This window comes from Peromyscus eremicus, chromosome 3 (genome assembly GCF_949786415.1).
Source record: "Peromyscus eremicus chromosome 3, PerEre_H2_v1, whole genome shotgun sequence".
NCBI lineage: Eukaryota > Metazoa > Chordata > Mammalia > Rodentia > Cricetidae > Peromyscus > Peromyscus eremicus.
This window is the reverse complement of record NC_081418.1, coordinates 6922597-7066775: the sequence shown is the minus strand read 5'-3', so window position 1 is coordinate 7066775 and position 144179 is coordinate 6922597. Positions and strand designations below refer to the sequence as shown.

Sequence of the window (144179 nt, the reverse complement as noted above, 5' to 3'; positions counted from 1 at the left end):
CCACCTGAGACCAAGTTGATGTCTGAGGGCCATGCAGCAACTGGGGCCACACTCATCTGGGTAACCTGTGTTGTTATCAGGACCATGGTGAGATCTGGGCCCAAGCTGTTGCCAAGGGACATGTCTGGTTCTGTGGTCCCACTGCAGCTGGGGTATGTGTATATGTTCATGGCCAGTGTTACCACAGGGGGACCTAGGAACCATGCATGTTAAAATCTGAGGGCTGTGTTTAGTCAGCTCCACCCTTCATTGGCCCTGGGATAACTGGCTCTCCCCCTCATAGGATAGCTGTCCTCTCCTCCTCCCCTCCGCATTTGAGAGAGATGGCCCCATCCCTCAGAATGGGGATGGGAGAGCTGGCCCTGATGGCATGGGCCTAGGAGAGGAGGAGAACTGGCTCTGCCCCTCGCCTGAGGGGAGTGGTCCCAGTGGCCCAGACTCGTCAGCTCAGCCACCACCCAGACCCACATCCTGGGCCTTGGGTTGGCCTACCCTGACATCTACCCCATCTATGACCTGCTGGAGTGTGTACAGGGACTGGTTCTGTGGAACAATAGCAACAGGATCTCCATGACTCGGGACAGCAGGAGGATATCTGAGAGGAGTTTCAGTGAGGGTCCAGTGATGGGTGTGCCAGAGGCCTTGTACTAGACCAACGGCTCCTTGAAATGACTATTTGCTAGTAAAGCTAACTGGACACAAGGATATACTGTGTGACACATCATGGCTCCCAATGCCACGAGGACAAATGAAGAGGTGTTGGAGAGATGGGAAAGATGGGGGAGTGAGGTGGCTCTTTGTTGTTGTTTTATTTTTAATTAATTGGGGGGGATGCTGCAAGGGTGAGGGGTGATATGGAGGGACTTGGAGGCAAGTAAGATTGGGGTACATGGTGTGAAATTACCAAAGAATTAATAAAGAACTATGTTATACTAACCTGGCTCATAGGAGTTCACAGAATCTGAACCAACAACCAGGGAGCCTGCATGTAACCAGACTACGACCTCTACATATATGTCACAGCTGTGCAGCTTGGTCTATGTGTGGGACTCCTAACAATGGGAGCAGGAGCTATCCCTAATGCTTTGGCTGGCTCTTGAGACCTACTCCTCATACTGGATTGCCTTGCCTAGCCTTTATACAAAGTGAGGAGCACAATTTTACAGCAACTTGACATGTCATGCTTTGTTGGTACCCATGGGAGGCCTGACCATTTCCAAACAGAAAGAGAGAGGAGTGGATGCAGAGGGGAGGTAATGGGAGGGAAAGAGGGAGGAGAAAATGCAGTATGTAAAAATAAATAAATAAAAGAAAAAAGAATCACACACACACATATAATAAGGTAGTGAGCAATAGAAGAGACACCTGAAGTTGACCTCTGGCTTTCACACACACATGTCTGTCCAACACACACACACACACACACACACACACACACACACACAAAATAAGGTAGGGAGCAATAGATGAGACACTTGAAGTTGACCTCTGGCTTTCACAAACACATGCACACATGTTCACCCACCACACACACACACACACACACACACACACACACACATACACACACACACAAATAATTAAAAAAAATCACTGTTTCCTGACATTTTCATACCTCCTATTCTTATTGGGTCTCAGCAGTTCCTCTTTCTTTATGTACATATACATGACCTAAACTCCCCAAAGAGAAAATCCATTTACATAGCCTACCATGGGTAAAGCTAGATTTATTTATAGATACATAAATCATGCATTTGCACCTGCAAGAACAAAATACTGCATTTGGGAAGGATTTCTTCTTGCCAAGTCAGTGTTTAATGGAGGCAAACTGGCAGGATGTGATGCCTTCTACTCTGTCTTCTCTCTATAAGGAGTTTCTCCCATGCTACATTGAGCCTATGTCCTCCAATCATACTAATAATGTTAGCTATCATTTGTTAAATGACTTTGGCACAACAGGAATTTTAAAGACATTATTTGTCTTTCAATTCAGCATAGTTCTAAGAGATCTTTGTTGTTTCCATGATTTTGAGATAAGAGTAGTTCAGAAAATTGAAACGAATCACCTCAATATTCTCTCTGGTTTCATGGCTGCTGTATCATGTCTTCTAAAAAACTTCTCTTCAGACCTTGAAGAGAAAACTTGATGTAGCTTTGCATATTCTCCTTACAGTGTGTTCTCAAAACCATAGCTGCCTAGATCTACTGTGGACTTTAAACTCATTGTATACATAAAAGGGTGCTGGATACTCTTTTTATTCACGTTTATTTCCTGACTTCTGGTAGTTCTCAAGATCAACTCTCTTGAAGTGATATTTTCTCAACATTTTGCCAAAATTTATGATTACAAGGTAAAAATTTTCCAAGTACTTTTACTTAAAAAAAAAAAAAACACCTATCCTAGAGAATCTCAAGTTTAATACTTCCAGTATTTAACATTTACATGGAAGAAGTGACTAGGCAATGCACTCTTCTAAAGATAGATATTTATTTCTTTAAGAACCAAGAAAAAAGATAGAATTGAATGGTATTAGGAAGGCCTGGCAATGGGAGAATGAGATGCTATACCACAGAAGTACAGACACGAGTGTACTGCTCAGTGTTTCCCTTTTAAGGGTTATTGCATGTTAATCTTTATTATGTTATAAATAGATTCTGTCTTGATATACAGATTAGTTCTGTAGGTCAGGCTCAGTTTTCATTAATTTTTTTCATTTTTTAGTCTAGTATGAGGTTCTACAGCATTCTCACAAGTAAGAAGAAAATGAATGTCACACTGACTTCTGAAGATCCTGTCCCATTTGAATGGGCAGCACTTTAACTCAGAGGATCTTCTAACAATTTGTCCCTTCCTACTCTATCTAGTTTAGGGACCTGGTTCAAGCTGTCACATAGAATCATAAATATTAAATAACGGAACAGCAGGAACTAAATTAGTTTATTTAAATGGTAGAGAATACTACATGTGCTGTTTTTCAGCACGAGCACATTACTGTCTTAGGATGGGAATGCAGCCCAATTTAAGAACATTTACTTGCCTAATGTGTGTGTGGCCCTAGATTCAGTCCCTAGTACTGCAACAGAACAGCACCAACAGCAAATCAGTCAAAACACACAAAAAAACCCTTAATAATAAAAACAAAGAAGCCCTACTTTGTTTGGTTAAAATATTTCTTCTCTTTGCCAGAAGTATGTAAAAATGGTCCCTTTTCATATGTGATGAAATGGTCACTACATCTTACATGCTATTGTTTTAGGCTCTAGCTAAGTGTGTCCAGTTTTCTCATTACACAGATACATGCAGAATAGTTTATGAGAGACACCATGGTATTGATTTAAAAAAGTGTTTTGGACTTGAGTCACACAAGTAAATTTCTAGTTCACATTGAGCAGTGGCTGGTCCAGCACACACCACAAGTCACAACAGAGCTTTCAGACTTAGTTTCTCACCCATGAAGAGCTCCTTTGGTTAAACTATGATTGAGTTTCTCACCCATGCAGAGCTCCTTTGGTTAAACTATGATTGATCATCCTTCATCTAGGACTCCCGCTTATCTATGATTTTTTTTCTTTCTTTTATTAGGAAGTTGCAATAATGAAGAATGAGAAAGGAAGACTTCAAAATGTAAAGTTTTATTTCTTTTTAATATGGGCCTTCAGAAAAAGAAATCACTTGCTATTTGTGTGGGCTTTTTTTTTAAACCATCTATCTATGAAGCTTAAGCATTAAACAAATTCACTGTGTGTTCTTTGGTAGACTGGTAACTATTAACTTAATGTGACATTTCTTTCTTAATTTTCTTCCCAGAGAAAAGAATCAAACTTAAAAGTAAACACCGGAACCCTTATTATTTCATTCTCTATAACTGCGTAAAATGACTTACAAATGAGATTAGTTTGAATTTGAGAGAGAAATTTGCAGGTTAACCTTCTTGATATTAGTTAATTGTAACCTTCTGTTAGTCTGTAGTAACCTTATTTCCAGGGTTAGAGCCAGTTTCTTCTGTCTTTCTTTTTTCTTTCTTTTTTTTTTTTTTTGTATTAGTTCTTCCAAAGGGACCACATGTCAAATCCTTGGAACAGGGTACAATTTAAATTACTGGTGGTCCACTTGTTATTTTCAGTCTAGGAGAACAAATACCAGATGTATTGTGGACAGGCTTTAAAGAGCATACAAAGAGACTGCAGTGGACTGATAGTCCATTTCTCAAGCTGCAAGATACACAAAGCATCACTGTGCATAATAATCTCATTCTACAAGAATTCAATTCATATATCACCATGTTCTTTGAAATAATTCCATGAATAAAGAGTCCATATATAAAGTAATTTTTATAAAAGCAAGACATGATTCATTCTTGATCTCTAGCAAGCGACCCAATTTGGCATGCCTGAGTGAAAGTGAGGCACGTTTGGTTGATGCTTGCTGTAAAATCTTATTTAAGGTTGCTTGATAATGTCCTGTTGTTTTTATTTACCATAAAAATTAAATTATCTATTAACTCAAGATATAGTTTAGAGCCATGATCTGTGGAAGAATTCTGCTTATTAAAAATCAAACAAGTTTTAAAACCATCTTTCTTGCCTATTAGACAAACATGTTACTGCTACGTTTAATTTGTCCCCTTCCCGGCCTGCCTCTTCTCCATTCCTCTTCTCTATTCTGCAGACCTCCACTGCTCTCAGGGTGACATTGACACTCAGCATAGCCACTAAACTTGGGTTTGCTAACTGCTCTGTGAGGCCAGGTGTGAACTGAGCAGCCACTGTGACCAGCTGTGCGAAGCCTTTGATCTTTTATTTACATGTTGGTTTCATGTTTTTGGTGCTAGATGAGAGTTCTTAACCAGTCTTGGCTAAATGGATTCTGAATTTCCTACAAAGGTTGTATTTAGCCACTAACTGATACAGGGAAACCTGTTATTAATGCTTTCAACATAGGGCTGTAGCACAAGGAAGTAAACATCTTCCATTTATGCTTCCCAGTCATAAAAAAATAAACACACTTCTCCTGTGGCAAATGGATTTTCTATTGTGCTATAACTATCTCCTAAGCTACATTTCCACTGAGACTAACTTAAATAAAATTGACTATTTGTACCATTTCATGAACTTAATTGGATGATCTGAATGATATCAGAAAAGAATTTTGTACTTCAATGTAACAGAGGGAAAAATAACCTCATAGTGCTACTTAGGGAGATCAAAATCTGTTGGGGGTCAAACCTGTCACCATGTATACTTTTAAATTCTTTAAAATAAAACGAGTAACATGAAGAATCTGGAGGCATGGCTCAGTATGTTAGCATTTAAATATTGAAAGTTAAAGTGTTTTCAAGTATTTTGGTTTAAAAAAAGTTTTGTTCTTTGTAAGGTTGAAATCACTCTTTATAGGACTAGGGCCCGGTTCAGTAGTCCACTGCTTACCTAGTTTGTACAAGGCTTGGGATAAATCCCTAGCATTGCAAATAACACAAAATGTATGGAGCTGTTTACTTATCTACAGCTATCACGTTGGTAAAAGAATTGCACAAAACTTAGACAGTGAGAAGCAATAATACTATTCTTTCATTTACAAATGCCTTTCAAGGCCTAGCATCTATAATGTTTAATTTACTTTTTAGTGTTAAAATATTGTTTTAGAAGGAAAAGTGTTAGCCAGATCCAGATTTAATTACACTAAATCTAGAAACAACCAAATCAAGAGTAAGCACTTCATTACTACTGGGATATAATGACTGACAGGGTCATTAGCCACTAAAGATCCCACTTTCATTCTGGGCAAGGTGACAGTGGCTTCCGCAGTTACCTTGCAAGTTAGATGAGGACCGTTAAATCAAATATGGGCTTAGAGATTAAAAAAAAAAAAAAGCAAAAACACAAACAAAGATTTTGTTTCAGTTGCTCGCCCTGGGACTTTTCTTGCAGGGGTCATGGTCTCAAAGGTCCACACTTCTGATGTCCGTTTTTAGTGCCCTAAAGATCTATCTGCAGCTATAAATGCTGGCTATTTCTTCTCCTTTCACATTTTTTTGTTTAGTTTCATTTATTTTGGTGGGACCCTGAGATATTGTTTTCTATTGTTTGCTAGTTTGTTTTGTTTGTTGGTTTTGCTGTTAGCCGCTAGTTTTTGTTTTAAGATATTATCTGGGAAAAATAGACACAAATGCTTCCAGTTGTGGAAAGAGATTACTGTCAGAATATTATGTCTGCATAGACAGTATGTAAACCATATTAGGGACATTGCTAAAGGGCTTTCTGAAATTGAATTGAAGATTGGACAAACTTTTGAATTCAAGAAATTAATTTAGAAGATACTCTGAATTTAAGTGTCAGGATTAGCTGAAGAATATTTTTGTTTTGAGAAGAAAGAAATGATGACACAGTGGAGGTGATAGATTGTAAGAATGAGCCAGGACCCAATTTGTTTCTTCAGCACAGTGAACAATCCAGAAACACTTACGTGTGAAGTCCAAGGCACACTCAAGTTTTCAGCAGCTCTGATTAGCTTCACCATTGTATTGAGTCAATGAAGACTAGACGCTCCGATTGGAACCAGTTTTATTGGGAAGAGGCTTATGTCCCAGACAGTGGAAATCATAAGAATTCATCAGGGTAAAATTATATGGTCATATTTCAAGATCAAAAAATTTTGTCATAATATAACCTCAAGAATGATTAATGGAATCAATGGGAAAATGCAGACTATTAATATAGTAGCATAAGAAACAGGTGACAGAGTATGAATAATATATAGTATAGTGATGAAAATAATGGTAACTATTTGCAAAATAAAATCTATGAAAAGGCATTGGTGACTGATTTCACATGAAAGGGAAAATGTTGTGGTATGGACTTTTTTTTCCAGTTTTTTTTTTTCTTACCTCATTTTATTTTATTTTATTTTATTTTACAATACAATTCAGTTCTACATATCAGTCACGGATTCCCTTGTTCTCCTCCCTCCCGCCCCTCTTCCCTTTGTTAGTTTTTTGGCTGCGTTGTGTTCTTACCCTGCAAGGAAATGCCACAAAACACGACAGAATCCGCTAACAAAGAGTTTTATTAAAGGTAAAGGGACAGAGAATGAACAGGCCTGCGGGAAACACGTGTGTGGAGAGAGAGGAACCGGAACATGGCGCCTGATTTTAAAGGCTGGGCGTGGACAGATCAGCGTCACTACTACACGCAAGCGCGTAGATCACATGGCCACGTTGTGCGCTTACGTGGCTAGTGAAACGTCACGCATCTCGGTCACGCGAGATGCCCTGACCCTGAAATGGCTATCCTGACCTGGGCCTGGCTAGGCGGAAGTGTCCGCCAGGTATATGCGAACACGCCTGACCGTGGGGGCGTGTTGTAAATCTTTCACCCTTCCCCCCAGCCTACCCCCCCATTCCCATCTCCTCCAGGGCAAAGCCTCCCCTGAGGACTGAGATCAACCTGGTAGAGGATATAGGGATAGGTCTCAAAGGATAAAAAGTCTCAGAGGACTCAAGAGTGATTCTCAGTGCCAGTGTGAATGACTCACAACCACCTATGACTCTAGGTCCATGGCATCTGAAGCCTCTGGCCTCTGTTAATACCCACACTCATGTGCACCCATGCTCATGTATACGTACCCCTACAAACATACACATAATTAAAAAAATAAATCTTAAATAAAGAAAGGAATCTATCCACCTGTCTGTCTTATGCCAATACCATGTGGTTTTATTACTATTTCTCTGTAGCAGAGCTTAAAATCAGGGATGGTGATACCTCCAGAAGTTCTTCTATTGTGTAGGAATGTTTTAGCTATCCTAGGATTTTTGTTTTTCCATATGAAGTTGAGTATTGTTTTTTTGAGGTCTGTAAAAAATTGTGTTGGAATTTTAAATGGGGATTGCATTGAATCTGTAGATCGTTTTTGGTAAGGTGGCCATTTTTACTATGTTAATCCTACTGATCCATGAGCATGGGGGATCTTTCCATCTTCTGATATCTTCTTCAATTTCTGTCTTCAAAGACTTGAAGTTCTTATACAGGTCTTTCACTTGCTTGGTTAGAGTTACACCAAGATATTTTATATTATTTGTGGTTATTGTGGTTATTTCCCTGATTTCTTTCTCAGCCTGTTTATCGTTTGTATATAGGAGGGCTACTAATTTTTTTGAGTTTATCTTGTATCTAGCCACTTGACTAAAGGTGTTTATCAGCTGTAGGAGTTCCCTGGTAGAGTTCCTGGGGTTGCTTATGTATACTATCATACCATCTGTGAATAATAATACTTTGTCTTTTTCCTTTCCAATTTGTATCCCCTTGATCTCCTTTTGTTGTCTCATTGCTCTAGCTAGAATTTCAAGTACTATATTGAATAGTTATAGAGAGAATGGACAACCTTTTCTTGTTCCTGATTTTAGTGGAATTGCTTTGAGTTTCTCTCCATTTAATTTGATGTTGGCAATTGCCTTGATGTGTATTGTGTTTATTATGTTCAGTTATGTTCTTTGTATCCCTGATCTCTTGTAAAAATAAATAAATAAATAAATAAATAAATAAATAAATAAATAAATAAATAAATTTATTTTTTAAAAAAGAAAGAAATTTCTTCAGAGATCCAGAAAGGCAGGGATTACATTAAAAGGTAAACAAATTCTGGGTCTGGAGAGATGGCTCAGTATTTAGGAGAGAGCATTTTTGTTGAAGAGGACCTGCATTCAGTTCCTATACTATATACCACTTTCAACCATCTGTAACTCCAGCTCTAGAGCATCTGTCACCCTTGTGTGCTCTGCTTGAGACCTGAACTCAAGTACACAAAGCCCCTACATATAATTAAAATGTAATAAATTATTAAAAATTAAAATGAATCTCTTATGGAACTGGTAGGGATAGTAAAACTATCCATGTGGGTTGTGTTTAATGATTGCTTATCTAAATCTAGGTACCAGGAGGAGGTAGAGATGTAACACAAAGTTAAGAGTGTTGGAGTAGTCTTGAGACTGTTGGAAGAGCAAAATGTTGGTTATTATAGTAGTACTTGCAATATTAACAACCAGAAAACATTGACTTCAGTTAAGTCCTACAGATGTAAACTGTGATGGAGATACAGGTATGACTTACCGATAAAGACAATGGTGACGGAGGAAACAAGACATGGAAGGAGCCAACCCCACGAAGTCTTTATCTCTAGCAGACGTCTGAAAAGGGAGGTTATGCCAGGCCTTCAGTGGAAGTCAAGAGTGTGTAGTTTGTCTTGGGGTTACCCCACAGGAAAGTAGCTCCCCTCCATATTGCCCAAGGGTCATTGGAGGAGACTCGACAGTGCCACACCCTTCCAGCTCGCTCTTGGGAACAGATTCCCAGAGTCTGGATTCTACAAGTACAACTGCCTTGTGGATAGTAAGGGAACCGACCAAAGGGAAGCCCCACCCACCTATCATGGCAACCCCAAGGCTGTGCTAGGATTTCTCTCGAATATAAATACTAGTTGTTTAAGATCTGAAGGAAAGAAATTTATTTTAGCAAGCATCAAACAGGTAAGAGAGTCACAAACACATCTTCAGGGTTCTTTGCCTCTCTTGTAAAAAGGGCTGCCAACATCGATCATCTAGACTCACAACCATTTAGTTACTGTAGCTTTAGAAAACTCATTTCACATTACTGGACCTCTGTGTGCTCATCTGACAATAGGGGATACTGCACATGTGGTTATCATATTCATATTGTTAAATGTATACAGTGCTTTGCAGGATTTCTGATACATGAAAAAGCACCCTATGGCTGGTGGATGGTAGGAATAGTTCTTGCATACCAGAGGATTAAGACTTCAGGGCCATAGAAGGAATTCAACAAATTTATGATGTAAATCCTGTCCTCTGATTCTTTGACTTCTAAAAACAGTGAAAAGTGGAAGACTAAGTTTTCTCTCTCCTGCTACCATTTATGTTCAGTGTACATTGAGAAAAATGTTGTTACTTTTGAAATCACAAACTTCTTTAGTGCATTATATAACTTATAAGCATTTTTAAATTAAAGGAATCTTCTGTATTTTTGCTTGCATGCTGTATAATCACATGTAGGATGGAAGAATTCAAATATCAATTATTGATAAAGTAATTTTTGCATATGAGATGTAAATGGCCAACAATTTTTAATTAACAAGATTGTTGATTCAACCAAGTTACAAGTTTATAAAATTTAAAAAAGCACGCTCAAAACGGGGGAATCATTTTAAGGTGCTTTGTGATGTATACCTACTGTGAATATGCCCTGTTTGTTTTTTGTTTGGTAGCAACTAGAAGTTTTGCTCAGTGTTTCACAGTTCATCACTGTGTTACCATGACAATGAACACAGGAAAATTAATAATCCTGTCTCTATATTGAGAATAGTTAGGCATTTATATTCCTAAAAATATAATTTCTGTACTTGTTTCTGTACTAATTAAATTCCACCATCCATAACTACCTTATATAGTCCACCAGTAATCTCTGAAAATGATTTGATCACAAGTAGAGCTGCATATCTATAAGTAAGGCTGAATATTGTTGACAGGAGTCCTATTATGAGAATACACTTAGAAGGAGCAGTATAAGGAAGGCAGCTGGGCTACATTACTTTCTGCTCATCCAACTTGACCATGGGTGACCAAGAATTTGAAAAACCATGCTTTCATATTAATGGTCTATTTGCCTACACCATCCAGCTCATTGCTTAGTCTAGTAGACTTTCTGCTTAGTCAGTTCCATTTAAGATTTTCTAATTCCCTCCCATTTGGCTCTTGTAGTGCATTCTTGTGAATGAGTGGGCTTCTGAAGGTTTCCATTTTTCTTATTGGGAAAGAACGTGGCACATAGACCTAGTTTAATTTTTATTTAGTAGAATTACATTCTGTAAGACTTCCCTGAGAAAAGAATTATAATACTACTAATAGTAATGTGGCTGAAAGTGTACTCAGTATGCACTAGGCACTGCTGACTATCACCAAGTATTTACCATTTTATCCACCTCTTAAGACAACCATTCTTGACTCTGTACCGTAACTAGTGTACTAATAGTCTACTGACATTTGATAGAATGATAGAATGTAGTATAATGATAGTAAATGACTTCATTTTATGTCATAGCAATTTAGTGGCAGAGTCAGAGTTCAAGTCTTTATAGATGACTCCAAAGAAGTACTTCTTCTGCGTACTTATTGTTTGAACATCTCAAGACTTAGGAAAAACACACATGGAATGACTGGAGATATATATATATATATATATATATATATATATATATATATATATAGTGTATGTATATATATATATATATATATAGGATATATATTATCTGCATAATACCTATTAGGCAGCTAAACAGTATAATTTCAATAGTTGCTATAGTCATTTGGGAGAAGTCCGAAGAATTCTGGAATTTTGCAGGAAATTGGAAGGTTCTTACTTTTGTTGGCTTTTCTTTTTTTGATTTGGAAAAAAAATGAAAAGCTTATCAAAAGTTCCAGCTAAGAATTTTGGAGTGGAAGAGACAGGTGTTGGAAAAGAAGGAAATGGTCCCCACCCTGGCGGCTCCGGGACGTAAGTCAGACACCAGCCTCCAGTGCATTAACTAGAGATGAGTGATTGGGGAGAGCAAGGCAGGGATTTTCACATTGCACACTGGATCAACTAAAGCAGTCAAGTGACTCCAAGTCATTTTTGGAGTACTACTATGAGGTTCAGGTGTAAATGGAGGACTAGAGGTATGCATAATTAAGCAGTCCTGGTCAAGGTGTGGTCCCACCCATCATTAGTCCTACTTGGTCTATGCTGCAGGGTGGTATATAAGTTACCAGAACTGGGGAAAAGAAATCTCTTCCTGGGAGACAAGTTCCTCCTTTGCCTCATGCCAGGATTTATGCCTTTCCCTTCACCCTTGATCCTGTGGGATGTTTTTCTTTGGGATTTATTATTTCAATAGTCTGAAAGCTGAGGAGAAGGGCCCAAGCATCTCTTTAGAAAGTATTTCTCCTGCCAGGATAGTTATAAATACATTTCAGTGACAGCATAAAATCTCCCAACTTCTTCTGAAGGTCCAGGGCACCCACAGCAGATAGGGAGGCAAGAACACTTGCTCATGGGCCATTGCCTGTTTAGGGGTTTCCTGGAATGCTTCTGTTCCTGGAATCAACAGTGCCATGCCTGCTTCCCCTGAAATTGCTCTGTTTTTTGCACTCGTGAGCATAGGTGTGCACTTCAGCAGACAGTATGCTTGACCTGGAAGCAGAGGTTGACATCTGGCCCTATGTTTTTCTTGAAAAATCAGAGACACAATAGCAGAGCACATCTGTTGATAGGTTCAGCAGTTCATACCACTGGTTCTGTAACATTTTATCTTCTGCTCTTTCCCACAGACTGGAGTAAAAAGGTGCCCAGTAACCGAATTAGAAAAAAATTGGAGAAACATTCTTGTGGCTGGTATAACAAGGATGCCTGCTTTTTTATTCCCCCCAAAGATTTCTAACTGGTCAAAAATTTAATTGCTATTATAATCTTTCTTCTCTCAGATTAAATGTGGGAAGAGAGAGAGAGAGAGAGAGAGAGAGAGAGAGAGAGAGAGAGAGAGAGAGAAGGGAGAGAAAAGAGAGAACTGGGTTTCTTTCTCCTTGCTTATAATTATTCTCTCCAATCAGGAGGTAGTTTCAAGGGTGGCCAACACTGTCAATCACCCTGTACCCTTCTTTGAAACTCACTGATTATGGGAAAGCGCTTTGCATGTAATCACTTCAATTACTCAGTAAAACTTCCTGTGTCCTTTCTGCTGTGGCTTGAATTTAGGATTTTAAAGAAGCTTGGGTGCATTTTCCTTACATTCTTACATATACACAAAAACTTGAAAGAAATAGAATAAAATAACTCTTAAATGTGACCACACATCAAGTTATCCAAATTAGCTTACCCTGCGTAGTCTTCTAGGATTAGCATGAACAATGGAGATGGCAACGTCACAGAGTCACAGAAAGGAGCTTTCTGCAGAGGTTTAATCCAAGGCTGTGAATTCCAGGGAGATTGCAAGCTGGGAACTTGGTCAGCAAGCTATTGCATTTGAAACCATTCATTTTGTCAGAAATTCCTTTGGCATCAAGTTCTGGGGTTATTTTATGGGTGATACACTTCTCTGGCCTTGAACTTGGACAAAAACAAAACAAAACAAGCAAGAAATAAATAAATAAAACAGAATCCTGAACCATAAAGTGCCCCCAAACAAAGCATCCAGAGCAAAGCCCTCCTTTGCTGGAACTTACAACACAGGGAACAGTACTTTAAAAAGAGATGGTCTGCGATTTTGAGGGCAATGACCTGCTGTACGGTATTATAGTTAGTCTGTTGGCAAAGTTGTCAGGGGAGGTTGCCAGCTTCTGACCATGGGTGGTGTGGGGTTTGCAGGACTAAACTGAGGATTCCTGTCCCAATTGGCTCAGTGATGGCTGTCCTTTCAGAATGGCCAGTCACTCAAGCAACATGGTGCCAGGGGTCATAGACTTCTCCGTGTGAACCTCTGCACCCTTAGAAACCCAGTCAGGGGCAGTGTAATGGGATTTTAGTGTTTTCACATTCCATTGATAGCCTTCTTTAATTCGAGCACTCAAGACTATGTCAGCATCTTAGGGAAAATGTGCACACTATTAAAGCACCTAGTACCTTTCAGAATGTGTGCCAGGCACTAACAACACTGAGGTACACGAGGTCTGGATTTGCCCTCCAGTAGGTCATAGCTTAAGGGAGAAGGATCTTTTCCCAATGTTTGATGATTAGAAGCCTTCCTATGCTACAGTGGGCTCAGGCATTCATTCCCAGGGTAAGACTAAATAAGGCCACTGGTAAAACTCTATTTTCCATGGCAGTTTCTGAAGCTAAACATTTCTTAAAACATTTATTTATTAATTTATTGTTTGTGTGTATATGTGTAGAAATTTATAAGTCACAACTCACACCTGGAGAGCAGAAGACCTTAAAAGAGTCATTTCCGTGTAGACTGAGGATCCAGCTCACGTTGTCAGGCCTGACAAATACTGATGAGATGTTTTGCTGGCCCAGCTTCTGAATCTTTGAACCTATTCTTAGCTAGAGTTACTTAAAACTTTTCCACTTAAGAAATATTTATGTGACCCTATACACATAATTTTAGGGGAACTGAGGTCTGAAGTGAGCTCATCAAGCGTTAGCAGCAAGCACTCTACTCACCGGGCCCTCTCTGACCCTGGAAGTCTTGTCTTCAAGGCCTCAAGAAGTCAGCCTTCTGCTGGAATGTAGCTCAGTTGGAGAGAATGCTTGAATCCTTGGATTCAGTATGTAGTACTGCATAAAGCAAGAGTAGGGGCACACACCTGTGATTACAAAACTCAGGAGATGGAGGCAGGAGGATCACAAGTTCAATGTTGTCTCCTGCTAACGCACAGTGAGTCTGAGCTATGTGGGACCTTGGTGGGTACAGACAGGTAAGTTTTCAGGATGTTTTATGAATATGCTTAAAGGGCAAAATAAAATTCATTCATTCATTCAACAACAACAACAAAAAGAAATTTCTATGTGACCCTAATATAGAGGTGTATAATACAGGTATACAAATCAACATTTACTAGTACTAAATAATGCAGAAAATTACTTTCAAGCAATTCTTTTGTGTGTGTGTGTGTGTGTGTGTGTGTGTGTATAAAACTTTACCACTCATTATAGACATGAAAATTTGCATACCAATGAGATTAATATGCTTATTGTTTTAAGTAAAGAATTAAATGTTGGCTGAATATTTGATTCTACAGGGCATAGAACATCTTTAAAATCTTTTAGAGTTGATTAACATTTTGTTTTTATAATTGTTAATGTTGAAAATGCTACTATATAACAGAATGGCAGAAGTATATTTAGGGTCATTTCATAAATTACTAGAATATTTTGTCCTAGCTAAAAATCATTTAACTTTTTTAACTCCAGTTAACAGCTCAACTAGCCATTAAATCAAAACAAAACAAACCAACCAATCTACCAAACAAAATGACCTAACCTAATATAATCCAAAGATAAATGAATTTGGTGCTAGGGAATGAAGTAGGAAAATATTAAACCATTGGTTGCCAAAATTAATCTATTTTGTTTCAAAAGAACACTGCAATGCCCAGCACACAATCCCCCCAAGTTTGAGCTGAGGTGTGTTAGGCAGCATTTGTAGGCTGGCTTTGTAGTGTGTGAGAACATACACAGAACAGAATACTTACGTGTTCTGAATCAAGGCTGCGGTGAAGCTGCACAGTGCAACACAGCAAAGCGCTTCCGGAAACTGCATGGTTCATTACGCATTGGATTTTACATGTCCTTTTGGTCCCATTTCATGTTCAGAAACTTTTTATTGTTAGCAAATATGGCAATTTTTTTTAAATTCTATTAGATCTTGACACACAGGTCAAGTTCTTGAGCCCCAGGTTCCACACTCTGATTTTATTTTATTTTATCCATATGTTTCTCTCTCTCTCTCTGTCTCTCTCTCTCTGTCTCTCTCTCTCTGTCTCTCTCTCTCTCTCTCTCTCTCTCTCTCTCTCTCTCTCTCTCTCTCTGTATGTGTGTGTGTCTTTCTGTCTCTCTGTCTCTCCCTCTCTCTTTTGTGTGTGTGAGAGAGAGAGAGATAGAGAGAGATAGATAGATAGATAGAGAGATAGAGAGATAGAGAGACAGAGAGAGAGAGAGAGAGAGAGAGAGAGAGAGAGAGAGAGAGAGAGAGAGAGAGAAAGAGAGAGATTTATGGTTGCTCTAGAGGCCAGAATGGGCCAGATCCCCTGGAACTAGAGCTACAAGTGGTAGTGGGCCAGCTAACAGAGGTACTGGAAACTGAATTCATGTCCTCTGCAAGAGCCGCCAGTGTTCATATCATCTGAACCATCTCTCCAGCCTGTATTTATTTTTAGACTTTTCTTTTCATTGTTCTTAATATGACAGAATTCAAGGCAGAAGAACTCTGAACTCTTCATTTAGAATCTGTTCTTTTCTATTTGGTGTGCTATAGAAAAATACCTTAAGTTGGATAACTTATAAACCATAGAAATAAATTTCTAACAGCTCTGGGGACTAGAAACTCCAAGTGCTGGTGGATTTGGTATCTACAGAGGGAACTTTCCTAGTGTGAGATTTCCTAACGCCACATGTAGTTATTTCTCTAGGCATTTTTCAAGGGCATTAAACCTAGGCGTATGAATGTCCCCCCCCCCCCTCAACCTCATCATCTAATACTTCTAAAGCTTGTCTCAACATAATCACTTAGGTGTTATGGTTTAGACATAAAAAAAAATTTGGGAACTATTTAAGTACAGACATTTTGAAGGCAGTTTGATAACATGAGTATTTTGCAAACAATAGTTAGTAGGTTATTCCTTATGGTCTGTCATAATCCCAGTCATGAGGTTATGATAAAGTTTACCATTACAGGAATGAATTCTGTATAATAATAATTCTGTATAAGTATAAGACATCAAATCCAATCAGAAAGCAATTGTTTACACCCCAGTAGTGATGCCACTGTTGCGTTAGTAGACACAGCTTCCCTGGAAGGTCTCTGTATTGTTATATACAGGGCTCAGTGCTACCTAATGTCTTTTCTCTATCAGACCACCATAGAACTTTTCAGTACTATCAAATAGATCCAGCCACAGAGGAAGCTTCTAGATCAGTTGGAAATTGATTTCTCTATGTCTTCTAATCAAAGTGTGTGGTGTCTTAGCAGTGGGCAATCAAAAGCAAGACAATAGTTTTTATTGATTTGGAGACCTCTGAAGCCCACCTCAACAATTACACATAGGGACAAATCCCATGCCTGACATGCAGATTTTTTGTGTAATAGCCCATGTCTCCTGGGCACAGCATTTTCCACTATACAGGCTGTTTCTGTTAAAAACCCCTAAAAATGACTAACGTGTTTCTAATAAGGCTTCTTTACACATTCGTAGTTTGGTTATCCTACCCACAATTCCCTCCTCTTCCTATGCCTCTGTCATCATCCACCCTCAATGTTTAACACTATTTGTTTATTCCTTTTTCTTTCATATTACACGTTTCACTAGCCCCTCAAATTATACTGTCCAATTGCCCTGAGAAATACTAGACTTCCATATGGCCTTCTCACACATTCATTTTGCTTACATCTCTGTCATTCCCTCCTTCCCTACTGCAAACCCCCTCCAGCTTAACCTTCTCCACTCCAAGTATTCTCCCTTTCTACTTTATTTATAGTCTCCTAACTGCTGTCTCCCATCTCAACTGATCATTTATAGTTTCTTGACTTCTATATGTAGTCCAAGTTAAACTCATCACTCTAGAGATTTCTTAAAACAAGAACAGGAACAAAAAAAAAAAAACAGCCCCCAAAAAACAAAAAACTAGATATAGAATTCCTATACGACCCAAGTGTACTACTTTTGTGCATACACATGAAGAACTTTATATCTACTACGAGGTGCTTGTACAACCATGCTCATTGCTGCCGTATTCATAATTGCTAGGAAATAGAATCAACCTAGATGTCCACTAGCTGATGAATGGATAACGAAAGCGTGATTCATAATACCTAATGGGATTTTTTTAAATTGAGATGTAAAGAAAAGTGAAATTTTTAGGTAAATAGATAAAACTGGAAAACATTTACTGAGTGAGGTTATCCAGCCCTAGAAATACAAGTACTGCATGTTTTCATACGTGGATAGGTTCTTTTTTTCTGACAATTTCCTGATTCTTTACAAAAGTCATTGAGCAAGTACATCTGTTTGTTAATGAACATTTTGATGAGTTAAGGAAATTGATAATTAATAAATAGTAAGCTGTTACATTCCAAGGGTAGTAAGTAGTGAGCCAAACTCTAAACTCATTTGGTTTCACTAGCACTGAGTTTTCTGAAGAAACGCTAGCTCTGTTTTCCAGCTGTTTTGAGGAAGTCCCATCATTGGCCTGGGCTGACACATCTAAGGAATTAAGAGGGAAATGGCAAATGAGCAATGTAAAAATATTGACTATTGAAAGACAGCTTTGTGTTTGGAAAAGGGAAGATAAGCGTCTTGGCTAATTCAAGAGTCTGATGATAATGACTCTAAAAAGTGCTCATTACGGACGGTATAACAGAGTTTACTAACTCTGGGAGTTTCTCCTGGGGTGTTAGTCTGACATGGAAATGCTTCTGTAATGATGAGGACGGCTGAAGAGAGCTAAGAGTACAGCTCAGGTAATCGGCATGTCCTGGAAATGCGGCCGTCAGCCTGCACTTGCTCTACCTGGAATTTTTCCTACCTAGTTTTTCCAAAATAATTTCATTAAACATTCTAGTCCTAACTAATTATCTCTCCTCCTTAGTCTTTGAGTCTGATCTAATTTTTCTATCCTGCTAGACTCCCAAATCATCGTGTTTTATATCACTTATAAGACTTACTATCTGAAATCATTTCAGTCATTATTTATTTAAGTGTTTGATGCCCTACCACACTAAAAATCTCATCTCTGGATATTAGATGTCTTGGCTTAACTTTATTATGAAAGGATTGTGAGAGCTTGAAACTATCATTATAAGAAAATAAGCACTAAATATGTTCTTTAAAAAGAAAGGAAAAGAAAGAGCACACAAGAGTTGGAATAAAGTTCTGATCACACAGTGAGGAGTCAAAATTTGTTGAAGCAAAATGGCTTCTCATGAGCAGCCCTGATGATGGTACAGTGTTTCCAGGGAAAACATTTGAGCATCAGAATACGAGACTGACCTCTAACGAGCAGTCTAAGAGACAGTGCATGGGAATGAAACTGACCCAGAGGACAATAAGGGTAACACTACATAAAAACTTACAGCACTTGGGAGGCAGAGGCAGGCAGATCTCTGAGTTTGAGGCCAGCCTGGTCTACAAAACGAGTTCCAGGACAGCCAGAGCTATACAGAGAAACCCTGTCTCGAAGCACCCTTACCCCCCCCCCCAAAAAAAGGAAAGAAATATAATAGTATGATATTTGGAAACCAAGTAAAAGTGTATTTCTCAGTAATTATTGGTGTAGGACTTGAAGAATCTAGTTATTTCCTGATTAACTTTAGAGATGATAGAAATGAATATAGACAACATAAATGTTAACACTAAATTTAATTTTTTGTCTTTTATTTTTATTTGAAACCAAGTAATATGCTTAAAACCCCTATAAAGTAGTCCCATCTTCACCCTAAAATAATCCTTGAAAGTTTTCCAGAATGGAGCTTTTAAATACAAATTTTGTATCTTTCATACAGAAAATCCATGTCCTCTAGTTTCAAGACTGGATCCTAGAACACACTTCTAACCATGTAGCAGAGAGAAACACAGCTTATGAACCACATTAGCAAGCTTTGGGGGTGATTTATGATTTAATGAAATGAATTTTTATTGTTTCTTCTCTTATTTCTGGTGTTAGGGACTGGTCTTAGGACCTGTGTGCATGGCATGCTATTGCTCTTACCACTGATTTTCATCCCTAGCCCAAATATTTCTTATTCTTAAATGTATTGATTCATGAATTTTATGGAATTTATCTTGGAAAACTATTACCCTGCTAGACATGCTTAATGAGTCGCTGCCAAAAGTTTTGTAAATAAAACACAATTTTGGCAAGATGATGCTTTAGTACCCAACTACTGGTTATTTGAAATTTTTATTTGAATTTATTATATGTACTTTTTCTAAATACATCTTGAACATGTACGAATATAATTATATGGCACTCTCATTTTTATCAATATGTTCTTAAATTATTATACATAAATAAATGCAAATCATAGCATGCAAAACTTGGAAAGCACTTGATTGTTTAAATTATGGAACACTCTGGGTTCAATATTCACATCTAACATTATTGGAGCCAACATACCAAAAGGATGATTTACAAACTACCCTATGAATTCAAGATGCAGGTGAGCGGAGGGAGTACAGGTCAATAGTATAGCATTTACCTACTATTAATAATATTCTGGTTTTGATCCTTGGAACTGAAAAAAGACACAAAGTGACAGAGGTAAAAATTAATATAGAGCATCAGGTAAGTGGCAGCTTCATTGTGGAATGTGGCTTCATCTCTCCTTCACTTGAACGACAAAGGTTTACCTTGGTGAAATTTGATTGCCACCTCCAGAACAACAGAATGTAGGAGGCAAGAGACAGCAATGTGTGTGTGTGTGTGTGTGTGTGTGTGTGTGTGTGTGTGTGTGTGCCTGTGTGTGTGTGCTTATGTGCAGGGGTGTGTGTGTGTGCCTGTGTGCTTGTGTGCAGGTGTGTTCGTGTGTGCCTATGTGCTTGTGTGTGTGTGTGCTGGTGTGCAGGTGTGTGTGTGCCTGTGTGCATGTGTGTGTGCCTGTGTGCCTGTGTGTGTGTGTGCGCGCGCCTGTGTGCCTGTGTGCATGTGTGTGTGCCTGTGTGCACGTGTGTGTGTGTGTGTGTGTGTGTGTGTGCTTGTGTACGTGTGCGCGCCTGTGTGCTTGTGTGCATGTGTGTGCCTATGTGCATATGTGTTTGTGTGCCTGTATGCATGTGTGTGCCTTATGGAATCTACTTTTAAAAAGGAGCTACTTGTTTTAAATAAGTAATGAAAAATTTTGGTCTGAGTTTATCAGATGTTACTGGACTGGACATTGTTAATATATATAATGGAGTTTTTATCTGAATCTGTCAAATGTTAATGGACTAGACATCATTAATGTAATTTTTGGCTGTATATATTGTATATACTTATTGGATAGTTTTCTTGTATTAGTTATAAGCCTTTTTAATTTTAGACAAAAAGAGAGGAAATGTGGTGGTATTGTGTTCCCCAAAATATTGTGTACCTTAATAAACTTATCTGGGGTCAGAGAACAAAAAAGCCACAAGATACTTAGGCTAGAAAATGTTAGCACTCGCCTTTAATCCTAGCATTCCAGAGACAGAAATCCCTCTGGATCTCTGTGAGTTCAAGGCCTGCATTGGAAACAGCCAGGCATGGTGACTCACGCCTTTAATCCCAGAAAGCAGCCTTTAATCCCAGGGAGTGGTGGTAGAAAGCAGAAAGGTATATAAGACGTGAGGACCAGAAACTAGAAGCTTTTGGCTGGTTAAGCATTTATTTGGCTGGTTAAGCATTTGGCTGGTTAAGCACTCAGGCTTTTGAGCAGCAGTTCGGCTGAGATTCATTCTGGATGAGGACTCAGAGGTTTCCAGTCTGAGGAAACAGGATCAGCTGAGGAAGTTGGCCAGGTGAGGTGGCTGTGGCTTGTTCTGTCTCTCTGATCTTCCAGTGTTCAACCCAATACCTGGCTCAGGTTTGATTTTATTAATAAGAACTTTTAAGATTCCTGCTACATGTGCCTGTGTGCCTGTGTGCATGTGTGTGCCTGTGTGCATGTGCACGTGTTTGTGTGCCGGTGTGCCTGTGTGCTTCTGTACATGTGTTTAAAGGAGTGGCTATGCATATGACAGATAAATACTTAGGAAACTTAGGGTCTCACCAGTCACTGCAACCTGCTCTGGGCCCTGCCAGTTGAATTCAAGTGCTTATTTTTCTTACTCATTTTAGACTTCCTTCTGAAGGAGGGTTTTTTTCTTTTTCTTTTTACTCAGGCAGTCTGCCAAATGTTAATAAATTTAGTGTGCTCTGACAAGCCTGTTTATATTTTTGTGAACTATGAATATCAGGAGGGTCTTGGAGCAGATATGAAAAGAGTGTAAGGTGTCACTTCGTTAATTTAAAACACATTACTGGACAGTTATTCTTGCTCTTAATGCTATTGTAATTGAATTTTATTCCTGTTGAAAACAAGAATTTCTGGTTTTGAATGTGGATAAATATTTCAAAGACTTTTCTTCATGATTCATGTATGCGTTTGTAGAGTTCTTTCTTTCCCTCATTTTTGTGTTTCAAACAACTCCCTTAATGATATGTATCTTTTCTGAGTTATTGTAGATTTCATCTTGGGTAAACAGCCAAAATGTATATGATTAAGTATTTACCTCTTAGCACTACATAATTGAATCACATGTAAATCTATGAGCTGACATAACCTTGTAAGCATGAGCTAAAGAAAAGATTACATGGGAAAATCACACTTTAAAATTATTGCATTTATGAGAATTTATTATGTGGGAATGGTTTTACTACATCATTTTAATACTGCTATAAAATATATTTATGCACATTTATACTTTATCACTCATAAATATCCACCAAGTAGGTAAAGGAAGTGTCACGAAGCTGCTGAGAGGGTGATACTGAGTGGGCACACCAAGAGCCTGAGAGACTGCTCCCCCTGGCAAATTGTGGAGAAGGGGCATTTGCATCTGGATGGAAATAGCATGGGGCTCCACCAACAGTGCCTACCTCAGAGGCTTGCTATGGGGATACAATGACAGAGTGTTACACAACGGTCTTTCCAAGTTCTCACCACATAGTAGCTTGCCAACAGATGGCAGGGGCAGCACTGAATCTAATTGACACCACTATGGTTTTTAATTTATAAACAGAGACAAAGTAAGCTCTACTCTGCATGCCTGTAGGTATACATGTTTAAATATGTGTGCAGTGTGTGTGTGTGTGTGTGTGTGTGTGTGTGTGTGTGTGTGTTTCTGTGTGTGTAAGCCAAAGGTCAAAATTGGGACGTTCCTAAATCATTCATCACCTTATATTGTGGAGACAGGGTCTTTCACTGAGCCTGAAGCTAATCAGTTCAGCCAGCCAGCCAGAGATCCACCTGGTTTTGCCTCCCAAGCATGGAGGGAGGTATGCACTATTCCCCACATGACGGATAGGAATCTGAGCTCCTGTTCTCATGCACACAGAGCTTTGAAGACTATCTCCCCAGCTGTCCTTTCCTTCCTATCCCTTCTTCCTCTTTCTTCTCTCTCTTCCTTTTCTCTCTCCTTCCTTTCCTTCCTTTTTCCTTTCTTTCCTCCCTCATTTTCTCTGTCTCCCTTTTCAGCTCCTTCCTTCCTTCTCCCTTTTCTCCTTCATACTTTTCCTCCTTCTCTTCCTCCCTTTCCTCATCCTTCTGCTGATGCTGAGAGCTAAGTCTAGAGGCTCACTCAATGCTTTATAATTGAACCAAATCCCCAGCCCTTAGATCTCCATTCTTGACAGATGGGACCATGTTTATGGGGCTGCATTTTCAGTTGAGCCTTGTGGTTTGAGAAGCCATTTGAACTAGACAAGTGCTGAGAATGAGTAGTTACAGGACTCCTGTGGTGTGCATCCTATGACTTCTGACCGCCTTAGGTATTGGGAATAGTTTGATTTCCTTTGGCTTTCAAATGCAGAACTATGATGGAATTTATAAGAGTTATAAAATAATAAATTTGAGATCAAAATGAGGGAGAATTTTCTAATGCTACAACAACTCAACAGCAGAAAAAAACAGTACAAATGATAGTGAGTTTCTGGTCTGTGAGGAAGAAATAGGAGAGAATGAATGACTATATTGGTTGACAGTGTTGTCAAAAGCAGTGGGTTAAGTAGAATGCTACAACCAATATTTTATTTCAATATCCAAGACATGTGTGCAATCATTTACAGAATTCAAGAGATAACCCCAAAGTGACATAGAACTGTGTGAGGAATTGGGAAATCCTAGAAACAACTAAGACAAGTAATGCATCTATTTTACCACCTAAGAGATGGAATATTTTTTGTTATCGGTGGATATATTTCTACCCAATTTCTACTTTCAAGTTCAGAATTAAAGAAAACCCATACCTTCAACTTGTAGGCCGCTGTGGCTTTTTTTTTTTTTTTTTTTTTTTAACTCCTTTTCTTAGCAGGTTCATAGCTTGGATGTTTGAGTTTTAATCTAACTTTATTTGCACTATAATCACAGATTTACTGTTTGTAAAATCAACACTCATCTGTTAAATGGAGATCAAAATAGTACCTATCTCATATGCTTGTTATGGGAATAAAAACGTATTGGAAAGCCTGAGATACAGAATGTACTTAGAATAGAAATTTAATTGAAGACTTTTATTTATGGTCTAGGGTTGCTTCAACTAAATATTTACTGAAAAATTATGAGAGATAGCCCAAGAACTCCAAATGTATATTTCTTACATGAGTTAAAATGGCATTTTAGTTATGGAAAATAACATAACTATAAAGAACTGGAAAAGTATGGCTATTTGGCCAAACTGGCTGACAGTGACTGTACTTTCTGGACGTCAAGAAGAAAGAAAGAGATATGAACCGAGTCCCGTTTACTCAGCAGTTAAAGCATTACAGTGTAGTTCAGAAAAGAAAAACACAAAGTTGAAGAAAACTTGAAATAATATTACATACATATACCTATATGCTGTATATAAACTTTAATAACAATACTTAACTTATTATTGAGTGTGTTATTGGTAGAACATAGTTCCTTTTTTGAATGGGAACTATGTCTCTTATTTCTTTGAATGACTTTATATCTATTAGTACATTGAATGCACAGTGAATATAATAGTCATTTCTTGGCAGGTACAAAAATTGGAGAATGTTTTAAGATATGATTTATATTTCTAATAAGATACGTAAATACAATAGTCGGTGAAGGCATAGTAAATGGGACAATGAGATGAAGAGGGAGAAAAATACTTTTGATTACCTACTTTACACCCACAGGCTCTAAAGGGACTTTTTTCTTTTCTCTAGCTGTGCTGGTCAGACTTTGTCCAATTGCTAAAACCAGTTTTTCTGTGTTTTTTTTTTTCAATAATTTTTTTTTTCCTCTGCTACATCAACTTTTCTATTACATTTTGCACAAGCACTTTGGATCTACATCCCAGAGGAGACTCTGGGAAGCCTTAGGGTATCAGATAAACTTGTACTGGAGGAGTGCCAGAAGCATAAAAGCGTCTCCAGCTAGGATAATAGCGAGTTGTAAATTCCTCCTTCCTAAGGAATCTGAATAGATAAAGGACAAGTTCGTTTTGCAACTTCCCTTTTCAATGATACAGATCTCTGTCTTTCAAAATAGCACTATTGTTTGCTAATCTTCCTGCAAAGGCAAGTGTAATTTTGGGGCTTTCTCCAGATCACTTGAATAAACAGCACATTGCAACACGCTTCTCTCAGAGAGCAGTTAATGCATCATTGCACAGGCCAGGAAGACACCGCTGGGAGGGAGGCTAAGATTGCCATCAGAACCTGATGAGGACAGATCATTTCTTTAGAAGAGAAGCTTCACTGTTATACCAATCACTCCATCCAGATTACTCTTAACACTACACACATAGCATAGAAATAACGAAAATCGGAAAAGGTACAACTATACAGACCACACAGGGCACAGCACATACACTCAGTGTTTCCCTTCTTATGGTAACAGATTACTGTAGTAAATTGGTGCCTGAAAGGAACGTAACTATATTCCCTTTGAAAATTTAGGTTTTAAGTCTGACATTGGCTTGACCAAGATAAAGTGAAGGTGACTTCAAGCCAGCATTTATTCCTGGAGAGTCCAGGCAACAGTTTCCAACATTTATAAGCCCGCATTGTTTAGTCTGTGGTTACCTAGTCAGTCTTTAAAGCCAGTGACTTTGTATTGATCCTTCAGCCATCATCTTTTTTTCTAAACATGGTTGGGAAATGTTCTCTGATATAACTACCTCACAGGAGGGGCACGTCTGGATGTAAAGGTGTTGGAGTTTGGCCTTTGAGTATACCCTAAAAGTCTTATGTTAAAAATGTGATTGTCAGTCCAGTGCTTTAGGGAGATGGTAGAATCTTTCGAAGAAGCAGTCCAGTGCAATGTCCTTAGGTCCCTGGGAATGCGCCCGTTGGAGGGCGGGGTTTGGGACCTGCCCCCTCTTTGCTTTTGCTCTGGATCACTGGGGAGCTGTTTTGCTCTGCCATGCTCTCCTCTTCAATGTGCTACATCGCTTCAGACACAAACACTGGTGCCAGTCGTGACAATAAAATGGAGAGTTCGACATTGTCAGCCCAAACAGACCCTTATCTTTATGTGTTGTTTATTCAAGGTGTTTTGTTACAAGGTGCAAAGCTGACAGATACACCAGGATCATTTCACAACTGACTCACTCCTTGTCACATGTAAGCAAAGTCATTTTTGCTATGTCAGCTGTCATAGTTTGGGAATTAGGGCATGAGTACCTTTGGGAGACATCATCTAATACAACATTACACCACACAAAAAAATCCCGTGTAATAATTAGAAGTTAGAAGGATGCTCCATAAATATTTTGACTCAATGAATGAATATAAAGATGTGTGAAGTAATAAAGATATATGGAGAGCATATTTAAGTCCATGGATACTGCAAAACGTGTATAAAATTTTAATGATTTGTGTGTGGCTCCAGAAATATCATTAAATCATTTCAAGGCAAAGATGTAATGATTTCAATGTAGAATTTATAAATGTATGCTTATTTATACTATTAAAGTTTTTGGAACTGTAACGTTGAATCTAGTGTCCAATGTTAATATCTTGTTAGTTTTGCTGTTATAAACTGCAGGCAAAAGGGAAAACCGGTCTTCTCAATGGAATCACTGGGTGTATCAACCACACTCCAGGAAAGGCCTCATGCCAAGGGGTAATTAGCCAACACAAAATGAACTCCATCATTTTTATCATGGACATGGATCTTGGATTTTGTCCTGATTCTACATATGAAGATATATATCAGAGAATTGGAATCTTCTAGAGTTCTAGAAAACAAATCCTGTCTAGTTTCATTTATTTGTTTTGCAAATTGACAGGTCTTAGGTGATTTAAAGATCTAGTAGTTCACTGTGTGGTAGTGGCTACCCCTAGAGTCATTTATGATATTTTTTAAACAGATTTTACTTATTTATGATATTTTTTAAACAGATTTTACTTAAGCGTTCGTGTGTGTGTGTGTGTGTGTGTGTGTGTATTTGCCTAAAACTAAATGGTGAATGTAATATTATCTTGTTTTGTTTAAAGCAGTGGTTCTCACAGTTGTCGAACTTCCTAATACTGTGACCCTTTTATACAGTTCCTCATGCTGTGCTGACCCCCAGCCATAAAACTATTTTCATTGTTACTTCATAACTGTGATTTTGCTACTATTATAAATTGTAAAGGAAATATTTTTGGAGGTAGAGGTTTGCCAAGGGGTCGTGACCCACATGTTGAGAACCACTGATTCAAAGACAAACACAAAATACCAAATATGCTAGATGTGAGTGAATAATAACTACTCAGAGTCTACATAGTTGTTTTTATCAGTGTTCTAGTGCTGTCAAGAGACACTGTAGCCATGGCAACCTTATAAAAGAAAGCATTTAACTTTTGAAAACCCCAAAGCCCATTTTCACTGGCACACTTCCTCCAACAAGGCTACACCTCCTAATCCTATCAAATAGCGCCACTCTCTGGTGACCAGGCATTTAAACCTATGAGCCTATGTGGACCATTCTCATTCAAATCACCACAGTAGCTTTTGGTAGTTGCTAAGATATACTGCCAGACACTGTTACAGGCTCCTGTTTATGAGATAAAATGTACCTGTTCAATCATATACTCTGCAGACAATAGTGAGTGGCTAACTTTGTCTTTTTTGAATTAAAAAAATTAGTTAATATTTTAGCATTGAGAAATTTACTCAATAAGTATGTTTTGAACCAAGCATGTTATCGATATGACTGCTTGGATGGAACAAACACAAACATTATTAATTTCTAAGACTCTATTTTCCCTGAATAACTCTGCAAGAAAATTATTTAAGTCCTGGCATAGTGGCATACACCTTTAATCCCAGTTCTCATGAGGCAGAGGCAAGTGGTATTCTGTTAGCTCAAGGCCAGCCTGGGCTACATAGAGAGTTCAGGAAAGCCAGGACTACATAGTGAGAACCTGTCTCAGAATTTTACAAAAAGAAAAACAGAAAACTTGATGACATTTGTCCAGGAAAGAGACCAAAGCAAAATTGGGCACGGTCAAAACTTTTTTACACTGTAAAACTATCTACTTAATTTTTTCATTAGGAATATTTTATAAAATAGATTTCTGTATTTTTTCTTCTCAATCTGAGTTAATATATGGACACATATGGAAAACCTAGTTCATATTTGGTTACACATAAAGTTTATTATAATATTAGGAGACATTTTGGATTAAATAACTATAAAACACTGAGGGATTTCCTAATACCCCATGCCAAAATCATGTCTTCACTCTTTATTTTAAATTAGGTGTTTCCATATGAGATATCGTAAATGTTTTAGTATCAAAAATAATTCTAATAACAACTAAAACTGAGTGTATTCTAATGTGTGTCCTTTGAGTTTTGTATGCCTTTCTCTGTAACCAAGAATTATAATTGTATTTTTCTATTGTAAGTATAACTATGAATATCTGTTGCAATTGCTATTATTGTAACTTTTCAAAGAATTACAGCAAATTATTTTTTTAGTTTTTTCCAATTAGTAAATTACATAATTATGATTTGAACCATCGAGTCTGGACTTTACATTATCTCAGTATGTACATTAACCTGGAGGTAAACAAATCCATGACAAGAACCATTAACAGCCAGGTGTTGAAACTATATATCATGGAAAAAAATAAACAATTAAGCAAAGTACTTTTTTTATAAGTAACACTCAAGATAATGCCGAGTTTCAAGACGTAATAGTGTTGAAAAATCAAGATACACTAGAAGAATGTTAGCACAGCTTTCAGTGGAAGAAACACTAGACAGATGCATGGCTGCAAAGAATATTTTGGTTGACTCCTCAAGGGGAAAGCTGTAAACTTTCATATTTATATCAAAATGATAAATTATTTCATCAACCATGTACAAGAGGTTGTTGTACAAATTCAATGAACACATTTTGTTTATCCAGGCAAGAAAAAGGTTTTTATTCTCTTTTTTTTGCCTGCGTGTGTGTGTGTGTGTGTGTGTGTGTGTGTGTGTGTGTGTGTGTGTGTGTGTATGTGTGTGTATCTGGAGGTGGAAGCCATTCAAAGTAGGCACTCCACCACTGTGCTACATTTCCCACTTCAAGGTTTTACTTTATATTTTAAGGTAGTTATAATCAGCCAAGTAGTAGTGGTACATGCCTTTAATCTCAGCACTTGGGAGGCAGAGGCAAGTTGATCTCTGTGACTTCAAGGCCAGCCTGGTCTACAGAGCGAGTTCCAGGACAGGCTCCAAAGAAACCCTGTCTCAGAAGAAAAGGTAGTTGTAATCTAATGTTCTTCATAGTGGATGTTCTGCTTAATGTCATCACCTATTCAGTATACAATGCATGATTCTGTTTTTAGAGGTATAGAGTGAGAACACTTGGCTCATTTTCGTTTTCTCTTTTCTTTCTGGATTACATTAAAGCTTTGGGAAAGGTACTACATCTATCCTTTACACTTTACATTTTCTACAATTTTGATATTTCCCAATAGCTTTACTGTGACTTGTAAAACCATGTGAAAGGTTAAATTGTTTAACCACGGAAAAACTAAATAATTAAAAGGCATGGCTGTTTCAGATACCACGGATTTCTTTTTTCACATCCAACATTTTGTATCTAGAAAAAAAGCAATGTTTCTGGTGGATTTGATAGCCCCCTCAGCTCTCTACAGTCTCCACAGGTCCTAGGGAAGCCAATATTCCTGAACTCAAGGAAAAAGGAGTCTACCACTTACCAAAAGGATTCTAAGGATTATAGATTATGGACTCCTGTGTAAACTTTATACATACCTAAAATACTGCCACGAATTACAATCCATATATGTTATATAGCACTGCACTGCCATCACATTAAATAGGTAAATGGTTGTAATTGTGAGTACAGCCCATACACTAGATGAATTGTGTACAATATAGCATATATACATAGTGTGTGCATGTCTATGTATGTATGTATGTGTGTATGTATGTGGAGCCTTTCTTCCCAAGTTTGAAATGTAATTCCTGTGCCTAGTGCCATCTGGCAAATGGAGTTGCCCTCAGATATCCCCAAGACCACAATAAACACGCAACATGTACATATAGTGAAAGAGAAACCTCAATTTTATGACATGGCTTTTAAGATGCAAGATGAATGGATTAAACAGTTGCTTTGAAAAATCCCTCACTGTGAAGACTGCATTTTTTTACACCAAGTTTTTTATCTTCATTGGATTCTAAAGTCAGACAAAAGAAGGCGATTTCCCCCCAATTCCTGCATTTTACTGATATGCCTGGGTTCACATGCCAGGTGTGGAGTGCTTAGAGTTTATAACATTCGGGCACTTCAAATTTAACAAAGCAACCGACACCTGGAAATACATAAAAGCTGGCCTCTAAGCTCAAGGTGATGAGTGTTAGTTAACTAGGCCCCTGGATCCAGAGAACAGTCCCACGTGGCTCAGAATACAAAACCTAAGAGGCAGCATCAGAGTTTAGTTTCAGCTCAGATTTCCTGGGGCTCTCAACGCCTGTCTTCTCTCTACTCCCAAAGGCAAGCATGCCTCAAGCCGTGCTTGTGAGAGAACAGTCTCCACATGTACTATAGTGTTATTGTTTCATAGATATTAGTGAGATGTATGAAAAATTGTTCCTTCCTGTCTGTCTCACAAATTTCTAGAGAAACAGTGACCCTTGCCATTTTTATGAACGTGACGATTTCTACCCTTGATGATATGCTCCGACTCCTCCTGTCATTTTCCTGGATGCTGTATTGTGGTCTCACCACAAATTCTGCAACAAATTTCCTGAGGGTATGACCAAAGTCATGGGGGAGTGGCTGAGTCTATGAGTTAATTGAGTAACCAGTATGGTTCTTTTAGAGATTCATCAATATTGAACTAGTTAAGAAAATCAACTTTGCCTAAAGTCTATAATATGTCCTAAAATCACTTGTTTCCAATGAAGCCACGTGTTTCTTCTGCAAAGCACAAAGACTTGCCATGTTCTCAGCTCTCAGAGATCTCTTGGATCTATGGATTGCATCACATTCCTTATAGACAGGTGTTTTGTAAAAAGTAGCTCTTTAAACATTTCTTTCTCATGCCCATGTTCCCTGAGCTTGTGTCTCACATGGAGAACTTGACGTGTCCTCTAAACAATGAGTTCCTTTTTGTCATTGTTTCTTTGTGTTCAGTACAACAGCTATTTGTTCATAGTGTCTAAAATTCTGATAGTAAGTGTAGGATTGACATTACAGTGATACCAACAAATGTTTTTTAGTGTTTCTGCGTTGGTTTTTAATTTTGATTGCTATTGTTATTTTACATCATTAATTGCCGTTGATTGGCTCTACCTTTCTGGTTGAGCCCATAATCTCGTTTGGATGGCATTTCATGAACCACCTTAGATTAATCAGTATTACATCCAGGGACTCTGTGAAATTGTAGATGTGCTGGTTGGGTTTTGTCCACATAATACAAACCTAAACCTATCTGGGAAGAAGAATCTGAATTGAGAAATTGTTTCCATCAGATTGGCTTGTAGACAAGTTTGTGGGGTCATTTTCTTATCTAGTGATTGATGTGGGAGGGCCCAGCTCACTGATGGCAGTGACACCCAAGGGCAGGTAGTCCTGGGTGGTATAAGGAAGCAGCTGAGCAAGCTGTGGAGAACAAACCAGTCAGCAGCTTCTCTCCATCACCTCTTCTTGAGGTCCTGCCTTGAGGTCCTGTCCTGACTTCCCTAGACAACAGAGTATAAGCTGCAAGCTGAAATAAACCCTTTCTTCTACAAGTTGTGTTTGGTTATTGTGTTTATCACAGCAATAGAACTTTATGACAATAGGAATATTCTATATCCTCATTATCTACTATGGGAATTGCTAACCACACTTGTGGCCAACCAACACAGTGGGGAAAGCCTCTTACTTTTCCTCCATTGTAACTATCTAACTTAAATTTCAATCCTCAAAATAGCTTGCGTAAACCGTACAGGACAATCTATATCTGGAGAGCCACACTGCCATTGTATCGGCACTTCAATAGGTTCAAAACGATGCGGCATTCCACATGTCTGCATCTAATTGTTTTCTCTTTCAGTCTCAAAACATCTTGTGATTCCAAGTCATAAGAAATTTTGTAGTCTTTCCCACAGTGAGGCAGAATCAACATAAATTATCCAATAGTGAGGCTTAGGTAGAAAAAAATATATAAAGATCACAGGTATGATGCACAAGGAAACCCAATTTCAGGACAGATTTAGAATGATATTTTATGGTAATGGATAGCTGTCAATGTTAAAATAATTACATAATTTATGGTATGTAAATATTCCCCTAGAAAACTTCTCATTTTATTACGATTTTCACAAACATATTTCAAAGGTTTATAAAAAACTAGTTAAGCCAGGGGATAGTGGCGCATGCCTGTAATCCCAGCACTCAGGAGGCAGAGGCAGGAGGATCTCTGTGAGTTCAAGGCCAGCCTGGTCTACAGAGCTAGTCCGGGACAGGAACCAAAGCTACAGAGAAACCCTGTCTCGAAAAACCAAAAAAAAAACCCAAAAAACAAAAAACAAAAAACAACTAGTTAAAACCTGGTAATTAGCAACAGAAGGGGAAATCATTATGATTTAGAAAGAGGATAGACTGGAAGGTAAAACAGTGGCACTATTAGTAATTTATTAAATTTAGGTATTCCATTATAGATTTGGAGGCTTTTAAACTAAATTTTGGAGGCTTTTATGTGTTGAAAGTGTTCCTAGAGGTGGGATCTTACTATGTTCATAGGCTTGTTTTGAACTCATAGCTTCCCATATAGCTGGGATGTTAGGCTTTGTGGCCTAAGATGGCCTAGAATGGCCTACATAAGCTCAAACATTTGCATGCTAAGTCCTCAGTTGGTGAACTGCTTGGTAAGAATTAGGAGGTGTGTCTTTGTTAGAGTAGATGTGTCTTTGTTGGAAGAGATGAGTCACTGGCTCTGAGGTTTCAACAGCCCACACTAGGCCCAGACTCTCTCTGCCTGTTGCCTGCCAATCTCAGATACTGCTCTAGCACCATGTCTGTCTGGTTCCTGCCATGATGATAACGGACTAGCCCTCTGAAGCTGTTAGCAAGTCCTCAATCAAATGTTTTCTTTTATAAGAGTTGTCTTGGTCATGGTGCCTTTTCACAGCAATAGAAGAGTAACTAAGGTCAGCCTGTACCAATATGCATTTCATAAGTACTGAGTATATCTTATATATTCAGTTTTAGACTAACTTTGGTCATTAGAATCTTGAACACACAATTCTAGCTACCCATGCAGCTTAGGTAGAATTACTCCTTCCTACACAGCATAATCAGTCTATGTGAAACTAACACCTGAATATTTACTATTTTGTGACCTTGGGCAAATTCATTGAGTCTAAACATAATTTACTTAAATTTCTTTGACTATAATGTGGCGAGTATAATTGTCCTTACGTTTATCCCAAGGTTTAAATCAAACAATATGAAGACTTAAAATGCTTTGCATGTACTAAAAGACCAGCGAATATTAGCTAAGTTTTCAATGAACCTAATAACTTGTCAGAATAAAATATAAAGAATATATAATTTAAAATAGATATAGGGTGTTTACTGTACCTACAGACAGCTAAAATTCATGAAAATATCCTGGTGTTTCTCTGTTTTATCATAGATTTATTTGGTCCCAATCTTTTAAAAATTATTGTTTTAGCAGATATTAATTACACACGATAATAAGTTTCATTATAACATTTTCACATGGGTACATTTTGATCAAATTTACCCCAAATTATCCTCTTCTTGTCATTTTCCTGCTCTGCTGTCCTCCTCCTCTTCCCAGTGAGCCCCTTTCTCCTTCTCAAGTGTTCTTTTTTTGAAGGATGGGGTGACCCAGTAAGTTTCATTAGGATTGTTCACAAGAGTGTGGGCAACCACTGAAGAAAACGTCATTTCTCAGCAACTGTTAACTGCCTATAGATTGACAAGACCCTCAGGAAGGGCAAGGGCCACATGAGCCCTTCCCTAATCTGTAAACCCTAAAGACTTTCCTCCCTCTGAGAGAGGAGAAACACACAAACAGAAAACCTGATTGCCTCACTCCATTCATTTTACCTACAAAATTTGCAGGGAAAACCGTTTTCTACAAGTCCCCTTTACTTTCCAACATAGCATTAGAGATGCGTTGGGGCCGCTCAGAGTCATGGTCAGCAATGTACTGAAATTGAAATGTTTTTAGAAAGTTCAGTGAACTCTTAAAAGAGTAAAATAGACAATTGGAGAGACATTGGAGAGGAACTGAAAAAAGCATGTTTGAATTAGTTTTTATACGGAAAAGTGATGAAAGAAAAGAGCAATTGGAAACAAGTAATATGAAGTAGATCCTCCAACGGGGCTGCAGAAATGACCCAGCAGTTAAGAGGACAGCTTGTTTGTTCAGGGTTCAATTGAGAACCATCTCAATTTTGGTTCCAGGGGATCAGACGCCCTCTTTTGGCTTCTGAAGGGAATAGGCATGCAAGTGGTACACAGACATTCATGCAAACAAAACACTCATACATGGAAAATTAAAAAGCAAAATCCCTCAAAGGAGTTCTCCTTCATTGATAGATACCCCACAGCCCCAAAGATCTATCAGTATAGCTTCTCTCCATCCTTTCTTCCTTTCTTCCTTCCTTCCTTCTTTCCTCCTTCCTTATTTTCTACCTCTTCTCTCTTCTCACCTCCTCCTCTCTCCTTTCTCCCTTTCTCCAATCTTTCTCTCTTTCTTGTCTCTGCAGGTGGTTGTAGCTGTTCTGGAAGAGGGTAAAGAGAACTGCCTTTGCTGGGGATGGTAGAGGAAGGCCATCCTGCTACTGACTTTAATTTTGCCCTTGGTTACCTCTGTAGGGCAGCAGGCTACTTTAGAGAGAGTATCACATTCTGTTGATGTTCTTTTTCTCTGAAGAGGTACTAGTTCTTATAGGTATCCATCTCAGAAATACACAGAGGCAACTATTCCTCAAAACCCATGAGAAAGAAAGTGTTCTGTCGTCTGATATATCGGAGCACCCTCCTGGTGTTGTAATAAAAGGAGAAGTCTGGCCAATGACCTCACCAAAACGTGATACTTAGGGATCAGGGCCCCTCCACCCCCTGCAAGTGCTTCCTCCCTCCCCCTCAGATTGTGTGATGCTGTGGGGGTGTGCAGGAGAAAAGAGGTACAGACATTATTTAGGAATTAAAATAGCTCAAGGGATCTCGTGACAGTCTTAGTGCATGCATATTGGCATGCATACGTATGTGACTGTGTATAAGCTCAGAAAGACAAGCATCTGTTTGCTTGTCAGGGACAAGCATTGGGACATGTCTACCCTTTGGATGGTCTAAGAGAAAGCATCACCAGATACATCAGAAAAGAGACATTTGAACAATGTATTGGGGGTCCATTTGTGGTAGTTCGGGATAACACGTCTCCTGGGGAGAGCTGCCTGTCTTGAGACCGTTGGATAGGGCAATTTTCTGGCCTGAAAACCTGGGTATTTTGTTTCTGCTGTTATTTATTCTCATCCCTCAAGGCCACACCCTTTTTTACCTGCCCACTCTCTACCTGGGCTGTCCTAAGCTCTGTGCCCTGGCTCCCTGCCTCTGCTCGCACTGTCTGTAAAACCCAGGGGACTGGGGTCGGTGTTCCATCCATGGATCTCTCCAGCACTGCAAGCTCACAGCCTTGGGCGCTGGGGCTCGTTTGGCAGAAGGGCTGCTCCGCGTTCTTCTTAGGCTGCTTCCCCTTCCTCTTTTCCCAGATAGATATGTAAACACATGCATTTCGTGTTCAAACGGGGGCGAATTGGTGTTGTGCCTGTGCCTTGACTTAGCGATTGGGCCGAGCCTTGCTCCTCCCTTCCCTACTCGGATAGGAGCCACAAGGATCTGGAGCTCGAGCTTCCAAATTGCAGCTGGCCTCGGGCCAGGTGACCTTTGCTTTGTAAGTTTCTTTCTTGGGGGGAGCGGTGCGTTGGAAGGGGGAGCTGGGATCTGTTGGGTGTTTGAGGGGGGAGTTGAGGAAAGGCAGGGGCTGGAAGAGAGTAAAGGGCTGTTGTTAAACAGTTTCTTACCGTAAGAGGGAGTTCAGACCTAGATCTTTCCAGTTAATCACACAACAAACTTAGCTCATCGCAATAAAAGCAGCTCAGAACCCGACCGGCTCGCAACAGGATTCTCTCAGCCCGGCATCTCCTGCAGAGGGATCAGCCTGCTCGAACTGCAAGCATGATGTGGGGGACCAAACTTCTGCCGGTCCTGTTGCTGCAGCATGTGCTCCTGCACCTCCTCCTGCTTCCTGTCACCATCCCCTATGCAGGTAAGTTTACTTCTGCTTCGGAGACTGTGATTGCTTTAACTCTCGGCTGACCTTGTCTTTCCTTCCAAGAAGCTCTCTACCCTACTTCCAGCATCCTTTCCTAACTCCATGTGTGGTGTGTGGCTTCCTAACCGCTCATTACGCTTTCTTTTGACATTCCTTTTCTGTTTGAAAAACATTTAAAATGATAATTAACATCCCTCAGTGATACCCCCACCCCCATCAGGCCCCACCTCATTTAGCTGAGCAGTTCGGAATTATGGGATAGGAATGAAGTGCTAACACTGGCTGGAACTTTGCTGGTTTGGCCAAGTTTAAAAACAAGACAGACTTTGGCTTGAAGAGGAGAGAGTGATGGTCAGTCTAACCAGGGACTCATGATTGCCCCAAAGGAGAATTTCCTATAAGTGTCCATCCAGTCAACCTTCAGCTCCAAATTATGACATTACGCAGGTCTTCATTTGGAGGAGGCAGATTAAGCTCTGAGTACATGCATGTTATAAAAATGAAACAGAAAGCTTTTCCTTCCAAGCTCCTCTTCTCTCGGGGTATGGATGATTGCCCTTGATGCTGCAGTGCAGGGAGGAACACATCTGTGACTGGTATGGATGCAGGCGAACTGTCCCTCTGCCTTGCCCTGGTCTGTAGGTTGGGGAGGAGACTCTTGGACTAGTTCAGACTGCCTGGGTCTTTAGGAAGCTCATCTACTGGTATAGAAGGTTTCCTCTTGTTAGGGGAGAGGGAACATCTGTAGCTACTGTGTTGTTACTGCAGTGGCTGCACTGGGGTGCTGGCAGGAGAAGGCAGTGAACTTTAGGGTAGGCACGGGAAAGAAAGACTGTAACAAGTGCCCAGTTAGCAGATAGGTGACCTTTTAAAAACAAGAAAACAAGGAAACAGCCTCATAATTTAAGATAACTATGGCATTTATCACACCTCTGATCTAGTATCTGATGTAATACAAGAAGTAGCTAGTGCTGATAAAAAAATATTGAACCCGTCTGTTTTTTCTGCCTTGGGAAGTAACTCCTTTTGAAAAAAGACTCCTTGGAAAGGGTCCTTTCAAAGGGTATAGGTAAAGATTCCTGAAGAATTAGAAAAGAACTTAAAGAAGTGTCATATTAAGGTGGATCTTTAAGCCATTGCTAAATTAGAGGTATTAGCATAAATTGTAATCTTGGTCCAGTTTGCTGGTTTTACTTTTCAAAGATTGAAATGTTGTTGTCTTGAAGTATGGTTACCTGAACTCAGCTGAGCTAATGCAAGATCTCAGTTTAGAAAACTCAAACAGTAGATCGACCAAAGACAATGTCTATTTGTCTTTTGGCGTGCGTTACACGCTTTTGGCAGGAGCTATACATTTGTAATTATATTTCACTTTGGCTAATGTTGAAATGACTTTGTTTCCTGAGTATACGGAGAGCAGCCTGAGAGTGTGCTGGCAGGCCAGGAGAGGGCCGTTGGGAATCACAGATAGATGTTATGAATAATTCCTGGAGCAGATGATACTGAAATTGTCATCCAAAGAGGGCTCATCTTTATTGTGTTTGCAACTTTGTTCTAACAGTTTCCTTGTTTTAAATAACTTCCCAAATGGAAATAGGTAGTTTTTTTTAGAATATGTAATGAGAGTTTGTTCTTTGACTTTTCGTCTTACACTGAACATTTATTTTGTTGCTGTTACTTGCATGGCTACCCATCAGAAAGTAAGTGGGTGCTCTGATATGCTGACAGGCAGTCATTTACAGAAGACGTTGTGGAGATAATTTTTAAAGAAGTTTCTTGAGAAATATTTGATGTGGATAAGCCAAGCAGTTTTGATAGAATATCTACTACATAGAATTATCATCTACCCCCTCACACTAAATACTACAAACAAATGTAGAATACTCTGTTTAAGAAATTAAACATCAAATGAATACCTGATATACAAGGGCCCTGGGGAGTACAGAGATGAGCAAATGGGAGAAGAACCTGCATTTGTTGAGCTATAGTGAGAAAAGATAAATTGTAAAGTAAACCTCACCTTCTCCTGCTGCCTGCATTCTTCAATTTATCTGACATATGAAAATCGAGGTTTGGCCATCTTAAAATTTATCTTTATTAACTAAGGGATTGAACTGAAATTTCTGAATTCTAAGTGATGGAAAATGTAATTTTTCTTATGCTAAACCCCAACACTGCAATCAGCTCAAACATACCTTAGAAAAATCATTTGACTAAGTAATCAAAAGTAACCAACATTAGCAAAAAGCAAAATAAAACAAAATTTCTGATTAGAAAATGTCATTATAGTATAGTTGAGAGTTCATTAGTTTGGTCTTCAAGCTTGATTTAGGAGGTATATCATACCCAAGTGCAGTATGAGAAGATGAGTTATAACATGATTGGTACCCTAGTCAGGAGAATCCAAGTTTCCTGAAATGCAGAGGTAAGAAAGTGTAAGAGATGCTCCACAAAATCTATAGACAGTAAGTCAAGGTCACCTCTTAGGACTGGTATACTGGGTTCCTAGTGGTAGTATAGCCTGTGGTTGGGAAGTAAGATGGGATAGAATGGCAACCTTGTAGGCCATGCTAAACCAAGTGGTCTCTGTAGTGAATATTGGAATCAGCAAGTGAATATTTTGCACTGACAGGACACAGATAATTGAATTTCTATGTGGTTGCTTCTCTTGCTGTGTGGAAGAGAGTTGCAGACAGATAGGACAGAGGAGACAGAGACCAGGATGGGGCGTCTACAATGAGGAACTCCAGAAAACAAAGTAGAAAGGAGGGGGAGACTCCTAACCTCACCTTGAGCACTTTATCCTGCAAATCTTTAGGAGAGGAATTGCTATGTTGCTTCTCAGCCAGCAGTACCTGGTCTAATCCTGCCAAAGCTCTCTCTTCTCATTTACCCCGAGATTAGCTTCTCCAAAAGGTTGGAGTGCATTACTGTCAGAGTGAAGTCTGAGTCCTAGACAGTAGCCGTGGAAACTGAGACTTCTTTTTGTGATCCTTGTCTTTAGGAGTGAGAATTCTCCACTCACAACCGTTGCCTTCAATCAATTATGTGTACACTTTCATCTTAAATCTTGCCAGTTCAAACTGTTAATCACTAATCATGGGGGTAGTTTTCTTCAGTTATGGGGAACCAGACTCCTGCTCTTTCCACACCCTGCAAATCCTTCCTTTGCCTGGCTTTCCTTTGAAGTCCATGGTTCTTCCACACAGAAGAAAATATATGAGGTAGTGAGAGAAATGAGTGTGAGGCCCAGGGGCCAGTGAGAGAAATGTGTCTTTCTGCAGCCACCTTGATGTGCTTGGCCCTGCTTTCTGTTTGTAGGTTTCCATGAGGATCCTGAGGAGCTCAATTCTGACAGGGACTTCAGGTCCTTCAGGAAATGTACCTTCCAGAATATTTTCCTAAGCTGGGAAAAGAGAAAGGAGCTAAAATACAGAAGAGCCTGACAAATTTGCAGTGCTCTCTTACCCTTTGATTTCATTTCAGTATTTTGTTTATAAACTTTAACTAACAGACAGATTCAAAAATAGTAGAAAAAAATCTGATACAAACGTATTTTTGAATTTTTTCCCAAGTTAAGCTTGGCTTTTTAATTGTTTTCAGTAAAACAATCATCAGTTGATACATGTGGAAGAGACAGTGAAATCTATTTTCAGCAAAGGAATTTCATTTTCAGATGCTGATTTTGAATGATTCTGTTTTGCTTTTTGTCTCTATTGAAGAAGTAATTAATTTTGTAGATGCATGAATTAAATGATGTATAAGTACTTTGAACTTCATATTTTGGAATAATTAGTCACTGATCTAGTATACAGACTGAGTTATGAGGGAAAGTTCGCATGTCACGAGGGATTCCTGGTATCTGGTTCTGATTGGTCCTTATTAGCAATGAAGCTCCGAGGCTTCTATTTATTACACAATAAAGGGAGATTATGGATTTACTTATTTCTCAGGATGCTTTTTGATCTCTAGTCATGGAACTCTTACCAGCAAGTGAGAGTAGCTTGTTTTATGAGGCAAAACCATACATTAACACATTTCAATAGGACAACTGAGGATCTGTAAAATTAATCAGAGCCAATAACTGCAGAGACCTCCTTTCTACAGAACAGTCTTCACTGTTGTATAGCATTGGCCTATGTCTCTGTTTTGATTGATAATTACTAAAATAAATGCCTTAGGAACTTAATGCTTATCATAGTTATTTTGAAAGTACTTTCGTGTTCTTATTTTACTCTTAGACACATACAAAAGCACATTGTACATAAGACCAATGCTATGTTCTTAGTTGGCAGAATTCACATATATTCATATAATCATAACATATATAGTTAATTTTGGCAAAAATTTTTAAAATAAACATTTCTTAATATAAGCTCCTATTACAGGAAATATTCAAATTTATAGGGCATTAAATTATTATCATGTCATGAAATATTTAAGAGCACCAAAGAAGTAGTGAAATAAGGCCACAGAAAGAGAAACTAATGACAGAAAAAATTATCTCTCAATAACAAGATTCTGTGACAGAAATGTCAATCTGCAAGTATCATGACTTCCTTTCTCATAAGAATAATAGTTATGTCAGAAATTAAGTGATGAAATTTCAAAAACAATACCAAAACTCTAAAAAAATCTGTTTTATTGCAGTTCTTAATTGCATTCCCAATATTTACTTAATGAATATAGCTCAAATAACTCCATTCATTAATTTAACCTTTCTTTTCTAGATTGAACAATTGGTATCTTAAAATTTCATGCAATTAAACAAAGTCATTTGGCAAGTCAATAGACATGCCAGCTTCAGCAGCCTGTCAATGTTATGCAAGGAATTTTGACCCCAAATTCATTAAATAACGTACTGATAGATTATTTGATTGAGTTTATGTATCAAGGTTTTGTTTAAACAAAATCTCTTACATCACAGTAGTTGAATCTTATAACCCAAGGAGAAGCATCGCTATAGGGATTAGTATCAGTCTGTTAGAAACTGTATTCTGGAGTTCAGTAAAGAACTCGGAACTTAGAGAAGTGCATGTTTTCCCTTATTAATTGTTGACTTCAGATTAGGAGAGACACTAATGAGTAGCATCTGCACACTTAACAAACCAACCAGAGCCAGTGGTTTCTGGCAAACAGGGTATGATGCCATTCTTGGCGCTTCACTCTGGTAACCACTTTCCCAACTTTTCTGCACAGAAAGCTTCACCCTTTTCTTGACACACTTCACCACATTTAAAGACCAAGAATGCATTTCCTGCTGTAGCATCCAAGCTTCTCTTCAACTGATAGCTCTGAACCAAATCTTCAGGAAATGTTTACAAGTCACATTTCCACATGCATTCTTAGCAAGTCTTAGATAAAAGATGGCAGTGTGCGTAGTTCTGAGTGCCAGCTCTGAAGCCCGGTCTCTGCGTTTCCAATCTGAAGTCTTCCACGTGGTCAATTTTCTCCCTCTGTCTTTACTTACCTCCAGCTAAAAATGAATGTATTGAACTGCCATTGTCACAAGGGCTATTAAACAAATTGACATGCAGACGTCCATAGTTCCATACTTGTTTTGCAATAGTTGTGGTCTAATAGATGATCAATGCTGATTAATTTGATCAGTATTAGATTGGGGTACTTTTAGGAAATTAAGAATGAAGAAACAAGTTCTTGTTACTTTCAAATTATGCATAAATTTAAGATCTTTAGGATGTGTGGGTTCTGTTTTCAGGTTTATAGTAAGTTTCATGCTATCTAGAGGTCTTGTCCCTTCATGAAGAAAAATGGTATTGCTACATTAAAGGATAAAACTTTACATACATTTGACTTACAGTATTTGGCCTGATCTCAATGCAAATAGTTTTATGAAATTGAGAAATATTGTACCAAACACTGAATACATTTTTTTTTTACAAAAATAAGAAGAGAGGGGCGAAAATATGAATAGTATGAGGCACTTAAAGAACAAGTGGAAGAATTGTTCTTCCACAGAGTTTTTAGTGAGAAGTTTCTCACTTGCCTTTGGGTAGACTTACCTAGTTAGCACTGTAACTTACATGAGGAACCACTGAGAGGAGAATGAACAGTTTAATTACAAAGTGTGCATATGCCTCTGGCATTGATGCTTGATTCTGTGTTGTCTGGAGAACTTCATCTCTTTAGGGTGAGCTTTGTCCTATTTTTAAAATAATTCTTCGTTAGGGTTGTTTATTCTTTGGGGTGAACTTTGTCCTAATTTTTCAACGCATCCTTCATTTGAAAGGATGTAGATTAGTGAATTTACATAACAACAATCTGTTTTTGCATAATTATAATGTTCCTCTCTCTTGCTCTTCCACATCCTTATCCCACTCTATCCCACCCCCTAGAGGTATACTATGCTGTCCTATAAAGTCATTATCTTGAAGATGTCCCTTAAGGAATTTCCTCCTCTATAATTATTAAAAGCCTTTCTTTCATGTTGAACTATTTAATTTTTGTGTTAATAGAAGGACAGAAGAAAAGAAGAAATACACTCCATGAATTCAAAAAGTCAGCAAAGACGACTCTCACCAAGGAAGACCCATTACTGAAGATTAAAACCAAAAAAATGAACTCTGCAGATGAGTGTGCCAACAGATGTATTAGGAATAAGGGCCTTCCATTCACTTGCAAGTAAGTCTCTTCATTTTATTAAGAGTAGTTTTCGAAAAAAGTAAGTATATAATGATCATATTTTCTCTTCCCTTTTGCTAGTCGATGCAATTGGTCCTTTAGAGTAAGTTTGAGTCTAGCTTGAACTCATCACAAGAGCAGACAGAGCTCTGAGCTGATGGAAACTCGGAATGAGCATGGGAGGCTCTGAAAACTGCCTTCCAAAGTACACGGTTGTTTTGGTTATGGATTTTGAACAATGAACATTGAGCTAAAATCAAATTTGATTGAATTTTATCTCTCTTTTTTATTCTAAAATATTGTGTCTCTTGCTTTATTCTGTAGAAGAGCAGTGCAAGGGTTTTCTGGGTAGAAACTGGGCAATAGCCAAAACTTGCTGCAACTTATATCATCTCTGTAGGGATTTAAATAAAAGGTGTTGAGAGAATTATATAAAAGCCTAGAGCAACTGGTGTCAGCAGCAGAGACTGTTTCAGAGAAGTCAGGGAGAGTGATGATAAAGGTACGGTGGAAAGAGATGGAGCCATTTGAGGCTTGAGTGGCTCCGAGTAGAGAGGGCCTTATCTTTGACAGTCCCCTTATTACTTTTCCAGTGATCTCACAGGAGAAAGCTTACAATCTTGAAATAGCAAGGTGAAAATTTCATCCGAAATGGCAGTAATAATATACATTTCCTGAGCAAGGTGTGGTGGTGCATTCATATAATCTCAAACCATAGGAAGCTGGTCATTATGAGTTCAAGACTAGCCTGGGCTACAAAGCTACACACACACACACACACACACACACACACACACACACACACACACACACACTGTTCTTCAAAAACATGTTTTCTTGGTTTATTTTCTATTCTCTTTTGTCCCTTAAAAAATAACATTGGGTGCTAGAGAGATGGTTTAGTGGTTAAGAGCACTTGATGCTTTTGCAGAGAGGATTTGGGTTTGGTTCCCAGAACCCATATCAGGGACTTCATCACCATGGGTACCAGGTCAAGGGTATCTGATGTCCTCTACTGGTTTCCAAAGGCATCTGCACACATATGGTACACATTAATTCACTTAGGCACACACACACACACACACACACACACTGATAATAAATCATTAACAAGAGATTATGTGGCTGGGATGTAGCTCAGTGTTGGGATGCCTGCTTAGAATGCACAAGGCCCTTGATTTTATTCATGGTATTAAGAAATGATATTTTTGAAGAAAGTCTATCAATGTTCAATTCTTGCATATTATATTTTCACAGTGGCCTTTTACGAGAATACAGAACTCAGTGATTTCATGTGAGAAGTTACCATTTAGTGTTCCCTGTCTCAGAGAAATGAGGATCACGGGCCTGTAGGGAAGGACACGGTCACAGAAGGTCTTCAGCAGACAGGCAGAGGAAAGACTATCTCTTTTCTATTTTTAAAGCCAAACTGCCACTCTGAGGAAGACATTTCCTGGCAACCACAGTGGGAATTGGATTTGTAAGCTTATCCCTAGGATAATTGTGTTTCATTCCGACTTTTGCGAAAAAGCCTTGAGATTGGGGAAAATAAAGCAAGAAAGATTACTCTCAATCAGTGTCTGAGCTGCGTAAATTTATGGAGATGTTCTGTTGGCAACTGGGTTGAAGTTGAGTCTTCCTACCTCAGAGTTGAAGGGTAGCGGAAAGACAATAGGAGAAACACATTTCTTTGTGGATTTTTAATGCAGAGTTTGAAAATAAGGCCAAAGTAAATTTAGAGAAAAATTCAACCCAGGGAATGTGATAGTCCCACACACTTCACATGGAAGTGTGAAATAATACAAAGAAGTACTTTTTGGAGAGCCTATGCTGTTATAATGGAAGGAAAGAAATGGTCTATAAACTGGAAATCATACCTACTTTTCTGGCTGAAATTACTTTAAAAAAAACCTGAAGTATTTTGGGGGTATTTATCAGTTTGTTTTAGTGAATACTTTCAGTAAGCAATGGCAGAAGCAGTATGCTATTAGCTGCAGGAATAGTGGGGACACATGTTAACATCCTCCAGAAGAACATGAATTGAAAACGTGTTGTCTAACATTAATAGTTTTGAAATAAAATGTATATGCTGATAAACTTATTTAGGAAGCATTGACTGAGGAACATAGCATTCTTAAAGTCAGATCTCATTCTCTTTAGTAAATTTCACATTTTATGACTCACCAAACAAGGATATGATATATAACAGTTTCCAAACATTTCATTTAGCTTCTTCTTTCTTAAAGCACTGCTTAGGGGTGGTAATTTGCCTAATACGTTTTTTCTTTGAAAATTTCTTGTATGTTTACAATGTATCTCAGTCCTATCCAGCCCCCCCCCCCCCAGTGCTTCCAACTATTCTCAGGTCCTCCAATACATCTTCCTCCAAAATTCATATCCTTAAAAAATACCCACTGAGTTTAATTAGTGGTATTTATCTGTGCATGGCTTTGGGCCATCGATTGAAGCATGGGTGATCTACCAATAGCCATACCCCTGAAAGAAAATGACCCTTTCTCCCTTAGCAGCCATCACTTGGCCATAGCTCTTCAGCTGGGGCCATGTCATCAGGAGCCTGTCTTCAACCATGCTGGAACTTTTCAACCGGCTTGGTCTTGTGTAGAGCAGCCAGGTTGTGTCCAGGGGACAGCATTTCACAGAGTTCCTCCCCATCTCCCAGCTCCTACATCCCTTCCTCCCCCTTCTCTATGATGTTCTTTGAGCTGTGAGGGGGCCAGGTTCCTACGGTCGCTATTCTCAGGACTTTGACAGTTCTGAGTCTGTGCATCAAGCACTGCCTACTTCAGTAAGAAGCTTCCCTGATAGAGAGTAAGAGCAGCACAAAGCTGTCTGTGCCAGGAGCCTGGGTACTCAGCCTAGCACAGCTTAAAGAATCATTTTAGCTATTTTATTTGCAGGACTGAGGGTGAAATCTAAGTCTTTATCCATGCTAGAAAATTACTTCCACTGACCTATATTCCTAGCCATTTCATATTTTGTTTTGTTTTGAGGCAGAGTCTTGCAAAAACTGTTCATTTCTGCCTTGCACTTATTCTGTAGTCTATACAGGCCTTGGATATATTTCTCCAATCTCAGTATCCCCATAGCTGGACACAGGGCTACATCACCAGGCCCAGGGTATATGTCATTTTGGAATACATTTGTATACTTATAAACTTTACATGCTAATTATGATATTGCACATGTAATCACTTGCGTATAGCTACAAATAAAAGCTTACAACTAACTGGGCATTTACAAAACTATTAAAAGCCTTAAGAAATAATCTAGGTAATTGTATGCAATGATTTACTTGCTGAAACCATTTTTTTCTACAAGTCATTATGATTAATGTCAAAACTACCCATAGAGTTTCTGGTTTTCTAATCTATACCTACAAAATCTTTGTTTTGTCTTTCTTGTTGTTCCATTGAAATAGGAAATACACACACACACACACACACACACACACACACACCAGTGTACTTTAATATGTAATAATGTCCCATTCTATATATCCTCCTTGGTAAATCGTGTGCCCATTAAAAACCAAAAACTGTTATATTGTAGTGTTCTTTTTTTCATTCAGCTATCTTTTTCAGGGCCTTTGTTTTTGATAAGACAAGAAAACGATGCCACTGGTTCCCTTTCAATAGTATGTCGAGTGGAGTGAAAAAGGGGTTTGGCCATGAATTTGACCTCTATGAAAACAAAGGTAACTGCCTTCCTTCTAAGCATTACATAATAAAATGAAGGATAAAATATACGCGGGCATTTTCTCACCACTTAGGTCTTCCATGCTGATGTCCTGGTTGGGCTCTGACCTGTGCCACATTCCGTCACTGATGACGGTGGAAGAACGCAGTACTCTGACTCTGAGGACTGTCAGGACACAATGCTAGATGAGAGGCTGTGTTTCCCAGACTTCCCTCAGTTAAGATCCCTCTCCCTCCTCAGCTAGTATTTTCTGCACTCATTGTCTAATGTGTCATTTAGGTTATGAGATCAGCATACCTTATCTTGTGGCAAATTTGAAGATTAAGGTAGTATTTTAAATTAAAACAACTTTATAATTTGTGTGGCTCATGTCGTAATGGTGGCTGGTAATGATAACAAAGCATGGAGATTTCAGGCAAATAGGTTGAATTCATGTATACATGCTTTAAAATTATTTAAATGAGAAATTGAAATTATCAATTTGTCTATTATGTGATTTTATATTATATATGATATTATATGTAAAGTATTTACACTGCTTAAAAGCCAAAATATAGCAATGAGATAAGTATAGAATATTAAATATACACTTTACAGGTTAAATATTTCATCACATGAACTAACAATTATGGATTGAATTTATGAAAATAATCCTTATTTTATTAACTTTTTTATAAGAACATATTGTATCCTATTGAATTAGAATATGGATACCAAATACAGATACCTTTATGTCAATTGACTGGATCTTTAAGTAAAAGCTAAGAGTAGAAAATAGGAAAGTTTTACATATCCTAATAATTTCACATATGTGAAGTATAATTTGTGATCAAACATGAGTTCTTTTTATTCAGTCTTCCTCCAGTTGGCTAGCTACCCATCCTCTTGTCTGCTAACTAATATGCTACAAGCTGAAATGTTGTAAAATACCATGGGGAATAATAATTAACCCAATGTGTTTATTTCCTGGAAACCTACACACACCAACAGGGAGAGGTAACAAGAAGAACAAAACAAAACAAACGCACACTTCTTACTGAGCTGGAGAAGACAAATCAGTTTTGTTTTCTTACATTTTGTTTCAGAATTTAAAATAGATTCTGGAAGTTATTTATGTTTTGTTTTTAATATTTTCTTAAGTATATTTATTCAATCAAGTCACAGTATTCTACCCAGTTGAGTATGTAAACAAATCCAAATTAAGGATGAAGAATAATCTCTATAGTTAGCTTCCATTATATACTCAAAATTAAAATGTGAGATTACTTGACTTGTTTGTTTTATATTATTCTGAAATGTGCTGCTTTAAAAATACTAGTACAAGCTTTAGGCAAGAACTTTTAGAATTTTTGGAAACAGTTTGCATCAGCTAATGACTCACATGCTTAAGTGGATTCTTATTTTTCCTCTCTAGCAAGTACAGCACGTGTTTCACGTAGTTCTAACATCTTTTCTCTGTGTTATTCCATAGACTATATTAGAAACTGCATCATTGGTAAAGGAGGCAGCTACAAGGGGACAGTATCGATCACCAAGAGTGGCATCAAGTGTCAACCTTGGAATTCCATGATCCCCCACGAGCACAGGTAAGAACAGCATGAAGAAAAGAGGAAGCAACCTCCCCTGTGTGCATTCAACAGTTGCTCATTAGTCCTCTGGATAGCACTTCCTCCCTCTTCACTTAGCCACTGTTGCTGGACTGGACAAGGCCAGAACCCACGTGGTTCATGATTAATGAGTACTGAAAGATTAACAAACTTAGTATTTAAATGTGGCCTAACATTTTTTTTTTTACTCCAGTGTCTCAGTTTGTACCTGTTATTGAAAACAGTTAGAGAAAACTGCTTTTTACCTTTGAGAGGGTACTACAAAATCATGGGGAACCCATTATTTAGACCTCACAAAAGGTATGGAACCTCAGTATCTCAGCTTTAGCTGTGTGTTAAAATGACTCACTGTTAGCCGGGCGGTGGTGGCGCACGCCTTTAATCCCAGCACTCGGGAGGCAGAGCCAGGCGGATCTCTGTGAGTTCGAGGCCAGCCTGGGCTACCAAGTGAGTCCCAGGAAAGGCGCAAAGCTACACAGAGAAACCTTGTCTCGAAAAATCAAAATAAAATAAAATAAAATGACTCACTGAAAACCTTACAAAGTCCCACTACCAAAGGTACAAACAAAACAATTAAATTAGATCCTCCAGAGTAGGGGTGGGGATAAGGCTCCTGGACTGGTTCTGAAATGCCGATAAAGCTGGGAGCCACTAGTCAAAGATCTTTTACCCCAGATTAACAGTTAACAGGCTTACTCATCCTTATGTCACCCGTGGCCTACAGTCTCGAGAAAGATTTTTTATGTCTACACTGAAGAGAACTTTATTCATTATAACAGAAGAATAGTATTTGAAGATCAATAAAGATAGTACTCATAGGCATGTGGGATTTTAATCATCATGGAGGAAAAGCATAAACATTTTTATGCACTAGAGAACTAAATGTGTTCATGATCTCCAGACCTTTTTCACAAACCATCTCAATAAGAACTCAAATAGTTTAAAACATCTCTACCTGGTTAGGAACTTCAGTGGGAAGCTTAGTTAACCATGCTTAAGTATCTGGTAGAAAGTTAACTGGACTATTTCACACATTCCTTAGACAAATAGCATAATGGACAGATTGATGTTCTTAGTTGTGGAGTATAAATGTAGCCCAAATAATCTTAGTGTTTCCAAAAACAACTTCAGTGTTTTCAGGGTCATACACAGATAAGTGGCCTTGCCAGTTTCGTAGTGCATCCAGTGTGTGCAACAACCCTCCAGCATGAGATTGTGAGTCTATCTGTGGTACGTGTGCTCTGACTTGTCTGTAATAGCAAAATGGGATGGTTTTCCCTTGATGAACACACTTTCATTCCTCTCTACTTTTTTTTTTTTTTTTTTTTTTTTTTTTTCCGAGACAGGGTTTCTCTGTGTAGCTTTGTGCCTCTCCTGGAACTCACTCTGTAGCCCAGGCTGGCCTCGAACTCACAGAGATCCGCCTGGTTCTGCCTCCCGAGTGCTGGGATTAAAGGCGTGTGCCACCACCGCCTGGCCCTCTCTACTTTTTAAAAGCATATGTATGAAAGATGATTGATTTTGTTTTAGCAAAATGATATGACTTAACCAACTGTGGTATAATATAAAAGTTAAGGTGTTCAATGCTATAATGAAACCTTTGGACTTTGTCTTATGAACACTAGCTAGTGACTGTCCAAGTTAATCAGCTCTGTAGTAGTATTCCAGTAATAGGAAACAACAACTTTCCCAAGTTATTAGAGCAGTTATAAAGGAATGCCTCTAAAACATGGTTTTACCTCTAGATTAGAAGGCAAATAATACAGTTAGTTTTGTCTTCCCTTAGGGGTATGCAGACTGAAGAATACCCATTGGTTGAGTAGTTAGATCTAACTTTTCATGAACAAAGGAATACCATCAAAATCAGTCCTACCTTAGATCAGGAGAGTATCCTGGACTCCCCAGTATAGGTTGTGTTTCAACCCAAATGCTCTACGATTGCCATTCTCTGTTAGAGGAGTAAATGTGAAATGGATCTCCCTGGGAACTGGCTTTCCTATCCAATCAGACAGTCTGCCAAGGAACATGGATATCTTGTGTATTATTCAAATCCTTTTTTATTTAATGAAAGCAATACTTAATTTTCATCAATTAGCAGTTTTATTGGAATAGCTTCATGGTAACTTAACACTTTAAACTTAGGTGTTAACTAAAGATTAATTTTATGAGAAATGGAAAAAGAAACATGTTTTTGTCGAGCAGAGTGATTTATTGTTGACTTTCTAAACTGAAATATTTTACAAATGGCTTAATGGAAAGATGATGATAGATGTTGAAATTAGTACAAAAGCTTAACAGAAAATCAGGTGACCTGATATCTACATCTCTATCCTTCACTGGCTGCCTAGGATTCATTAATGAAGCAGATGATAGAATAGATCAAGTTTCCTATGAACATAGTCTATATTAAAAGGATAAAAAGGGAGGCTAGCACCCAGAAGACCTAGTTTATGGTGTAGAGTATATTTGGACATAACCCAGTTTTAAATATTTCTTCACTTATCTCTCTTAAACTTTGCTAACAGCAAGGACAGAGATAAAAATAGTATCTGTGTGGATAACAGCTCAGTACAGACCCCACAGGCTGGCACAGGTCTTTTGTGTAACACATTCTCATAAACATTTGTCTAATGAGCACCTATAAGTGAAAGAGTGGGGAAGGCTTCCTACCCTGGCCAAGTATGGGATGTTGAAGATAATCAGACTGAATACCTTGTGATACAAAAAAAAGCCAGCTGGTTTGGGGGGAAAGGTCAAAACCAACAAATAAAGAAATGAGAAGCTCTTTAACCTCTGCGACCTAAAGAGGAATTCGATGTGAATTGACTCATAATTATAAAAACAAGAACATCTTTTCTCTTCATTTTCTGATTTAACTGTAGTAAGAATTTTTTTCTTTTGGCCATCTTTAGTTTAAATTTCTGCTTTTCTCTGATTCTTCCTACTTGTATTTTTCTTACAAAATAAAAAAGCAAATAACTCACACACACAACACTGCTTCCTCACAACCTTTTAATTTTTTTATTTGGCTTTACAAATCATCTGGAAGCCCCACTCCCTCCTCTCAATCTCAATTGGAAGTGTAGTCCTCTGAAATTGTTGATATTCAATCAATAGTTTCTTACTTTTTTGTTATACTGGGCAACTTTATTTTATGATTTGAAACATTTTCCCTTTTATTAAAATTAGACTTTTTTTACACAATATATTCTGATTATGGATCACCTTCCTCTCAGTTCCTCCCCACCTTCCCTCCCAAACAGTTCCTCCCCACCTCCCCTCCCAAACAGTTCCACTCTCTGTCTCTGTTTGAAAAACAAACAGGCTTCTAAGAGATAACAACAAATATAACAAAATAAAACACAATAAGCGAAAACAAAAACTATTACATCAGAGTTATACAGGAAAACAAAGAGAGGGAAAAGAGCCCAACAGAAGCACAAAAATCAGAAACTCACTTGTTTACACACTCGGAAGTCCCATAAAAGCACTAAACCGGAAGCCATAATGTATAGATGCAGAGGACCTGGTGCTGACATGTGCAGGCCCAGGGCATGCTGCTTCAGTTTCTGAAATCACTAGTGGCTTCAGTACAATATCGTTCCTTTGATGAACTTGGCATGAAATAAATATTTGTCTGGGGAACTTCATTCCTACCCCAGCCAGGTGATATGTACATATGATGCAATGATTACTAATAACTAGTATTGCCACTGCTTTTTCCCCAGTATAAAGTTACAATAGAATTTCCTTAAGTAAATGTAGTTGATGAGTTACTTCATCAAATATATAAAGCAAAAGTCAGTTTCATTTCTGATAGAGAAGTATTTTGTTATAAATTTACTATGAACATTTGAGAGAAGTGCCAAAAAATGAAAGAAAATGTATTTCAGGCAATATTACAAACCCAAGATTCAGACACGGAATTCTAGAGTGATGGAAGTACAGCTGAGAAAAGACAAACGGCTTATTTTTTGAAAATCAATTCTTGTTAAGGCTTTAAAATTATAATTATCTTTAATTACATTATACCTTCCATCAGTCACATGCCCTAACGTCTTATTTCTATTTCCTATATTAAAATGCTGATGAAGTAGGATGTAAACACTTTATTGATATGCACCTCGCAATTGCTTAACTCTTACAATGCTAGTTAAAATGCTGATGAAGTAGGATGTAAACACTTTATTGATATGCACCTCGCAATTGCTTAACTCTTACAATGCTAGTTTGGTTCCTTGCACGTGTTAGTAATATCTTCAAATAGACTCTTTAATTTTTGGTCACTGATTTATGTCTTCTGAAGGCCTGATTGTGGTGTTCCTTCATGCTCAGAGAAAAGACCTCTATTGTAAAATGTTGCTTGGAACATGATGCATGCCAGTATTCATTCTGTAATATAACATCATCTTTATTTTTAAAAAGATTTTTCTCTCATTTTTTCTTTTTGATTAGTGCATAATAACTTTAAATGTAGCGTGTGATATTTTGGTTCATGTATGTGAATAGCTCTGGATAATTAGCATATCCATTTTCAACTGTCATGTCACTGGATAGAAAACACATTTAAATAATGTTTACTAAGATCTTTAAAGTTTGTATTCACGCAGAACATTGAGGCCAATAAAAGTAGAAACAGCTTTTAATAAAAGCCCAGTTAACTACTAAACATGTGATTGGGTTGAAAATTATTTTACTGGTATTGTCTGTAGAGGAATGCTCTTCTCTTATGATGTTTTGTAGCAGACAAATGTAGGACCCATTACTGTAAGCCTTACAAAAGTAAATGGCTTTCACTTTTTCTCTTGCTGGAGGATACTTCTGGGTCACAGACGAGCATTAGATCTTTAGATATTTTAAGTGAAGTTATTAAATTGATTCAATACACCTAATGGCACACACTTATGGACTAAAACTGAGAACACCAAACCTCAATCTCAGCCATCATTATCAAAACGTTTAAAGAGAATAAGCCATTTGATTCCTTGTTATGACACTGACAATAATAAGTAGGGTGTGTTTAATTATAGGTGCCATTTGTCAAGTGTCTCATCAACTCCTTGAACCTTTCAAAACAGCCATATGAAGTCTCAGTTGTTACAAGCTCTGGGTTTCCTTAGTGAATTAGTGGGCTAACGGTTGGAGGGGTTGAATTATCTGCTGGGATGGATCTCAAAGTTGATGTCAGAGAGAGTTGAAAGTGGTATCCAGGCTTATTTTGATCCTGTATTTTTGGCTCATGCTGTGCTATCAATCTTTTTCTCAATTGTGAAGAAACAAGTGTGTGTGTGTGTGTGTGTGTGTGTGTGTGTGTGTGTGTGTGTGTGTGTATGTGTGTGTGATAGTCCTCACGAGAAAGCAGTAGCTAACCAGATCATGACCCCGGATCAGCAGTGTGCGGGTGAGATCACATGCAGGGATGATGGCTCAGGGGTTCCTAAGTCTGAGAGTTTGTTACCTGTGATTTGGAGTGTTGAAATTGTATTTTATAAAATATAATTGTATTTCAGAACATTTGGGCTTGAAGAGATTCAGAGGCTAGTAATTACCAATTTGATATGGGATACAGAAGTTCAGTTAGGTAAATTTTAATAAAATTCAAATAGTTAACAATACTGGCATTGGCAAAATTGAAGTACAAGCACACTAAGTTACATGAGAGAGACACGTTTCTCTGCTTTTGGGGAAAGCATACCCAGTAACTCATATGATTAACAGGCCAACACTAAGGTTGCATGCTCTTATACTGTGATGATTATCATTTTAAAACTAGCTTTTTGCCTTCGAGCTACCGCGGTAAAGACCTACAGGAAAACTACTGTCGAAATCCTCGAGGGGAAGAAGGGGGACCCTGGTGTTTCACAAGCAATCCAGAGGTACGCTACGAAGTCTGTGACATTCCTCAGTGTTCAGAAGGTAAATGAACCTGAATGCTACATGGGGACTACCCGCCCCCCATGCGTAGAACTGTAACTCATGATAAAGGTTAACAACAATGAATCGTTTACAAAGAGGATGTTGTTCATTCAAGTGCAAGCATAGATAGTTACGGGAGCGTTCTCACACAATGCATCACAAACTTGTGGTCAGCAGATTCATGTAAGGTAACAGAGCCAGTTACCAACATGAATTTCAACATCAGCCTGGAATAGCCTTCTGGGGAAAAAAACACTGAGCATTTACTTGCTCACTTAAGCTTACCTACCTCTAATTCTGCTCCCACAGACCTCCTGAGAGGACCTAGAGTCTAGGTCAACCTTTAGGGGTCACATATCAGATATCCTGCATATCATATATTTACATTATGATTCGTAACAGTGACAAAATCACAGTTATGAAGTAGCAACAAAACACTGTTATGGTTGGTGGTCACTACAATATGAGAAACTGTATTACAGGGTTGCAGCATTAGGAAGGTTGAGAACTACTGACCTAGATAAAACTAGTCTTTTATTTGTAGTTCTGGTGCTGTTCATCGAGCACCTGCTTCTGAAGAGAAATGGTTTAAACTGCTCTGAAGCAGCACAGTCCAGGTTGATTAGATTCAAGAGAAGATATGCCAGGGTTTCCCTAAACTGAACATTTCCATAGGATTTTGGTGTTATGTGACTACAACCAAGTGTGAGGCGTGACTGTAACTCAGTGCCGTTCAAAATAGTATCTGAAAAGATCAAAGCTTTGATCCCAGGCTGCCTTGAAGGTGAGCACCTAAGCTATGTTCTCACTTCTTGGCCTGTGTTCTTGGTGTGAAAGAGCTCTATATTCTCTTTTGCATTGGAAAGCTAAATGACCAGCAAGGTGATGGAGTGACCTTTTCAGCATTGTATGTAGGTTCATTTTTCTCAGTTATTTGGCTACAGAATAAATTGAGTTTTTCAGTTTTGTCAAAGCTCCTATGATTTCACAAATCCAGATGAAACACAGATTAAATAATTTTCAGATTTATTAGGATTTTGAAGTACTTGGGGAAGGGAAGATACTTCTGGAATGCTGTCCATTTTTATAGTAGGATATCATACCTGTTTATTAACCCAGTATTTTCTATATCCTCCATTTTATATTATGTTGCTATTTATTACCAAACAAGTAAAGGCATTGTTAGCCAATTGTCATGGAGAAGGTTAATATGTTTGTCATTAATTAAGTTGCAGCCCTTGACTTCATGTGCTAGACAGTTTGTCTCTGTAAATTCCTACTTTTCAGTCCATGTCATATTCTGTTCCCTCCAACATCTTCATTGTTTTCTTTTCTTTTAAAAATAATAAACTTATCTGTGATAACATTATGAATAAGTCTGTTTTGTATGAATAAGTCTGTAATTCATATTTGTCTCTAAATTACACATGGAAGAAAATCAACGTCCACTTTTAGAGGAATCTCCACAATCATAATTTTCTGAGATTGAGAATCATTGGCAAATATGTTTATTGTTTTTGTTGGGTGTGAGAAAGTCTTTTTGAGGGCAGGTAATGTGTTCAAACTTTACACAACCTGACTCTTGCATTACCTTCCCAGTTCTTATTGGGGTATGGTTTTTAATCCCTGTCTATTTGTAAAATACTTTGACATTTATTCTCAGAGGTGACATAAAATAAAAGTGCTAGAAAAGAAGTACTTTAAAACACTCTTGTTTTTAGCTATCCTTTGGAACATATAATTCCTTAATACTCTTTAATAGTGTGAGGTCATGAAGCATCTATTGGAAGAGACCACCGTTCACTAGTGTGGAAGACACGTGGTGCTGCTGGTCACTGTATCACTAAAGGTTGCAGAGAAGCTCTTTCTGGAGGTCCGACACAGAATAAGCCTTTAGAAGAGAATGGACACCTGCCCTACAGGCTAAACGTGTTCCAGGCCACATGAGTTGAACAGTGAGATTTTAAATTCAAGCTAAAATGAGCCAAGTTTTATATGTATTTCAATGAAGAGAATTCAAAATAAGCAACATTGTCAATACACCCATGAGCAATAGAACTACTACTAAGGATATTACAAAACATAAAAAAAACTAACATACATATGATTTGAATAGAAATGTGAAGAACTCTCAAAATCCACTGAGTTTAAACAATTTAATTGAGTTGGCTCTCTTTGTCTTAGGTTTAATTTATTGAGCGGTAAGTTGCAAAGATTATTTCATTATAAACGAGTTAGTAATTATCAAGTAGCTTTGTATATTTGAAATTAATAAAATACTATGATCAAATTTTGTTTTGTAGTTTTTAAAAGGGAGACTGTTTGGGTCTCTCAGAGGCCTGTTCATTTCTTACATCAACAATGGCTTTGCCTCCTAAAACTTCACAATTTTTTCAAACTTATACCTAATTTATTTTTTGTCATGTATTACCACCATTTATTGCATATTTGTTCCTGTATATTTTGTTGATTTTATCTAGACTTTAAAGTCCAGGAAAATCTCATCTCCTAAAACGATTCTCCCAAACACGTGAAGTTTAGACTATATCACACAGTGAAGTCCTGTTGCCAGCAGCACCAGGGTCTTCTGAGACCTTATTACTGATACCCGGTCCAAACCTGCTCAACAAGGATTTGACAGTTAAGGAGAGCTGAAGGTGATCGTTAGGCTCATTAAATGTGGAGGCATGCTAATCTGCCACATTTGTTCTGGAAAGTAGTCATGTTATGTGTGCAGTCATTAATTTCATCTTCATAGCAACTTTGTTCCTAATGCTCTTAAAATCTGAATCTGAAAATATTTTATAATAATTCTCAAGGTAATGCTTCCCAAAAAATAATTACATTCAATTTTATTGGCAGATATATTACAAACTGCAAAAACAGTCATGAGTAGTACATTACAATGGAAATAGATAATCTACTTTTTACTGGATACAAAGGAGTCAGAAACAATAACAAATGTAGCACCATTTTCATTGAAAATCTCAAAGCTTAACATCCTTCAAAAAAATGGGGAGAACTAAATGAATTTGTTCCATTCAAATGGAAAGCTGTCCTGTGATGAGGCATAACCCATGGGGAGCATTTCAGTGTGGAGACCGCGATGATTAAACTGAACACCTGTAGTCATGAGCTCTCACCCCACCCTCCTTTACAGTTCAGGTGCCTCTTGACTGTATCTTGGGCAATATCCATATCTCATGAAAGGAACTGAACTGGTCCTTTGTCTTAACTCATGGTTATCCTATACGAAAAGAAAGTAGACGGTCCACTCAAATACATGGATCCTATATTCCAGACAGCTAACAGTTAATGTCCTGTTACGTTATTAAAGTAAACATTTCAAATGAAGAGACCATTCTGATGCCACATACCAAAACGCTCCCAATATTTATTAGGCAAGAGTCCAGCAGATAAATTAATTTTAACACTAATATCTTTCCTCACTTCAGCTAAAGTTAGATGATCAGTGCTCAGCAGATACAAATGATGTGTTTGGGGAAGTTGGCCGGATTCGTAGGAGAGCCAAGCAGTGATTTATTCCACAGGATGCTTGCTATGCTACAAATCAACCTTCTGTTCAAGAGATCTCATTTGCAGCTAGTTGATGTGACTCAGTTTTCTGTGTGACTTGAGACCAGCCAGAGGTGAACAATTAATTAACCCACAGAATCATCAGTAGGATCCTGCATAATTAGATCAGCTTATACATTTGTTAAAGAGTGGGTGCACGGAGTTCAGTAGCAGGTCATCTTCTGTCCTAAGGTAGGTAAGAATGTTAGCTTGCCCACCTACTCAGCATGAACAGTTACTAACAGAATGGACTTGTAACTGTGTATATATATATATATATATATATATGTATGTATATATATATGTATGTATATGCATATATTTATATGTAAAAGCTTGTTTTTTAAGTTGTATCAGACCAAATGTTCGATTGGTCTCTTAAGTATGTCAATTCTTAATGGACTGTATGAATATAATATATACTCAGTGGAAGTCACAAGATCATAATGTGTGTGTTTAGACGGCAAGTGTAAAGAGAGCTGCTAGTGTGTCAGTGATACAAATAAGATCCTGCATAGTAGTTCACAGGGGAACAGTCTGCAAGGGCCCATCTTATAGTTCCAATTTTGATGTATTTTTGAATAATTATTGAAAACTAGGCAATATTCCGTCCTTATGCTAAATCTGAATGGCATTAACTTAAAAATATTGAAATTACATGATATATTCCATAGGTATCATTTTATACTGCTATTTATGGGTTTAAGATCCCAGTTTAAAATTAGGAGGGTGTGTATGGCTGTTTAATAGTAACTGATTAGTTTGCTGTTCTAAACAGAACAATGGTATCGGTTTTACTGCTGGAAACAGTTAACATAGCATCCTTTAATTTTCTTAGTTGAATGCATGACCTGCAATGGTGAGAGCTACCGGGGTCCCATGGATCACACAGAGTCAGGCAAGACCTGTCAGCGCTGGGATCGTCAGACACCACACCGGCACAAATTCCTGCCTGAAAGGTAAAATCTCACCGGATCTCGCTCCCATAGATTTCTCTTTACAAGCTGTTGTTCATTCTGCAACAAACCACCATGGAAAATCTCCCTCTGTGCTTTCCTTACGGCACACAGGCAGATAATGTGGAATTAGCCTTAATATTCTGGCTTCTGCCACAGCTGTTTAGGTTTGCAGAACATAATCTTGGGGTGGTAGGATTTATGATAAGACATTTGAAACCAGTACCTACACTTTCAGTTGAGCTGCTAAAGTAAGGAAGATGGTTGAGCAAAACTGCCAGCGAGGTCAGAGTGGAACCTTCTCTTGTTTCCCATAGCAATAAACAAACAGACGAAAACAAAACAAACAGTACAATGTGGCTAATAAGGTAACGGCTACTTTGATAGACCCAGCCTTTTGGCAGATAGTGTAATGCTAAGTACAAACAAATTCCTTACGGTATCTTCAGATGCTTAGGCCACATGTCTCACACCTTAACATAGTTCATGTATAAAGTGAAAAGAAAGACAGCATAAAACAATTCTCTGCCTGTTTTATCCTCATGTATTTTAAAATTGCCAAAATTTCATGTGAAAAATTTGAGTTGAGAAAAAGAATAACATGGAATTAATTTTATAATAAAGAATTAAAATTCAAATAATTAGACTATTCTATCCCCACCTTCCTTTAGAAATTGGTGTAAATTGCTTTTTTAAAAAAATTCTCTATGTTTTTGTTTATTTCTTCTTTTTGTTCCTGTAAACAAAATAAAAACTCTGTTTTGTAAATGTGTGTCATGTCTTTTAAGTAAGACCAGAAAGGATATGGTAGCAATTAAATTCAAATCACCAGTTCAGGGTGCTGCTAATTTAAAGGGAGGTGGATGTGGGGAAAGTGGTGTGATGGAGTTTGTCTCTTGCGCTGGTGGAGGTGAGGGCATGACCTACCAAGGCTCCATTTCCAAAATTGAGCTGTCATTAGTAGCAGAGCTCTTGAAAACGGACTTCAGTTTGAAGTTTAAGCCTGCCCTAGAAAAGAACGTGCTCCCTTAATGAGCATTCTACACAAGGTCATGTTGGTGGAATCTGTCTTTAATTGGACTCTGTGAAAAAGCGATGCAGTTGGAGATCCTAACTGGTAGACAGGTCCAAAACGGACCTGCCTTAGTAACAAAGAGGGAGATACTGCATCCCTAATGAAATGTATAAGTGGAATTGGGCAGTTGGGAACTGGCAGGCCCTATAAAGGAAAAGGTGGGAAACCCATTCTTTTCCACGTTCTAGCATCCAAGCTGAGTGGAAAGCTATTCTGGGAACTGAGGACTGTGTGGTGTTTTCAGGCAGATTTACGTGACACTTTCCTTGGTGTGGTTTGCAGATATCCCGACAAGGGCTTTGATGATAATTATTGCCGCAATCCTGATGGCAAGCCGAGGCCATGGTGCTATACCCTTGACCCTGACACCCCTTGGGAGTATTGTGCAATTAAAATGTGCGGTAAGTTAAGATCGAATTTATTGCTTCCTTTCCTTCTAACAGACTGGATCTAAGCAACAATTATTAGGAAGATAGGTTAACAACTATTATACTTGGTATCTTGGTATGCATGAGTTTTAGTATTTTAAGGCTGTGTTGTATCATAGCACACAATCTTTTCAATTTCCATATAACAATGGTTTTGAATGTGATTCATCCATTAATATACACATATAAACATGTTTATACATATGACAGTAAATAGTTGCAGTTTAATGCTACCAATTTTTTTTTTAAAGTTCAAAGAGTAAGAAAATTAACAGGGAATATGTACATCATTACGAAGTTTTTATGTCAGCAACCTTCTCCTGGGTCCTTTCACTACCTTTTCTTTCTGAGTTGTAGCTTGAGCATCATCTGATAGCAAATCTCTTTTAGATAAAGGTAGACCCTCAATGGGGAAGACTATGCCTCATTGAAGCTTCTCACAGGTGTTTGCAATCTCTAGAGAGTGATGTCTTCCCTCTAGCTAGCCTGGAACAAATGGCCTACATTTTGTTTCAATTTGCTTTGTTCCTAAATTCTGTTTCTAGATGCTGGCCCTTAGCTAAATGCTCAGGAGAGAAGCTAAATCTTGTATCCTCTTACTTGTGATATCCCTTTAAATTTATGCACATGGTCCTCTCTTTTATACCTAATCCAGGTTTTTTTCTCCTCTTTGAAATTATACTATGTAATAGTAATTAGATAGAAATATGCTTTTACATGATTAAAGTTCTTATTTTTGCAGCTGGAATATAAAATGCTTTACAATCAATAGAATTGCATGTATTTATGAAGATATAATAATGTTGCAAATTGCTTGATAGTTTGAAGTTATGTATTGGTACAGAGATATATAAAGAAATGATCAAATAATGTGATATGTCCACACCCAGCATTACATGAAATTATGAGACCACGGTAGATATTTGATGTTTCCCTGAGGCAGGCTGATGAGGAATATCTTCTGAATACTCCCCACAACATTATTCAGGGTGTTGAACTGTCAGTCTATTTTGTAGACCCACTAATAAAAGAAAGTATTTAGGCAAGACCTAGAGACGGCACACAGCATGTGTGAAGTGATCACAGACTCTGGAACCTGTCTGCCGAAACACAGTGTTCCAGGGACATTGAATCATTTGTTTTGTCCTTTAAAATCTAAGATGACTCCTGTGACAGTGTTGCTCTTTTAAGACTGGATTAGTTCCACCCACTGACTTATTTAATCATACTCATCTTTCCATCTTTTTAGATCAGTTAGATACAATACCCCAATTGTTTCTCTCTTATTGTTTGTGTTCTAGGCATTATTAAAACCCTCTCCTGGAATAAGAGCTATTAGACACACACACTGAATGCACTGCGAAGCAGTCCATGAATGCACACTCATACCACATGAACACACATTTATATATACACTCACATACACATTCACCTTTTGATTGGCACATGTATACTGGGAAACCTAAATGATATTCTTGTCTGGTTCTAAAACAAATCATTAGGATGTTTTAAAAAGAGATTGGGAAAAGAAATAAAGAATGATACTTTCATTATTATCCTTTTCTGCTTTTTGGAACTAAGGCACATATCTAGTACAACCCTAATTTGACTTTAATACATTGCCTTGAGTTTTAAAAACACTAGAAACACAGAAAAAAAGATATTTGAAAATATATTAAACACTTTTATGACATTTGTCAACATAGATTATTAATAATTGTTTATCTCTAACTGTCATATAGACATATATGTATGTACACATATGTGCTTATGCTTGTGTGTATGTCCTACAATCATAGGAAATTTGATAACTCATTTCAATATATGAACTTATTTCAGAGCAGTATAATGAGATGAGAAATAAAAGACACTCCCACCAAAGTACATGAAATACAGGCTATAAAGAAGCAGAGTATGAACCAGAGGGGCAGGCAGTGAGTAGACAAAGTGGGGAAGTATGTGAACAGCGTTCAAGAGGGTGAGTGTAAACTCTGTATGTCACATTGGGAGGAGTTGACGTGGGGTGAAGAAAGAGCGAGTTTCCCAGGGTGTTGTATACGCGATTATGTGAGAGGTATTAATCCAAGGATGGGAAGCGCCTGTGTCAGATGGGGTCCTTGTAAATCCACTCTTCTGTATGTTGTTGGGGAGTGTCATTTGTGAGTAGTGACAGAAAAGCCTTGGCTCTGAGGCAGTGTCAACCAGCAGACAGGGACATAAACAAGGCTCTTTGTCACTTTCTGTGAAGCATGGATTTGCTGAGCAACTGCTATGTGTCACACACTTCATTAGTTGCAAAGGATAAATTTGACTGAGCTGGACAAAGTGATTACATTGATATTTCAGAGCTTTAGCATGAACTGCCAAAAGCATAGCTTGGTAACACTGTCTTGATAGCGAAATTCATGAGTTTCAGAGCCATAATTTGAATGTTATTATTTATTTTTCTGATGAATGAGCGCCAAGTTAGTGCCTGTCACTCTTTCTAAGCTTTTGTCCTATGGTCAGCGTGTCCCTGGAAGTGGAGGATGGATGTTGCTCACTGTCTGCAAATGTGTGCCAGAGTGCTCTGCAGAAAGCCTTTTGTCCTTCCCCACAAAGGGATAGCTCCACAAATATCAGAAACCCACAAACATTTCAGCTGTATAACATTTGACAGTCCAAAGCATATGACACTTTAGGATGCTACAAACAAATAACAACATTGTCAATCCTGTGTGGTGCCTGAATGGATTACTGGCTTTCTTATTTATGCTTTTCTCTGGGACAAGTTCATATTTTGCATGTTTGTTTTGCATATTAGTCCGAAATAATGTTGGTTGCGATTAATTGTATCAGCTACATTAGTTTTCTGGTGCTCGTGAACCTCACTTGTGACTAATGTCCCTTAGAAAGCTTCACTGATGTTTAAGTCAGTTTACAAATTTCTTGGACTGAAAGTGCTTTCTACTCTGCCATTGGGATCCTCAACATATCTCTGTGGGTTATGTGAGCCAATGCTTGCTATATTATAAATTAAAAGCATGTCAATTCATTAGTAATGGTGAAAACATTGGCTAGTAATACATGTAGTTTTAATAAGAAAATCTTTAATTTTCAGAAATAAAGAAATAAATTTGTGACATTTTAGTCTTTTGTTCTCTCTTGACTTTCTTTCTTTCTTTCTTTCTTTCTTTCTTTCTTTCTTTCTTTCTTTCTTTCTTTCTTTCTTTCTTTCTTTCTCAAATTTTTTAGTGTCATCTAAGTAGAAGGCAGCCAGGCATGCTTCAGTGTTTTGATCACAAATGACTTTATAGTACTATTGTGAAGATAGTCTTGATTCTGCAGGCATCTGGTGTTCTCAGGAATGTCAAGTAGCCCTGAAAGCACTTTTCTGTTGAGTTAGGTCACTGCCCATTGCTTTGGTTCCTTGGAGTGCATGGATTAGAAAAACCTGTTGCCTGCTCCAATTGATCTCAATTTCTTATCACCAGTAACTTATCTACCTGGTGACTTCTGTCAGATCTTTCTCTCTGAATTTCTTCATTAATCTTGCAGAAGGGTCTGTTCTGTGACTGAAGTTCTCATTTGCAACGATCTTTTATCTAGTTCAGAATCTAAAATCCTACAGTAATTCCAGCACTGTAACTCTCCCCCGTAGTTCCTGTGTGGTACTCCACCTAGAGCTGTTTGTATAGTGTCCTGTGAATGTCTTAATTGGCCATTTTGTTTCATCAGTGTTCCCTTTATGCCAAGAAGTATTATTTTTCACCATCAGTACTTGGATGAATGATTTACTGAATGGACTTATTACTCTATTTACTGTTTCCCTTTCCATTTTCTTTTTCACACTACAAAACCAGTGACTTGTTTATGAATCATGGTTTTACTATGTGGCCCTGGTTGGCTTGATAATCTCTGTGTAGACCCAACTGGCCAATTCACTGAGATTTGCCTGTCTCTGCCTCCTGAGTACTAGGATTAAACATATGTGCCACAATGCCCAGTTAAATACCTTCTCCTATCCTTTGTTATATATTCACAAAATATAAACATCTCCTTTCATATCTTAATTAGTCTGAATCTTCAGGTATCTTTTTAATTTTTATTTTTAGTCTCTCTACCCAAATCTGTAGACTCTAATTAAGCAGAGTATTTGACTACTGCAGGAGTTTAATAGAGAGTTGTTGATGAACAAAGAGACTTGGAATTTTTCATTGTCTTTTATGTTTCTTGGTATTTTTTTCTCTGAATCTTGTTTCCACATAAACAAGGCCTAATGTGTTGTTCCACAGTTCTCTCCCACTGCCTCAGCTCACACACAGCTTTTCTTTTGGTCTTGTCTTATCTCACTTCTGTTATCTTCTTTCTTCTTTTCCTTTTTATTTATTTATTTTTTAATTTGTAGATGATTTGTATTTGACCAGAGACAATTTAGAAGTATGTGCTGCTCAGGTCTTACATAGCTCAAGCATCTGTTTGTGGCATGAAAATGGACTGAATTGTACATTCCCTAAATTTAAATACTGTAGCCTTAAATCCCCATAGGATTATATTTTGGCATAAGTATTTTAGAAGGGATTTAACATTAAGTAGAGTTCTAAGAAAGAGCCAAAAGCTAGTAGCAATGGTGGTCTTATAACAAAAGGAAGGCAGTTCTCTCCCTCTGTTCCTCCATCATTCGAGGAGAAGGCAAGAGGCCAGCCATCTACCAGCCAAACAAGCCCTCATTAGGGGCCTGTGGGCCAGAACCTTGTTCTTATACTTCCCAGTCTCTCGACTATGAAAGTAAGTTACCATCGCTTAAACTCCCATGTCCTCAGCATTTTGTTATTACAAAATAGCCATTGGTAACAAATACAAAAAGTCTTCCTTGTAGTAAAACTCAATATTAGCCTCTTTAAAAGATGGTATCATTATCTTTAAAACTTCAGTGCACTCAGATGCTGGGAAAATATTTATGACAAATTGTCTCCCTTCTTAAAAATGTCTGACTGTTTCACTGAGTTTTATTGGGAAGTCCAAGGCCAGAGTAGAGACTCAGAGAAATAAAATTGTATTATATTCTCAGTCAGGAAAAAAAAATCATGCTATCAATACCCTTCTCAAGGGAAAAGTCTTTCACTTGGATGGCTTTTCTAAGTCATCTTCTAAGAAATAATACTGTAGACTTGAAGACCTTTCATGAATGCCTTGTCTCCTGTGTATTTTGTACCAGAAAAGTCTTGGAGAAAGTCCAGAGAAATGTTTCAGTATGAATACTGACTTCACTTGGAGAGCAAACGTGCAAGCAATTTGAGGTTTGTGCTTTGGAGGTCTTTACTACTTTCCCATGTCAACTTTAAAGCAAGAAGCTCTTTAAATTTACAGTGGGCCTGGTCCTGCCCTCTGTGTTCCAAGGAGCACAAGTCCTATTGACAGAAGAGTGCCTTTGTATACTGTACTCAAGTCTTTGGGGACCAGCATGAGGTGAATTCTGTGTTTCATTGCCCTTCAGTAGCTATGTTTATGATGCTTTGAGGGGGAATAAACTCCAGGGGAAAATCAGGTGTTCGTTCACTGGTGTGTTAAGCAATTTTTTATTAACTATTGAAAAAAATGGGAATATGGGGCTAGGGAGATACATCAGGGTCAGTGGGTAAGGGTAATTATAAGTATGAGGACCTGAGTCTGTATCCCTAGCATTCATGTGAGAGTAGGGAACCTCTCTCTTTCTTTGGAATACTTGCTGTCCTCTTCTGGTCTCTGCATATGTACACACACACACACACACACACACACACACACACACACACACACGGGAGAGTAGAAGGTGTCAGGCTCCTTACTTTTCTTGGGAAATCTGAATTATTTTTGGCAAGGATTATAACTTGGTGAAATATTGTGAATGTAAGGGTTTACCTGTCTGTATAAAGCTTAGAAAGCCCTGGGTGGGGCTCATTGAGACTCTTACACTCTAGCTCCATTCATAGACATCCATTTAAAACATGCAGTTTCTCTGCAAAGAACTGACAAGATCTTCACAGAGAACATTAATTAAATTTATTTGCTTACTTACTTATTTATCTAAGATAGGGTGTTTTTATATAGTCCAAGCTGGTCTTGATCTCATGAACCACCCTCTTTAGCCCGCCAAATGCTGGATTACAGGTGTATGCTACCATGCCTGGATTAATTTGTTATTAGTGATCTGTTTCTACTTATGCCTGTTTGGGAAAAGATGTTTACCCTAAGAATTAGATAAATCAATCCCCTTTATCTAAAAATATCTATTTAAACTTGCAAACTGCCTTCAAATGTTCTGGCAACCAGATCACACTGAATTCAAACCAGCAAAGTGAAACAAATGTTCCAAGAAGCTTCCACTGTATTTGATGGTTTTGTAAGGCAGTGGAAATTTCAATAGCAAATATTGTGTTCCTTAAAGTATTTCCAAACAGAAAACTTGGTGTCAGTCATCAAGGACAAGCATTCCTCCACTGCCAGGCCATGGAGGAGCACTTAAATATCTTCGCATCTGTGTCCAAAGCCTGGCCACCACTGACACTCCTGGCAAAATATTTTAATTTGAGGAATTCTCAAAAGAGTTCCTGGTATGTTCAGCGTGAACTTGCAAAAATATTTGTGTGTGTGGTGATGATGTATTTTAAAAGTATGTTCTTTTATCTCAAGTTGATCAGCTCCAGCAGATATTTGGCTGTGATGCTGTTCTTCTTTTACTCTAAGTATGGCCACTAGAGATGCCTCAAACCTTCCTCAATCTGAGTCCCATGTTGAAAGATGAAGTACAGAGGAATGCCTTCTCCTCTATTTGACAGTCCTTTCCAAATCAATTATCATGAAGCATTTGCTTCTCTCTTGCTGCAGGCTTCGGTGTTTCTACGGTAAGGCAGCAGAGGAGCCTAGTTTACTATAGTTCAGAAATAAGTTATTTCATTTATATCACAGTTAAGTGGTCTGTGGACAAATCATTTATCATGGATAATATCATTCATCAGATAATATTTATTGCACAGCTTCAAATAGTCTCATAATAAGTCTTATTGATGAAAATTACTTTAAGTAGTTGTACTAATATATCTTCATTCATCCAAAGTACTTATTGTATGCACTGTAGAACTATGTAGTTCTTGATAAGGTCACTTCTAGGAGCTGAATGTGAAGTGAAATAAATATAGAAGTACTAACCGTGAATTTAGTATTATAATTTGTGGTTAAAATTAAGATTCATTTCTAATAAATTAAAACAAGGAAAAATAAAAACTAAGATATTTCAGATTCTATACAGTTATAGATGCTCATTAATAGGTAAAATTATGATCATTACTTACATATTTTCATCTTTATGAAGCTTAATGAAACATAACATTTATTTGACATATTAATTTTTCATATATCGTGTCTGAGCATTTTATAATTTTGGGTATTAAAAAGATTTTGTTTTCTGCCTCTAAATTAGAATATTTTTGTGCAATCCCACCCCCCTATTTTGTGTGTTTGTGGCATATGTATGTGTGAATGTGTATATATGTGTATGTGTGTGTGCAAACACATTTGTGTCTGTGCATGTGTTGTGGAGTCTGACATCATGGTTCTTTCTCCATTATTCTCCATTTTCAGTTTTTGGGACAGGGTCTCTAAACTTGTAACTCATTGATTTGGCTGGGCTATCTAAGCAATCACCTCCAGGGATCTGCCTGTCCCCACTGATCCAGCAAACCGTCCTGGTTTACAGTACCTGCAGGCAGATCCATCTTTCTGTGGATGCTGCAGATCTGAACTCAAGTGCTCCAGTTTGAAAGAAGGTGTTTTAGTGACTGAACCCTCATAACTTTGGTTTTAGGTTACCGTACTATTGTGTGTGTGTGTGTGTGTGTGTGTGTGTGTGTGTGCGTGTGCGTGTGCGTGCCCGTGCGCGCACGCGCACATTCTCTTGCATGCGTGCGTGCGTGCATGTGCGTTTTCTTTTAGTGAATACTGACTTTTAAAATTACTTTCCATCAAAATCTGTAAAATATCCCCCTGAAGTGGTAAGCATGGTGGTTGATGTCTGTAATCCCATTTGGGAGGCTGAAATGGAAGCCATCTCTATGTAAAAAAACCAAAAACTCAAATAATAATTATGACAATAATAATGATGATAACAATGATATAAAATGATGCAGTATTTAGAAATGTGAATGAAAGTTAAGATGAATAGTCAATTTAGTGGTTTAAAATGATAAATATCTTATAATTACATTTAAAAGTGGAATGTTATTTAATTAACTCAGGTTCAAAACTTCTTCAGCAGAGATAAAGTTAATTCTGGTAATACAGGCTTCTCAACTTGACCCTGACATTACAGTGGGTAAAACAGTGAGGTATTTTCCTAATGTCATACAATTGATTTTCTTTGTTTTAATTAATTTTCTTGCAATACGGTTTTAACATATTCTTCCCCTCTCCAAACTCCTCCCTGATCTTCTCACTTTCTTACCCATCCAACTTCAGGTTATTTTTCTCTTTGATTTTTTTAGAGTTAGCATTTATACATTGAAGGTTTTCCAGAAATTAAAAAATGAGCCCACTCATTGAAATTATTTATCTTCTATTGGTATTTTAAGTTTTTTACTTCTCAAGTTTTTCTGATAATTCTGTTACTGCTCACAACCACTCATTGTTTCTGTCAGATATTGATTTCCTAATAAGTTACAGTCATCTTTACTTATCTTAGTAATCTTCTTCTCACTAAACACACGTCAACTTGTCTTTGAATTTAATACTCTATATAGCCTTTCAGATATTAACTCTCATAGGTTTCATTCAATATTTAAGGTCATACTGAAAAATGAACAGCAGTGAGTTGAGGCAGAATGCCCTGCTTTCCAGATATCCCTCTGGCATCGTTTTTTTCTATGTAAAAGAAGCTTCACACAGTAGACAAGGCAATCTTCAGAACCTGTTTATATATAAAAACATTCCATTAGGTAATGACCAAATTCCCAGTTATGTCTGACTGTTTTATCTTTTCATTTTTCCATTTTTGGTTAGTATCTGTCAGGTCACAGCATGTTCATTTCTTTAGAATGAAGTCTGAACCAATTTCTCAGGGAAATTATTGCCCATATCTATTCAATGTGGCCCTGACTGAGGTCCAGGGAGACCGAGCTGTGGTTCACAGGAGCACAGGAGCAGTATGCCAAGGACAGTGCTGGGGAAGAACAGACTGCCAGTAAACAGAAAAGAAAACACAAATAAGGAGATCAGTAAAGAAAAAAGAAATAAAGTGATTAAGACAGGTGAAATAACTCCGAAAAGACTAAAGACTAAAAGAAGTATGTTTTTTTTTCTTTTTTTGTTTTGTTTTTGTTTTTGTTTTTGTTTTTGTTTTTTTTACTGGCACCTCCAGCTGTGAACTCCATTCTATTTTCAGGATTCAAGTTCTTATTGCTTTCATTAGTTTGGTGTGTAAGAACTTGTGCTCAAAGAGCCAAGCATCTTAGTCTCTCTTATGTTTCTATAACAGAGAGGATCACTCAGCTTAGGATTCTGGTGGCTGCAAGTTCAAGGCTAAATCACAGCATGTGGTGAGGCATTGATATTGCATTGCACATCTTGGAAGGCAGAAAAGCAAGTAGATATATGAGAAGAACAAACACAAAGAGGCTTTGCTTGGTTGATCCACCTTCAATAGAATGAACCCAGTCTTTTAAAAAAGTGTGACTGTCTCTTAAGTACTTGATCATTAGTCATCATCATCATCTGTTTTGTTTTTTCCCTGAGACAGAGTTTCTCTGTGTAGTCTTGCCTGTTCTGGAACTCCTTCTGTAGACCAGGTTGGCCTCGAACTCACAAAGATCTGCCTGCCTCTGCCTCCTGAGTGCTGGGATTAAAGGCGTGCACCACCACTGCCTGGCTCGACTTGATCACTCTTAAAGTCCCCAGCTCCTAACACCAACACAATCAATAGCAACCAGATTTTATCAACAATCCAGAGGAAATGGCCATAATCAAACCATAGCAAAGGAGGAACATATGGACTCCTCAAGACATGTTTTTGTCCTTTGTCATATCATAGTATTATAGTAAGGTGTGAAATGTATCAGTACAGGGCTGCTTATCTTAGAGTTGTTATCATTCAAAGACATCCCACATAAATATATTCTCCTCCAATCACTTGATCCTAAACTATCTGACTTAAACGCGTTAACTTTGATAAAATATAGTTATCAAGGACTATAAAATCCATCTTATTTCAAATAATATTAAAAGACTTAATTAATTTTAAAATTAGGTTTTTGGTCTTCAGTATAAACTTCTATCTAAGTCATTTAATAGAACAATAATTTTTATTACTTATGAAACTATTATCTATCATTTATCTATTCATCTATATATCATCTACCTACATATCTGTCATTAATATCACTGTTATTTTATATATTGCTCTCAAATAGCAATATAGAGTTCAACCGCCAAACATTTTAATCTTCATTTAAATTTTTTGTAAATTAAAATATTTCCAAGCTACAGTTTTGTTTTCCAAAGAAGATTCATGAAATATTAAATATTTTAAATGAATTAGAGCAAAGTTATTATTTTAGTAAGTTTTCAGGGAAATTAGAGAAAAGCTGTTGTTTCAGTTTCTTTTCCTGTTACTGTGAGAGAATACCCTGGCAAAGCACCATAATGGAGAAAGGGTTTATTCTGACTCCCAGTTTGAGGGGCTGGTTCACGTCATATCTGCAGTTGGGAATCAGGAAGCATCAGTGAGCGCTGCTCCGCTCCCTTCTCTGCCATCCAGGATCCCAGCCACGGAACTGGGGTACTCATACAGTGTGGGCCTTCCCACCTCGATTAAAGTAATCAAGGCCACAGGTGTGCTCTGAAGCCCACCTCCACCAATCTAGATTTGGTCAAGTAGAAGTGGTCTTTTGTGTAACTTCATTTTCATTGTTTTGTTTGTATTTAAAAAGCTTTGTAGAACAGCGCAAAATTTACATAAACATAGCTCAAGGAACTTAATGAAACATCAATCTACGTACAAAAGTTAGAAAAAATAAACTTAGAAAAAAGCTGCTTTTAATAATCTTATACTGCTTCATATAGAAAGCATGTATGGACCATTCTGTATTTGTAAAGGTGACCCATCTGGTTCTAGAATGTAATGCCATGGAGAAATTTACTTAACTCTGAAACAATCTGAGGTTGTTCAAAACTTGGCCTTTATCCAGAGATTGTTGCATGATAATTTGTCATAATGATAGCTGGGGAGTTTGTTTCTGACTTAATCAAACGAAGTGAAGCTTTATGCATTTTACTTTGGAGTTTGTTCTGAGGGAGGCTGTTAGCATGGTCCAGGCTGGTGTCAAATCTCAGTCTTCCCCCTCAGCCATTTGAGTACCCAGATTCTTGTGTACGTCCTCAGACTCATCTCCTAAAATGTCCTCAGTTATACTTGGTTGAGAGTACATTCAACATGAAAAGACTGACTCTGGTTTATGACAAAATTAATTTCATGATTATTTTTACATATTAAAGGAACATTATGTATATTTGATGGTGTGTGATAGTTGGAAAAGGAAAATAGGAACAACTGTATTTTTTAAATTCCCAAAATTCAGTTGAAAAGACAATAATGTATTAACGTACAAAACATTTGCCATATAAAAGAAATTTGGTGATGATGAAATTTTTGAGTTTGTATATACTGAAGATCTTGACTTTAGGAATGACTGTGCAGTCATTTCAGAAAGAACTGATTTCAACATGTACATTATAGGGATACATGGAAGTAAATATCTTTACAAAACTCTTCATGAAAAATTTAATTTAGGGTTGAAATGAAAGGAAAATTGGAATGGAGATAGTGATATGTGAAAATGAATTTCTGACTCTTTTTAATTTTCATTTAAACTTTATAAATGATAAGAAAAAAATCCCTGGTACCACAAGTGCAATGGGCATTGAACGGGTGCTGTCGAAAGATGATGATGATGATGAAAGGTTTCCTTTAAGCTCCTCTTTTTTGTCCACCAATAGCTCCCAGTGCTGTGAATGACACTGATTTCCCTGTGGAAACAACTGAATGCATTCAAGGCCAAGGAGAAGGTTACAGGGGAACCAGCAGCACCATTTGGAATGGAATCCCCTGCCAGCGCTGGGATTCTCAGTACCCTCACCAGCATGATGTAACCCCTGAGAACTTCAAGTGCAAGTGAGTCCATTTTGGAAATGTTGCAAACTTCAGTGGATCCCAGGGAAATGGGGCAGACTGGTCTTTGCTCACTTCTGTATTAGTAACCCTCAAATTTTAGTGGCCTAGGTATACTTAAGAGAAAAATGGGGGATACTCTTCTTTTCAGGCCTCATAGAAGCAATTGTAAAAAGCTTTCTAGGTAGTACTGATCTAGAGGACCAACAAGCTGTTTTATAAAACACATCTCCAGTTTCTTCCTCATTGCAGTTTTGCTTGTAAGTATTTCTTTAAGAAATCTTCTTTAATAAATTAACTTTTCATGATGGCTGTCTTGCTTTAGACCATACCCTTTTCAAATTTTCTTATTTGTCCAAAGGCAAGAATTACATTTTCTTTCTTTTACAGTGAGACACACTTTGATTTCCATCAATGCTTCAAAGTGCTATGTTTTCAGCCTTAAAAGTCTGAGATCAAAATTATTTTCAGTAGTGTAAACATTTTCAATTATTTCTGGATCTGTGAAAATAGTGGGAATCAAAAATATGTAAATCAGCCCAAAGAAACTGGCCTCAAGTATTAATTGCATCATGGATATGAATGCACACACATGGATATGAATCCATAGCTCCGTGTCCACCATTTGTCTTGTTGGATAGCTGCAGCCACACTGCCATGTATTTTTAAATTCTCCACCTTGTTAGAAGGAACATGAAATAGTTGCCTTTGAAATTTGTAACACACAAGCCATGCATGGTGGCTTTGCTAGAATAGCACCTATAAATAACATATAATGGCTTTATGTAATTGGCTTTTAATAAGACAATCTGACAGAGCAGGGTGGAAAACTCTAATGGCCCAACTGGAAAGGAAGTTGTGTCTGTGTGTGTGTGCACATGCATTTGCGTGGTAGTTAACGCACTAGTCTGTGTTCTGATTTTGTCTTTATTATTTTATAAGGACATAATTTATGCTTGTCATTCTGGTTTACATTCTCATGTCCTTCCTAGAACTCTATCCTCTGTTCCTCAACCAGTTTCTCACACCTCAGTGTGAGACACACGAAACAACCAGGAAAGATAGTGAAGGGGACAAAGGAGGCCAGGCTGGTGTCAGTCCACTGTGCTCCCTCTTAGTTACTGCCAACATTCAAATAAGAAATTGTGTTAATCAACAGACATGCTACCACAGGAGGGGAAAGTCTCACGTGGCCCCTTCATAGACAGAGAAACTATAGTCAATGACCACTGAGAGGGATGTTAGCCTTACTCATGGATGGGCCCCTGACCCCTGACTGCTTACCCAGTACAGAATGGTCAGCTCAGAAACCATGTGCACACAAACCACAGAAATGGGCCAAGCAGCTTACATTTATCTTTGCCCCTATATAAAACAGTAATAATCAAAGAGAGGATGCAAGAGTGGATGGAGGGAGGGAAGGGAAGAAAAGAAGTGATATAATTATATTTTAATTTAAAATGTCAGAATAAGTACACACATAATATAAATTGAAAATAATGCTAGCTATTAAGCACATAAAAATACCAGGGTAACATTTAACTAAGAAGAGGATTGTTATAGAAAATTGGTTTATAAACTGCTTACTTGAAACTGAATCATCAGGAGTTAAATTCTGTATCTTATTGAAATTGAAATTTTCCTTTCTTAGTTAACTTATTGACTAAAGTAACTTAGCATAAATTCCTCTCCAAAGTCTGGGATGTTATAATGCTACTAGAATGTGACACAATATTTTGCCCATGATAATGGTTTTCTGTTTCCCGTTTCAAACTATCGGAAATGGGAATATTGGTTATGTCACTGCTTCTATTAAACAGAAGTTTGCCCCATACATACAATAATGTAACTGAGTGATGCTGTTTATGATGAGTACACATGAATTATCTAGTAACTAATTCACTTCAGGAATTGTAAATAACTCTTTGACTAAATATATCAAAACATAGAGACAATTTGAGAAAATCTCCATATTTGTTTGGGTCTATTCCAGGCTAAGCTGGCAGTTTTATGGGTTGATTCTAAAACTAGGCTCATGAAGATCTTCACAGTTTTAGATTCACTGAATTATCTTGCTTTGAATTGAAAGTTCATAATAATTTAACTGAGCAGTTACGTATTTAGTATTGTAAGTTTATGTGAATTCAATGCAAAATATTATATATATATGTATATATATATATATATATATACTTTATATAGACAGAAAGTTTAAAATGTAATTTTATAATATTGTAAAGGAAATGAAAATTTTATTCATGTTTTCCAGTGACAAATTTGATCATTGTACGGTTAGAATATTGGCTGAACCCTTCCTATGTTATGACTATCCACTGGTCATGTTGTCTCTGACACTTTATTGGATTTGTGTCAACAAGGAAACAGCCCACAGAATCAACTAACCAGGGCTCATAGGGGCTCACAGAGACTGAACCAACAATCCGCGAACCTACATGGGTCTGACCTAGGGCTTCTGCATATATGTTATGGCTGTGTAGCTAACAGTGGGAGTAGGGGCTGTCTCTTGTCTGCTTTTGAGACCTTTTTTCCAACCTACTGGGTTGCCTCATCCAGCCCTAAATCAGGGGATGTGCCTACTCTTATTGCAACTTGTTATATCGTGTAAGGTTGATATTCCAGGGAGGGCTGCCCTTTTCTGAAGGGAAAGGAGGAGGAATGGTTTTGGGGGAGAGGGGAGATAGGAGGAGAGGAGTGGGGGTAAACTGTGGTCTGGATGTAATATATGAGAGAAAAATAAATAAAAAGGAAAAAATAGGGTGGGGGAAGGGAGAAATGATGTAATTATACTTTTATTAAATTTAAAATATATAATAAGAAGGGAGTTTCTGTCAAGATCTAGTTTGACAAGCTAGATTTACTTGTTAATTTTCTGGCTAAGTGCAAGCTTATGCCTCGAAACTTTGTTTCTTGTGTTCCATTTGGATATTAATGAAATTGAAAAGCTCTTAATTATGCTGATATAATCACTATTCCTTCCAGAAGAATATGCACACATTTTTTCACCTTTTGTTTAATATGAACCTTATCGTAAGAAGTAAAGACAGGGCTGATGACAGAGCTTAGTGGTAGAATGCTTGTAGAGTAATGCAAACCCCACCACCACTACAGTCAACAGATAAGTACGGATAAAAACAGTAAAACGGTCTTAAATATGAAGAACTTTAATAGACATCTTAGACTAGGGAACTCTACATTTCTAATTAAAACACTGATGAATGATATACATGACCTGCATTGACAACTTTCTCCACTCTTAGGCATGTGTATTGTAATTGAGTCTTAATTGTTTAGCAATGTTTATAAATAACCTCTCTAAACTGAGAAAAACTTTTTGATTAGAGGAAATCTGTGCACCAAAGACATGTATCAAATAAATATATAAATCAAGGAAGAAAGAGACCTTTTGTTTTTATTGTATGTTTGGATTGTTTCAAATTCCATTTTAAATAAAAGAAGTAGCTATTAGTAAGTTTTCTTCTACAAAGAGAATTATGAGTTTCCCCATTGTTTATATATATATATATATATATATATATATATAATCTATCTATCTATCTATCTATCTATCTATCTATCTATCTATCTATCTATATTAAATCTATATAGTGGGAGTCAAATGTTGCTACTCAGTGAGGAGAACTGAGTCCCTCAGGCAGCAGCATGCCTGGAGAACTCTGAGGACAGTGTTTATTTTACAACCCTGGTGAGTATGTGTGCTGTGTACAGAGTTCTCAGTTATTATCACTGCTCTAATCCAAACCATGCAGACATCTGGGACACTAAGAATGTAGTGGTGATAACTTCGCTAGGCGGTTTACCTTAACATGCTTCCTCTCAATAGGGACCTTAGAGAAAATTATTGCCGCAATCCAGATGGGGCTGAATCACCATGGTGTTTTACCACTGATCCAAACATCCGAGTTGGCTACTGCTCGCAAATTCCCAAGTGTGACGTGTCAAGTGGACAAGGTAATAGCTGACATTTTGTAGTAGGGGTGTGATTAAATCCAGGGGAAATGCCTAGAACAGGGACACATTCTGTTTCTTGTTGAACTGTTCTTGAGGCTCACAAGGAAGATCACTGAGCCAGCATGGTATATTTTATATATCCATTTCCTTATTAATTCCTTCAATGTTGTTTACTCATTTATTTAGTTAGCCATTATTTAAGGGAGGGTGTGGTTCTAGTTACTGGCTATATAAAACCAGTACCAGTACATAAAACTAAATATCTGGCTCCAGAGAACTATTTTCTAGTAGGTAGGAAACATGTAAAGTGAAAGTACTAGTGGGTTATTATGTAAATGAGGCTAGACACCAGAGAGAAAAGAGCTGCAAGTGAGCAGTGAGACCTGTTGATCTTTTATGTTTCCAAGGTTAGGGTGGATCTTCTGTGTTAAGTATAGGGGGGTTTAAGGAGAGTCTGGAGGACAGAGAGATACACCCTCCACTCACACATGAAAAGAACATCCTAGGAAACTGAAAACGCAAGTAGTTCAAGAGGAGAGGAAAGAGTACTTTAAAAGTTTAATAGGAAATTAATCCTGTCACTCCGGCTGTCGCCCATGAGCAAGATGACCAGTCAATGAAGTTACAAGGACACTGGAGTTAGAGTGCAATGGCCTTGCAGGAGCTCTCAGCACTGAGAAAGGAGCTGAGAAGTTTGTGATCTGATTGGATCAGCTGGACCACACTGGATGCCTCATGGAAATAGAATTCTCAGGGTGGGTTCCAGACAGGACGGCCAATGAAGCAGTGCTTCAACAGATCCTACAGAGGAAAGTGAATGGGACCTGGGTCTTAGTGAAGATGACTTTTACTGCAGGGGTTAAGGAAGACATCATTGACTTGGAAATGTAGGTACTTTAAGACAGCTGATTCAGGAAGCAGTAGTAGATAGACTGAAGTTCATTCTGTGAAATAGTTGGTCGGTGGTGAACAATGATGTACTCTAGACATGTGTTGGTATACAATAAATTGAGAATTATCCTCTTAATGATTATGTTCCAGTTCACATAAACTTAAAACTCATGGCCATTGTGATGAAAGGTACAAGCCCACCTGAAACTCCATTTCTAGGCTCATTGCCCCTGTATGCTTCTGTCCTTTAACATTTCCTCCTGTGTCACTGTTCAGCAGCAGCTCTGAAAACAGAGTTGGTAGGCAGAGGGACGGAAGGGCTTCTTTCAGCCCATTTCACTATTTGCTGGACTTAAAGGTCAACTGGAAATAAAGTCAAAACTAATAATTAAGGACCATTTGTTAGCAGCTGAGTCTTCTGCATCCCTGTCTCCTTCATTAAGACAGTTGCTGAAATTGTGGTCGGAGAAGATGGACACAGCTCCTTTGAGGGCTTCTGGCACGTATTGAGATGTTTTCACATACAGACAGGGCCACCTACAATAAAATCAGGGAACAGTATATGGGAATACTTTATTTAGTGATTAAATAGATAATACCACTTATCTAATGAATATATTTAATCAAAGACCAAAAGTTTGCTTTAATGAATAAAGTAATTTGCTCAAATAATCCAACTAGTATAAGTGAGATTGAATTAGACTCTCCTAACAACTTTTACATTTCCCATCTTTTGTCTCTTTAATTCTTAAAAAACATTATTTAACAATATAGTCTACCTGATACACGTAATAGTCTGCTAGACAGTCAGAAATATGCTATGAAGAAAGCACAGAGTACTACTCAGGAAATACTGCCAGCCAATTCAGCATTCAGCTGTGATGTTTAATGATCATTATATGATTATATGCTACTGCCCATCTGAGGCTATGCCTATTATCTATCTGTCTGTCTGTCTGTCTGTCTATCTCTCTGTCTATCATTTATCATCTTTCTTTATACCTGTTTATCTATTGACCTATCTATCTATCTATCTGTTTATCTATCTATCTATCTATCTATCTATCTATCTATCTATCTATCTGTCTATCTACCTATCACCTGGCTAATTATCTGTCTCTATCATCCATCTATCTTTTATAACTACCTATTATCTATCATCTATCATCTATTACAAGTCTAAATACTATAAACTTAACATAAATCTATATTATTTACCAATTATATATTATAAATTCCTTTCTCTTTCTCTACATATACACATATGCACACACATGTAAAGCAACCTATATATACATATACTTATGTAGACTGATATTATGTAGATTGTTATTTTGGGTAATAACAAGTACAAATTTTATCTGTAGACCAGTAAATTGGAAACATTTTCCAATTTAATTATAGTGAAAGTGAAAAATAAAATTATATAATTTCTTTAAAATCTTGTTACAACAGTATTTGCTAGATTATGAAGATATACAGTTTTATATATTTAATCAACATCAGAAAATATAATATTCTATACTAAAAGTTGAGATGAGAGAAATCAAAAGAAAGAAAATCATCATAGAAAAAGCATGCAAAACTACATCTCAGAAAATATAGAATCAATGAATAAATTGAAAGATTTAAAAATTAATAAAATAGGCAACAATCAGCTATCCCACTTAGAAAGGAGAAAAAAGTGATAATAAAATAGCATTTGCCTAAGGAGAGAAGTGGCAACCAGAGCAGGTGATTAGGAAGCACATTTTACCTATCTTATTTTATGAACATTCTCTTCTGTCATTCCAATGGAGAAAGAAATCTTATGTCAAGGACTTCTCATCTGAGACAGTTTCACAGATCCTGGGTATATAGAAATATAGAATTGGTATAGAAACCAAGCATTTATAGTCAATAAATAATAAAGAAATTCATTTAAATATATTTCTTTGGTATATATGTGTTTTGCTACTTACTAATGATTATATGAAATTTACATACTAATGAGATAGATATGATTCTTTTACAAAAATCCAGTCTTAACTAAATATTTGATTCTGCAAAACACAGAATGATGTCAGAGTTTCTCAGAGTTGGTGGATATTTTCATTGTACAATTTCCAATGTTGAGAATACCTTCACATAAATAATTAGCACAAAAAGGCAGAAGTATGTTTAAGGCTGTTTCAGAAAATTTTACTAATGCTATTCTAATATCAAGACAAAATTTATTTAACTACTTTATGAAATTCAAGTTAGTAACTCAAAGCCCAATTTAAAAAAAATATTGTCAAAAACAATAGTGCATTGAAGTGTTAAACAGCACAGGTGAGCCTGATGAAAATTGATAAAGAAGTCATTTAAAAGTAGCTATAGGAGCATCAAAAGGAATAGAATATATATATATATATATATATATATATATATATATATATATATTCCTTTGAAGAGAAATGGAATCTACAAGCCTCTATGTATACCACTAATTCTATAAATAATACCAAAGTAGAAGAGGCAGATGAGGAGAAAAATTACTAGAAATAGAAAAATAACCATTCTACTTGCAACACTAACTGACTCATGAAAAACCATCGATGTATGCCTCAGCATTTTGTGAAAATTTGTTGGGAAATAGGATGGTTACTCAGTTTCAGAGTCTGACAGATTTAGCATCTGCTGTTATTGTTACATGCGAAGATGATGTTGATGCATGTGGTTAAGTGACCAGATGCATCAACAGTGATGCACCAAACTGATGTCATGTGCCCAGGTTGTCACACTCAGAAGAGGACAAAGTATCTCCTATGCAGTAGTCCTGTCAAGCATCTTTAACGTGATCTCATAGATGAGAAAATAATCAGACTGATTGAAACTGAAGAACATTTGTACAACAGCTGTTTTGGGTGACTCAGGATGTCAACATCATGAGAAACCCAAATCTAAACACAAGTAACTGACTAGAATAGAATTTTATTACGTTATTTTTGTACACTTTCTGTTCAGTGAAACATTTCAAAAGAAAATTCTGGGAACTACAAAGATTACTTTAAAACATTTCATTTCCTTGGTGTTCCAAAGAGCCTCCTATCTGATTTTTTTATGTGAGAGGTGTTAATATTTGGGGTGTTCAAAATAATATAAGCATTTACAATTGTAATAAAAACTGGGTTGAGAATAGAGATATTTTAATCTAATATATTCCTCATTAATTTACACAGATGTTAGCTTGTATTTTCATTATTATGTTGATTTTGATGGCTTAACATATTTGCAAAGTGTTTATGCTTTACCCTTTACAATAGTGCTGAGTCTTTTGTGTTTTATGCCTAGATTGTTATCGTGGCAATGGGAAAAATTACATGGGCAACTTATCCAAAACAAGGTCTGGACTTACATGCTCAATGTGGGACAAGAATATGGAGGATTTACACCGGTATATAGACTTCTTTCTTCCTACTTACAAAATGTGATGATAGTAGTAATTATGTATATTCAAATAAACACAGTTATTTCCTTCTATTCTTTAAAAGAGGGAGCCAATAGAAACAATAGATTGATTCTGTCTTTATAACTTATTCCACTGTTCTCTGTCTATAGGAAACTTTTAAATATGTAATTTAATCATTACTTATTTGTTGAACACTTAATATTAGATTTGAAATGTAATAGGTACCATAGGGAAGAAGAAAATGTAAATATGTAGTTCAATCCCAAATTTCATGGAGGATCTAGTCACATTGACTAAAGAATTACGTAATTCAACAAGAGATTATAGTTGCCAGGTCAAGGGTGATAGTGTTAGTAAAATTAAGATTAATAGTGGTTTGTGAAATAAATAAATAAATGATCTTTTAATATGCATATTTATATTAAATATCCACTTGACTACTTAAATTTATGGCAACAGGTTTTCTCTAGTAACTGTAATGTATAAACTTAGAAATCATTACAGAAATACCCTGGTAAATTAAGAAAATCTTTATATTTTAAATAATTATGTATATTTATGTTGAATATTTTATTAAAGAAGGTAGCATCCACATGGCACTAGAAATAGTAATAACATTTGTAGAACCATAAATGAAAACTGACACATAGTTGTTGCTTAAAACAGATTGCTAGGAAATGCCCCAGAATATATACACTAGAATAAAAGAAAAAGTTAGGTTCTTTAATTAAATGCCTATGACACAGCTTCTTACATCATTTTTGTGGTATTCTAACAACATACTATTATATTGAAGCTATTTCTATGTGTGTATCAGAAATCAAAGACTCAGAGAAGTTGAATCACTTTATTTGGGTTGTATTTTAAATGTAAAGCTCTTCTCTTCTAAGTTGGGTGCAACCTTGGTTGATATTTTTTAAATGAATTGACTTCACAAGTAAATAGGAAAAATTTATGTATGTAATTGTAGACAGGGTACCATAATGTAATTCAAGCTGCCATTTAACTCATGATCATTTATGACTCAATTTTGAAACTTCTCAGAGTACAGGTGTGCACCAGTATATCTCTTGCTAACCATTCTTAATTCACTGACATTAGCTTTGTTTTTTGGGGACCAATTACAATTCACTTCAAGACTTTTTTGGAGGAAACTGGTGAATTTTTGAGTTGCATAGTAGCATTTCGGCTTAAGAATGAACTACTCAAGGATGAGGTAGACAGTGGTGAGAGACTTTGAAAACAGCCTTTGGTTCCAACACAGCTTCTGCTATTCACAAGTCACGTGACTTACAATAATCCATTTTCTCTTGATTTTTGTTGTCTCCAAGCATAATAAGTATAGCATTGTCATAAAGACTCCTTTGTAGGGTTCACTGAAGAGTGTATAAAGAACAGCAAAATCAAGTGTATAGGAAGTACATTGTTTTCTGTTTTGATTAGTCTAGAAAGTGAATCTGCATTTGGAAAGATGGTCCAAGTTTCCATGTGCAAGCTCTTTCCAGTTTTATTTTAAATCATGTTTAATTATATTCAAAAATAGTAGCAAATAATAACACAAAACATTTATTTATAGTTTTTAATGACTTGATCAGAAGTCACTGTGTAGAACTTAATTAAATTTCTGAAGCAAATGCAAAGACAGATGTTACCAAAAATTGGCATAATCTTACAGAGTAACAATTTTTTTTTTAAATTTTGAAGTAAAAGTTCATGTATAAGTTGGGAAAATTTTTACTTAGCTCTCTGCCAGAAAACTTTAATTTACTAGCATTAAACCATAGAAAATTTAGAATAGAATTGACAATTATTAATAACTTTCTCATTCATTGAGACAGTTATGTTCCTAGTGATGATTCTTATGCATGTGAAAGATGAAAAAGTATTTTACAGTAGCTTGTATTTTCTATATACTTTATAATTTAATCTTCAGTATCTAACTGCTTTGCTTTTAGATAGTGCTTCTCTATTTTTAAGCATAAAATTGTTATTTCACATTATAAACATTAAGTATCACAATCATAATCAAGGTCACAAAATGTCTCATAATTTTATATATACTAATTATGGAGTCTTATTCCCTAACCCTTTAAATTGAAAGTGTGCTTCCAAGCTGTGAGAGCAGCAGCCAAAGCTTGTGTTGAATATGTAATAAAAGAGGTGTGTTAAGGTCATATCTTCTTGTAAAGTTTTGCTTCTCTTGGCTGGAAGAGGCACTTCCTAATATCTAGCTTGTTTTTATAGTCATATTTTCTGGGAGCCAGATGCAAGCAAGTTGAATAAGAATTATTGCCGGAATCCTGATGATGATGCCCATGGACCTTGGTGCTACACGGGGAATCCTCTTATTCCTTGGGATTATTGCCCTATTTCCCGTTGTAAGTACATGTCATGTTCCTTTTCACTTGGAATATTTCAAATGTACTGCATCTCCACTAAAACAACTTCTTATTCAGAGGTTACAATAATGTAGGACTCCGCAATTGATTCCAAAAATGAAGTTCTCCAGAGAGCAATGCACACAGTTCACAGTCTGTCTCTGTCTAGTCACTTCCCCTCCCCTCCCCTCCTCTCCCTTCTCCTTTCCTAATTACCCTTCTCTTCTCTGACCCCTCTTCTAGAATAGAAGTGATTGTGCTTATTTTACAGTGTTTCCTACCCGGAGAAATTTCCTACTTGGAAGAAAAAAAGCAGTAAATTGTCATGGTGTTAGTATGTTTGGGCTTAAAGATTCATCTCAGCACTGACATTACCTAGTCATCCTCTGGCTGCAGCAGAGCTCTTAATGAACTTTCTAATTCTGCAAAGTCTAGGAGAATACCTGAAATCTTTAGCAAAATACTAAAACACATGGAGATTCAACTTTACATCTGTAATTGGAAGATAACATTTAAAAAACTTTAATGTGTGTAGCAGAAATCTTAATAGGTCTTATTAATAAAATCAAACCTGAGGCCAGTTATTAGAGTGAACTCTGGAAGATCAAAGGAGCAGAACAAGCCACAGCTACCTCACCTCACCAAGTCATCAGCTGATCCTGTTTCCTCAGACTGGAAGTCTCTGAGTCCTTATCCAAATGAATCTCAGCTGAACTGCTTCTTGCAAGCCTGAAAGCTTAACCAGCTAAAAGCTTCTAGTTTCTGGTCTTCACGCCTTATATACCTTTCTGCTTTCTGCCCTCACTTCCTGGGATTAAAGGCTCACTTTCTGGGATTAAAGGCATGTGTCACCATGCCTAGCTGTTTCCAATGTAGCCTTGAACTCACAGAGATCCAGACGGATTTCTGCCTCTGGAATGCTAGGATTAAAGGTGTGAGTGCCACCAATTTCTAGCCTCTGTATCTAGTGGCTGTTCTGTCTCTGACCCCAGATAAGTTTATTAGGGTGCACAATATTTTGGGGAACACAATACCACCACAAATGTGTAATGATAGGTGTAGAGTATCATTTGATATACTTCATAAAATTGTGTGCCATATATTTCATATTTAATGAAATATACCAATAAATAAAATTGCCAGAATTCAGAATAAAATGACAAAATCAGCCTTTTAGAATAAATATAATTAATAAACAAATTAAAAGGAATTAAAACCATCAAGACAAAAGGCTGAAATTTCATTTAGAAACCATCTCTAAATATCAGATGGCACGTGATAAAAATGATTTCTAGTACTCAGTGTAAGTGAGCATATGGACGACACCACTGTCCCTGTGCTGCGCTGCTTGTGTGGTGGGAAATCCTGGCTGGAAGTCAAATTTAGACAAATGTAGCAAAGGCAATAACAGTACACATGTGATTGCACTACAAACACTTCCAGGGAGGCTGTTTTCTGCAGTTGTGGGACACTTAGTTCCCTCACTGCTATTTCCTAGGTGGCCAGAAACAACATTTTCCCCACCAGTCCTGAAAATCAGAAACACTTTCAGACATGTACAGTGTCTCACAACCAAGAAGGAGATCCTCACAAACGAAATACATACATACATACATACATATGCATTGAAACAGAAATATGTTGTATACATTTATTGAGTGAAAACCTAAGTCAGAAAGCAGGTGCTAAGAGAGTGTTTTCCTGATCTTTGAACGGCACTGTGTTTATAGCAAGCAGGTCTGCTACATCACCTCAAATGTTGCACTTTGAGGGCTGGGAGGTGGTTTTGTGGTTACAAGCACATACTGCTCTTGGATAGACCAGCATCACATCGGATGGTTCAATACTACCCATAACTCCAACTCCAAGGAGATCTGCCGCCTCTCACTGTCTCAGGCACCAGCATGACCTCCCACCCCCAGACATATTCTAAATAATGAAAAAATCCTTTGTAAAGGTTGTAGTTTTGTAATTTCAGTAAGAACTTTATTTTAAAAATATTTTTCTTGTTGGACAAATCAGAAGTAAGTGTTTTAAAAATAGCTGCAAAAAATATTCACTTTAAGAATATTCCGGCTGGGTGGTGGTGGCACATGCCTTTAATCCCAGCACTTGGGAGACAGAGGCAGGTGGATCTCTGTGAGTTTGAGGCCAGCCTGGAAAGGTGCAAAGCTACACAGAGAAACCCTGTCTCTAAAAACAAAAAAACAAAACAAAACAAAACAAATGCAGGGCAATGGTATGGATAAGCCTATAGACGCTCTTTTTGAGCAAGCTTGTGGACCTGCGTTCAATCCCCAGCTCCCATGGTGGAGGGAGAGAACCAACCCCTGAGCACTGTCCTCTGTTCACCCTGTGTGCACTATGGTGTGTGTGCCCACACTCACACACACATAATTAGTATACACGCATGCACACAAATAATAAAATTAAAAAAACAAACCACTGCATTGAAGAAATAATGTCATTCTGAAAAATGTTAAGCAAATACATGTGTAATTTTTGCAAAAATTAATGTTGAGTTAAAGAAAATTTTTCATCAGCTACCTGGAAATGCAATCCTGTTTCATGAAATAGGAAAATTAGTTATATTAATAAGTTGATTCCTCAGATATTTGTGAAGAAGTTACATTTTTATTTCCTCTGATTATAGTCTTTCAAGTTAATTGATCTTTTTAAATTATCTTAATTTTTCCTGATTATTGATTTCATATATTGTTTATTGATTTCATATATCCTAAAAAGTTCTTCTGGATAAGATAGCGTCCATGTTTCAACACTAAAATAAACAAATCTACTTGACCAGAGACTAGAATACAAAAAAAAGTATTCTTAAATCAACAAAATTGAAATTGTTAAGTTTTTTGTAGTTCTGGGGATCAAACCCCAGGCTTACATGCTCCACTATCACATTTCTACTATCATCCACCCGTCTCTACTTTTTCTGAGCATTTGTATCATTTCACTGTATCTTTACGTGACATTCTATGATTAAGAATAATAAGGACTCATATAGTATACAGTCATGGAAGGATAAAGAAAAATTATTTGGTTTTCAAAATAGATCATAGAGATTTCCCTGTTAAGTCTAGCTCAACCTTGAACAAATGTATAGATCAGAGGAACTGAGGGTTTGTGGACTGATTTATAAGCTTAAGGTAGAGAGCACACAGGACTTTCAAGTTTTCAAAAACAGATATTTAACTGACTTCTGCAAACCCAAAATCAGCAAAATGCTGTTGAAAGATGTCAGTGTGTTGCTGGTGTTGTTTTAAATAGTCATGCCAATAACTCACTTTTATTTCAGTGTATACTGAACATTAATTTCAATAAATATTTTTATACTGTCATTTTTCCAACTTATATTTATAGCCAGGATTTATTTACATTTTCTCCCTGTTGAAAGGCTAATACAATTTATCTTTAGAAGATTTCAGTTCTTATTATTTATTTAACCTCAGAAAAAAATGTTCATCATTTTTGCACTCTCACAAAACATGTAAAGATTTGTGTTCTTTAAAATTACTGAGTATTATCTACCATATATTGTGGTGTGGAGTTTATCAAATGGACCATGACAAAGAAATGGCTATATGTTTTGTGTATGCATACACACACACACACACACACACACACACACACACACACACACACACACTTAATGCTGCTTAAGTAAATTTTAAGTATTGAGAGTGTAGTAGTTGATTTCAACTCAGATTTTGTAAGTAGAAAAAACAGTTCTTTTTTTTTTTTTTTTTTTTTTTTTTTTGTTTTTCGGGACAGGGTTTCTCTGTTTAGCTTTTCGCCTTTCCTGGAACTCACTTGGTAGCCCAGGCTGGCCTTGAACTCACAGAGATCCGCCTGGCTCTGCCTCCCGAGTGCTGGGATTAAAGGCGTGCACCACCACCGTCCGGCAGAAAAACCAGTTCTATGGCTCTACAATTGTCTATGTCAAGCTACTTATCCTACTTACAATACACATTCTATATTTGCCAACATTCTATTATGAAAGTAACAATTTTACTGGGCTGTTGTGAATAGAACCTGTAAGTACAAAAACTGTTTTTATTTATTCATTCTTTTGTAAAGTTTATTGAGCTACTATTATATATAAATGCTTATACAACAAGCTAGTTATATAAAAGTATCAATGCATTATTTCTTTTTTTTTTTTAAGAAATTTTCTATTCACTTTACATACCAACCACAGATCCCCCCTCTTCTCTCTTCTCACTCCTCATCCTTCCCCCCAACCCACTCCTCATCCCCACATTTTCCAAATCAAGGTCTCCCATGGGGAGTCAAACCTCAAGTACTTTACAGTATGGAGGAAACAAAAATTAAGAAACAGTATAATCATGTTGTAAATACATATTCACATTTATTTATTTTTTGGATGGAGACCCAAGATATATTCATAATATTTTTAATTTTAGCTGCAAAATTTAACTGTAGGAAATGAGGTTTCTTCGTGTTTTCAGTAAGAGCCCATACACTATAGTTCTGAGGCTGTTGAGAGGTGTACATGCACACACACACACACACACACACACACACACACACACACACACACGCTCGCACACAGGCTCACACACACACTTCCAAACCTTTATACTTGATAAAATTGTAAAATGCTTCCCTTCGTATTTAAGTTAAATGTGGAAACAAATTTAGAGTCTCCATTGGTTCAGATCTGAGTTGGGGGCCAGATAGAGAAAGGAGATCAAAGGAAGAGACGAGCAGCTAGTGTTCGAGAGTGAGCCAGAAAGACCCAGAGGACAGTTTCTCAGTGTCTTCCTTACAGGATGCCCCAAAAGAACTTACTGTGTTCAAATAAACCCAGAAAACTACAGTCCCCAGAATCTGGTTGTACAATGACATTTCTACCTATTTTTAAGTTTGAGACTACTGAAGTAGAGGAATCAGAATAAGTCTTAATTGTTGTTAAGCCATTAATTACTAAAACTTTTGATATAAGATTCCATTCGATGTTTCAAACTAAATAAAGATACAACCATGAAGTAACCACTTGTGGAACTAATCATATTTAGTGTGGAATTTACGATAAAATGCATATCTTAATCTTTGTTGTGACAATATAAAGGATGAATATCAAATTACTCAAACATTTCAAGTAATTAACCTGAATAGAACAGCCAATATCTTTTCTGTGTTAGCAGCTATATACCGTTTTAATGCTTGCTTTTATTATGAACTGAAAACCCCGGCCTCAGTGGACTCTAAAGGAACACCCTCCACATAAAGTAATAATGAAATTTATGTTTGCCTGTATCTTTATCTACCTATAATACCTTGACCTGGAACGTGAACATAAATAAAAACCCTTTAGCGTGCATTAATTCTCTCAAGTACTCTCATAAATAACAATCACATTTTCATTCCAAAGGTGTCTATGTGTCATTATTGTTTTGTTGCTGGATTATCTGGGCTCAGGGCATTTCCAGGGATTAACGGCCAGCTGGGTCTAAACCGTGCCTGGCTGAACTCTACGCCATCAATTCTGAAGAGTTAAGACATTAAGCCTCAGGAAATGTCTTGTGTCTCATTCATTACTGTTCAAGTGCTTCCAAAATCCCAGCATCCTCTAAGCTCTCTTTATGCAGCAATTAAACCCCAGTAGAGAGTTCATGGAAGGAGTAAGTCATGAGGGTTCAGGTAGAGTTATGTGTAGTATCCAGTGTTTTCTTTTTACCATAATTTTTTTTTTACAAACATCTGGAAAAGCTAACTTTTGGCATATTCTATCAACAAAAATAATTATTTACCCTGTTTCTGCAGAGATGACATTAATTTCTATTTTCTAAACTCTTGCATAGATTTGAGAAAGCATGTGCATTTTCAATTAACCTCAAGTCTAAATAAAAGGAGCTTTTAGAAAAAAAGCAAATAGTTCAAATTGCAGTGAAATAAGACAGTCAGTCTGGATGAAGTCCGCTCTCAAACAATAATGAACACGATTGTTAGTATATGGAATAGCCTTGGTGTACGGTGCTGAATATCTTGCAGAATGAGGTAATCTCCAGCTACTGTTTGGAATCCAGTCTGTCAAAGACCATGAAGCCACACACAACTGCTGCCTTCAGAGTCACAAACAAGACCTTTCCACATTATGTAGCACCTACAGAAAGACACAATGTTAAGTAGGGAAAGGGAAAAAATTATTCAGAAAATTCACATTACATTTATAATTTATTTTGCTGTCAATAATGTTAGCAAATTATTCATTTTAAGTGAATTAAATGTCAACGATTTTAGTAAATTATCACAAATAGTTAGATTTCAATGCCATTGTTTGATTTTATATAGATGAATATGTATACATGAATTATGATATGTGTCATAATATGTATTTCTACAGGTGAAGGTGATACCACACCTACTATTGTTAATTTGGACCGTAAGTAGTATTCAAAATATAATTGCATCTCCGTATGTCCCAAATGCTTTCATTATTATCTTCATATAATAAAGATAGAAAAAAGTTACAAATAAATTTTTGGTTTATATGAAAAGTATTTAGCACTATAATAATATCTCTTCTAAAGTCAATGTATTTTTTCTATTTTATTTTTAAATTATGTATATGTATGTGTGTCTGTGAGGGGGTAATTGCACATTGGTGCAGTAGCCCAAGGAGATCAGAGGATGGTGTCAGATGCCCTGAAGCTGGGAGTATGCCCCCTGATGTAGGTGTTGGGAACTGAATTCCTCTATAAGATCAGTCCATGCTGAAGCATTTCTCCAGCCTCTATTTGCCTTTATTTTAAAATTTATATTTCCCTAATTATAGACGTAAAATAGTCAAAAGAACTGCATATAACTTTTAAAAGTGTCTTTACACACCTTTAATTTGGGGAACACTATATGCAATGGATCACCTTTATATGATCACCCTCCAAGAGACATGAGACTACTAAAGGTAGAAGCAAGGGCCAGGCTTTTGGACAGTTCCATAGCTTCTATATTCTGTTCCGCCTTCAAGCTCTTTACTAGCCTTGTGGTCTGTTAGGTTGATGATAGCTTCTGAGATATTCACTTAATCCTGAGAATAAGAAGCTGGCGGAGGCACTTTTTTTTCTTCTTCGAGACAGGGTTTCTCTGTGTAGTTTTGGTGCCTGTCCTGGATCTCACTCTGTAGATCATCCTGGCCTTGAACTCACAGAGATCTGCCTAGCTCTGCCTCCTAAGTGCTGGGATTAAAGGCATACACCATCACTGCCCAGTGAGACACTAGTTTTTTTGTTTTTGTTTTTGTTTTTTCACATGCTTCTTAGGCTGAAAGAAATTATTCAAGTATTTTGTTGTTGTTTATAAAAAACTGGGGATGACAAGCACCATGGGCTTGACAAACAACTGTGGCCTTTCTCCAAAATGTTGTTTTAATCCAGTCACACTAGTTACACCTGTCTAGCTATCACAAAACTTAATAAAAGTAAAAGGCGCTGAGTAATGTCTTGAAGACTGTTTTATGTGGTCTTGTTGTTTTAGATCCTGTAATATCCTGTGCCAAAACAAAACAACTTCGGGTTGTGAATGGCATTCCAACACGAACAAATGTCGGATGGATGGTTAGTCTGAAATACAGGTAATTGTTCATGACCACAAATCACAATAGTCTGAATATTTGCAAAAGCATATTTTCAGCTTAAGATTGCAAGAAAACTGTGCCCTTTACAAGACACTACTCTGGGGATCAAAGACTGATTTGTGTCCTTACTAAACTGTGTACTGGATTATGTAATATATGCACATGATTATCTTTATAAGTTTTAACAAAGTTTCCATTAATACTGATTCTAAATGTGACACTGGTTCCCATGAGCTGAAAGAAAATGACACAAAAGACCTATTTGTACCTTAATGTCACCATGATAGCTATAGTACATATATTAATTTTCAAATCTGAGATATTTTAAATTTATATTCTAAGATGCTTATACACAATCACAGAAATGATGTTTTTAGTTTCCAACATCACTGAAATGAAAAACAGCAATTTTAAAGTATTTTATTATGGAAATCAATAACCTATTATAACAATTGGGAAGTTTTGATTTTTGTAATCAGTTTGGATACAGAACTTTTAATATGTCTATTTCTTAAAGGTCTTAACAATTGCTAATATGATCTATGTAAAATCAGTATGCAGTTATATAATAGAAAACTTTAGAACTGTGTCATAAAAATTAAATATCTGACTTACATTGTTCATATCCCACATATATTAGTCCACAGAGCCTTTTCAATCCAAGTTCTTAGTAACCACAGCTGTTTGGTTATTTTTCCAAAACACACACTGAAGAAAATAGGAGTTAAGGCTCAATATACACTGTCATCCTCCTGTGTGGTAAGCTGTAAATAACTGTCCCTTCAGCTGAGACTTTCCAGTGTTGCCCTCTCAAGCCCTGAGCAGCTGTTCTCCTTGGAAATGTGACTAGTGGAAAGCTGTAGTCTTTCCATAGCATAGTTCTGCCAAAAAGAAATGGATTTATAGATTTTGTACTAGTTCTTATTCTTCTGTACAAAATTTTAAAAATTCTTAGATGATTTATCTTGAAAAATTATTTTGCTTTCATAAGCGAAATACTATAGTAGTGATCTTACACTTGGTAAATTTATCAAAACCCAGCTACTTTTTATCACAAAAAACTAAAAGTGAGGCTGGAGGTGTATGTAGTTCAGTGTAGAAAACTTCCTTGGTGTATGCAAGGCATTTAGTATATCCAGGGCCCCACAAAAGCAAAACTCCAAACTATTAAATAGTGGTAGAGGAAAAGGAGACTGGAGTAACAGTAAAACAGTAAAATAAAACATCGCTACCATTGAATGGTTTTTCAGAGTTGTTTAATGAAATCTCAAATTATCATTTTCATAATCAAATGCTGAATTTTAAACACTTCTACAATTTTATTCATTTAAATTATCCTATATTTGCAGCATATATTGTAGGTGGTCATAAGCATAAATGCTTGCATTGGGAGTATATACTTGTGTATAGTGATTATATTTTCTGTTGTAAACTTGATGCCCTAAAATTTGCTCACATTTGTGAAAACACTCATGGATGCCATACTCACCAAACCCCAGCCTCATACAAAAGCACTGCGGTGTGTTGTTCTGAGTAGATAGTTTTCATTCTTCTTGACATTTCATTTAGTTTTGAGAAATGAAGCCATAGGTTTTCACTAATTGGCAGGCAAGTTTTGTTTTTTGTTTTTGTGCAAAGATGTTACTCATTCATTCCTCTTTTCATAGAAATAAACATATCTGTGGAGGATCCTTGATAAAGGAAAGTTGGGTTCTTACTGCAAGGCAATGTTTTCCAGCAAGGTAAGATGGTTTTTAAATCAACATTTATTTGGGGCATTTAAATCTATCTTCTATTTGATTTTGATATCAAACATTTATTTTACAAGAATTTATCAGAACAAGTTAACCATTTAGTTTACTTTAAATTAAAAATGAAGTATGTGTGTGTGTGTGTGTGTGTGTGTGTGTGTGTGTGTGTGTGTGTGTACTTGACATGGTTTGCATGTTGAGGTCAGAAGACAACTTGTGGGAATCAGTTCTATGCTTCTACCATGGGGTCTCAGCAATCAAATTCAGGTCATCAGGCTTGGCCACAAGCATGTTTATCCACTGAGTCATCTTGTCTGCCCTTCCTTTTCAAATTTAATTATAAAGTTTGGCTTCACTGATGTTTTCATATTTAGTGCTCATCAGTGTTTAGTGTTCATTCAGCTAACTTTTTTTCATGATTGACCTTAGTCTTACTTGAGAAAAAAGTTTCTTTGTATTATGTAAATAAAGCCATGTCCCAACTTCCCATTTGCACGCAGTATTTCAAAAGAGAAATGCTTCTTCTGATAATCAGCAGGCATCCTTGAATCCTTGTGTCTTTTTGTATGTAGAGACAGCTTTAGGACCAACTTGGGAAGAGTTTCAAAGACAATGACATCAGCAAAGATAAGGAGGCCTTCCTAGAGCTTACTTCTTAACTCTCTTCATACCAATGGTTTTTGTGAAAATCTTCAACCTTGGTGATAAACCAAATATATACACAGCTGAAAGTAAACAAAATTTATATGCAAATTATAATATAAATTCATGTAAAGAACATGAGGATTTTGTAACAGGTGTCTTTATAGCAAGTGTAATAAAACATTTTATAAAGTCAATAGCCTTTGAATTTCTACAACTTCAGTTTTCTCTGCTTCAATATATTTGTGGTACTCAGAATCTCCCTTAACAAATGTGTTGTTATATATTATACTTTGGATCAAAATTTAAATGTTGCTCTTTATCCTTATAAGTTAAAATGACACTTAGACACTATAATTTGCCTTTTTATTTTCTACTTAGAAACAAAGACTTAAAAGATTATGAAGCTTGGCTTGGAGTCCATGACGTCCACGGGAGGGGCGAAGAGAAACGCAAACAGGTCCTCAACGTTTCCCAGCTGGTATATGGACCCGAGGGCTCAGATCTGGTGTTGCTAAAGCTTGCTCAGTGAGTTTCTAGAGATTTTCTATTTTAATGGAAACTCAATTTACAAAACAATGTTTTCCAGCTTAGTTTCTTTTTTCTAGCATCTAGTTTTATTATTATCTCATATATCAAGGGTAGTATTTATATGTGCATGTATATATATATATATATATATATATATATATATATATATATGGACATGTATTATAAAGAGATGTGATATGATTTTCAAAAGCAATAAGTGAATTTGGTACAATATTCTTACCATCTTAAAATTCAAGCTTAATAACAATTATTTGACTCTTTAGAAAAAATCAAGGTAATTTTTTGCACAGTTAACATTTATTTGAGACTATTACTAGTAAATGTCTCCTTCCTCTATAATTTATCCCAAGCTTTGTCCTGTTAATTAAATAGGTACTCCTTCTTTGCTTTTGTTTTAGTAGCCAAGGTTCCCTTGTGTCTTAATATTGTACAAGGCACTTCACGTACATGTTTCTGTAGAGTTGTATCCCACAGACTACTCACACTGTATTTTGTCTTTTCAGGCCTGCGGTCCTTGATGACTTTGTTAGTACAATTGATTTACCCAATTATGGCTGCACAATCCCTGAAAAGACCACTTGCAGTGTTTACGGCTGGGGCTACACAGGATGTAAGCTAATTTTTAAGACTCAACGGAATACAATAGTTATTTAAAGTATAGACGCTTTTTATTTCTTGCCTTCCTCGCCCTTACTCATTTCTCTAAATTAACTTTATATTTTTATACCATTCTAGTGATCAACTCGGATGGTTTATTACGAGTAGCACATCTGTATATTATGGGGAATGAGAAATGCCGACAGCATCATCAAGGGAAGGTGACTCTGAATGAGTCTGAATTGTGTGCTGGGGCTGAAAAGATTGGATCAGGACCCTGTGAGGTAAAAAACTGGTTGTTTAAAAAGGAGTCTATCATTGGAGGCAGACAGGTAGAGCATTCCTGTAATCCCAGAACTCAGGAAGCTGAAGCAGGAAGATTTCAAGTTCTTGACAAAAGCCTGTCTTAAAAACCAAACTAAAACAAAAATGTCTTAACAGCTAATGCCATAATTTCTTGTGTGTTTCCTGTTTACTTTTGTCAAATCATAATATTTGTAGACCAACTCATTCCTAGAGAAGAAAGCATAGAAAAAGCCTTCTGTAATTTTTGTTCAATTATTTTAATTGACTAGTGAGCCAGCCCATGCTTCATTCACAAAACACGGTCAAGGTCTTTGTCTCTAAAAAGAATACTATACAAACTGCAGACTCTCAGAGGAGGCTGTGCTGGTGAGAAGTATGCAAATCAGTCTACTAGTGCTCTTCTAAATTTTCATCTTTGTGAGTCTCCCCGCATGAACCTATTGTTAATATTGGGAAATACATGCCTGATTTGAGCTCTCAAGGGTGCTATGGATAGATATTCATCTTTCTAAAGAAATTCTTTTTTTAAAAAAATCAAAGGTTAATGTTAGTGGCTTTAATAGCTTGGTTATTTTCATGTCTTAAAGCAACTTCTTACAGCGTGGCATGGTTCCCATCCTTGTTTTACAGACAAGCTGCTAAGCTATCATTTTAGATAGGTTTTGAATATGAGAAGCATATTCTTCAAGCCTCATAGCTGTGGGATGCTAGAACACTCTGTGTGGTGATTTCAACAATAGTGTGATAGTTTTTGATATGTAAAATAGAATAGAAGCACACTAAAATATTTGCATGGCATATACATCTTACTTTGGAATTTTCTTCCTGTCAAGTATGTGTTGATTGAGTTACGGAGTTTTTAGATAAAGTCGGAATGGGTTTGTTTCTTTCAGGACAGTGGGCATTATTCTGGCAGAGTGAGAGGAATATTTAATAAGGAGAAAGGATACTTTTTAAAGGCTTGAGTTCTGTGAGCTCAGGAATTTGGAATCAGACAGGGTTGTGGGATGCTCTAGAGGGAAGTGTAGGTGTCCCGTGCTACGTCACCCATCACGTGGTAACTTGTGGAGCTGTCTTCTCCATCATTATCCATCTGTGTGGTCTTAGTTTCCTTACTTTGGAAGGATTTGTCCTTTTAACCATGTTTACAATTTCTGAACTGGAAGAGAAGAGTTAGCCTTACATCACTTTTATATCTTCCAGAAGACAATTGTCACCCCAAAGACTCACGTGTTCACGTGTGACCTTTCCCTCCTCCCCACCCTCTCTTCTTTCATTCCTTTCTTCCCAGCCTCTTTGTGTCTGTTGTTTACTCCATCAGTCAAGCATATTTCAACACAATGACCCTGAATTTCTATATGGTGGACGTGACAGAACATCTATAGAAAGCCTCCAAAGAAAGTCATTGGAAAAGTGCCTGTCAGGAATCACTGGTGTATTATTTAAACCCCAATTTTATTACCTTATGAGGTTTGGAATGTAGAAGGTGTCAAAAAAAACCCCAAAAAACAAAAAACGATTTCTGTACTGTTTGACATTTGATTTCAGGTCTATTTTAATTCCCTCTCAAAAAATATATCAATGCCCACAATACAGAAATAACTTTTGCAGCATTTATTTATTTTTTTTTAAATTGCATTGCTTTTAGAGGAAAATGAAGATAATCTCAAACATTCTTATTTATATGAGGATGTCCAAATCTAGTCACTGTGGTTCTTCTTTTTTAACGTGTGTGTATGAGTGCTTGAATGCTTATATGTACATCATATGCACACTTGGTGCTCATGGAAACCAGAATAGGGTGTCAGGTTCCCAGTAGCTAGAGTTACAGGCAATTTTAAGTCACCTTCTATGAGTGGTGAGAACTAAACATGGGTCCTCTGAAAGAGTCCTCTGAAGTACTGAGTAATCTTTCCAGCTCTGTAACTATGTTCCTAAGAGGCTGCAAGGTACATAAAAGTGATACAGTACAGATGTAACAGTTATCTATACAAAGGTGTGTAGTATGAATACATGCATAGTCATATAGTTAACATTTGTGTATTAATATGTATATGCGTGTATGCACATGTTAATCTCTATCCATTTATCATATTTCTTTACCTGATGATATTATAAAATATTTAAATTATAACTATATTAACTACTAGTATCAACTGTGACTAGAGGAATATTTCATGCTTGGAAAAATAATTTCCAAATTATATAGAATTATTGTTTCAATTATAAGAATTTCCTATTTATACTGTTAAGATGCACTTTTGGAGGAAGGCAAAGAGTGCTTTAGAAAGAAGAGAAAGCTTAATGAAGTTTAATGATTAAATCATGTGATTACAAGTGCATTTTCTCTATATTTTACAAATCTATACATTTTCCAAATGTTAATATTGGACACATGGTAAATATCAACAACAAAATAAATATAAAATTGAAAATAACTGGTGGGGGCGTGGAGAATGCTGAGAGATGGCTCAGTGGGTTAAGGCACCTGCGGCCAAGCCAAAGGAAATGAATTCAAATCCCAGGTGGAAGGAGAGAACCAACTCCCATAAATTGACTTCTGACCTCCACAAGCATGGATGTACACACAATAATTAAAATGTAAAAAAAAAAAAAGACATTATTGAATGACTAGACCCTTTAGCTGCAAGTTAGCAGTGGATGCTGCTGAAGAATTCTTGCTTTTTTACTTCCCAAATAATGTACTTTGTTGTTGTTCTGTCTTTTCTTCTTAGGGAGATTATGGTGGCCCACTCATTTGTGAGCAACACAAAATGAGAATGGTTCTTGGTGTCATTGTTCCTGGCCGTGGGTGTGCCATCCCAAACCGCCCTGGTATTTTTGTCCGAGTAGCATATTATGCAAAGTGGATACACAAAGTAATTTTGACGTACAAGTTGTAATAGCCACAGAAGAAGCCAGTGTGTTTGAAGAGTCCATCAATACATGAGGATTTCAGAGACTTCAAGATTAAAATGTCACCTAAACCAATCCTAAAATAACTACTTGAGTGTTGTGAATGTTCAGGAACTCATTAATATATGGGTGTTTTCTGTTTTGTTTGTCAGTGTTATTTTGTAAATGTTGAAGTGAATTAAGGTACCTGTAAGTGCAGTAACATATCTCCTGAAGATACTTGAACGGATTAAAAACATGCAAAAGTATAGTTGCTAGATGATAAAAGATTTAAAGGTAAAGGTTAATTAATCATTCTATGCTGCTTGTCAGGTTAATATCTTAATGATGAATTAATCATAAGTTAAACATTATTTTAACCCCACCAAAACAATTTGTACCTTGTGTTTTTAACTTGTAACTCTGTATTAAATTATATTACACTTCATATGGCACATGCTATACTTCATTCATTTTTTTTGCAACATATATCCTGCAATACCAGTACACAAACATCCTTTTACAAAAACACATGACCATAACACATGGCTGAGTACACATGCAGCACATATTACAGTTTAAACCATGATGTATCTAGTGTAATCTCTAAATACTTGGATGTATATACCTATATTTATTCTAAAATTTAAGATTTTTGAAAGATCAGTGGGAATATTCAGGAAAGGTACAGGTATAAGTGTTGACCCTCTGTACATATCACATATGACCTCCACTGGAAAGTGTTCAGAGTCAGGATAGGACCCATAGGATAAAATAATGACTAGGCTTGATGTTTATTTATATTTATTATCCTAGTTATTTTGTGCTTTCTAATTCCTAAAAAGCAGAAAGTACTAAGTGTATTTGTACTATTTCTTTCCTCCAAATTTGGGCTACTTATTTATGCAGGATATTGGTAGATCTATTTTCTTAAAACATTTATTCAGTTTTCAAATGTGTCTTAGTGAAAAAATTTAAAAGTGTCTCTGTCTTCAAATATATATTTATATGGGTTAATATTAAAACTTGCTGCTGTGTTTGGCTTCTAGCCCACTTTCCTTAAATTTAAAAAATGAGTTAGCATAAAAATATCCATGTCTAAAAAGCTTTGTGAATATCCCTTCATTAAATTTTGCTTTGAAATATTTTGGAGAAAAAAAGGAAAATAATTTCCTCAACATAAAAATTCTTAGCCTTTGAGTAATAGGAAAAAAATATCAAGTGAAAGAAAAAAATATTTTTTCTAAATTATTTAATTAAATTACTTTAAAATGTATAATTAAAAATCCAAAAATCAGATATGCTATACAGATATTATCATATTTTCTCATTTTTTTTAACAAAGCTCTTTCCTAATGACATGGAATATTCATTTAAATTTTATAATCTATATGATAATATTCAAATTATATTTATTATTCTACTTGCCATGACTAGCTTTGTGTTGTATATCCAGAAGTAGGATATTAAAAAAATAATAAGACAGCTTCTAAGTTCTCCATCTTCATGTGTAAATCAGGAATATTAAAAGTTATAATTTCAGTGGTTGAATCCAATGTTCCCATTTTTGAGATCGAATTCTTTTAAATTATTCACAGGCCAAAGATTCAATCAATGCCCTAATGCATCCTCACAACTTCTGGAAGTAAATCCAGAAGTTCTTGCACAAGCTGTGACATAGGTGTATTTGTGTGTGTGTGTGTGTGTGTGTGTGTGTGTGTGTGTGTGTGTGTATGTTTGTGTATGTATATCACACACATACACATGCATATATATTTGTGATAACATAGGTACTGTTGATAAACAGTGGATGCAGAGAAATCCAATGAATTGCCAGACCATATCATTTTATATTCATTACATTTTTCTTTCCCTTTTATAACACGTTCTTTTAACAAAACAAAAATTTCAAAGATATATTATTAAAATATTAAAGTCCTTTTCATAGCTTCTTATTGGATTGTCTAAATTTCAGTGCTATATCTAAATAATATTGGTAAAGCTGTTATGATAATTGCAATACTTTAACATACTGACATTTTACAATACTTCTTGCAGAGTATTTTTTTAAAATTATCCATGAAAAGAGAAACAGAAATTACCTAGAAACAATCTGCAGTCAAGTTTTCAGATACTTTGTAATCAGTGTTTCTAATTTTATTAAAAAGTAAACAAATGCCAGTAAGTCACCAAACATGGTTTGTTAAGCGAAGTGGATGGCGTTGACAGTGGACAAGATCTATAGTGTCTTACTTGGTAGGAAAGGGTACAGTTATTGTGTAAACAACACTATGTGTGGGATGGTTTTCTATGAATAAATTTCAAAGGAAGAAGAGAAAAAGAATTCAACTTATCTAGAAATCTCTATTATTTGTCTCATGGACAAGAGGGCCTTTTGAACTATGAGCTTTCAAGACTGGTTTTGTTTTGGCTGAGTAACAGTCATACACTGTTATAATTGTAGACATTTTTTTTATGTCTGCAGGAATAGAAGTGTAAAACTAAAATCTTAGTGCTATGCCTCTGCTGTGCAGAAGGGTGATAATTCTTTTGTATATTTCTTTAATGTTATTGTGAAATGTAAAGTAGCTTTTACCAATATGCTGTGGGCAGGTCCTCAGTATACTGGTTTCTAGTGAGCCGGTCTTTGTAACAGGCTCTGGCTTGCTATCTAAGTGTTTCAAGCTACAGCAATGGGAAACACTGGAAGGCAAGAAAAATCACAATAATGGCATGTGTTAGCAAAGCTGTATTTCACTTATTCCTGTGGATATTTCTTGCTGGTACCAAGGGTACTGTGCAGAGCAGATGTTCCAGCTACAACATCCCTGAAAAAGAGCACTGTCAAGAACTGGGAGTCGCTGTCAGGCATTTTCTTTTCTTTTTCATTTTCAAATACTGTCTGTAACATATAGGGCATGGAATATAAAATGTCAATACTATCTCATGCTAAGCATAAGCAAACCTTAAATTGATTTAATGAAGTTCAAAAATAACTACTTCCATTCACTGTATGTAACAATCACACATTTACATTTATAGAAAACTCATAAAATAAAAGGGACTTGAGCAAAGACAACGTATTTGCCTTTTTATAATGAGTGATTTGCAATGAATTGCTCTCATAATTAAGTCCCAGAAAGAATGTATTTTTCAAAATTCATCGGAAGTTTGTACCAAGAATTTATTAATAAGAACAAACCAGCCAACCAAACAAAAATATTGACCTATCCCGGATCCTTACCTCTTGACAGTGCCGCTTTTATACAGGTTCATTTCTGTTTGCACAGAAGACTTCCGTCTTTAGGAAGCTGAAAACCAAGTCCTGTGGATATCGCAGCTTTTCTGTCTATGTAAATAGGACAATGATAAGCTGCCGACTAAGTGGGATAGCTGGATGCTTTCCCCAAAAAGGGAACACTGTGGTGGTGGCTTGTATTATAAACTCTCTGTAGTTAATAAAGTTATTTTTATAACCATAATTATATTATTATTCTTAATAATAATAAAATATTTTACCAAATGTCTCCTTTCTCTTTTATAATTGTATGTATAGACAAATATGTAACTGTCCTAGGACCTTAAAGAGGTAAGCAGCAACAAGATGGATTTAATTGACAGGAATAACATATATTTTGTTACAAGAAATATAGAATTTCTTTATGAACCAAGTAAAAATTGTATTTTCTTCTGACTTCTTTCCATGGCATTGACAGGGGTCTCCAAAAAATCATTAATATCTATGAACTTCAATTGAATAGGATTATTTTGTCATTGTTTAGATTTGCTGGGAAGCTACTATGCTGGGGATTTTTGTTTGTTTGTTTGTTTGTGTTTTTTTTTTTTTGGTTTCTTTGAGACAAGGTTTCTCTGTGTAGCTTTGCACCTTTCCTGGATCTCACTCTGTAGACCAGGCTAGCCTCAAACTCATAAAGATCCACCTGCCTCTGCCTCCCGAGTGCTGGGATTAAAGGCGTGCGCCACCACCGACCAGCGAAGCTACTATGCTGTATTTTGCAACTCTGTATAAAAGATTTTAAATGTTCCTTACTTTCTTATACAACTATATGTTATAAAATTGTTCATAAGTTTTAATTAATTTATGGAATCTTTACAGGGAGCTCAATAATTTCACAATAAATATGACTCCAAAGAATTTATTTACTTCAAAATAGAAAAACTAATTATTAACTCTCTAACCAAGAGCTCTGTAACCATTGTTTCTAACTTTACCATACTGTCTCTCCCCCACCCAGTGATTGTTAAAGTAACCAATCTTATATAGATTTTTGATTGCAGATGATTCTTATATATAACTTGATAGGCATAGTAAGACAGCTGATCATTTTAATGATTATGCTTAAAGTAGAATATGCACCCTTACGTCAGTATAATGTTTAAGATTGTGTACAATCTTAATGAATTTTTTAAAAATTCACTTCATTCTCTATCATCTATCTCATGTTTCCTTTCAAGTAAAGAATCAAGAAATCTTTAAGAAATGGCATTTTGCAAAGTTTCTCAATAAGACAGAAAAACTTCAGCAGTAAACTCAGAAAGTCTGGGCTCCTAAATACAGCGTTGGTCATTCTTCTGTATTGTGCTGCTCTAATTAAACTCTAATTAATCATTAATTTTTAAACTTTTACAATAATTATTTATTTACATGCTTAAAAATGATAAATCATTCATGCTTTCTTGTAGAGTTCTTAGAGCTTTTCTTATTGAATGGTTAGTATTGAAGTTAATTTTTAGTTGCTGAATTAAACTAATATTTTAATATGTGCTTTAAAATTCTTTATTTAGTGTTTGAGAATTTCATACATGTATATAATATATTTTGATCATATTCACCCATCCTCTCAACTTCTCCTGAATCCTTTCATATCCTTCTCCTAACATCATGTCATTTATTATCACGACTCACTGAGGCCAATTAGTGCTGTGTGTATACGCATGCATGTGGGGCAGTCCACTAGGGCGCTATAATTAATTCCAATTTGTTCAAGGCCCAAAAGAATTATTTCAATCTGTATTTCCTCTGTGCTTAGGTCTAGGAGTCCTATCAGGGTTCTCCGTCATTAATCTAACAACACCATCCTTCACCTAAGCAATTCTAAATAAACTAGCTCTCCGCACCCCTATAATCAATGACAAGCTTGTCATGTACAAGTAACAGCAAAAGTTTTACTCTAAAGAGCTTGTGATTATCTTTTGGTGTTTAGATTCACAAACATCTATTGCATGTGTTATTTATGAAATAAGAAATTTACTTGAAATTAAAGGTGTATTTATAAAAATTAGGGAAGAAATTAAGACAGCATTATAAATATCTTACTACCTAAAGTGTGTCCAGGGTTATAGAAAAAACTCAGCAGATAAAACTCACTTTTACATCATAGAACTCAAAAAATTATATAGAATAGATTATAAATTAGTTGTGTGCTCATTTGTGGTTTAAACATATAAAACATTAAAGAGACATAAGTACTATAACAACATATGAAACTCTCTAGTCTTGAATAATTGGACTTTACGTTCACTATCTTCAGACATTTTCAAATGTAATCCTCATGCTTGTGTTCACCAGCTATTCTCTACCATCACTAAACTTTCAAATTTCATGTAGTTGCCTTTGTGTCTGCATCCTCACCCCAGTCCCGAAGTCCCCATCACCTGTGTGTCTGCATCCTCACCCCCGTCCAGAAGTCCCCATCACCTGTGTGTCTGCATCCTCACCCCCAGTCCCGAAGTCCCCATCACCTGTGTGTCTGCATCCTCACCCCAGTCCAGAAGTCCCCATCACCTGTGTGTCTGCATCTTCACCCCCAGTCCAGAAGTCCCCATCACCTGTGTGTCTGCATCCTCACCCCCAGTCCAGAAGTCCCCATCACCTGTGTGTCTGCATCCTCACCCCCAGTCCAGAAGTCCCCATCACCTGTGTGTCTGCATCCTCACCCCCAGTCCCGAAGTCCCCATCACCAGTGTGTCTGCATCCTCACCCCCAGTCCCGAAGTCCCCATCACCTGTGTGTCTGCATCCTCACCCTTAGTCCAGAAGTCACCATCACCTGTGTGTCTGCATCCTCACCCCCAGTCCCGAATCCCCATCACCTGTGTGTCTGCATCCTCACCCCCTTCCAGAAGTCCCCATCACCTGTGTGTCTGCATCCTCACTCCAGTCCAGAAGTCCCCATCACCTGCATGTCTGCATCCTCACCCCTAGTCCAGAAGTCCCTATCACCTTTGTGTCTGCATCCTCACCCCAGTCCAGAAGTCCCCATCACCTGTGTGTCTGCATCCTCACCCCCATCCAGAAGTCCCCATCACCTGTGTGTCTGCATCCTCACCCCCAGTCCCGAAGTCCCCATCACCTGTGTGTCTGCATCCTCACCCCCAGTCCAGAAGTCCCCATCACCTGTGTGTCTGCATCCTCACCCCCAGTCCAGAAGTCCCCATCACCTGTGTGTCTGCATCCTCACCCCCAGTCCAGAAGTCCCCATCACCTGTGTGTCTGCATCCTCACCCCTAGTCCAGAAGTCCCTATCACCTGTGTGTCTGCATCCTCACCCCAGTCCAGAAGTCCCCATCACCTGTATGTCTGCATCCTCACCCCCGTCCAGAAGTCCCTATCACCTGTGTGTCTGCATCCTCACCCCCGTCCAGAAGTCCCCATCACCTGTGTGTCTGCATCCTCACCCCAGTCCAGAAGTCCCCATCACCTGTATGTCTGCATCCTCACCCCCGTCCAGAAGTCCCTATCACCTGTGTGTCTGAATCCTCACCCCAGTCCAGAAGTCCCCATCACCTGTATGTCTGCATCCTCACCCCCAGTCCAGAAGTCCCTATCACCTTTGTGTCTGCATCCTCACCCCAGTCCAGAAGTCCCCATCAGCTGTGTGTCTGCATCCTCACCCCCGTCCAGAAGTCCCCATCACCTGTGTGTCTGCATCCTCACCCCCAGTCCAGAAGTCCCCATCACCTGTGTGTCTGCATCCTCACCCCTAGTCCAGAAGTCCCCATCACCTGTGTGTCTGCATCCTCACCCCAGTCCAGAAGTCCCCATCACCTGTATGTCTGCATCCTCACCCCCGTCCAGAAGTCCCTATCACCTTTGTGTCTGCATCCTCACCCCCTTCCAGAAGTCCCCATCACCAGTGTGTCTGCATCCTCACCCCCGTCCAGAAGTCCCCATCACCTGTGTGTCTGCATCCTCACCCCCGTCCAGAAGTCCCCATCACCTGTGTGTCTGCATCCTCACCCCCAGTCCCGATGTCCCCATCACCTGTGTGTCTGCATCCTCACCCCCAGTCCAGAAGTCCCCATCACCTGTGTGTCTGCATCCTCACCCCCAGTCCAGAAGTCCCCATCACCTGTGTGTCTGCATCCTCACCCCCAGTCCAGAAGTCCCCATCACCTGTGTGTCTGCATCCTCACCCCCAGTCCCGAAGTCCCCATCACCAGTGTGTCTGCATCCTCACCCCCAGTCCCGAAGTCCCCATCACCTGTGTGTCTGCATCCTCACCCTTAGTCCAGAAGTCACCATCACCTGTGTGTCTGCATCCTCACCCCCAGTCCCGAAGTCCCCATCACCAGTGTGTCTGCATCCTCACCCCCGTCCAGAAGTCCCCATCACCTGTGTGTCTGCATCCTCACCCCCGTCCAGAAGTCCCCATCACCTGTGTGTCTGCATCCTCACCCCCAGTCCAGAAGTCCCCATCACCTGTGTGTCTGCATCCTCACCCCAGTCCAGAAGTCCCCATCACCTGTGTGTCTGCATCCTCACCCCCGTCCAGAAGTCCCTATCACCTGTGTGTCTGCATTCTCACCCCTAGTCCAGAAGTCCCTATCACCTGTATGTCTGCATCCTCACCCCTAGTCCAGAAGTCCCCATCACCTGTGTGTCTGCATCCTCACCCCCAGTCCCGAAGTCCCCATCACCAGTGTGTCTGCATCCTCACCCCCAGTCCCGAAGTCCCCATCACCTGTATGTCTGCATCCTCACCCCTAGTCCAGAAGTCCCTATCACCTGTGTGTCTGCATCCTCACCCCCAGTCCAGAAGTCCCCATCACCTGTATGTCTGCATCCTCACCCCTAGTCCAGAAGTCCCTATCACCTGTGTGTCTGCATCCTCACCCCAGTCCAGAAGTCCCCATCACCTGTATGTCTGCATCCTCACCCCCGTCCAGAAGTCCCTATCACCTGTGTGTCTGCATCCTCACCCCCGTCCAGAAGTCCCCATCACCTGTGCGTCTGCATCCTCACCCCCAGTCCAGAAGTCCCCATCAACCCATGCAGTGCTTGCCTCTTTTCACCTGTACTTGGTTGTAGTTGGCCTATGACTGTACTGGGCCAGGCTTGCTTTGTTGGCCATTATTTTTAATGTGCATTGTGTTACACTCAGTTTGTACTTTATAAACATCAACAATGTCCTCTTATTAACATTTCCACAGTCTTTATTTTTCACAGTGCTTCAAATATAATGGTGGTAAAAATATTTTATAATGAGTAATATAAAATGAAGTCTTTTTTTGGGGGCTTAATATTGTTTCCAAGAGAATTTAATTTCTTATTAATTTTTTTTTTTACATACCAACCACAGTTTCCCCTTCCTCCTCTCATCCTATTCTCTCCCCTTCACTCCTCAGAATGGATAAGACCTCCCATGGGAGTCAACCAAGCATGTCATACCAAGTTGAGGCAGGACCAAGCTCCTCCCCCCTGCATCAAGGCAGAATGAGGCATCCCACCCACCATAGGGAATAGCTTCCAAAAAGCCGGCCCATGCGTCAGAGACAGATCTTGGTCCCACTGCTAAGGGCCGCAAACAAATCGAGCTACACAACTATCGCCTACATGCTTATGTCAGTCCCATGCAGGCTGCCTAGCTGTTGGTCTAGAGTCTGTGAGCTCCCATGACCCAGTCAGCTGTCTCTGTGAGTTTCCCCAATCATAGTCTTTGACCCATGCCTTGCTCATATAATCCCTCCTCCCTCTCTTCAACTTGACTCCTGGAGCTTAGCCCAGTGTTTGGCTGTGGATCTCTGCATCTGCTTCCATCAGTTACTGGATTAAGATTGTATGATAACAATTAGGGTAGTCACCAATCTGATTACAGGAGAAGGCCAGTTCAAGCATCCTCTCCACTACTGCTAGGAGTCTTAGCTGGGATCATCCTTGTAGATTCCTGGGAGTTTTCCTGGCACCAGGTTTGGCTAAGATAAAAAACACTGATGATAGCTTATGTTAGAGAGGATGTGGAGTAAGGGGAACACTCCTCCACTGCTGGTGGGAGTACAAACTTATAAAGCCACTTTGGAAATCAGTATGGTGGTTTCTCAGAAAATTGGGAATCCATCTACCTCAAGACACAGTGATACCACTCTTGGGTATATACCCAAAGGATGCTCAATCAGACTACAAGCACACTTGCTCAACTGTGTTCATAGCAGCACTATTCATAATAGCCAGAACCTGGGAACAACCTAGATGTCCTTCAACCAAAGAATGGATAAAGAAAATGTGGTACATTTACACAATGGAGTACTATTCGGTGGTTTAAAAAAAATTAACATCATGAAATTTGCAGGCAAATGATTAGAAATAGAAAAAAATCATTCTGAGTGAGTTAACCCAGACCCAGAAAGATAAACATGGCATGTACTCACTCGTAAGTGGATATTAGATGTAAAGCAAATGATAACCAGGCTACAATACACAATGCTAGATAACAAGGAAGACTCTAAGAGGGAAGCATGGATTGCCCTGGGGAGGAGAAATAGATGAGATCTCCTGGGTAAATTGGGGGTGGGAGGGGGAGGGAAGAGTGGATGGAGAAAGGGAACATGAGGGATTGGGTTGGCTGAGTAGGAGGAGGGAGGGAGAAGGAGAGCAATGAAAAGATATCTTGATAGAGGGGACCATTATGGGGTTAGGGAGAATTTAATTTGTATACAAATTGTTCAATTATCACTAAGAGTATACAAATTGTTCAATTATCACTAAGAGTAATACATTTTAGGGCTTACATTTAATTGCATTATTTAGATTTGAATTAGAAAATGGGGCTCATTTAATATGGCCTATTAATTTTATATACTAGATAACACTTGGAAAATATTTTTTGTTTATTAACTGATACACAGAAATTATGCATAGTATTTGTGGGGCAACTCGTGATATTTTGACAGTGTGCATAGTGTACTATGTGCAAATCAGAGTAAATATATTCCTTGAGCACACCTAATTTCTTTATGATAAAACATTCTAATGGTTTTTAAATATGTAGGACATATTTATTATCTACAGTCACCTCATTGCTCAATTGCACACCAGAATGCCTTGCTTTGGACTAAACGTAATTTAGTACCTATTAGTTAGCTTATCTCCATTCCCCAACTTTACCCAGATTCTGATACCCACCATTCTATCCTCAGTGCCTATGAGAGTGTATTTAAAAACTGAATGTGTGGGAAAGATTGTGACATTTGCCTTCCTGTTTTTTGCTTATTTCAAGAAATGTGGTGATCTCTAGTTCTACCCATGGTGTTACAATTAGCAGGATTTAATTCATTTTTATGTTTTAATATTATTCTACTGTACCTATTTGCCACATTTTCATGATCAGTTGATAGATAACTAGGTTTCTTTCACATCCTGTCTTGAATGAAAAGTGCTGAAATGAATTGCGGAGTGAGGATGCCTCATTAGCAGACAGATTTAATAAATAGTAATGGGATTGGTGGATTGTGTAGTAGTACAATTTTAAATTTCTTGGTAATTTCCTTCTTGTTTTCCCACAATGGCTGAGTTAATGAACCAGCATTCCCCTTCTCATGCCCTTGACAGCTCTTGTTTTGCTTTGTGGTTTTAAATAGTCATTCTTATGGTGAAATGATGGCTCATTGTGGTTGAATTTAAGTTTCCATGATGATGTTGAGTCTTTTTCCATATATGTGCTGTCCACTTCCGTCTTCTTTTTAGAGTGTCTGTTGACACCTGCTTTCTGTCTTTTAAAGATTGGGCTGTTTTTCCAGGCTTTCTACTTTGCTGCAGTCAGCTGAGTTTTGTACAGATTGTTAGTTTTATTCTCAGGTCGGTTGTGCAGTTTGTACTTATTTTCCCTGGTACTGTGAGCTGTCTTTTCCATTTTGATGGTTTCCTTAGTTGTGCAGATGCTTTCTCATTTGTCATCCATCTTTTATAATTTTGTTTTTTTTCTCATCCTCTTTTATTCTTAGTTAAAAAAATAAACATTTCCAATTGTAATGTGTTCAAGTATTTTCCTTACGTTTTATTTTAGTAGTTTCATAGTTTTGGTTCTTTCACATAAGTCTTCAATGCATCTAAGTTGAATTTAACATAATAACCAACTAAAGCCTGCTTGAATTTGATTTGAAGAGCCATTAGGGTATAGTTTTATTCTTCATATAAATATAGTTGTTCCACATTTAGTTATCTAAGAGATTGTCTGTACCCCAATGCCTTTTCTCAGTACCTGTTAAAAATCAATTCAATGTAGACTTGTGAGAGTCCTTCCAGGATCTCTATTCTGTTTCATTACTCAGTTGTCATTGTATGTCAGTATTATAATGTGGTAATTGCTTTATCTGTGTGTTGTATATTGAAGTCAGATAGTGTAACATGTTCAGCTTTGTTTCATCCAAGATGAGTTTGGCTACTTAGTTTTGTTTGTAATTCAATATAAATTTTAAGGTTTTTTTCCCTAGATATGTGAAGAGTGTCATTAGTATATTTTAAAATCAAATTAAAATTTTATTTATGTGTATGTATGTGTTTCTATGTTAGTGAGCCATATGTGTGGGAGTACCCATAGAGTCCAGAAGAGGACATCACATCTCCTGGAACTAGAGTTACAGAGTTCCTATGTGATGTGGGTGCTGAGGGCTGAATTCTGGTTCTATAGAAGAAAGCTCTCTCAATCAGCAAGCCACCTGTCCAGACCCATGTCACTGATATTTAAATAATTAATAATACAAATTCTTTCAATCTGTGAACATGTAATGTCTTATTTTTTCAGGGTTTACATTGTTGAATACATTTATTTTTGGTTAAATTTTTCTTTTTTCTTTTTTTCTTTTATTTTACAATACAATTCAGTTCTACATATCAGCCACGGATTCCCTTGTTCTCCCCCCTTCCGCTGCCCTCCCCTTCCCGCCAGCCCACCCCCCATTCCCATCTCCTCCAGGGCAAAGACTCCCCGGAGGACTGAGATCAAACTGGTAGACAAAGTCCAGGCAGGTCCAGTCCCCTCCTCCCAGGCCGAGCCAAGCGATCCTGCATAAGCCCCAGGTTTCAAACAGCCAACTCATGCAGTGAGCATAGGACCCGGTCCCACTGCCTGGATGCCTCCCAAACAGATCAAGCCAATCAACTGTGTCACCCATTCAGAGGGCCTGATCCAGTTGGGGGCCCCTCAGGCATTGGTTCATAGTTCATGTGTTTCCATTCGTTTGGCTCTTTGTCCCTGTGCTTTATCCAACCTTGGTTTCAACAATGCTCACTCATATAAACCCTCCTCCTTCTCGCTAATTAGACTCCTGGAGCTCCACCCGGGACCTAGCCATGGATCTCTGCATCCAGTTCCCTCAGTCGTTGGATAGGGTTTCTAGCACGACAATTAGGGTGTTTGGCCATCCCATCACCAGAGTAGGTCAGTTCGGGCTGTCTCTCGACCATTGCCAGCAGTCTATTGTGGGGGTATCTTTGTGGATTTCTGTGGGCTTCTCAAGCACTTTGCTTCTTCCTATTCTCATGTGGTCTTCATTTACCATGGTCTCCTATTCCTTGTTCTCCCTCTCTGTTGTTGATCCAGCTGGGACCTCCCGTTCCCTCAAGCTCTCTTTCCCTCGATCCTCGCCCTTCATTACCCCAACTCAAGTCCAGGCTGTTCATGTAGATCTCATACATCTCTCCATCATTGGGTGATCACCATGTCTTTCTTGGGGTCCTGTTTTCCAGGTAGCCTCCCTGGAGTTGTGAGTAGCAGTCCAGTCATCCTTGTTCCACATTTAGTATTCTCCTATGAGTGAGTACATACCATGTTTGTTTTTCTGAGTCTGGGTTACCTCACTCAGGATGGATTTTTCTAGATCCATCTATTTGCCTGCAAACCTCGTGATGTCATTGTTTTTCTCTGCTGAGTAGTATTCCATTGTGTATATGTACCACATTTTATTTATCCATTCTTCAGTTGAAGGGCATCTAGGTTGTTTCCAGGTTTTGGCTATTACAAACAATGCTGATATGAACATAGCTGAGCAAGTGCCCTTGTGGTATGATTGAGCATTCCTTGGGTATATGCCCAAGAGTGGTATAGCTGGATCTTGGGGGAGATTGATTCCCAATTTTCTAAGAAAGCGCCATATTGATTTCCAAAGTGGTTGTACAAGCTTGTATTCCCACCAGCAGTGGAGGAGAGTTCCCCTAGCTCCACATCCTCTCAGGCATAAGGTGTCTTCAGTGTTTTTGATCTTAGCCATTCTGAAAGGCATAAGGTTTTATCTCAGAGTGGTTTTGATATGCATTTCCCTGATAATTAGGGATGTTGAGCAATTCCTTAAATGTCTTTCAGCCATTTGAGTTTCCTCTGTTGAGAATTCTCTGTTTAGTTCTATAGCCCATTTCTTAATTGGACTGTTGGGCATTTTCATGTCTAATTTCTTGAGTTCCTTATATATTCTGGATATCAGTCCTCTGTCAGATGTGGGGTTGGTGAAGACCTTTTCCCATTCTATAGGCTGTCGCTTTGCCTTGTTGACCATATCCTTTGCTCTACAAAAGCTTCTCAGTTTCAAGAGGTCCCATTGATTGATTGTTTCAGTGTCTATGCTACTGGTGTTATATTTAGGAGGTGATCTACAATGCCAATGTGTTCAAGACTACTTCCTACTTTCTCTTCTAGCAGGTTCAGAGTAGCTGGATTTATGTTGAGGTCCTTGATCCACTTGGACTTAAGTTTTGTGCATGGTGACAGATATGGATCTATTTGCAGCCTTCTACATGTTGATATCCAGTTATGCCAGCACCATTTGTTGAAGATGCTTTCTTTTTTCCATTGTACACTTTTGGCTTCTTTGTCAAAAATTATATGTTCATAGGTGTGCGGATTAATGTCAGGGTCTTCAATTTGATTCCATTGGTCCACATGTCGGTTTTTATGCCAGTACCAAGCTGTTTTTATTACTGTAGCTGTATAGTAGAGCTTGAAGTCAGGGATTGTGATGCCTCCAGAGGTTGTTTTATTGTACAGGGTTCTTTTGGCTATCCTGGTTTTTTTGTTTTTCCATATGAAATTGAGTATTATTCTTTCTGGGTCTGTGAAGAATTGTGTTGGTATTTTGATGGGGATTGCATTGAATCTGTAGATTGCTTTTGGTAAAATTGCCATTTTTACTATGTTAATCCTGCCTATCCATGAGCATGGGAGATCTTTCCATTTACTGACATCTTAAATTTTTTTTTCAGGGACTTAAAGTTCTTGTCATATAGGTCCTTCACTTGCTTGGTTAGTGTTATCCCAAGGTATTTTATGTCATTTGTGGCTATTGTAAAGGGTGATGTATCTCTGATTTCCTTCTCAGCCTGTTTGTCAATTGTATATAGGAGGGCTACTGATTTTTTTGAGTTGATCTTGTATCCTGCTATGTTGCTGAAGGTGTTTATAAGCTGTATCAGTTCCTTGGTGGAATCTTTGGGGTCACTCAAGTATACTATCATGTCATCTGCAAATAGGGAAAGCTTGACTTCTTCCTTTCCAATTTGCATGCCCTTAATCTCCTTATGTTGTCTTATTGCTCTGGCTAGAACTTCAAGTACTTTATTGAATAAGTATGGGGAGAGTGGACAGCCTTGCTTTGTTCCTGATTTTAGTGGAATTGTTTTGAGTTTCTCTCCATTTAATTTGATGTTGGCTGTTGGTTTGCTGTAAATTGCCTTTATTATATTTAGGTATGTTCCCTGTATTCCTGATCGTTCCAAGACCTTTATCATGAAGGGGTGTTGGATTTTCTCAAATGCCTTTTCTGCATCTAGTGAGATGATCATGTGGTTTTTTTCTTTGAGTTTGTTTATATGGTGTATTACAATGACGGACTTTCATATGTTGAACCACCCTTGCATCCCTGGGATGAAGCCTGCTTGATCATGGTGGATAATAGTTTTGATGTGTTTTTGGAGTCTGTTTGCCAGTATTTTACTGAGCATTTTTGCATCAATGTTCATGAGGGAGATCGGTCTGTATATTCTCTTTCTTTTTGTATCCTTGTTTGGTTTAGGAATTAAGGTATTTGTAGCCTCATAGAAGGAGTTTGGTAATGTTCATACTGTTTCTATTGTGTGGAACAATTTAGAGAGTATTGGTATTAATTCTTCTTTGAAGATCTGGTAGAATTCTTCACTGAAACCATCTGGTCCTGGGCTTTTTTTTTTTTTTTGGTTGGGAGACTTTTAATGACTGTTTCTATTTCCTTAGGGGTTATTGGACTATTTAAATAGTTTATCTGGTCTTGATTTAACTTAGGTATGTGGTACCTACCCAGAAAATTATCCATTTCTTTTAGATTTTCCAGTTTTGTGGAGTAGAGGTTTTTGAAGTATGACTTGATGATTCTCTGGTTTTCCTCAATGTTTGTTGTTATGTCCCCCTCTTCATTCCTGATTTGGTTGATTTGGATGCTCTCTGTTTCTTGGTTAGTTTGGATAAGGGCTTGTCTATCTTGTTGATTTTCTCAAAGAACCAACTCTTTGTTTCATTAATTTTTTGTATTGTTCTCTTTGTTTCTATTTTATTGATTTCAGCTCTCACTTTGATAATTTCCTGGTGTCTATTCTTCCTGGGAGACTTTGCTTCTTCTTGTTCTAGAGCTTTCAGGTGTGTTGTTAAGTCACTAGTGTGAGATTTCTCCAACTTCTTTATGTGGGCATTTAGTGCTATGAATTTCCCTTTTAGCACTGCTTTCATAGTGTCCCATAAGTTTGGGTATGTGGTGTCTTCATTTTCATTGATCTCTAGGAAGTCTTTAATTTCTTTCTTTATTCCTTCCTTAACCCATTGGTGATTCAGTTGAGCATTATGCAGTTTCCATGAGATTGTAGGTTTTCTGTAGTTTTTGTTGTTGTTGAAATCTAACTTTAAACCATGGTGATCCGATAGAACACAGGAGGTTATTCCAAATGTTTTGTATCTATTGAGATTTGCTTTGTGGCCAAGTATGTGGTCGATTTTAGAGAAGGTTCCATGGGGTGCTGAGAAGAAGGTATATTCTTTTTTGTTAGGATGGAAGGTTCTGTAGATATCTATTAAGTCCATTTGAGTCATGACATCAGTTAAGTCCTTTATTTCTCTGTTAAGTTTTGATTTGGGAGATCTGTCCAGTGGTGAAAGTGGGGTGTTGAAGTCTCCCACCATTAATGTGTGGTTTTATATGTGGTTTAAGCTTTAGTAATGTTTCTTTTACATATGTGGGTGCCCTTGTATTTGGGGCATAAATGTTCAGAATTGAAACTTCATCTTGATGGATCTTTCCTGTGATGTGTATGTAATGCCCTTCTTGATCTCTTTTGATTGATTTTAGTTTGAAGTCTATTTTGCTGGATATTAGGATGGCTACACCCACTTGTTTCTTAAGACTGTTTGATTGGAAAGTCTTTTCCCAGCCTTTTATTCTTTGGCAGTGTCTATCATTAAATTTGAGATGTGTTTCTTGTATGCAGCAGAAAGATGGGTCCTGCTTTTGCATCCATTCTGTAAGCCTGTGTCTTTTTATAGGTGAATTAAGTCCATTGATATTAAGGGATATTAGTGACCAATGATTGTTCATTCCTGTTATTTTTTGGTGGTAATGTGTGTGTACTTCTCTTCTTTGGGGTTTAATGCTGTGGCTTTATCTATTGCCTGTGTTTTCGAGGGTGTATCTGACTTCCTTAGGTTGAAATTTTCCTTCTAGTGCTTTCTGTAGGGCTGGGTTTGTGAATAAGTATTGTTTAAATCTGGCTTTGCCTTGGAATGTCTTGTTCACTCCGTCTATGATGATTGAAAGTTTTGCTGGGTGGGCTGGCATCCATGGTCTCTTAGTGTCTGCATTACATCTGTCCATGTCCTTCTGGCTTTCAAAGTCTCCATTGAGAAATCGGGTGTTATTCTGATGGGTTTGCCTTTGTAAGTCACTTAGCCTTTTTCCTTTGCTGCTCTTAATATTCTTTCTTTATTCTGTACTTTTAGTTGTTTAATTATTATGTGGCGAGGGGACTTTTTTTGGGGGGTCTAGTCTGTTTGGTGTTCTATAGGCTTCTTGTATCTTCATAGGCATTTCCTTCTAAGTTGGGAAAGTTTTCTTCTATGATCTTGTTGAATATATTTTCTGTGCCTTTGAGTTGGTATTCTTCTTCTTCTTCTATCCCTATTATTCGTAGGTTTGCTCTTTTCATGGTGTCCCAAATTTCTTGGACATTTTGGTTCATGACTTTGTTGGCTTTAGTGTTTTCTTTGACTGATGAATCTATTTCTTCTACCATATCTTCAACGTCAGAGATCCTCTCTTCCATCTCTTGCATTCTGTTGGTTATACTTGCATCTGAAGTTCCTGTTCGTTTACTCAGATTTTCTATTTCCAGCATTCCCTCTGTTTGTGTCTTCTTCATTTTTCCTATTTCCCTTTTCAGGTCTTGGACTGTTTCCTTCATTTGTTTCATTGCCTTTTCATGATTTTCTTTCAGTGCTTTATTGTTTTCTTCCTGGACTTTATTGTTTTCTTCTAATTTGTTTGTCCTTTCCTCTAGTTTTTTATAGCGTTCTTCCTATTTTTTTTTTTGTCTTTTCCTCTATACAAGCCTCTACCTTCTTCATGATGTTATTCATAAGGCTGTTTTCTTCTGCTTCTTCCAATTTTTGATGTTCAGGTCTAGATGTTGGAGGAGGGCTAGGTTCTGGAGATGCTTCATTGCTCTTCATTTTGTTGTATGTACTTCTGCCTTGACATCTGCCCATTTTCTTGTGGTTCGTTCTTGGTCTTATCAGCGCACTTGGTTCAGACAGAGCTGACAGATTCAGGGAGTCTCTCTCTTTTGTCCAGATGGGAGCTCTCTTGTCCAAATGGGAAGTCTGGGGCAGGATGGGAGCTCTTGTCCAGACAGGAAGTCCGGGGCAGGATGGGAGTTCTTGTCCAGAAGGGAAGTCGGGGGCAGGATGGGAGCTGGGGGCCCGTTTCTAAGTCTGTGGAAGTGGCTGGGGTCTCGGGCAGATAGGCATGGGGGCAGGGCATGGAGATTGCAGGGTCTGCCAGGGGTCTTAGAGAAGGGGATCCTTCCTGGTGGGGCTAGAAGGGAACCTGCTCGGTGGCCAGAACCTGGGGCCAAGTTGGGCAGGTCTTCCCCGGAGTGGCTGGTGCCCAGGGATGGGGTCTAGGCTGAGCCTGGACACTCACCTCTGGTCCAGAAGGCTTTCTTTTTTATTTTTGTTAGTAATGTAAATAGGGTTTGCTTTTAATTTCTTTCTTTAATAATTTGCTGTTGGTATGTAGAAACTTTTTAAATGTCAGTTTTGCATCTTGAAATTTGGCTGAAGTTTTCATTGGTTCTAAGATTGTTTTGATGAAGTCATTTAGGTTTTCCTTATAGAAGTCCATGACATCAGCAAGAATGAAAATTTACCCTGCCTCTTGGCATTCAGATGCCCTTCACTTCTTGCTGTTGCCTGGTAGGTCTGGTGGTATTTTCACCACTGTGGTGGTAATGGTGGTTATAAAAAAGGAGCTTCCTGCTATTGTTCCAGATCCTAAAGAGAAAGTTTTCATGTTTGCTGAATTCAGTATGACATTAGCTGTGGGTTTGTTAGATACGACCTTTATTAAGATGGGATACATTACTCTCATAACTAATTAAAAGCATTACCATGAAGAAATGTTAAATTATATCAAATATTTTTCTGCCTCTCATAGCGATCATATTGATTTTACCTTTCATTTTGTAGACATGGTGTATTATGTACATTGTTTTGCATATGTTGAACCATCCTTGCATTCCTGGAAGGAAGTCTTGATCATGGTCAATAATTTGTAGGATTTGGTTTTAATATTTTAGGATTTTTGCATCTAGTTAATCAGGAATATTTTGGGGTATTTTTGTATTTTTGTGTGTACTTGTCTAGTTTTAACATTATAGCATAATCCTGCACTGAGATAACAGTTTGAAAGAATGTTTTTTTTAAATGTGAAGAATTATTGACTTTAAAAAGTTTATAGTTTCATATTTGTAGGTTTATTTAAAAATGAAAATGGGAGCTGGGCAGTGGTGGCGCATGCCTTTAATCCCAGCACTCGGGAGGCAGAGCCAGGCGGATCTCTTTGAGTTTGAGGCCAGCCTGGGCTACCAAGTGAGTTCCAGGAAAGGCGCAAAGCTACATAGAGAAACCCTGTCTCAAAAAACCAAAAAAAAAAAAAAGAAAGAAAAAAAAAAGAAAATGGGAAATTCAATTTTTTACTTTTTAAAATTATGATAATTACATACTTTTCCTTTTGCTAGTTTTTCCTCCAACCCTTTCCATGCACCCTCTTGCTCTCTTTCAAATTCCTGGACACTTTTTCTTTAGTTGTTACATATTATATACATAATTAGTTTATATAAATTCCTAATATAATCTTCTCAGTCTATGTGTTACTAGTGTGTATATGATTTCAGGGCTGATCACTGGGTCTTTTTCAGTCAATGGTCTTTAGTATACACACATACACACACACACACAAACACAGAGAAAGAGAGAGAGAGAGAGAGAGACAGAGAGACAGAGAGACAGATAGAGACAGAGAGACACAGAGACACACACACACAGAGAGAGAGAGAGAGAGAGAGAGAGAGAGAGAGGGGGAGAGAGAGAGAAATATTTTTCTAGAGAAACCATTCTGGGTATTGGAACACTAGCCACATATCCAGGCCTAGGGAAATTAGGGAATTAGATTTTTGTTTGCTTTATGAGTAAAAGTGTTTTCTTGATAAAAGAAATACAATTTAATTTATGCAAGGGTGTGTTTTCGAATCTGGCATTTCACAGGAACAGTTGATGTCATAAACTTGAAGGGGAAAAGCACAGTAATCACTGCAAATACACTTCTTCAACAATCAAGATAGTTTACTCACTGCTTGTGTGTAAATTTGTCAGCTGAGAAGCATTATAAAGTTCCATCATACTAAGACTGTTACTTCATTAACAAAAGGTTTCCATTTGATGATTTCTTCTTACCTGAGAGAAACCAGCATAGGTAGCATGTTGCAATGAAATAAAATGAAGGATTTTTGTATTGTTCTTTCCATATAGTTTATAGCTTTTAAAATATATTCTAAAGTTTTCAGATCTCTGAATTTTTGTTTTGTTTTTGGTTTTCATTTTTTGGTTTTTCGAGATAGGGTTTCTCTGTGTAGCTTTGGAACCTTTCCTGGAACTCACTCTGTAGACCAGGCTGGTTTTGAACTCATAGAGATACACCTGCCTCTGCCTCCCGGGTGCTGGGATTAAAGGCGTGTGCCACCACTGCCTGGCCAGATCTCTGAGTTTTTATATGACATAAAATCTAAATATAATCATAACTTAGAATATATAAGGCACATCCTGTATTTTCACAATGTATACATCAGCCATAATATTTTGCTGTCTAAATATGTGTACTTATGTTAATCATATCTCAATAGAATTTAAAAAATATATCACTGAGAAAATCAACCATTAAAAGAAATCACAAAATAAAAATAGTGATTTTATGAAAGAAAGACTCCAAGAAATGATAAAAAGTAATTAACTGTCTCTGGACTATGGAGGAGCATGTTTAAGAACATTATTTAGTATTTTTCTTTGGTCATTCAAAGAGTCATTCTAACAGGAAATGCTCAAGTTCTGTTGGTTGATAAAGAATCTGGAAAAAAATGATGATAGCACCCTAATCAGATAGTTTAGGTAATAATTCTCAATTGTGAAGGGCAAACTTACATAAAAGACCATAAAAAAATCATAGCACCTCTAATCCTGGGCATTCCCTAGGAAGTACTTGCTCAATTACAGTTGCATTTTACTCAAACTGGTTTTTTGTGTAACACTTAAAAACCTTGTGGAGCACACCATGTGTTCATGGCTTGAAAAAATGTGGAGCTCCACAGACGCCTCATATTCCACTGCATACTCTAGTTGTTAAGACACTTTGGATATTGACGTATATTTTAAAGCTCCATGAGAATGACTATAGAGGATAATGTTTATATTTATTGCAATGAAAAACAATATCTCACATATTTGAGACAATATTTCCTATCAGTTTTAAGTACAGAAGAAATGCAATCTTGGAAAATTCATGTATTTACTACCTGGTTTGAGATTTCAGCTCTCTTCCAAAACAGTAATAATTTTTTAACAAAAACGACTTTTAGAAAATCTATTCATTTGACATAATCTCCCATATCGATCTTTTTGCTCAATTTTTCTCTTTTCTAAACAATTTGAAAATGTTCATATACCTAGGAATATTTGAATTGCCTTTTTTGACATTTGTAATGTCATTTGATACTCTCCTGTCATTCATATTATTGCAAAATTAATTACTCCAACAATCTGAAAGTTTTCTTATTTTGTTACCACTAAAGCTTTGAAAAAATAGTGTAGTTTGTTTTCATTTCACTAGATTTACAGTGTCCTTCTATCTATTAATTTTCCATTTTTGGAAGTAGCAATCTAAGAGAAAGAAAGTAAAAGTTAATATACAAGAAATGGGGAAAAGATTTGAAAAACTAGAAGTGCCTTGAGAGATATTTATGAAGATTTCTATATATGCTCCAAAGCAGAGTTAACAAAAGATCTAGAAGGCATTGTTCTCTTTTGCCAGTCTTTCTTTTTCCTAATTCATCATCACTTGTATTTTTGTCTGCTTATAAAAGTTAGTGTGAGAGTCGCTCGAAAGCTAAGTATATAAGAAGAGCATGTGAGTGTAGTAATCGAGTCACAACATGTTATTTTTCTTCTTTCCTCTCCTTTTTGATGTTTTTTTAAACCTGTTAACTTTGTCAATAATATTTTTCCAACTTTATTGAAGTTTTTTTGACAAAATACATATTTAAAGAGTAAAAATGATGGCTGACATACGTATACACAATGAAATGATTATAATAAACTATTAACACAGTTATCACCTTACACAGTTAACACTTGGGAGGGTGTGGGAGATAGCCATGAGAACACTTATCTTCTCTGCTCAATGATAGAGTCTTGAAACTACAGTTTCCACACTTCAATCAAGTCTCCAGTTTTTATTCATTTCATGACCATAAGTTTGTATGGTTTGAGCAAAATAGAGCGGAACATAACTTTTTCTTTAAAGACTTTCTCACTTTTAAAGAATTCAGCATCTTTCCAATGCTGCACCATAGAGGCAAAGGTAGCCTGGAACTTCATCAAGGCAGCCCAACTGGCTGCAGGATCTCCTTGCTGGGATGCTCTCTTAGTTTGTGAACTGAGTATATCCAAAACTGAACCTCATTTCCTACTTGTTCTTAAACTTCCCAATCAAAATTTTGTCCTTATAGTACTCGAATCAGACTCCAGAAAAGCACTTTTCCCCTACACCTGTTCCCTTTTCACATTCAGGTGATTACCTAGAAGTCAATTATATCTCCTGCCTATGTCTTAAATCACCCACATGTCTTTATCTCTAATGGGTTCATCTTTTCCAAGCCATGATTTTCCTTTAATTTCATTAGAATAATAATTCTGAGACTTGTTTCTGCACCCAAATTCCATCTTTTATTCAAATTAAGTGTAAATTAAACAATTAAAAATACAACTGTAATTCTCCAACTAAAAATCTTTTAGTAGCTCCTCATTGGTGGATCAATGGTTAAATCAATTTTCTCCAATTCATTGGTTACATCCTCTTTTTTTGTCCACTATGTCACAATTTCTATGGGCACTTTCAGTTCTGGAAATTGACTGCACTCCTTTCCTTAAAACCCGCACATCTGCTGCTCTTTCTGTTGGGACTCATCTCTCCACCTACAGTTTCTGCCTGACTAATATTGAGTTCATCCAGCTTCAAAAAATCACCAAATATCCTCCCACTCACCTTGCTCACTCAATTACACATTCCAGTATGATGCATTTCTAGTTCAGAACATATACCTCAGTCAGCTTATATATTATTTGCATATATACATCTTGTTATTTGCATGCACGCACACACATACACACACAGCACACACTAATAAAGTTTCTTCTCCTAGACTGTAAGTTCCCCAGGAACAGGAGCTAAGCCTGTATTTGCCTATATTTATTTTTCATTACTGTCTCAGAACTACAACACACATAAATATTTGCAGTGATATTTCATTTATTTCTTAAATACAATCATATTAATGTGTCTTAATAATATTTACTGTTTTTTTAAAAAAAACATTTGTTTAATATTTACTGTTTAAAACATGACATCTACAAGTTCTTTTGATGTTTCTTTCCTGGAGAGGTGGTTCTCACTGGCTTCTATCATATACTTCTGTTTTAAATCAACACATAAGCATTGATCTACTACTGCGATAGTGCAAGGCACTGGGACACGTCTCAGCTTTTAGGCTTATAAAATGTACGTCAGGGAGACAGAGATAGAGCAGGAATGTGGACATTTTAACAGCCAACTGAAAATAGCAGATGGAGCATGTTGGAAGATTTTAAAGATGTAAAAAATATTTTTACTGATTTTTTGAACTTGTTCTTTAAATTTTGAAGATTGTCATTGTAGTTGGACTTTCCTTTGGGCCACCAGCTTGCTCCCAAATAATGACAAAGAGACTTATTAATTATAAAAGCTCTGCCTATAGTTTAAACTTGTTCCTAACTAGTTCTTGCAACTTAAATTAACCCATTTTTATTAGTCTATGTTTTACTACGTGGCTTTTTACCTTTCTTTCATTCTGTACTCCTCCATGTCTCCCTGGCTTCTCCTCTGTGCCTTGATTATCTCCACCTACTTCCTCTCTCTGTCCGGAAGTCCTGTCTACAACCTGCCTAGCTATAGGCCATTCAGCTCTTTATTTATTTAACCAATCACAGCAATACATTTTCACACGCTGTACAAATATCCCACAACATTTCTCCCTTTTTGTCTAAATAAAAAGGAAAGGTTTTAACTCTAACATAGTAGAACTATACAATAAGAACAATTATCAGGAAAGAATTACATTCATAATGTCCAATCCATTTGTATTTGGCATATCCAAAGAAAATATTCTATTATCTATCTCACTTTAATGAATTTAAAGTTTTATACCTAAACCATTTCCTATCATAACTTGTATCATCATCCTAAAACTATCTTTTTATACCTTAAAACATCTTCTTATATAAACAACTTAAGCTTTTATGTTTCTCAACCTAATAAACTTTATTATCTCTTATCTAAGTTTTTTTTTTCTTTCAACTTGGTAACAAGGAAAACTGTATACTATCTAGTCTTTAATCCTCATTAGAGACTCAAGAAGGATAAAATATTACCTGAGTAAACAGGAAGTGTAGAGCAAGCAACTTCCAAAACTAAGAAATGACACAGACATCTGGCTGCTTGGACAGTCACCCAAGGTTCCACTACAACACTGGCCTATAGACTACATCTTTGGCCTATACACCTAGAATATGTGACAGACTTTTCTGTGAAGCAAGAATTTTGAAGAATTGTCCTACCTTGTTTTGACAAAGCTCAGTAATTGCTTTCTTTTGTGTCCTGCTTGTCCAGTTTAGATAGCATACTGTCAGCAGTTGAAGCAAAGATAGTTTCTTACCCAAATGGCTAGCTTTGACACATTGAAAGCAAACTCGATATGGAGGCTCTTTGATGCCCATCATCCTTTTTTGAAGTAAACTGGTGCTGCCAGAAGAAGACATTTCTCATTGTCATGAAAAGTCTTATGTTATTAAAACCTTTTAAATGCCATAATCTGTCTTTGAAGTGTTTGAAGACCATGTATGTATTTAGCATATATCTCTTTGACCTTGAAAACATAATGAACATGACTATAAGTTTGATTGTTATAGATGACTAACTACTAACCTGTCTTTCTTTATTACCCTAAACAGCTTTCAAGGACTAAATCTTTATATTACATTTCTATATTACATATTCTATTGTACCTATGAGCTGCATAGGTACAATACCTTAAACAAGAGTAGAAACACACACACACACACACACACACACACATTTTTCTATATATAGTATGTTGTAACAAAATAACCTTAAATTTGTATCAATATACAAAAAATCCATACCAATAGAAAATATGGGACTAGTAGTTGCTTTTTAGTAGATTACTACTAAATAGCTACCTTTTTATCCTATCATTTCTATACTATATCCCCCCTTTCTCCTTTCAGAAAGAGATATTTGAATCTAATCTCACTGGTTCTGTTTTTTTCTGACCATTACCAATAACAACTGGTAATCAACTACCCTAAACGAAGACAAATATCCATATCTACTGAATGACCAAAAACTGCCCATCCACCTCTTGGGAATGTGGGCATAGGCATAGTGATTTTCTAGACTGCTTCCTGCGTCTAGGGGTGATGGCATCTTTATGGGACCCTGAGAAAATTGGGATAATGTTCAAGTCCTGGGAAAGCTAGCTGTATTATTTTTTTGTTTAGTTTATGTGTGATGGGAAAGTGTGGAGCTTATCTTTCTGGATAGCCTGAAAGGCTGATCTATCTCAGCTAGCAGCTCTGAAATTGTTTGGATGCAGAATTTTGAGGAAACATCAACAGGCATTTTGAGAGGCTGGATTACTTGCACTGCTTGTCTTTATTCGTGTCTGGTTCTTTTTTCTGAAAGATAACATATATATATATATCTGTATTAACACAAGTATGTAATGTTCAATGTGTACAAGCCGGTTAGAGACATTTTTCTGTTCTCTGTTTTAGCAGTTAAAAGGCATCTATTAACTTTATATAAGTTTGTTTGGACTGTATAAGCAAACCTCTATGCCATATGAAAGAATGGCATGTAATAATTAGTAATAATTAGTCATGAGAACTCTGTAGCCAACAAGATTTATCGTTTATCATCCTTCCTGAAACAGTCTGCCTACCATCTCCTCCACTCACTGCTAAATCCAACTTGGGTTTTCAGGCTGATCCTTAGTGTAGCTTTCTCTTGACCTTTAACCGAAGCAGCTGTCTGGCTGGGTCTGAACTTTCATGTACAGTTTTAAACCACCACCCCCCAAAAGCAAAACATTGCCTAGAGATGAAGTCTTATTTCTTTGGTAGTAAGTTCTTTAAAGATATCCAAATAAAAACAGATGAAATGAACTTAATCCACTCTACAGTTGATAACTAGGCTCACTCCGTGCTGGAACACTATAAGACTCTTTGGGCAAGTTTCTCACCAGCTTGGAGCCTCAGCTTTTGCCTCAGAGTTTCCTGAAAATTCTCACTAACAGCAAGGAAAGTAAATGTTACCTGTAAACAACAGATTCTGATACCTTAGCCTTCCCTTCCATAATGGAAAGTTGAAGAAAATGGACAGATAAATGCCTTTAAAAATAGTTAATTTATGAATAATCAGCAGTAGTTGGGATTGACATCACTTATGTGTTAACAGAATCCACACATACTTTTGTTAGATTTTACTGTTTGCAAAGTCAAGTGTTTGAAAATTAATCATTTTTCTTAATGACAGAAAAGGAAACCTTATGTTGGATTTATCCATTATGATGGATTTATCCATCTCAAATAGATTTAGCTACAAGTGACAAAAAATTTTGAAACAGTAATTTCACTGCATTTGTATTTAATAGCAATTTGGAGGAGGTAGTCCAGAGTTATATATATGTATTTATATGTGTGTGTGTGTGTGTGTGTGTGTGTGTGTGTGTGTGTGTGTGTATTCGAGACAGGGTTTCTCCACAGCTTTGGAGCCTGTCCTGGATCTCACTCTGTAGACCAGGCTGGCCTCGAACTCACATTGATCCACCTGTCTCTGTCTCCCTAGTGCTGGGATTAAAGGATTGTGCAACCACCGTCCAGCCAGAGTTTGCATATATTAATTTTAGGAACCATGGGGGAGTCTGATCCTACTTTGTCATGAGTCTATTATAATCACTCTACTCTATTACATGCTCAAAATGACTTCTCGGGTTCCCTTTATATAAGCCCGTGTTCCAGACAGCCACTAAGTCATATTGTTCTTGATTTATAAGAATTAGAGGAATTTTCTATATAGATTTCATATATTCATAAAAACTTTAATTTACAGTGGCCAGATTCTTTTTTTAAAAATATAATTTCTTTATTGATTCTTTGGGAATTTCACATCATGCACCCCAATTCCGCTCATTTCCCAGTCCCTCATATCTACCCCTCACCCTTGCAGTGCCCCCCCCAATAAAATCCAATCAAACCGTCTTTCCTGTCGGCGTCGCGGTGTTTCACAAGGCGAAGTTGTTCCTGTTTAGCTTCGAAAGGCTGCAGTGTTATCGCGATGCCGCGGTGTTATCGCGATGCCCCATCTCTCGAACTGTAATGTCTCTGGGAATAATTTTGGGAAATCAGCTTTACTTGCAAATGTTCATTGCAATGAGTCATTGATCTGGTTCAAAACCTCTGTTTTCTGGCACATCATTATCGCCAGCCATCACCGAAATTCCTCTAGGACATCCCGCAGGTATGCTGAGTCGGGAATTCTGTGGGTATCATCTTCCCATGCTCTAGTAGGATATAGAAGGGTAGACAGAGGTTACAACCCAAAGCCCTAGAATGTGGACCTGGGTGGTAGCTGAGATGATCTGTCTGGGCCACTGGGGCTGAGCCCCTCAGCTCTTCGACCATCCAATCAGGGCCACTGGGAGGGACAGTGTCATCTTTCTGGATGGCTTCATTCATTTGTTTCATCTCCCTGAGCCCAGGGGACAACAGCACCTATGCAGCCTGCGGCTGCGCCTGCCCACGCTGCGCCTGCCCACGCTGCGCCTGCCCACGCTGCGCCTGCCCACGCTGCGCCTGCCCACGCTGCGCCTGCCCACGCTGCGGTGACTTTTCCTCACCTCTCTCATCCATAGGACTCAGCACTCCATACCCTCCCACTCCCCTTGGCTTGCCTCTTAGAAAACATCCAGCCTCTCCACCTGATACCCGACCTGAAGGGCACTAAATTCACTCTCTTTTACAATAGAATTTGGCTTCAATACCCCTTAGATAACCAATCCAAAGAGCCACCTAATGGCACCTTAGATTCTATTATTATTATTATTATTATTATTATTATTATTATTATTATTATTATTATTATTTGGAACCTTTACAAATACTGCGAGCGATCGGGAAAATGGAAGAGTTTTCCCCATTCCCTATTTCTCTGCTCCAAGCCCTGTTTGCTTTCTTCTCCATTTCTTCTTAGCTACACCTATCTAGAGTAGCTCTCACATATGGATGTTTATTGTCCAAAAGACCCTCACCTCCAACCAACAGCCCATCCTCATAGGGTCAGGAAATTACTCTTTATCAGGTTGTCAAAGTCTGATTCAGTCCTTCCATCCATCTCTCCTTCACTGGGGCTTATTACCTATGCAGGTTTTCTCTATTCTTGTATGATAATTTCTGTCCTGAAAACAAAAATCATAAAAACAGGGTTTATGATAGAATTTAAAAAACAATGCTTGTTTAATAAGGTATTAAAGCTATGCCTTCATGTACTCATACAGGGACATACAAGTGTTACAAAGGTCTGAGCATGTGAGAGCTAAAGTAAACACTGAGGATAACTTACTGGAGCAGAGGCAGATACCCTTTTGGTGAGGTTTGTGTGTTATGTGTGACTCTGTGGTATTCCTTGGCTTCCAGATGCCAGTATTAAAAATATAAGCCTTTGTATTAAAAAAAAATAAACACTGTGATAATCATGCTATGTATCACCATGATAGCCTATTTTGATTGTTCTATTTCCAAGGCACACAACTCTTAAATACGTTTCGACCAGTGACAACACACAATAAGCATTAAGGTTCTATAGAATGAAAAATAAAATATCTTTTGTATGAGACTAAAAAAATTCAAGAAGGCAAAACCTCTAAAGGAAAAAATGCTGAATTTTGAATTGCCCTGCTACTTACCAGCAACTCTGAATTAGGCCAGAGTGTGTTAGGAGGGGATTTATTTAAAGTGTTACTATTTTGGAGAGGAAGACCAAACACACTAACTTCTGTAGACTAAGGAAACAAGTCCAGAAGGAAGGTATTCAAGTATATTTATCATAACACATTTATAAAGCACGAACGCAGAAAAGTAGCTTAAGTATCCAACTTCAGAGGGGTTTAATAAATGGTAAAAACCAATGGATAAATTTTGTGCTATAAAAATATTTTATATTGCAGAGGTTACATGTGGAACTGCTTGGGATTATATATTGGGTATATTGTATGTAAATGTATAAATACATAACATATGTATAAAAGAGCACAATAAAAATGAACAAGAAAACTGCTAGGTGGCAAGAAGCCAGCACAGCATCTACAGCCACAGGGTGACGGGAAAAGAATGGATTTGAAATCATTCTTGCTGTACAGCATAAACATCACCCTATGATGTAGTCACACGCGAATGCAGTGTAGAAACACATGGGATCTCTAAACTTTGTTAGAAAAGATTTTATGGTCCCTTTTAGAAAAATAAGATTTAATTGAGAGAGAATAGAAATCAAACAAGATGTATTGGACTAGCAGACTATTTGAATTTTTATTTTTCCAAATTTCTCCTCTCAGCTGTGGGATTATCTAAGCAGAAAACATAATGTGGACAAATACAGCTTTCATGACTTTTTTAAAACTGAAAATGTGAAATCTCACATACAGAAGGAATGTGTTTCTCTCTTAATACTGCCAATGGTTCTTCCCACAATCCAGACTAAGACGCTATATAACTCTGTGTTAATTCATTTCATAATCACGAACTTTCAATTTATCATTTAAACAAGGCACAACATTTCTCTCCTATTTTTGAGTCTTAAAAATAAATCCTGTGGAGCTGTAGATGCCATAGACTAGGCTTAATTTGATGCCATTTATCACCACAGCTCCAGAACCCCTTTGCCTCTGATTCTGTGTGGAATAAAGGGAGACATTTGCCTTCATTTACTTAACTTGAAGTCCTATAGATTGCCTGTGCTGTTCATGGACAGCAGCAGAGATGGAATCAGAAATGTAGTGAGTAGAGGCACAGTTCCGCCTGACTCTTCTTTTTTTTTAATTTTATAATTTAATTTAATTTTACATATCAGCCATGGATTCCCTTTTTCTCTCCCCCCACCCCCCGCCTTCGCCCCAGCCCACCCCCCATTCCCATCTCCTCCAGGGCAAAGACTCCCCTGAGGATTGAGTAAAACCTGGTAGATTCAGTCCAGGCAGGTCCAGTCCCCTCCTCCCAGGCTGAGCCAAGTGTCCCTGTATAAGCCCCAAGTTTCAAACAACCGACTCATGCACTGAGTACAGGACCCGATCCCACTGCCTGGATGCCTCCCAAATAGATCAAACTGATCAACTGTCTCACTTATCCAGAGGGCCTGATCCAGTTGGGGGCTCCTCAGCTATTGGTTCATAGTTCATGTGTTTCCATTCATTTGTCTATTTGTCCCTGTGCTTTATCCAACCTTGGTCTCAGCAATTCTCGCTCATATAAACCCTCTTTCTCGCCAATTCGACTCCTGGAGCTTCACCTGGGGCCTGTCCATGGATCTCTGCATCCAGTTCCCTCAGTCATTGGATGGGGTTTCTAGCATGACAATTAGGGTGTTTGACCATCCCATCACCAGAATAGGTCAGTTCAGGCTGTCTCTCGACCATTGCCAGTAGTCTATTGTGGGGGTATCTTTGTAGATTTCTGTGGGCCTCTGTAGCACTTTGCTTCTTCCTATTCTCATGTGGTCTTCATTTATCATGGTCTTTTATTCCTTGTTCTCCCTCTCTGTTTTTGATCCAGCTGGGATCTCCCGCTCCCCCAAGCTCTCTTTCCCTTGACCCTTGTCCTTCATTACCCCCACTCACGTCCATGTTGTTCATGTAGATCTCATCCATTTCTCTGTCATTGGGCGATCCCTGTGTCTTTCTTGGGGTCCTGTTTTCTAGGTAGCCTCCCTGGACTTGTGAGTAGCAGTCTAGTCATCTTTGTTTTACATCTAGTATCCTCCTATGAGTGAGTACATACCATGTTTGTCTTTCTGAGTCTGGGTTACCTCACTCAGGATGATTTTTTCTAGATCCATCCATTTGCCTGCAAACCTCATGATGTTATTGTTTTTCTCTGCTGAGTAGTATTCCATTGTGTATATGTACCACATTTTATTTATCCATTCTTCAGTTGAAGGGCATCTAGGTTGTTTCCAGGTTCTGGCTATTACAAACAATGCTGATATGAGCATAGCTGAGCAAGTGCCCTTGTGGTATGATTGAGCATTCCTTGGGTATATGCCTAAGAGTGGTATAGCTGGATCTTGGGGGAGATTGATTCCCAGTTTTCTAAGAAAGCGCCATATTGATTTCCAAAGTGGTTGTGCAAGCTTGTATTTCCACCAGCAGTGGAGGAGAGTTCCCCTAGCTCCACATCCTCTCAGGCATAAGGTGTCTTCAATGTTTTTGATCTTAGCCATTCTGAAAGGCGTAAGGTGGTATCTCAGAGTTGTTTTGATTTGCATTTCCCTGATAATTAGTGATGTTGAGCAATTCCTTAAATGTCTTTCAGCCATTTGAGTTTCCTCTGTTGAGAATTCTCTGTTTAGTTCTATAGCCCATTTCTTAATTGGACTGTTGGGCATTTTCATGTCTAATTTCTTGAGTTCCTTATATATTCTGGATATCAGTCCTCTGTCAGATGTGGGGTTGGTGAAGACCTTTTCCCATTCTGTAGGCTGTCCCTTTGCCTTGTTGACCATGTCCTTTGCTCTACAAAAGCTTCTCAGTTTCAAGAGGTCCCATTGACTGATTGTTTCTCTCAGTGTCTGTGCTACTGGTGTTATATTTAGGAAGTGATCTCCTATGCCAATGTGTTCAAGACTACTTCCTACTTTCTCTTCTAGCAAGTTCAGAGTATCTGGATTTATGTTGAGGTCTTTGATCCACTTGGACTTAAGTTTTGTGCAACGGTGACAGATATGGATGTATTTGCAGCCTTCTACATGTTGATATCCAGTTATGCCAGCACCATTTGTTGAAGATGCTTTCTTTTTTCCATTGTACACTTTTGGCTTCTTTGTCAAAAATTGTATGTTCATAAGTGTGCGGATTAATGTCAGGGTCTTCAATTTGATTCCATTGGTCCACATGTCGGTTTTTATGCCAGTACCAAGCTATTTTTATTACTGTAGCTCTGTAGTAGAGCTTGAAGTCAGGGATTGTGATGCCTCCAGAGGTTGTTTTATTGTACAAGATTCTTTTGGCTATCCTGGGTTTTTTGTTTTTCCATATGAAGTTGAGTATTATTCTTTCCAGGTCTGTGATGAATTGTGTTGGTATTTTGATGGGGATTGCATTGAATCTGTAGATTGCTTTTGGTAAGATTGCCATTTTTACTATGTTAATCCTGCCTATCCATGAGCATGGGAGATCTTTCCATTTTCTGACATCTTCAATTTTTTTTTTCAGGGACTTAAAGTTCTTGTCATATAGGTCCTTCACTTGCTTGGTTAGTTTTACCCCAAGGTATTTTATGTCATTTGTGGCTATTGTAAAGGGTGATGTATCTCTGATTTCCTTCTCAGCCTGTTTGTCAATTGTATATAGGAGAGCTACTGATTTTTTTGAGTTGATATTGTATCCAGCTATGTTGCTGAAGGTGTTTATAAACTGTATTGTGGGAGCTGGTTTTCGGGTTCCTTGTGGCCTTACCCAGTAGGTCCACATAGAGGATGATTAGGACCACAGGCCTGAGTGCAGGTGTCTGAAATGGTCTGCACTTGGCTGTGCTGGGGGAGGGGGTCTTTTGCTCCACCCCTTGGTGTCTCTATAAATACCCTGGGGCAGAGACAGTCAGGGCCCATTGGAAAAGGTTCCAGGCCCTCTGGAGGCTATCCTTTATTTTCTATCTGTTTATCTCCACGATATTCTCTGCAATAAATCCTTCTATCTAATATTTCCTGCTCCTCACACTCAAGAAAACTCTGGGGAGCTGTGGGGTTGGTGGGTAAATGCCCCACAGAATGGCGCCATGAACAAGGACTAAAGAAAAAAGAAGAAAAAGGGACTAAAGAAAAAAAGGGGGGACAGAAAAAGGGGGACTAAGACAAAGGAACAGGGACTAACAACAAAGTAATAGGGATTAAAGATAAAGGAAAAATAATAGTTTTATTACAGAGTTTTTGGTGAAAGTGCTGATTCAGGCCTGCCAGTGGAAAGTGGCATGCTAGTGTTATGGAATATATATATATATATATATATATATATATATATATATATATATATATATATATTATTGAGGGGCAGGGGTTTTATCCTCGAGAGAAAAGGAAAGCGGACTGGAAGGATGTCCGATGCTGCAGTGCAAAATTCTCTTCTGTCAAAATTTTCTATCTTCTATCCCTTAATTTCTATCTGTGAAAAATAAGTATAAGGTATAGGGTAGTAATATAGTGTACGAAAAACTTAGAAGTGTAAGATCGTGTAGAAAAAAATAAGTAAGGCAACTAGACAGAACAACTTCAATTTTCTAACTTTGGGGGCTATGAAAGCAAACTGGGGGAAAAACTTTCCTTGGGCTTTATGGGTAGTAAAAAAGCTCTTCTCTGAGCTTATGGGGAAGAAAAAGTTTCCTATGGAAGCTTTTGACCTGGGGACAGCTGAAATGCTAAGTCCAAGTGGCAGGAGAAAGTGATTTCTCCCTGAGGCAAAAATGGGGGTGTAAAAAGCCAAAAAGTTTAAAGTTCAAACGTCTTGGGAAAAGTTGGTCTTTCTCTCTTGGGGGGAAAATATCTTTCTCTTAAACTAAAAGCTTTTCTTGGAAAATCTGGGAAAAAAATCTCTCTAAAAAACCTTAATCTTTCTCAAAAGCTCTCTTAAACCTGGAAACTAAAGCCTTTAATTTTCTCTCAGAAAGACAAATTAGAATCACCTGAAGATATTAGTATGGGGACCACCTGTGATTAGCTCTAAGGGAAAACAAACTTCTTCAGACAGCAAAACCTCTCCAAGTTCTCTTTCAAGCTTTAAAAATCCTCCCTGCCATGCAGGAGGCAGGGACAAGTTCCTATAAACCTCTTCTAAGCTCTGTCTCTTCAAGCTAGTAAAAGACAGTGGGTCAAAGTCCCCTGAGGAAAACACTTGGGAGAGTGTGGGTAAAGAGCTGCAGAGAGCTCAAAAGTTGCAGGAAACTTTACCTGAGAAAAGCAAAAAAGCCAAGCTTTTCAGTTACAGCTGAGCTTAGGCATCAAGCATTTTCTGAGTGAGCTATGAAAAGGTGCTCCTAATCTTCCTAACGTAAAGATCCCCTGAAGTGATATACAAACTCTGTTAGCATTGTATCCTCTCTTCTGACCAAAAACCCAGAGGTGACTGGCCAGCATCTCTGAGTTGGGGTGCATTTCGGGGATACTAGGGTTCCTGCAGTTGCAAACTTCCTGGAGCACAGAGCTAAGGCAGGAAGGTGCAGGACCCAGGGGAAGATTGCTAATGAACAACCAAAGCTAAAGCCCGTGGGAATGGCACAGTTGTTCACTTTCCTACAAGTCCCGGGTTGATAGGTCCACAGCTGCAAAAAATGTGAGAAAAGCTTTCCTATCAAAGTAAAGACCTTTCTGGGAAAACAGTAAAGCTGAATTGTGTCTGAAGCAGTTGTGCTGCTGAGTCAGAACGCTGTCTGGGGAAAGAGCCCAGCCAGGGCAAAACAGAACTATCCAGGAGTAAAGCTTTCTTTTCTGTCAGAGAAAGCACCTTTTTGAGAAATGCTTTGTCTCAACTGACTCCTAGTGAAATGAGGGAGTGTAGCTCTAAGGGGTGATTGCCTCTGGCACAAGCTTTGTCCTTGAGCACCCAGACAAGCAAACCCAACCCACTGGGGGACTGGGCCAGGTGAAGGCCTAATGAGACAAAACACCTGTCCTAATGGGAGTTTAGAAATAGCAAAAACCTCCCTTGTTAGATTTTCAGTCTGTATGCAAACCACACAGACCCCGAAAACAAACGGACAAAAAGCCCTACCTTCAGTAGCAGGGAAAGCTGCCACTGTAGTGTCGGAAACTGTTTCTAGGGTAGAGGGGATAAACTGAGACCAAACTGGGAACTGTCTGGGAGAAAGACTCTGAAGAAACAGAGGGGACAGATTCCTCCCCAGAAAATGCATGACCTGAAAAAGCTGCTAGAATTTGAGGCAGATTCGGTGGGAGAAAAAAAGCCCCTACCTCCAAAAGCAGCTAGCAGAGGAACAGAGCCGCAGACGGATACCTGAAGCTCTGCATCTGGGGGGAAAGGAACAAGCAAAATGAGAATAAAATCAGTGGGAGAAAATCTCTGAAGGAGCTATGGAAAAGCTGTTGTAAATATTTGTTTTTCACTGACTGGCTAAGACAAACAGAAGCCCCGAGGAAAGTTGCTATCAGAAATTGCCCACCTCAATGCGGGCTAACGTGGCAGGTGCAGTTCTGATTTGGGGCCAGTGTCTGATGAAGGAGAAACACCTGTTAAAGCCAGTTGAGGAGAGAATAGAAACCTCCCAATGTGCCATAGCTGAAAATGTAAAATGCTTGTTCAAATCTCCCGTTGCAAAAGCAAAAAACTGGGTTCAAACCTCCCGGGCAAGAATTTGTAAGCAAGTCTGGTAAAAGAGAACCAGTTGACTCTCAGACCCGAAAAGAACTGAGAAATGAAGTCCAAAAGCTAGCTTGCAATAAGGGACTGATATAAGGGAAATGCATTCTGGGAAGGGTAGTTTTTCCGCTAAAGATGGCGAAATTTCCCTGAAACACTTTCGTCAGCTCGAAAATACGTTCATGGTAAACTTAAAATACAGCTTTTAAAAGAATAAGAAGGAAAATCATCTAAGAGTTTAAGTGTCAGTTCCAATGAAAAATTGAAAGGATACGGAACTAGGTGCTTCGCGGTTTGGGGCTCTATTGGTAAAATGCCTTATTTACCCTAATAGCTGTGCGAAGTTTTTACGGTAGTTGGATGATGAAAAAACTACCTTTAAGAGGAAACAAGCCACTTTAAAATCCTTAAGAAAGCAAGAGAAAGCAGTTTATACACTGAACGTTTTCTTAGATATGAAGAAACTTATGTGAAATTAAAAATTCTTTATGTCTTGAACAAACAGCCTGTAATGAGTGATTCCTTTGCAAATCTAATTAAGGGGATAAGAAACAGGCATTCAAAAAAGAAATGACTGCTTTATAGATGGAGAACAAACTTCAGAAAATCTAGCTGTCTTACAAAAGAGTTGCTTCACCTGAAAGTTCCTTATAAAAAATCGAAGCTAAATATCACAGCTGCTAATAACAGCTTTAACAGGAGTTAAAGCTAATGAAGTGAAAATACTAAATCCTGAAAGTGCTTTTTCTCAAAGTAAGCTAATGAAAGAACATCTATGTTCTTGATTCATTTGAATAGTAACAGTTTTGGTGAAAATATTGGAACTAACAACAATCAAGTCAAAATGTTTCAGCAAATTCAAGACGCTATTCCACAAAAGAAAGCTGCCATGCTTTTTGGGCCATATTAGAGCTCACTCCAATCTTCCTGGTCCTTTAGCTAAGTAATGCAATGGTTGATAAGTTAACAAAGACAGTAGCATTATCCCAAGTGGAAATGGCTCAACAGTCACATGCTCTTCATCAAAATAGCATAAGCTTAAGAAAGCAATTCAGTTTTACCGAAGCAGTTCGTCAAATAGTTAAACAATGTGGGATATGTCCAAAATATTTTCTCTCACTTAGGGGTAAACCCTTGAGGTATTCTTCCTAATCATCTATGGCAAATGGATGTTACGCATATTGCAGAATTTGGCAAATTAAGATATGTACATGTGACCGTTGACACTTATTCAGGATTTTTAATGGCTAGTGCACAACCTGGGGAAGCTACAAAACATGTAATTATGCACTGCTTGAAGTGTTTTTCGTATATGAGTATACCAAAAATTATTAAAACTGATAATGGTTCTGGATACAGTAGTAAGGCATTTCAACAATTTTGTACCCAATGGGAAATCGTACATAAAACTGGTATTCCTTATAATCCTCAGGGACAAGGTATTGTGGAAAGAGCTCATCATAGCAGTCTTAAAATACAACTTCAAAAAATAAAAATAAAAAAGGAAGAAATTTACCCTCAATCTCCACATAATGCATTAAATCACGATCTTTTTGTTCTGAACTTTTTGAATATGGATGTCTATGAACAGTCTGCCACAGATAGATTTTGGCACAGTGGCACCCAAGTGACTTTTGCTCAAGTGAAATGGAAAGATCCCTGCTCAGGATTATGGAAGGGTCCTGATCCTGTTTTAATATGGGGTCAAGGACATGTTTGTGTTTTTTCACAAGAGGAGAATGAAGCTCGGTGGTTACCGGAGCATCTGGTAAGTAGCATGGAACTAAGGAAGGGTCAGCTCCAATGACGTTCCTATAAAGGAACCAGAATGAAAGTGGCTCCATTAGTGTTTCTGAGGTTTTGGCACTGGTTAATGCAAACAGTGAGGAAATAGAGTTCAGAGCTGTGCCGCTTTTGGTTTTACTAGCTCCTTTAGAAAAATACTTTATATCACTTAATAGCTGTGCAGTATTTGGCGAAGAGCTTTACAACGGCTAAATACGATAATTTCACCCTCAGCGTGAAGTGAAGTTTTTTGGTAGAACAAACCAAAAATACTTCTGTAATAGAAACGTTTGTCTGAATTGAAGCCCTTAGGGGAGCTATTATAAATTTGGGTGAAGGGACAGCCTCTAGTTAAAAACCATTTACCACTGACATTGCATCTCTGCTGGTCCAGAACGGCTGAGAGAACTGGCAACTTTGGTGTGTGGCTTCATCCTGGGAAGGTTATAGTCCCCTAGCAACAACTATCACAATTCTATAACAACACCACTCACTAAATCCCAGTGCTTTATAGCAAAGCTGACTATAAACTCTAAACTTTAGAAATGATGTACGTACTTCCTGTCTAGTTAAGAGAATCTTTCTAATAGAGATAGTGATATTAAGAGTAAGAAATAGAAAAAGATGAAAATAAGATATGTGAGTTTGTAAAAATTCTGTCTTGTTAGATCTCTGTTAAGAAATCTTTAGGTGTTTGCTAAGTTAAATATATGCTATTGGTAGCCCTATATAAGTTTGTAAAATAGATCTATAGAGTTCCTTTAAGAATATAAGCTTGCAAGAAATATCTAAGGTAGTCTTAAGACATGTAGTAATAAGCTTGTAAGAAGTAAAGATACTAGTTATAAATGTAAGTTTAAATAAGAAATAAGATAAGAAGTATATAAGAAGTAATAAGAAATATATTTGCTAAAATAGTTCTATAGTTCCCTTAAAGAGTATAAATAAGTAGATGTTAATGTTATATGTGAATTCGTAAAAAAAAAAAAAGTGTAAATGTTAAGTGTGAGGCTATTCTTAATGTATATGGTGAAAGAACCCGAGACACAGAAGGTTAGTGTCCCAGCAGACTGCAAAGTAGGCAGTCTGAATGGTTTCAAAAGCTCCAGAAGCCGCTAAGAAGCTAAGAATGGCAGACGCCAGAACCAGCGTAACAAGGCATCCGTAGCTGAGATCCGTGGAAAATCGACACAACACAGAAAAACCTGAGCTAACATCAAAAATGGTGCGGTTTAGACTACTACTGTATATAAAAAGGTCTCTGGCTTGAGAATAAAAGTTCAGAGATGCTTGTTTGAACAAAAATTGTTAACTGCAAAAAGTTTTGGTTGAAAAACGTCTCTTCATATTTGGAAGTGAAAGCCTGATACCAGAATTTATTTCTTGTTTGAACTTTTTGAACTTAACATGAGATAAAATTACAAAAAGATTTTGGTTATGGATTTCTCATATTTGGAAGACTAGTACCAGAATTTATCATTTGAATTTTAAGACTTAAGAAATGAAATGAACAATAGAGATTTCATTGCAATGGTACAATTTTGAGTTTATTTATAGTAATGACCTAGGAACTGTTTGCTGGAATTGGGTTAAAAATGGAACTGTTTAAATGAAGAAATTTATTTCTACCCAGAATCAAGATGCAGTTTTGTGTATGCATATATGCTTTATTAACTGGTGATTCATGAATTGTTTTGTGGAACTGTTTATGTAAAAATGGAATTACTTATGAAACTGGTTTTGTGTTACAAATGGAACTGTTTAAACAGAGAAGTTTGGGTTTTATAACTAGGCTTGAGATTTTGCTTAAAAATTATAAAAGGGAGAGTTAATATTCCTTAGTCTATTTAATTTAACAAATATTTTCTTTGAGTGGATTAATGTCATGTTTTGTTAGTAAGAAATGCAAATGGGGTATACTAAGAGAATACTTTTAAAGTGTGTAAAGAGTTTTATTAAGAAACTACTTTTGGATGTTTTGCTAAAAGTTTTCAAAGTGTTAATGGTTAGATTGAAAATATTGCTTTTCAATATGGGTTTGTAGGAATTGTATAAGTTTGCGTTCCTCTAACTAGGTTTGAGATTTTGTTTAAAAAATTATAAAGAAAAGGAAGAGTTATGAGATTGAATTATGTTTGCAGAAACCTATTGATATTAATGCACCCTGGTTTTGTGGAGTTAAGGAAATATTTAAGTTTGATGTGAATACATTGAAGTTTTTCCTATGTTCTGTTAGCAAGAAAATTCAAATGATTGAGTTAAGGTTGTAAGATGGAGAAAATTGTTAACTATATATAGCACCATATATGCTAATTCAAATGGTTCTGTTAAGAGTTTGCTTTGAGTTGCAAGATTGAGAGAATTGTGACTATGTATAGCAATATTTATATTAACCTGTTAATGGTAATGATGAAGCTAAGGGATTCTTTAAGTTTGTAGTCACCTTAAGAGTTTTTGGTTTAGAAAGGGCTTGAGGCAGCTAAGACTGCTGTAGTCACCTTGGACCTAATTCAAAAGAGAAATGCCATCTATATCATCCTCTACTCCCATACTGGGAAGTGTAACAGCTATGAAGATTGCTGTAAGCCATTAATAGTTATTTTTTATATATTAAGAAAGGGGGACCTGTGGAAGCCCGTTTTCGGGTTCCTCGTGGCTTTACACAGCAGGTCCACATAGAGGATAATTAGGACCACAGACCTGAGTGCAGGTGTCTGAGATGGTCTGCACTTGGCTGTGCTGGGGGAGGGGGTCTTTTGCTCCACCCCTTGGTGTCTCTATAAAAACCCTGGGGCAGAAACAGTCAGGGCCCCTTGGGAAAGATTCCAGGCCCTCTCGAGACTATCCTTTATTTTCTCTCTGTTTATCTCCACAATATTCTCCGCAATAAATCCTTCTATCTAATATTTCCTGCTGCTCACACTCAAGAAAACTCTGGGGAGCTGTGGGGTTGGTGGGTAAATGCCCCACACTGTATCAGTTCCTTGGTTGAATCTTTGGGATCACTCAAGTATACTATCATGTCATCTGCAAATAGAGAAAGCTTGACTTCTTCCTTTCCAATTTGTATCCCCTTAATCTCCTTATGTTGTCTTATTGCTCTGGCTAGAACTTCAAGTACTATATTGAATAAGTATGGGGAGAGCAGACAGCCTTGCCTTGTTCCTGATTTTAGTGGAATCGCTTTGAGTTTCTCTCCATTTAATTTGATGTTGGCTGTTGGTTTGCTGTAAATTGCCTTTATTATGTTTAGGTATGTTCCCTGTATTCATGATCGCTCCAAGACCTTTATCATGAAGGGGTGTTGGGTTTTGTCAAAGGCCTTTTCAGCATCTAGTGAGATGATCATGTGGTTTTTTTTCTTTCAGTTTGTTTATATGGTGTATTACATTGACAGACTTTCATATGTTGAACCACCCTTGCATCCCTGGGATGAAGCCTACTTGATCATGGTGGATAATTGTTTTGATGTGTTTTTGGAGTCTGTTTGCCAATATTTTATTGAGTATTTTTGCATCAATGTTCATGAGGGAGATCGGTCTGTAGTTCTCTTTCTTTGTTGTATCCTTGTTTGCTTTAGGAACCAGGGTAATTGTAGCCTCATAGAAGGAGTTTGATAATGTTCCTTCTGTTTCTATTGTGTGGAACAATTTAGAGAGTATTGGTATTAACTCTTCTTTGAAGATCTGGTAGAATTCTTCACTGAAACCATCTGGTCCTGGGCTTTTTTTTTTTTTTTTGCTTGGAAGACTTTTAATGACTCTTTCTATTTCCTTAGGGGTTATTGGACTATTTAAATAGTTTATCTGGTCTTGATTTAACTTAGGTATGTGGTACCTACCCAGAAAATTATCCATTTCTTTTAGATTTTCTAGTTTTGTGGAGTAGAGGTTTTTGAAGTATGACCTGATGATTCTCTGGATTTCCTCATTGTCTGTTGTTATGTCTCCCTTTTCATTTCTGATATTGTTAATTTGGATGCTCTCTCTCTCTGTCTTTTGGTTAGTTTGGATAAGGGCTTGTCTATCTTGTTGATTTTCTCAAAGAACCAACTCCTTGTTTCATTAATTTTTTGTTTTGTTCTCTTTGTTTCTATTTTATTGATTTCAGCTCCCACTTTGATAATTTCCTGGTGTCTATTCATCCTGGGAGACTTTGCTTCTTCTTGTTCTAGAGCTTTCAGGTGTATTGTTAAGTCACTAGTGTGAGATTTCTCCAACTTCTTTATGTGGGCATTTAGTGCTATGAATTTCCCTCTAAACACTGCTTTAATAGTGTCCCATAAGTTTGGGTATGTGGTGTCTTCATTTTCGTTGATCTCTAGGAAGTCTTTAATTTCTTTCTTTATTTCTTCCTTAACCCATTGGTGATTCAGTTGAGCATTATGCAGTTTCCATGGGATTGTAGGTTTTCTGTAGTTTTTGTTGTTGTTGAAATCTAACTTTAAACCATGGTGGTCTGATAGAACACAGGAGGTTATTCCAATTGTTTTGTATCTGTTGAGATTTGCTTTGTGGTCAAGTATGTGGTCAATTTTAGAGAAGGTTCCATGGGGTGCTGAGAAGAAGGTATATTCTTTTTTGTTAGGATGGAAGGTTCTGTAGTCCATTTGAGTCACGACATCAATTAAGTCCTTTATTTCTCTGTTAAGTTCTGATTTGGGAGATCTGTCCCCTGGTGAAAGTGGGGTATTGAAGTCTCCCACTATTAATGTGTGGGTTTTATATGTGGTTTAAGCTTTAGTAATGTTTCTTTTACATATGTGGGTTCCCTTGTGTTTGAGGCGTAAATGTTCAGAATTGAAACTTCATCTTGGTGAATCTTTCCTGTGATGAGTATGTAATGCTCTTCTTGATGTCTTTTGACTGATTTTAGTTTGAAGTCTATTTTGCTGGATATCAGGATGGCTACACCCATTTGTTTCTTAAGACCGTTTGATTGGAAAGTCTTTTCCCAGCCTTTTATTCTTTGGTAGTGTCTATCTTTGAATTTGAGATGTGTTTCTTGTATGCAGCAGAAAGATGGGTCCTGCTTTCATATCCATTCTGTAAGACTATGTCTTTTTATAGGTGAATTAAGTCCATTGATATTAAGGGATATTAATGACCAGTGATTGTTTATTCCTGTTATTTTTTGGTGGTAGTGTGTGTGTATTTCTCTTCTCTGGGGTTTACTGCTGTGGCTTTATCTATTGCCTGTGTTTTCAAGGGTGTATCTGACTTTGTTAGGTTGAAATTTTCCTTCTAGTGCTTTCTGTAGAGCTGGGTTTGTGAATAAATATTGTTTAAATCTGGCTTTGTCTTGAAATGTATTGTTCACTCCATCTACGATGATTGAAAGTTTTGCTGGGTATATTACTCTCGGCTGGCATCCATGGTCTCTTAGTGTCTGCATTACATCTGTCCATGTCCTTCTGGCTTTCAAAGTCTCCATTGAGAAATCGGGTGTTATTCTGATGGGTTTGCCTTTGTAAGTCACTTGGTCTTTTTCCTTTGCTACTCTTTATATTCTTTCTTTATTCTGTACATTTAATTGTTTATTATGTGGTGAGGGGACTTTTTTGGGGGGTCTAGTCTGTTTTGTGTTCTATAGGCTTCTTATATCTTCATAGGCATTTCCTTCTTTAAGTTAGGAAAGTTTTCTTCTATGATCTTATTGAATATATTTTCTGTGCCTTTGAGTTGGTATTCTTCTCCTTCCTCTATCCCTATTATTCGTAGGTTTGTTCTTTTCATGGTGTCCCAAATTTCTTGGACATTTTGGTTCATGACTTTGTTGGCTTTAGTGTTTTCTTTGATGAATCTATTTCTTCTACCATATCTTCAATGCCAGAGATCCTCTCTTCCATCTTTTGCATTCTGTTGGTTATACTTGCATCTGAAGTTCCCGTTTGTTTACTCAGATTTTCTATTTCTAGCATTCCCTCTATTTGTGTCTTCTTCATTTTTTCTATTTCCCTTTTCAGGTCTTGCACTGTTTCCTTCATCTGTTTCATTGCTTTTTCATGATTTTCTTTCAGGGCTTTATTGTTTTCTTCCAGGGCTTTATTGTTTTCTTTTGCCTTATTTGTCATTTCCTCAATTTTTTTATAGCGTTCTTCCCATTTTTTTGTCTTTTCCTCAATTTCATTTGTGATTCCTTCTATATAAGCCTCTACCTTCTTCATGATGCCATTCATAAGGCTGTTTTCTTCTGCTTCTTCCATTTTTTGATGTCCAGGTCTAGATGTTGGAGGAGGGCTACATTCTGGTGATGCTGTATTGCTCTTCATTTTGTTGTATGTACTTCTGCCTTGACGTCTGCCCATCTCCTTGTGGATTCGTTCTTGGTCTTATTAGCGCACTTGGTCCAGACAGAGCTGACAGATTCAGGAAGTCTCTATTGTCCAGATGGGAGCTCCAGGGCGGGATGGGAGTTCTTGTCCAGATGGGAGGTCCAGGGCAGGATGGGAGCTAGGGGCTAGTCTCTAAGTCTCAGGAAGTGGCTGGGGTCTCGGGTGGATGGGCGTGGTGGCAGTGCGTGGAGATTGCAGGGTCTGCGGGGGGGGGTGTCTTGGAGAAGGGGGGCCTTCCCGGTGGGGGTGGAAGGGATCCTGCCCGATGGCCAGAACCTAGGGCCAAGTTGGGCAGGTCTTCCCCGGAATGGCTGGTGCCCAGGGATGGGATCTAGGCTGAGCCCAGGCACTCACCTCTTGCCCAGATGGGATGTCCAGGGCAGCTCCACCTGACTCCTCAGTTACCCTCCTTGGACCTTCTCACTGTCAACTTTGTCTTCATTAAGATGAAGCCACCACTTCTGCCTTGCGTTTCTGTATGCTAATTTCCTGTGTATAAGGATTTTTATTGTTATCCAGAGCTGTCTTTTGTGTTATATCAGTGTAAGATAAATGTGTATCTAGATAAGAGATGTGCATGTATGTATTAGCATTTTGTACTTATAATAAAAATGTGATATATGCTCATGACTATGAAAAATGCAAAGAACACAGAACAATTGAATGTATCATGTCATCACAGAGATAGTCTAACAGTTTGTGTCTAACTTTTACATAGTGTTCTATTGATATAATAACTTATATTTTCTTTTCTGAATGTGATCAGCCTACACATACAATGCTGTAAAATTTTCAGACTCCTAACACTAGGTCAAGACCAAGATCATATTTGTAGACCATTTCATTTTATATCTGAAATAGTTGTAAAGGATCATTGTATATAGAGAGGTAACATCACCTTCAATGCTGTTATTTTGTGCAGATTGGTATAGCATACCTTATTATCGCTCCTGAAAAAAATCAATCAATACTTAATTCCCAAGACTTCCTTGTGGCACTTTCAAAATGAGTATTCTTTTGGTCTTTTCCTATATATATATAAAAATCCACTCCTTCTCTTATTTGCAGTTAAACATCAAAAGAAATAGAAACTATTGTTCTTATTGTGAACTAAATGTTATATAGGAATTTCTAAAGTATAAATTATTTTTCTTCATAATTCACCAGTAATAAAGTATTTCTTATGTGCTCCAACTGTGTTAACATCATCCAGCTGTCATGAAAGCTTATATATTATGAAAATTTTATAAAAAAAAGGAAAAACGTATTTCCGAGGATTGAAATTTAAAGGCAATAATAAATCATGAAGAATTTGAATATGCTTGTGTATATATAGCTTTAACTTTTATACTATACTGTTTATTATGAATAATACTTGCTTCTTATTGGTAAACACTTGTTCTTTCTGAATATAAAATTTAATCATACTACATCTAAGCATGTAACAGTGTCCAGTTCTCTAAAGTAGTTAAGTCTTAAATCCCCAACAGTGTTAATAAACTGTGCAACTCATTTGCCTGCTAGGCTCCAATGCCATCATGCAGAAGTTATTTTCATTCCTCAAACATGACAGACTTTCATAACTCTGCATGTGCTTTCTCAAATGCTACTCTGCCTCCCTTCTCACATGATGAGCTTGTATTAATATGTTACATCAAGTTAAATTGTCATCTCCTTTGGAGATCTCTTCTAGATCTCTTCAAAGAGAATAACCATTTTCTTCTACGATCCATGATAGCCGTTTAAACATTCCTTTATCATTTTACATATCATCATGTGCTGTAATTATACCTGTTTCCACTAGGATCCAAAAGTCTGGGAAGTAAGATTCTTAGTTGAGGCTTCTGCTTGTCTTTGCCAATCATTTAGTTTGTTCTGCAAATAGAGATCAAAATATGAGAGCTGAATTGATACAGTGGAATAACTGCCTTGAGGCTAGTTTTTGACTCAGATAGCAGAGTAATAAGTCACTGCATCTAGAAATAGAATAGTGATTGGCTTTGATCTAAATGCATCTGCATCTTTATGGAAGAGGATTTTGCATGGATAATACCAACTACTAAGCTTTATCTGCTAACTGCCTACTTTGAATTTCAGGGTTATTTTGGGAAAGTGGCATTGAGGGATAGTGTCTCTTTCCACCAGAGAACAGTTTAGAGAACTCAACACATATGGACAGAGTTTATTATGAACTTCGCTTTAAATCAAATATGGTTCAAATAGACCTAGGCAAAAGTCCCCTGGTTTTTAAAGGACCGAGTTCCTGGTAGTACTTCATGCATCTATGCTGTTTCCATTCGCCTTCCAGTAATGATAACTCTGACATTGGAAGCCTTCAAGTGTCTAACTGGATTTTTCTGTTGTTTAAACCGTTTTTGGTTCAAACTATTTTCCTTTATGATTTTTGTAACAGAATCTTTCCAAGAGAGAAATCAGAAATCCATTTCAGAAACAGCATAGATTTGTAAGTTGCTTTCCTTTTACAAGTATCTCTATTGGTGTGCACATAATTATACTGTCATGAAATTCCTTTCAAATGAGACATTGATTCCTAAACACTGAAACTTAATACTTGATTGAAAATAAGATTATGTTTAAGTGAGAGAATTTTAACTTCATTGTTAAGATTACTATGGTGTTTAAACTTCATATGTTGTTACTCCATAATGTAATAGAAAATTAGTGCTGCATGTAAGCACAGTGCGGGCTTTCTTTCAACCGTAAATAGACCAACATGAAAGAATACACTATATTAACAAGTAGAACCCATTTGGAAATGTAATCCTTTGAACATAATCTGGCCTGGACTAGAGTTCCCTGAAGAAAGATCATCCATTCAGTGATCTGTAAATTTGGACTGTAAGTTGGGCAGA

At 37.5% G+C, this 144179-nt stretch overlaps 2 protein-coding genes across 4 annotated transcripts; both read left to right on the top strand.

The window, feature by feature from the left end:
- Window positions 1–35939: 35939 nt before the first annotated feature.
- On the top strand, window positions 35940–99056 carry Hgf (hepatocyte growth factor). Of its 3 annotated transcripts, none has more exons than XM_059257262.1 (18): window positions 35940–36222; window positions 42705–42870; window positions 46473–46585; window positions 48059–48173; window positions 53983–54110; window positions 58525–58645; window positions 60000–60118; window positions 72149–72323; window positions 76183–76310; window positions 80517–80619; window positions 82879–83012; window positions 89392–89430; window positions 90522–90618; window positions 92289–92363; window positions 93396–93542; window positions 94070–94176; window positions 94302–94447; window positions 97205–99056. In XM_059257262.1, the coding sequence occupies exons 1-18, from the start codon at window positions 36132–36134 to the stop codon at window positions 97370–97372; spliced, it is 2172 nt and encodes a 723-aa protein (XP_059113245.1). In that variant the 5' UTR covers window positions 35940–36131; the 3' UTR covers window positions 97373–99056. The 3 variants fall into 3 exon arrangements, with proteins under 3 accessions (XP_059113245.1, XP_059113243.1, XP_059113244.1); XM_059257261.1 differs by having other exon boundaries at window positions 36071–36222; window positions 53968–54110; XM_059257260.1 differs by lacking the exons at window positions 93396–93542; window positions 94070–94176; window positions 94302–94447; window positions 97205–99056 and having other exon boundaries at window positions 92289–92397.
- Window positions 99057–99580: 524 nt separating this feature from the next.
- LOC131905591 (uncharacterized) lies at window positions 99581–105198 on the top strand. The gene is made up of 3 exons (XM_059256450.1): window positions 99581–99620; window positions 102994–103436; window positions 103546–105198. The coding sequence occupies exons 1-3, from the start codon at window positions 99581–99583 to the stop codon at window positions 105196–105198; spliced, it is 2136 nt and encodes a 711-aa protein (XP_059112433.1).
- The last annotated feature ends 38981 nt before the right edge of the window (window positions 105199–144179 follow it).

Excerpts from the sequence above, each read along its gene's own strand:
- Hgf (XM_059257261.1), top strand. The coding sequence starts at position 36,132 with ATGATGTGGGGGACCAAACTTCTGCCGGTCCTGTTGCTGCAGCATGTG. Across the intron at positions 46,586-48,058 it reads TGACCTCTATGAAAACAAAG|ACTATATTAGAAACTGCATC; the intron begins GTAACTGCCTTC and ends GTTATTCCATAG. Across the intron at positions 90,619-92,288 it reads ATGGTTAGTCTGAAATACAG|AAATAAACATATCTGTGGAG; the intron begins GTAATTGTTCAT and ends CTCTTTTCATAG.
- LOC131905591 (XM_059256450.1), top strand. The coding sequence starts at position 99,581 with ATGGCGTTGACAGTGGACAAGATCTATAGTGTCTTACTTG. Across the intron at positions 99,621-102,993 it reads GATCTATAGTGTCTTACTTG|TTGCCTTTGTGTCTGCATCC; the intron begins GTAGGAAAGGGT and ends AATTTCATGTAG. Across the intron at positions 103,437-103,545 it reads TCCAGAAGTCACCATCACCT|TCCAGAAGTCCCCATCACCT; the intron begins GTGTGTCTGCAT and ends TCCTCACTCCAG.